This window comes from Drosophila takahashii, chromosome 4 (assembly GCF_030179915.1).
Source record: "Drosophila takahashii strain IR98-3 E-12201 chromosome 4, DtakHiC1v2, whole genome shotgun sequence".
In the NCBI taxonomy this organism is placed as follows: domain Eukaryota; kingdom Metazoa; phylum Arthropoda; class Insecta; order Diptera; family Drosophilidae; genus Drosophila; species Drosophila takahashii.
The window spans coordinates 668,984-797,127 of record NC_091682.1 but is presented as its reverse complement, the minus strand read 5'-3'; the positions used below and the strand labels follow the sequence as shown (position 1 = coordinate 797,127).

At 37.8% G+C, this 128,144-nt stretch overlaps 5 protein-coding genes, 2 long non-coding RNA genes and 1 pseudogene across 17 annotated transcripts; 4 read left to right on the top strand and 4 right to left on the bottom strand.

Annotated features, from left to right (window-relative positions):
- Positions 1-1,946: 1,946 nt before the first annotated feature.
- Positions 1,947-3,075, bottom strand: LOC138913739 (uncharacterized). The gene is made up of 4 exons (XR_011419559.1): positions 2,918-3,075; positions 2,788-2,862; positions 2,579-2,733; positions 1,947-2,103 (listed from the first exon to the last, which is right to left on the bottom strand). It is a non-coding gene; the product is annotated as an uncharacterized lncRNA (long non-coding RNA).
- A 23,592-nt stretch (positions 3,076-26,667) lies between these two features.
- Positions 26,668-31,500, bottom strand: LOC138913724 (uncharacterized; annotated as a pseudogene).
- A 3,937-nt stretch (positions 31,501-35,437) lies between these two features.
- On the bottom strand, positions 35,438-45,629 carry Crk (Crk proto-oncogene, adaptor protein). 5 transcript variants are annotated; one of them, XM_044395353.2, is made up of 6 exons: positions 45,391-45,624; positions 45,217-45,334; positions 40,885-41,040; positions 40,693-40,821; positions 35,853-35,942; positions 35,438-35,796 (listed from the first exon to the last, which is right to left on the bottom strand). In XM_044395353.2, the coding sequence occupies exons 1-6, from the start codon at positions 45,420-45,422 to the stop codon at positions 35,572-35,574; spliced, it is 750 nt and encodes a 249-aa protein (XP_044251288.1). In that variant the 5' UTR covers positions 45,423-45,624; the 3' UTR covers positions 35,438-35,571. The 5 variants fall into 5 exon arrangements, 3 of the variants coding, with proteins under 3 accessions (XP_044251288.1, XP_044251286.1, XP_044251289.1); XM_044395351.2 differs by having other exon boundaries at positions 40,885-41,089; positions 45,212-45,334; positions 45,391-45,622; XM_044395354.2 differs by lacking the exon at positions 35,438-35,796 and having other exon boundaries at positions 35,923-35,961; positions 40,885-41,089; positions 45,212-45,334; positions 45,391-45,623.
- A 2,628-nt stretch (positions 45,630-48,257) lies between these two features.
- Positions 48,258-66,502, top strand: LOC108054289 (uncharacterized). 2 transcript variants are annotated; one of them, XM_044395318.2, is made up of 5 exons: positions 48,258-48,628; positions 57,050-57,252; positions 57,310-57,910; positions 60,966-61,183; positions 61,241-66,502. In XM_044395318.2, exons 2-5 carry the CDS (start codon positions 57,192-57,194, stop codon positions 64,894-64,896), a joined length of 4,536 nt encoding a protein of 1,511 aa, XP_044251253.1. In that variant the 5' UTR covers positions 48,258-48,628; positions 57,050-57,191; the 3' UTR covers positions 64,897-66,502. The 2 variants fall into 2 exon arrangements, with proteins under 2 accessions (XP_044251253.1, XP_044251254.1); XM_044395319.2 differs by having other exon boundaries at positions 48,269-48,360.
- Abcd1 (ATP binding cassette subfamily D) lies at positions 61,805-91,652 on the top strand. 4 transcript variants are annotated; one of them, XM_070218013.1, is made up of 9 exons: positions 61,805-61,944; positions 84,824-85,500; positions 85,556-85,654; positions 85,728-85,867; positions 85,929-86,101; positions 87,582-88,444; positions 88,511-88,600; positions 91,220-91,345; positions 91,405-91,652. In XM_070218013.1, the coding sequence occupies exons 2-9, from the start codon at positions 84,893-84,895 to the stop codon at positions 91,502-91,504; spliced, it is 2,199 nt and encodes a 732-aa protein (XP_070074114.1). In that variant the 5' UTR covers positions 61,805-61,944; positions 84,824-84,892; the 3' UTR covers positions 91,505-91,652. The 4 variants fall into 4 exon arrangements, with proteins under 4 accessions (XP_070074114.1, XP_044251280.1, XP_070074115.1 ...); XM_044395345.2 differs by lacking the exon at positions 61,805-61,944 and adding an exon at positions 74,745-74,920; XM_070218014.1 differs by lacking the exon at positions 61,805-61,944 and adding an exon at positions 74,990-75,004.
- A 14,380-nt stretch (positions 91,653-106,032) lies between these two features.
- On the top strand, positions 106,033-113,082 carry Arl4 (ADP ribosylation factor-like 4). Of its 2 annotated transcripts, XM_017137822.3 has the most exons (6): positions 106,033-106,190; positions 106,247-106,366; positions 106,802-106,899; positions 106,960-107,062; positions 112,445-112,811; positions 112,873-113,082. In XM_017137822.3, the coding sequence occupies exons 1-6, from the start codon at positions 106,125-106,127 to the stop codon at positions 112,902-112,904; spliced, it is 786 nt and encodes a 261-aa protein (XP_016993311.2). In that variant the 5' UTR covers positions 106,033-106,124; the 3' UTR covers positions 112,905-113,082. The 2 variants fall into 2 exon arrangements, with proteins under 2 accessions (XP_016993311.2, XP_016993297.2); XM_017137808.3 differs by having other exon boundaries at positions 112,445-113,082.
- LOC138913722 (uncharacterized) lies at positions 111,072-112,547 on the bottom strand. Its single transcript, XR_011419538.1, has 2 exons — positions 112,421-112,547; positions 111,072-111,348 (listed from the first exon to the last, which is right to left on the bottom strand). It is a non-coding gene; the product is annotated as an uncharacterized lncRNA (long non-coding RNA).
- Positions 113,083-124,543: 11,461 nt separating the features above from the next.
- On the top strand, positions 124,544-127,399 carry LOC108062476 (uncharacterized). Of its 2 annotated transcripts, XM_017149186.3 has the most exons (4): positions 124,544-124,592; positions 124,802-124,906; positions 126,947-127,067; positions 127,137-127,399. In XM_017149186.3, exons 1-4 carry the CDS (start codon positions 124,568-124,570, stop codon positions 127,321-127,323), a joined length of 438 nt encoding a protein of 145 aa, XP_017004675.1. In that variant the 5' UTR covers positions 124,544-124,567; the 3' UTR covers positions 127,324-127,399. The 2 variants fall into 2 exon arrangements, with proteins under 2 accessions (XP_017004675.1, XP_017004674.1); XM_017149185.2 differs by lacking the exon at positions 124,544-124,592 and having other exon boundaries at positions 124,608-124,906.
- Positions 127,400-128,144: the final 745 nt, after the last annotated feature.

Sequence of the window (128,144 nt, the reverse complement as noted above, 5' to 3'; positions counted from 1 at the left end):
TGCGAAATACTTAAGCTACAGACTTGGGCTTCGGCACGCTGCAATAGAAAATGCCTGTGAAGAGTGAACAAGAAAAAGGCTGGAATAGTTTGCTAGGGCGGGCCGAATGAGAAAATTTGAGAAAGTGTATTGAATGACGAATATAATAATTTTTCGTCACAAATGTTGATATCAAAACTTTTGTATGTTAAAGGTACGATCGTCACTAGTTCCTTACCTCGTTAAGAGGTGTTTTTATTTGATAATATTGTAGCCAAGAGAAGATAAATTACAACGAAAAACTTGTAATAACACCGGGCTTCAACACTACTACTATTTTGACCGCAGCTATACAGGGGTAGTCAAAAGTATTTTCACAAATGTTAATGTTAACTGTACTTATATTTTGAACTTATAATATAAACTTTTGGCACATATAGAAAGGTCACTTCAATTCCGTTTAAATGACACAAAAATTTTCTTAATCCATTAAGACCCCTTAGAAAAGTGAGCAAATTGTGCGAATGTCAAATTTTCAACTTTTTTCCTTGGGCTTTAAAGAAAAATGTTTTGATGCAAAGTTGTTCCACAATCAAAATTAATAAAAACTGAAAATACAAATTTTTCAAAATATTTTTCCTTTTATTTTTTAATGATTTTTGAATGGAGACCTCTCAGTAAAATTTTGCATGAAAAGGAAGAAAAAGTGGCTAAAATAGCTATTTTCAAAAAATCATAAAAAATACAAGGAAAAATATTTTGAAATTTTTTTTGCAGTTATTATTAATTTGGATTGGGAAACAACTTTGCATCAAAACATTTTTGTTTTAAGCCCCAGGGAAAAAGTTGAAAATTTTACTTAAAAAAAAAAATTGTCTAATTTTATAACTTTTTAAAGGGATCTTAATGGGTTAAGAAAATTTGTGTGTAATTTAAACGGAATTGACGTATATACAAATTATATATTATATATATATATATTATAAATTCAAAATATAAATACAGTTAACATTCAAATTTGTGAAAATACTTTTGACTAGGGTTGTATGTTTTTTGACACCGTTTTCTACAATTTATTTCTTCCTTATAGGGTCGGAAAAACTTCCTACTCCCTGTTACATACTTTTGCACGAAAACAATATACCCTTTTACTCTACGAGTAACGGGTATAAAAAGGGAAGAATTTAAAGTTGTAAATTAAACACTCAATATTTTGAATTCAAACCAAATACATTTTAAAGAAGAAAGATCAAGGAACACTATGAAATTAACTGCATTAAAATATTCCTTCACAAAAAAGTAACTTCTATTGGTGTCGCGTGCGAAAGTCTTGGTTTTTTTATATATCTTAAAAACGAAAAATGTCCCAAAGTCAGCCCAGCACATATTTTAGTGCTAGTCAAGACCTTTAATTTGAGCCTAGTGCCAAAAGAAAACATGTACTGGAAGATAGTTGTTTTCACCTGCAAAGCGTACGAACGTCGCGTGCGACAGCAGAGAATTGCCCATCGAGTATTACCCCTGTAGTTCGCCGGGACTGGTCCCGAACTAGCGAAATCGCCATACACCGGGGGCTTGGGACTAACTCCCGTTCATACCACCCGCAATGTAAATTTCTATCCACTTTTACCACGGCATGTCCTAGGCGGTGGTCATATGGCGAAGTTCTGCATTACCTTTCGCCACAAAAGGGACCGATAGGTGGTCCCATATTATACCCCTTTTCGCCACAAAAGGGGCCACCTATCGGACCATCTATCGGACCACCTATCGGTCCCTTTTGTGGCGAAAAGGGGTATTAAATGGGACCACCTATCGGTCCCTTTTGTGGCGAAAAGGGGTATGAAATGGGGTTGGTGTTTTCAATACCAAAAAAGCTGAATGCTATGAAACTTCCCTAGAAAAAATACTTTTTGTTAAATTAATTTATTGTATTATAAGTAGACAATTTTTCTATTTTTTTAATTTATATTTATTGAACAAATTCCTCTGCTGACACGTTTTTGTTGAGTACCTCATTGTTGTTATTATTTGATTTGGATTTATTTTTAAAAAATCGTTTCTTTTGCAATTGAATTGCCTTGGGAATCAATATTTCTGCATTACCAGATTCTGAAACAATATCTAAAAAAAAATAAGATTTTAGTGTTTTAAAATAAAATGAGAACAGAAACTAACTTCGGCAAGCCAAAGTTTTAATACCCTTGCAGCTTTCAGGAATAAAATTGTGACTAGAAAAGCATAAATATAAAATAAGAATAACCAACAGTTAAATGTAGACTTATTTCACGCTTTTGAAACTTGAACCGACAGACAGACGGACATGGTTAAATGGATTTACTTTATAGGTTTGAAAAGGTCTCCTTTACTGCGTAAAAAACTTCTGGACTAAATTATAATTCCCTCTGCATGGGTTTATATTATATTTTAAGATTTTGTTATACAAGCCTGTTTACATCAAACCATGTTTTAAAAGTGAAAAGCAGAAAAAGACAGAAAGAAATAGGATTAAAGACAGATGGCATTCTAAGTAAATAGATTGAAATTGAATCAAGAAACTAAGTGTATTATAAAAAATACAGTTATAAAAATAACCTACCGTGAAGTGCACCATAGAAATGTGTAAAGGAGTTTACGGCTTTTTTTTCCAGAAAGGCCTTTAACATTAAATCCTACAACAAACTCATCCGTGAGAACCCTCCGCAAGTTTTTTAAACCCCCTTCTGGCAGCAACAACGATCTCATGGCTTTAATCTAAAAAGGAAGAAAATTTCACTAAAATATTTATATCAAAGAAAAAAGACTTACGTAGGAGTCCTTTGCACCACTATTTCTCCTTCTCCTCTTTAACAAATCGACGAATGTGCCTGTTGCTGTTCATGGCTAAATATCACACATTATTAGGTATTTCACTTGCACAACTCATGGTGTTACTCACCTGTTGACGACACTTCAGATCACAACAAAATATAACACTTTAAATGCACAATAAGACAAATTAAATACATGTTTACAAAATTTGGCGCAAACGTTGGGCTAGTGATGGTAGCGGGGTTGGGTAGTTATGGCAATCCGTTACGATTAATATTGCGACTACCGATATCGTATAATCGATGGCAATAAAAACATTCGCTAATATTATTTTTGTTTAGTTCTATGTATATAAAATTAGGTACTTATATATTTATTTTATATATCTAAGCACCAATAAAATCCGCTTGTTATGGAAGAAAAGAAAACGTTTTGCTACTGAACCACCGCTATTGTTAAAAATATTGCTGCAGCTAAATTGCTCATTATTAAATATAAATAATATAAAAAGAAATAAAATTCTATCATTTATTATTTTATTTTATCTCATTATCAAGTTTTTATTTTATTATTTTAACTTTTTTTAAATTTGTTTTTTATATAAACAAAATAACGTTGTATTCGTTATTAAAATCATTATATACTTGTCAAAAATTTCATTTTACAATTTTTTTAACTCATATAGAAGTGTTCACATAGAAGTGTTCACTCTCCGATAACTCTTTTGCTCTTGTAAAAAATACACACGCCACCTATTGACCCTTAAGGGACCACTGGGTGGTCGATCCCTTTTCTACCCCGAAAGTGCCACCGGCCCCCTTGAGAACTACAGGGACTATAAAAGAGTAGATGTCGATTTGCGTCATGTTCCCCCAACCCAAACCATAAAACCCAAAAATACTGGAAAAAATTGGGTCTGAATCGTGTGTTAGAGGAGGTGTGCACTAAGAAAGGATATTTTGAAATTCGGCTGCAAAATTGGTTGAATAAAACATCAACCATTCCCACAGTTTTTAACCAAACAAGTTTATATTTATATACCCGTTACTCGTAGAGTAAAAGGGTATATTGTATTCGTGCAAAAGTATGTAACAGCTAGAAGCAAGCGTTTCCGACCCCATAAAGTATATATATTCTTGATCAGGATCACTAGCCGAGTCGATCTAGCCATGTCCGTCTCTCCGTCTGTCTGTCCGTCTGTCTGTCCGTATGAACGCTGAGATCTCGGAAACTATAAAAGCTAGAGGATTGGCATTTTGCATGAATATTCTAGGAGCTCCTACGCAGCGCAAGTTTGTTTCAAAAAGGTGCCACGCCCCCTCTAACGCCCACAAGCCCCCTCTAACGCCCACAGTTTCGAAGCTATTATGAAACAAGAGAGAACGCTATAGTCGGGTGCCCAGACTATCAGATACCCGTTACTCAGCTAAAGGGAAGCGAAGGAGATGAGATACTTTGATCCGCCGTAACTTTTTAACGAATGGTCCGATTAAAAAAAATTCTTTTACATTTCGATAGGTATTGATAAACACAATAAAACTGCATTTTTACTTTTCCAAAATATTGAAATTTTTAAAAGCGTATATAAGCGATTGTGGGCGTTAAAGGGGGCGTGGCACCCTTTTGAAACAAACTTGCGCTGCGTAGGAACTCCTAGAATCTGCATGCAAAATGTCAGACTTCTAGCTTTTATAGTTTCCGAGATCTCAGCGTTCATACAGACAGACAGACGGACAGACAGACGGACAGACGGACATGGCTAGATCGACTCGGCTAGTGATCCTGATCAAGAATATATATACTTTATAGGGTCGGAAACGCTTCCTTCTACCTGTTACATACTTTTGCACGAATCTAATATACCCTTTTACTCTACGAGTAACGGGTATAAATAGTAACTGATATGTATTCGCTTCGTCAATACCTATCGATTGGCCAAGTAAAAAATTGCCACGCCCACTCTAACGCCCACAAACCCAATAAACGCTTAAATTAAACCTGGCCAGCGCCTACATTTCCTACAATATCTGGCGGTAGGTGGCGCAATACAATATACACTAGCGCCATCTAGGAAATGGCATTGTAAAAAATCTTCCTTTTTTTCTGTGGTCACTCTAATTCACATTAATGTGAACATAATTATGTTAATGCAAATTTTAAATTATTTGAAATGGGGCGCGCATTTTGTCTCTTTTTGCTCGTATACGTTTTTCACAAGTGCATTCACCTGCGCTAGAGAGAGACGGAAGATGTGCTAGGCAGAATTGAAAGTTCTAGAAAGCCTCTTCTAGAAAGAGATCCCTGGGTAAAAACCGAGCGGCGAAAAACATATTTATATTAAGTTGTTTAGCTGAGTAACGGGTATCTAATAATCGAGGCACTCGACTATAGCGTTCTCTCTTGTTTTTAAGCTTTGTTTGTGGAAATCTTCGAAATCCCAGAAGATGAGCCCCAATCGACTTCCGGTTGGGGCACTTAATTAATTTTTCCGCACCGATTATGCGATCGGATCCGTTTTTGTTTTAAAGTATGGAGCTATGCCATACAATAAGTAAGGATATTTATACCCGTTACTCGTAGAGTAAAAGGGTATACTAGATTCGTGCAAAAGTATGTAACAGCTAGAAGGAAGCGTTTCCGACCCCATAAAGTATATATATTCTTGATCAGGGTCACTAGCCGAGTCGATCTAGCCATGTCCGTCTGTCCGTCTGTCCGTCTGTCCGTCTGTCCGTCTGTCCGTCTGTCCGTCTGTCCGTCTGTATGAACGCTGAGATCTCAGAAACTACAAAAGCTAGAAGGTTGAGATTTCCCACACATATTCTTTGGCTTCCTACGCAGCGCAAGTTTATTTTAGCCGAGCGCCACGCCCCCTCTAACGCCCACAATCGCCCACTAACGATTTTAAAATGGGTCCTGCGCCCACATCTTTAAAGATTTCCGAGAAGTATAAATGCAATTTTGTTGTGTATATTTATACCTATCGAAATGTAGAAGACATTTTTCAAATCGGACCATTCATTAAAAAGTTATACGATTTATAAATTGTCAACATATATCTTTCTCCCTCGCACTCCCTTTAGCTGAGTTACGATTATTAGTCGGGACACCAACCCGTCACAGCGTTCGCACTCCTTTTAGCGGAGTGACGGGTATTAGATAGTCGGGACACCAACCCGACTATAGCGTTCTCTCTTGTTTTTTTTTGTTTTTTTGACCCACGTTTGATTTTATATGATTTTTTTTTTGCGGGGGTTGCGGGGGGCCTTTTTGGCAGCACGTTGTTTTTGTTTTTCGCAGCACTCACGAACGTCAGCAAAAGCAGAGCGAGAGAGTAGTGAGCAGAGAGAGAGAGTCATTTGAAGCGAAAGAGAGGCGGCCAATGTTTTTTTTCTGGCTTGAAAATACCTGATCAAAATTTTACTATTTGGATACCAGAACCGATTACACTATGCAGGATCAAAAATTTACCTCGATGGATGCTATATTTTTGGATTCGTTACGAATTCCAAAGTTAAACTGCGTTTTCCAAACTTTTAAAAACACAGGGCGGCAACACTACTACTATTTTGACCGCAGCTGTATGTTTTTAAGTTTTTTGACTATGTTTTCTGGAATTTATTTCTGCCTTTAAAAAATCCTTAAATTATTTTAAGTATGGGGCTTGAAAAATAACGAGTGTATCCTTTAAAAACTTTAACATCGAATCAAACCATGAATCCGTTTGCCTCTGAGAGCTCCGGAAAGATGGCCAATTTCTGCATTTTTCAAACTTTGAGGTCGTTTTGCTAAGAATCCTTGCGCCGGGAAACTTTTTGGAAAACGCAGTTTAACTTGGGAATTCGTAACGAATCCTAAAATATAGCATCCATCGAGGTAAATTTAAAAAGCACTAAAAATGCTGCACAGTGTTATCTAATAAATGGAATTCTAAGTCAAAGTGTAGCCAACCCATTAAGTGCGTAAGGAATATTTGTTTTGATTTTAAAAAAATTTTGGATTGGGTTTCAAGGGGAAGGCAGGGAAAAACTTTCAGTCGTCACATTTGCATGTGAGAAACGCAATGACACACACACACATCGATAAATTGGCATGTACATAAGTATGTAATGATTAAATTAGGATAAAATAACGGATCACCCAATGCTTGCCATTCTAAATCAAATATTTTGCAAAAATTTAAATTATGCTAAAGACGAAGAAGATTGTTGGGAAATTTCGTCTCCAAAATTACATCTACTGTTTTCACCCAAAAGAGTTAGAGCTTTAGGTGCTTTTTTTAATTTTCCTTATTTCCGGAAATATTTAACTCCAGCTGTTGATCCCCAGCCGACATTGGGGCACTTATTTTTTTGTTAAGCTACCAATCCTGCGAGCGGATCCGTTTTACGCTTAATGCATTTTGGCCGTAGCCTTTCATAGTTATTTGTGTGTTATTTTTTATATATTCTTTTTTATGTGTTTAGGGTTTTGGGGGTTAGATCTGTTCGAAATAAACGGTAAAAAAGAGTAAGAGTTTTTCTCTGCATTCGCTTAGCTAACCAAAATGATATAATTAGGCTACCAGAACGGTGGAGTTAAGGTGCGAAAGATAAGGCTCGTTTGGACTTTAGTGAGGATAAGGTCAAGGTAATAAACAAGTTTTACTAAGAAAAATGGAAGTTAAAGTAAGTAAATATAGTAAGGAACTTTTTTTTTCAGGTGAGACTAAAGTTAGGTTAGCTAAGAAGAAGAAAAACTGGTGCTAAGGTGGGTTAAGACTAGGAAATAGTGAAAACAGCATAAAGATGCTAAAAAAGTGTGCCGACGGTTAGAATAAAATAGGTGGGGTTAGGGTGAGGTAATATTAGGGTTAATGCGGTGTTAAGGTAAGGTATGTTATGGTTAGAAGGATTAGAATATAAGTGCGTTTTAGGTGGGTTTACTGTTTAGCTAAGGTTACGCGGGTTTTTCCTCTTTGCTAATAGTAGCGGACAACGGCGCTTCGGGTATTGCTAGTATTACAATAAAATAAAAAATAAAAAAATTATAAAATTATTGTTTATTTAATAAATAATTGTAGTTTTTAATAGATTAAAAAATGACTGTTTACTTTTTGTCATTTAGAAATTGTCTAAACTTGCTGCGACGTTTTTTCCTAGAAAAAAGCCGAGGCCTTGCTCCACCTTTTTGACAAAAACCGATTATAACTAACAATATGGCGCATATGCTAAATTTAAAAAAAAAATTTTTGGTGGGGAACCCGTTAAAATTTTTTTAAATCTTAATTTGTTTTTATTTTAAGAAATTAAAAACTTTTTTTTTTAACATTTTGTTTTTAAGAAGAGGTTTTAGAGGAATTAATGCAAAAGACACGAAGTCAATCGGATAAGTACAACCGGAGATTCAGATTTTCAATGAGAGGGTACTTTTTCAAAATTAACGTTTTTTGGCAAATTAAAAAAATTAAAAAAAAAATAATAATTTTTTTCGGCCAAATCCTGATACACGTGCTTACTGATTTTCCGAATAGTTCACGTAAAAAAAGTTTCAGGCAAATCAAAAATGTGACCCAAGAAAAGATGTTCGGTTTGTAAAAGAACCGCCCATATGTAATAAAGGTAACACACCCAACTTCATATTCCCAAGCACTAGGGAACTTCAGGGATGGGAAGAGGCGTATATACAACCCTAGTCAAAAGTATTTTCACAAATTTGAATGTTAACTGTACTCATATTTTGAACTTATAATATAAACATTTTGGCACCTTTGGAAAGAGCACTTCAATTCCGTTTAAATGACACAAAAATTTTCTTAACCCATTAGGCACCCTTTGAAAAGTGGGCAAATTAGACAATTTTTTTTGAAAGTCAAATTTTCAACTTTTTCTCTGGGGCTTAAAACAAAAATGTTTTGATGCAAATTTGTTCCCCAATCAAAATTAATAATAACTGCAAAAAAAAAAATTTCAAAATATTTTTCCTTGTATTTTTTATGATTTTTTGAAAATAGCTATTTTTGTCGCTTTTTCTTCCTTTTTATACAAAATTTTACTGAGAGGTCTCCATTCAAAAAATCATAAAAAATACAAGGAAAATTACTTTAAAATTTTTTTTTGCAGTTATTATTAATTTTGATTGGGGAACAACTTTGCATCAAAACATTTTTGTTTTATGCCCCAGGAAAAAAGTTGAAAATTTGACTTTCGCAAAATTTGCTCACTTTTCAAAGGGGTTTTAATGAATTAAGAAAATTTTTGTGTCATTTAAACGGAATTGAAGTGCTCTTTCTATAGGTGCCAAAATTTTATATTATAAGTTCAAAATATAAGTACAGTTAACATTAACATTTGTGAAAATACTTTTGACCACCCCTGTATATATATAGGAGGTGTAAATATAAGGTTGACAAGTGGATAGTGTCGAAAAAAGTTCCTTTTCAGATCACCGGTACATTTTCTTCGAAACTTCGATTCCGATTAGCAAACCGGAACAGAAACGAAACCCCCGTAGAATAAACTGGGACAAATTCGGTAAGATTGTCTACTCGAAAGTTAGTAATAGAAGAATACGGGTACAAACCTCTACGACGACCCTGGACAAGGAAGTAGAGGACCTAACAAACATTCTAAACGATGCATATAAGGAAACATGCAAGGTTTCATACTCTAAAAAACAACACCCTTTATGGTGGACCAAAAAACTATGCACTCTTAGAAAGAGAGAAAGAAAAGCCTATAACTCCAGCTATGCTACCAAGGAATGGGAGCCAGACAAAGTAGCACAAAAAGCATACAAAAGGCGATATACGCAGCCAAGAAAGACTCTTGGAGGACTTACTGCGAATCGCTCGAAGGTATTAAAGACTCGGCTAGACTAAACAAGGTCCTTGCCAAAGGGTATAACAGCCCAACTCTATTACACAAACAAGACGGATCAGCGACTGAGACACTGGTGGATACACACTTTCCAGGCAACCTCCAAGAAAAGCCAGCACCTACTGAAGGTCAGAGGGCTCATCAACCAACACACACAAAGGATATCATAACCATTGCAAGAATCAAATGGGCGATAAACTCTTTCGATAAATACAAGAGTCCGGGGCCAGACGGCATTTTCCCGGCAATGCGGTCAGCATCAGTAGGTGGCTGAAAGCCATTTACATGGCTTGCATCAGACAATCACACATAACGCTTCTATGGAAGGAAGCCAAAGTTGAATTTATACAAAAACCAGGAAGAAGAGGTCATATCCTAGCAAAGGATAATAGGACGATCAGCCTTACCTCCTTCCTAATGAAAACGCTGGAACGAATGATCGATATTCATATCCGGGAAAACAACGAGAAGCAGCATCTATCGGACGCTCAGCATGCGTAACGAAAGGGCAGATCGACAGAAACGGCACTACAGAAGTAGTCTGCCACAAAGAAAAATCGCTGCATTTTAACCAACATAGGATGGCCACCTTCTTAGATATAGAAAGTGGGTTCAATAATGTAAGCGCCGAATCCATACTGAGCTCCCTCAACTCGATTGGCATTGAAGGAGACATCAGAGCCTGGAGTTATGCTCACGAGCAGGACGATAACAGCCGAACTGAGTGGCACTTACCTCACACGCTTTGTGAAGAGAGGCTGTGAGGAGTCGTAAAACTCCCCACAAATCTCGAGGCAGGAGAGCCCCTAGCAACAGCGAAGGCAGCGAGAATGCGGCAGAATCCGAGGGCATCCAGGTCCACCGGTAAATTCTGGACCTTGGACCCGGCTAAAGCGGAGAGACCGTGAAATAACGGTGCCGCGTTGGACCTTGGACCCACGCCGCCAGAGGGCAATGAGGTCGAACGGTGAATCCGTGGACTTCGGACCAGCACAAGGAGGATGCACCGTGAACTAACGGGACATCTTGGACCTTGGACCCGATGCGTGCCGTGTGCAAAGGGAACTAACGGGACACACTTGCACATTGGACCCTAGCGAGCCGTGTGCAAAAAGGGAAATAACGGGACCCCGCCGCTGCCTATAAAAGGGACGGCGCAGGCGCAGCTCGGGACAGACAACCAAGATACGCGAGCGAAAGTACAAGTGCAACCAACGAACCAGAGATCAAGATCAAGAGACAAGTGCGAGAATTCAATCGAGTGCGTGGCCGTGAGAGTACCGAGTAACCGAGTGCTCAACGCCCAGATCAAGATACCAGAGTCAAGACGCTAGGCCAAGGCTGAGACTGCAACGGTGAGATCTGCAGGACGCAGAGATTGAAGTGGAGACGAGTGCTGGACAGGAGCAGAGTCGAGAGAAGGACGAGCTAGAGAAGGACGAGCTACCGGCAGGGTAAGCGCGGATCAAGAGTTTGTGCCAGGCGTCGGGGTTACGGTGGACTGACGAAAAGGCTGAATCCTAGGATTTGACCTGTCGGGACATTTGCTTCTCAGGCTAGAGCCAGACCGACCTCAGGGAATACGACGAAACAGGTGGTCCCAGGATTATTCTGGTCGGACCCGAAAGGAAGGTTGTGCAGACTTTTGAGTCCTACAAGCCGGGTGGAACTGGAGAGCCGCCGTTGGAGAACGACGCCGCAGGAGTCCACAAGTAGCACGAAGAGATACGACAGCAGCGACGCCGTCGAGGAGCACCGCAGAGAATCGTACGAAGAGAATCTTGAGCCGAGGAAGGCACGTCGCCGACCCGGCAAGCCACTACAGCCAGCTGACGAAGAAACCAATTCCAGCGAAAACAAAAACTAAATAAAGTTTTCCGATTTGTCCCAATCGGATATCTCTGCATTTTCTTGGGTCACGGGCAGTCACGCAATACAAATTTGGTGGGACGAACACACAATATCTCTGAGCTAGTCGCGGCGTTTACGTAGCGATCAAACAGTAGAAAACAGTTCGTTACATCTGGCGCCCAAGCGTGATTGTCCCGATCAAGAAAACAGATAGGAGATGGGCAAGTCGTGGCTGTATGCCCTCAAAAGGGATGACTTTCCCGCCATCGCAGCAGCCCTTGGAATCAGGCTAGAGGGTCTCGTGGATGACATGAGAAAAGCACTGTCGGAGTTCATAGACCGCACAACCAAAGAACCGGAGACAGTTGCCATCCTCGAAGCGTTGGAAAGGGAATACGGAAAGAAGACTCCCGAGATGAAAATCACAAACGCAGAGGGATTGGTGAGCAGTTTGGACATCCAAAGCCTCAGGGACGCCGGCAACCAGGAGCGACGAAACTCCACTCAAAGGGAGAACAATCGGGAAAGGCAGGAGGACTCCGATCAAAGGAAGGACAGGGCCAAGACAGAAGTGCCGGCCTACGCCAAGGTGGCGAAGCAGGTACGAGTGGACCTTCAGGTACGACGGCCACGATAAACCCCTGGAGTTCCTAGAACAAGTAGAGTGGTCAGCGGTGACGTACGGGCTCAACGCCGATCTAATCCCCAGAGCGATGCCGGAACTCCTGCAGGGAAGAGCCCTCAAATGGTTTATCGCCAACAACAGATTCTGGGAGACTTGGGCAGACTTCTCCCAGAGCTTCAAGGAATTCTTCCTGCCCAGGGGCTTCATGGTGAAGCTAGCCGATCAGGTCAGGCAGAGGAAACAAGTCTTCAATGAGTCTTTTAAAGACTACATGGTAGACATGCAGACCTTGATGCGGCCCCTGGATATGTCCCGAGAAGAGGTCCTGCAGAAGATAATAGAGAACAGCACACCGGCGCTGAGGATATTCATTCGCCCGTACGAGTGCAAGGACCTGGACGCTCTGATGGCACTGGCAGACGACTTCGAGGAGTTGGACCAGCAAAGGAGGGAGTTCGAGGAGGCCAACACCCCACAGACCAGGATACACCCCGTACCCGCAAGAAGAGAGTTTGAGCACCCCGTTGCCGCGCGAAGGGATTTCCAACACCTTGTAGCTGCACGACGGGAATTCGAACACCCGGGAACAGCACGAAGAGAGTTCGCGCACCCAACAGCCACTCGAAGGGAGCAAGGAGCAGTCTGCAGAAGGTGCCAAGACGGCACAGATGCTCCCTGGAGGCGAGGTCCACAGGACTAGAGGACAGAGGGAAGGAGAGGATACGTCACAAACCCGGCAACAGCATGCCGACGTTGCGGAAGCCAAGAGCACTGGGCAACAGAGTGCCGAAACCGCCCGGTGCTGTTCTGCTGGAACTGCGGAAAAATAGGCATAGTGACAAATAATTGCTGCCCGAGATCGGGAAATGCCCAGCGATCCCAGCCGCCGAGGGGCAACTAGGGTTCGCGAGGCACTGCCCCTCAGATTTAATGGGCGACCTGAAGGCGGAAGAAATGCAACTGTCCGCCACAGTGCTCATAGCCGGGAAGAGGCTGAAGGCCACGGTGGACACCGGCGCCACGGCTAGTTTTATAAGCGAGGAGCTGGCGGACAGGCTGCAGGCGGCAGGACAGGTCAGGCCCACGAGGAGGCAAGTACGGATGGCAGACGGACGGTGCGGGAGCATCACCTCACAGCTGGAAATAGGAATAGGACTCGGCACGAGAACTGTGGTAATACAGTTGCTGATCCTTCCTGGAATCATAGACGCCCTGGTGCTAGGATGGAATTTCCTAACTACAATAGGAGCGAAAATGGAATGTGCTGGACTTCGGGTGGCAATACCACCAAGAAACAGGGAACAAAAATGCACAGAGGAAAGAATGTCCGTCGCGGTCACGGAAACGCCAAAAGAATTCACGGAAGAGGACGCAGCTGAATTCCTAAAAACAGAATTGGCAGATTTGGAGAATATACAAGGAACGTCGACCGTAGCTGTGCACAAAATCACCATGAAAGATGATCAGCCGGTCAAACAAAGGTATTATCCCAAGAATCCCAAGATGCAAGGGGAAATTAACTCCAAGGTCGACGAGCTACTCGAAAAAGGCTGCATAGAACCGTCGAAAAGCCCCTACAGCTCACCAATCGTCATGGTCAGGAAGAAGACAGGGAAATGGAGGTTGTGCGTAGATTTCCGGCAAATAAACGCAAAGTCCGTTGAGGACGCGTATCCGATGCCAATGATAAACTACATCCTGGACCAACTGAGAGAAGCCAAGTACATCAGCAGCTTGGATCTAAAGGACGGGTACTGGCAGATACCCTTGGAGGCGGACAGCAGGCAGTACACAACCTTCACAGTCCCGGGAAAAGGTCAATTCCAATGGAGAGTCATGCCATTCGGACTACACTCGGCATCGGCGACATTCCAAAGAGCGTTGGACCAGGTCATAGGGCCCGAGATGATTCCGCACGCTTTTGCGTATCAAGACGACATTATCGTCATCGGACGGACCATAAAGGAACACATGCAGAACCTAAAAGAGGTGTTTAGAAGACTGCGGGCAGCAAACCTGAAAGTAAATGCTGATAAGTGTAAATTCTTCAGGAAGGAGTTGCAATACTTAGGGCATCGAATTACAGACCAAGGCATTGGGACGGACCCGGAGAAGGTCTCGGCTATAGCTCAGCTGAAGCCACCGGCAAACGTTAAGGAGCTGCGCCAGTACCTGGGGGTGGCATCATGGTATAGGCGATTCGTACCAGATTTTGCCACCATAGTACAGCCCTTGAACGCACTCCTCCGGAAGAAAGCAAAATGGGAATAGACGAACGATCACCAGCAAGCGTTCGAAGCCGTCAAGGCCAGGCTAGTGGCTGATCCAATCCTGGCATGCCCCGATTTCAGCAAAACGTTTGTACTCCAAACAGACGCCAGCGATTACGGCCTCGGTGCTATTCTCACACAACATTCGGACCAGGGTGAGCGGGTAATTTCCTACTCCAGCCGATCCTTGAACGGGGCGGAAAGGAATTACTCTGCAACAGAAAAAGAATGTTTAGCGATCGTGTGGGCCATCAGGAAATTAAAACCTTACCTGGAGGGCTACCACTTCAAAGTGATAACCGATCACATGGCCCTGAAGTGGTTGAATAGCATCGAGAGTCCGTCCGGCAGAATCGCGAGATGGGCCCTGGAGCTACAACAGTACGATTTTGAAATCGCATACAGGAAGGGCCAGCTTAACATAGTAGCGGACGCCCTGTCACGGCAGCCGCTACCAGAAACGTGCCGAAGACTGGAAAATAAGGAAACCGATCTACAAGAACGAGCACAATGCCCCTGGATAAAGGAAATGCAAGGAAAGGTTACGCAGAATCCACAAAAATACCCCGATTATCTGATGGAAGCCGACCGACTGTACCGACATATTCCACACAGGGCTGGCAACGAGGACGTAGTCGCCTGGAAGCTGTGCGTACCCACCGAGTCGAGAAAAAGGGTAATCTCTGAAAATCACGACATGCCAACGGCCGGACACCTGGGCAGTCGGAAAACGATTGCAAGAGTGGCAGCAAGATACCACTGGCCGGGCATGCATCGAGACGTACGGAAATATGTGCGGAACTGCGAAAGCTGCATGAAATACAAGCCTAACCAACTCCAGGCAGCCGGAAAAATGCTAACACAAATTCCGGAGGAGCCATGGGCTACAGTATGCGCCGATTTCGTCGGCCCCCTGCCACGGTCAAAACACGGGAATTCGATGCTTCTAGTCTTGGTGGATCGATTCTCAAAGTGGACCGAAATCGTGCCCATGCGAAGGGCAACCACGGAAACCCTTCAAAAGGCCATCAGAGAACGGATAATTTCACGATACGGAGTGCCTAAAATAATGATAACCGACAACGGCGTGCAGTTCACAAGCAGAGCGTTTAAAAAGTTCATGGAGGAACTGGGTGTCCGACACCAGTTTACAGCACCGTACACGCCACAAGAAAACCCGACGGAGAGAACCAACAGGACCGTGAAAACAATGATTGCGCAATTCACCGGAGCCGATCAGAGGACGTGGGATGAAAAATGGCCAGAATTACAGTTGGCCGTGAATACAAGTGTGGCGGAAACAACGGGCTATTCGCCAGCGTTTATCACGCAGGGTAGAGAGCCGAGACTCCCAAACGCGCTGTATGACGAGCAGACAACCGGAACAGGAAAGGAGACACAAACACCCACGGAAAACGCACAAAAATTAAAGGAGATCTTCGAGTTGGTCAGGAGAAACATGGAAAGGGCGGCGCAGGATCAGGCGCGTCACTACAATCTCCGAAGGCGACCATGGAAGCCGAAGGTTGGGGACAAGGTCTGGGTCAAGGAGCACCACCTGTCCAAGGCAGTAAAGGGCTTCGCGGCGAAATTGGCCCCAAAATTCGATGGGCCGTTTAAAATCACAAAGTTCACCTCGCCGGTGATCTGCACGTTACGGCACGAGGAAAGCGGCAAGGAAAAAACAGCACACATTAGCGACCTAAAGCCCGGGAGTGAACAAAGTGGGACGACCACGACATCGAGGGAGCACTGTGCTGTCCGTTAGCGGGAAAAGGAGAGAGGACGATACGGTGTATCGAAACGGGCACAACACATGGAACACACACGGATACACGATCACACACACACAGGAGCGCGAGAGCGGGTCAGAGGAGGGTCAAAACCGCAACTACCGTTACCGGCTGACGCACACCGATGCAAATTCCGTAGGAGGCGTACGCGGAGGTCAAGTCCCGTTACCGGTACAAGCCCGGCGAAATAACGGAACAGGAGCGCGGCGGAAGAACATAGGTTACGCGGAGAGTAGAGCAGAGCGGATCTGCCTATTCGAAAATCTTAAGCAGCAGCAGCAACATGTCCAACGTAACGCAGAGCAGCGAGTCCGAGGCACGTGAGGCCGGCGCCGGGGAACAGCCCGCAGCGATATGGAGGCAGGATCCCGAATCCTACCTCCAGCTGTGCGCGTCACCCCTGGCGTCGCGCTCTCCGTCGCCGTCGGAGGAGGAGGACCGCGGCGAAATTCCGGACGTGGAATTGGAGGACGACGCGGACGAGGAGGCACGGATGCCGGACGACGCTGGATCCGTGGTGTCGCTCTCGTCGGATGACGACGACGAGACCTGGGGAGGCCTGGACTCGGTCACCCCGGAGGTGTCCTCGGACGAGGAGGATCACCTGAGACGAGAGGAGCAGGTGAAGCTCAAGTCCCACCGCCTCCAGATGGCAAGGCAGGGGAAGAGCTATATCCCGCTCGGGATGGCGCCGCCGACGAATCGCGGAAGGGACTGGCGGCAAATGTTCCTGGCGCGCCGGATCACGCACGCCCGGATATGTGGGCAAATGAGGCGACAGGCGGTCGCCGAGATCGCGGTCCAGAGGCTGCTCAAGACGGCCGAGGAGGAGGAGGCCCGCCTGTGGGAGCCGCAACCGCCACCACCGCCGCCACCGCCAACAACACCGCCAACAACACCGCCACCACCGCCGGCGACATCAACACCGCCGCCGCCACCACCACCGACGACACCACCACCGCTGCCAACACCGCCGCCACCACCGCCAACAACACCGCCACCACCGCCGCCACCACCGGCGACACCGCCCTCACTACCGCTGCAGGAGCAGCAGGAGGCATTGCGGATCGCGGAGGAGCGACGGGTGGTCGAGGCAGACGGCGGGACGTGGCATGAGGCGGTCGTGACGTGGCGATGGCCGGCACAGGAGTGCAGGAAGAGGACAAGAGGAGAGACGCCGTTGGAGAAGACGGCGTGGGAGTGGCCCAGTCCACTGGCAGCGACGCCGAAGATCGTGCGGCAGGCCTCGTGCCCCGAGGCTCGTGCCCCGCCGGAGAGGCCGGAGCTGCAGCGGCAGCATAGCGCGAGAGGCGAGCCGTGGACGCCGGTCGCGGAGGAAGAGTGGCCACCGGAGGTCGCGGCTGAGGCGAGACGGCAGCGGGGGAGAGCGCGGCAGAAGCGATGGGCCAAGTTGGTCGTCGCGGAGGGTATGCGGTACCGGATAAAGGTATCCGTGGCCGGCGAGGCCGCAGTTTACCGCGCCCAATAAAGGTGCCCCAGTTCGGGGCTAGAACAACAGAGAAAATATGTTCTGGGACAGGGGAGGGTACGCGCGGCAACATACGCGCAGGCGCAGCCAGCGCCAACAACAACCACAGCAACAACAACACAAGCAGTAGCACCGACTGCAACACAACAACAAAAAGGGGTTAACGACCTCTACGGCAGCCATGCCGGGAGCGGACCGAGGGGCGCGAAAGCTAGGCGCGCGGGCCGGCAAAAACGTCGCGAGGCTGCCGCAGGCGCGGGACACCGGGGCACTTGCAGTCGCAAGGCGTCTTCCGGGGCGCGCGGGGGCCAGGATCCGCACCCCGGAGCATCCAGGGGCATTCATAAATGCATCAACATGGAGCTGCAAGAAGAGAAAATGGTCAGATGGCTGGAAAACGGAGGAAAACAACACAAAAACACTTACCTTTTCAAAACAGCCACGCGGTAATGAAAAATCGGGATGGGGGCGCTGCGATAGCGGCGGTCGATCGATAGTGCGATCGATAGGGAACACGATATGGAAAATACTAGATTTTTCACAATGGCCACACTATTGGTCACACTGCAACTGGAACGAGAAATGGCAACGCTAAACATAGAAAACTGGAATTGGAGACATGGAAGTGGCAACGCCGCTCGTCACGATCGATGAACGCGATTATGAGTAGGAGCGGAGTGGCCAGATTGCGGAAATAGAAGCGGCGTATTTCTACGAGGAGTGGCGCGGAAATTCAAAATTCCGAGCGGAGGCGAGGATCAGCAACTGAGGAGAGAGAATCGTCAAGGAACAAGGAGCAGGAGCAAGGACGGCGCGGGAGGATCTATACGCGGGGGTCAAGATGCCTATAGGACACGGCTGAGACTGGCATCGCTGCGATCCGACCGGTGGCCAACGGCAGGAGAAAGGCATCAGCGAGGGTTAGACGCGGTCGTCGAGATTCCTACAGGGAAAGGCTGAGATTGCACCGCTGCGTACGGACTGATGGCCAACACAAGGAGTAGGGAACCAGGAGCAACGGAGGACGAGGACAACAACGAGGAAGCTGAGATACGTCGACGGAATGCGCCGAGAGGAGAAAGCACCTTCTTCAACAAATTTCCGAAGAAATGGGGAGATGTGAGGAGTCGTAAAACTCCCCACAAATCTCGAGGCAGGAGAGCCCCTAGCATCAGCAAAGGCAGCGAGAATGCGGCAGAATCCGAGGGCATCCAGGTCCACCGGTAAATTCTGGACCTTGGACCCGGCTAAAGCGGAGAGACCGTGAAATAACGGTGCCGCGTTGGACCTTGGACCCACGCCGCCAGAGGGCAATGAAGTCGAACGGTGAATCCGTGGACTTCGGACCAGCACAAGGAGGATGCACCGTGAACTAACGGGACATCTTGGACCTTGGACCCGATGCGTGCCGTGTGCAAAGGGAACTAACGGGACACACTTGCACATTGGACCCTAGCGAGCCGTGTGCAAAAAGGGAAATAACGGGACCCCGCCGCTGCCTATAAAAGGGACGGCGCAGGCGCAGCTCGGGACAGACAGCCAAGATACGCGAGCGAAAGTACAAGTGCAACCAACGAACCAGAGATCAAGATCAAGAGACAAGTGCGAGAATTCAATCGAGTGCGTGGCCGTGAGAGTATCGAGTAACCGAGTGCTCAACGCCCAGATCAAGATACCAGAGTCAAGACGCTAGGCCAAGGCTGAGACTGCAACGGTGAGATCTGCAGGACGCAGAGATTGAAGTGGAGACGAGTGCTGGACAGGAGCAGAGTCGAGAGAAGGACGAGCTAGAGAAGGACGAGCTACCGGCAGGGTAAGCGCGGATCAAGAGTTTGTGCCAGGCGTCGGGGTTACGGTGGACTGACGATAAGGCTGAATCCTAGGATTTGACCTGTCGGGACATTTGCTTCTCAGGCTAGAGCCAGACCGACCTCAGGGAATACGACGAAACAGGTGGTCCCAGGATCATTCTGGTCGGACCCGAAAGGAAGGTTGTGCAGACTTTTGAGTCCTACAAGCCGGGTGGAACTGGAGAGCCGCCGTTGGAGAACGACGCCGCAGGAGTCCACAAGTAGCACGAAGAGATACGAGAGCAGCGACGCCGTCGAGGAGCGCCGCAGAGAATCGTACGAAGAGAGTCTTGAGCCGAGGAAGGCACGTCGCCGACCCGGCAAGCCACTACAGCCAGCTGACGAAGAAACCAATTCCAGCGAAAAGAAAAACTAAATAAAGTTTTCCGATTTGTCCCAATCGGATATCTCTGCATTTTCTTGGGTCACGGGCAGTCACGCAATACAAATTTGGTGGGACGAACACACAATATCTCTGAGCTAGTCGCGGCGTTTACGTAGCGATCAAACAGTAGAAAACAGTTCGTTACAAGGCACACCTCAGGGCGGGGCTCTATCGCCACTGCTCTGGCTTATCAACATGAACGACATATTGAGAGAACTCAATAGCGGAGGAGTAAAAGTAGTAGCCTACGCAGACGACGTAGTGTTGCTAGTATCAGGACCATTCCCAGATGTCATTAGTAACATAATGACAGGGGATCTTACCCGACTCAATGAATAAGCAAAAACCTGCGGACTAGGTATAAGCCCGAGTAAAACCGAACTGATGCTCTTCACGCGAAGAACAAAGATCCCAACATACAGCAAACCAAAAATATATGGATTCGAACTCGAGCTATCGGGTAAAGCTAAGTATCTAGGAGTGATACTAGACCCAGACTGAAGGCAAGTAAATGCTGGAAAGGCTAACACACAGGGCACTGCCGTATATTAAAGGGCAGCAACTATCTGGCAAAGAACAAAACTGATTAAAACGTATTCACGACTACCTTTCCAACGAGGGAAGACTGGGAGAATGACAGAGTAACGGACAAGATGAGGTATCACTCTACACTGACGCCTCCAAGATGGACTGTGGTGTAGGGGCTGGAATTTTCGCTGAAAGCTGCGGGATAGAATCAAAATTCCCCCTTCTAGAATCAGGGACATTTTTTCAGGTACTTGAGGTACTTGCTATTTTAGAAGCAGCCAAGCTTTCGATTCAGCAATGCCTCAGGAATACCAAGGTAAGGATATACTCTGATAGCCAAGCGGCTTTCAAATCTCTCGCAGCAGCATGAACCAACTCGACACTAGTAGCCGATTGTAAGTCGGCTCTTAACATACTAGCAACAAATAACCATGTACAGATAACATGGGTGCCAGGGCACAATGATATACCCGGAAACGAAAAGGCCGAAGAACTTGCATGAATGGGGTCGGCAGACGACTCCTATTAGACTATTTACCTGAATCCCTAAATACAGTCCACGCAAGGATTCACGAACACTACAAAACACAAGCTAGTAAAAGTTGGTCGGAAAAGCAGGGTCTCAGGAGATCAAAGCTCTGCTGGCCAACCATAAATAGCAAGAGAACTCGAGAGCTAATAACCAAAAGTAAAAGGGATATAAGAAGGATCACGGCACTCATCACAGGCCATTGGGCCATTGGCACACAAGCAACGAAGATAGGGCTTCCGTACAACGTTAGTTGCAACGAAGCTGCAAAGAAACAGACACACAGGACGCAGGCTGGTACTGAAGAGAGCGCGGACACAACAATTTTTGAGGATGTGGATCAAAACGGAGCTCAGCACTTGGAGGACCTCAGAGAGGACTTCACCACTTCTACCTACCTACCATAGGCGGTTCTTGTAACTGCGAATTTTCACGCATGATCTTTGATCTTTGGTGCACAAAAGAGGGCATAAATGATAAAACTCGAAGAGTGACTAGTTTGGTAGAAGACAGAAAGACTAATCAAAATTGTTTTTCTCAACATTTCATTTATTAAAAGTTATTTGTTAATCTTTTTTTAGAATTTAAATACATGGAATGAACGAGAGAACCTCATTTGTTTATATTTCGAAAAGCTTGTGGAGAGGGGGAGAGGAATTACATTTTCACAAATTTATACTGAAGATAATTTAAATATGGGCAATTTCTGCTGTCGCACGCGACGTTCGTACGCTTTGCAGATGAAAAACCCACCTTCCAGGACTTCTTTTCTTTTGAGGCTAGGTTCAAATTAGCACTAAGATACGTGCTAGGGCTGACTTTTTGGCTTGGTTGACATCCTCAGAGAATTGCCCATATACATATCATGGATGCTAGAGCATTATTATAATAATGCAATTTTAGCACTGTAGCTTCACTGGAAGTATCTTTCCGCACCATCGCCATACTAAGGTGTTAAGTGAGCTATAGGATAGAGTCTTCCGATGTAGCCAATTTTTTTACTATATATTCGAATTCAACAATTAAGGAATTAGTTGTTGTTATTCACGTCTGAAATTGGGGAACGGAATGTTTCCAAACAGACAACGAAAATAGCTTTCACACACTTTAGAAGTTTAAGCGACAACAAAAAGGGTGACACGCCCTAAAACAATCGCATAATGCAAAAGCATAAAAAAATGCGTACGTTTCGAATTCAACAATTAAGGAATTAGTTGTTGTTATTCACGTCTGAAATTGGGAAACAGAATGTTTCCAAACAGACAACGAATATAGCTTTTAAGTATGTCAACACCCTATAAGAATGTAATTCTAAATGCCTGTCACTTATGGGCACTTCCATATTGTCGCTCGGGACATTTGCACACCTTCAAAGTTGAAAAAAATTGGAAAAAATAGATTTTAATTTTAATAATCGGCTTTTCTTTTCACTGTTCCCAATCTCCATTTTGTGTACAAATCTTGATTTTTTAACACTTTTAGTTTTTAAGATATCTTAAAAAAACTGCCGTATTCGCCCGGGACGAAAATTGAAGTGAATTTTGGGGAAGTTCATTCAACACCAGAACTTAGCGAATCCTGATGGAATATTTGAATGCGATTGTTTTAAGAATGTTGTCCAAACATGTCAACGTGAAATGGTTTTGGTTTTACTCAAAAATTGTTTGGCGTTTTTTTATGCAGTTTCAAACACACTTGACCGGGACATTTTTTCTCACCGTTTTGTAAAGTGGATTTCTTTACATCATCTATCCCTCAATTGCTGGCTGTTTTGCTTTTAATTTAATAGTTTAAAATGTAAATGAAGCATTCAGTACAGAAAATTTTCACATTCATATAGGATAAATTAATAACAGAAGACAGGTCCAAAAAATAAAAAAAAAATACAAAAATTAACTTAAATTAATTAAATTTAACTTTTTGCGATATTGATGGGGTTTGTCATTAAAATAATCAAACTATACTCAAAATTTTTAGTTTAGCTCAGGATCCAACTAATTAGAAACTAATATGGCGGCAAAATCATGTGGAAATTTATTTTATTTAAGTTTAAAGGTTTTTAGCTTGGTGGACTTTTTGATGGAAGCTAGCTTCCTTTTTTTTGCGGTTTAGGCCTAGTACTTAGTACGAAGAAAACTGCAAGCTAAGCATAGGAGTAAGCGAGAGGCGAATAGGTAGCTATAGTAGCAAACGCCTTTAGCCGGGGACTTTTTTCACCGCGGTACTCAGATGAGCTAAGGAAATAGTAAGGAAATGCCAAAAAATAACAGATTTAGCGGATGAATCCGATGAACTCCTTTAGCCGCGGCCCAAAGAATAGAAAATTTGATCTTTGGCTGTGTATGTGCAAATAACAAATTATAAATGGAAGGAAAACCCTAAAAACCAATGGAAAACCGCCTGTAGGAGTTGCGGCAATACATATCGCCATGCCAACAGTAAACTTAAAGCTTGTGTAACGTAGTTTCCTGGCTGGGATATGGCTCAGTCCGGCCAGGGTCGCTTACAGAAAAATTTATAAGTTGGGGACTTTGGAAATTTTTGTAGAGGGTGAGCCGACTCAAAGGTGGAAGTTGTCGGGCGCACGTTAGGGTTATGTAATCGGGCTCGTAGGGGAAGATTTTGGGAAAACAACCGGGTGGGTCGTCGGTAATGGTACACCAGTGGGAGCAGAGGCTTGACGCCTGGCTGCGATCCCCGAAGGATGCACGTGGGGGTGGGTAGTGCTACACTAGTGGGAGCAGAGGCTTGGCGCCTGGCTGTTATCACCCAAAAATGCACACGGGAACCGGGAAATAGTACACCAGTGGGAGCAGAGGCTTGGCGCCTGGCTGCGATCACCGAAGGGTGTACGTGGGGGTGGGTAGTGCTACACTAGTGGGAGCAGAGGCTTGGCGCCTGGCTGCGATCACCCAAAAACGCACACGGGAACCGGGAAAATGGTACACCAGTGGGAGCAGAGGCTTGGCGCCTGGCTGCGATCACCGAAGGGTGCACGTGGGGGTGGGTAGTGCTACACTAGTGGGAGCAGAGACTTGGCGCCTGGCTGCGATCACCCAAAAATGCACACGGGAACCGGGAAAATGGTACACCAGTGGGAGCAGAGGCTTGGCGCCTGGCTGCGATCACCGAAGGGTGCACGTGGGGGTGGGTAGTGCTACACTAGTGGGAGCAGAGGCTTGGCGCCTGGCTGCGATCACCGAGAGATGCACGTGGGAATGGGTAGCTAGACGCTAGTGGGAGCAGAGGCTTGGCGCCTGGCTGCTAGCACCCAAAATATACACGCGAATGGGGTTTAATAGACACGCAGGTTTTCAAGTTTCGGATATAATATTTATTGAATGAGAACCTATGGGTCCCTGCCTATACCGCACTCCTTGATTTAACGCTACTCACTCAGACAGATTCGGTCAACACGAAACAAAATCCAACGTTTCTTGGCGGCAGATAAAGCTGCTATTCGCTGCTTCTGGTGGCGGGTTGTTGTATCCAGGGAAGGCGCGAGACAAGCACGATGGCACGTGGTTCAAGAATCGCGAGCACGTGGTTCCAAGACGAGTCGGTACTGGTTGTCGCGGCGGACTGGGGTCGCGAGCGATCGCGTGTGGTCTCCTTCAAGCTCTGGTCACAACTGACTTCTCCTTGTCCCAGTTTTAAAGCCGCGGCCCAAAGTTATCCTCCTTTCTTCATTCTCGCTGCTTCTGCCCTCTGCTCGGCATGCTACTGTGGTCTCGCTCTTACACTTACTGAGTGTTTCGTAGATAACTCTCTGGAAAGTTCTGTCTCGATCTGCCGCCTTCGTTGATCCAGTTCGGTCGCTCACGCTGCTCTATGCCTCCGCTGCTGCTGTTCCCTCTCTCCGCTGCTGCTCTCTCGTTTCTATGCACCCCCCTACACCCTGCTAGCTAGAGATGGCCGTGGTTATCTTAATAATTATTTATTTATATTATGGTTCGGGAACAACTGGAACTTCATGTTCTTAAATTATAAGGAACTTTGCGTGTTTTTGTACGGCCAATTCGGGCCGTTACACCCCCCCTTTACTTCGCCGGACGAACAGAGACGGTGACTTCGTTCTTGGTGTTTATCCTCACCCGGTAGTGTTGTCCGTTTCCCTTTTCCAGTACCCGGATATTGCGGCGGAGGTTTTTAGCCACCCGCGCCTGTAGTCTCTCCACGACGTGTTGCGGCAGTTGGTGCTGTTGCGCCGGGTGTACCCTCCAGTTCGCTGGGATGGGAATCCATCCGCTGTGCTTCATCCGGTCGGCTATGGGTCTTTGCTGGTGGGACTGGCCGGGTCCGTCTGGGGGTACGGAGTTCGGTTCCTCGGTAGCAGCGCTTGCGGTGTCCTCTGACTGTGCCTGCCCGATCCTTTGGCGTCGCTGGGCCTCGGCTGAGGTGCTGGGCATGTTGTCGTCCACTTCCAGGCGGAAGCGCCGTATTGGTTCGCCTTCCGGGTGAATAAAGTGGGCGACACATCCGGGGATTGTGTTGTCGCGGCGAACTACCTGTTGGGGCGGCGAGTTACCGCCTGCGGTGTCCTCCGGCTGTGCCTGCGCGATCCGTTGGCGGCGTTGGGCCTCGGCTGAGGTACTGGGCATGTCATCGTCGACTTCCAGGCGGAAGCACCGTACTGATTCGCCCTCAGGTTGAAGGACCCGGGGGGTGCTTCCGGCGATGAGGCTGTCGCAGCGAACTCCCTCTTGAGGCGGCGAGTTACCTGGTGCGGGCATAACAGTCCCGGGTTCTTGGAAACCCTCCCAGGATCCATAAGCCGGTGGTGGATCATCGTCTTCTTCGTCGCTGATGTCTACCACCTCAACTGAATACGGCTGGTGTGGGGGCGTGTCCTGGTCGTCGGTGTTGCTGAGGTCCACTACTTCGACCGTCTCGAGTTGGGCGGAGGCCGGAACATGGTCGGTCACTACTTGCATGGGACTGATCGGGCGCATGTTGAGGTTCGGGAACCTGTCCGTTCGCAACGGTACCTCTTCGTCGACGTCCATTTCTACGTCGTTCGGTTCGGTCTCCCTGACCAGCGGCTCACCATTGTCATCGAAACCTTCCAGGTAGCGTTCCAGGTACTCGATGGTGTCCGCGCTGAGTTCCTCGCTGATAGTAAGGGGCGATTCACGAAGTGCTACTCCGACAGGTACGGGAAGTGTATCCGTCACCCCTTCGAATAAGGCTCGTTGGAAGTCGAGCTCCTCGTCCCCAGTTTCCTCCGGCAGTTCGACGATCCTGGCTAGGGTGCGACGAGAGGTCCGGGTGCGCCGGCGGTGGCTGCGGTGTGACGGGTCGCGGTGGCGTCCAGGCATGTTGGCTTAAAATGCTGTTAAAAGTATTACTTTAACTTATGAACCTACCTAGCTAATCTTGGGAGTGCGGTGTAAAACAGTTTGCAGATCTTACAAGTTAAAGTTACAAGTTTACTAGATAACTACCCTCCCCAAAACCTGGTTTACTTGATGGTGTCTTGGGCGTCTTCGAGTTCGCTGTCGATGTCATCCTCGTGGAAAACCTTGAGGTCGGCCAGGCCGGCTGTTCGCCTGCGCTTGGTCTTCGGGTCTTGGAGACGGATGATGTTTTGCGCTATGAACTTTACGACTTTAAATGGTCCGTCGAAACGTGGGGCCAACTTGGCCGCAAATCCATCTGCAGCCTTGGAGAGGTGATGCTGCTTTAGGAGGACCAGATCGCCTATTGCTGGTCGCCAGGCGCGCCTTCGTAGGTTGTAATGTTTGCCCTGGTTCTCGCTGGCCTGTTTTGTGTGTTCCAGAGCTGCTTTAAGAATCTCCTGGAGATGTGTAGCCTTGTCGGCGGGTGTCACGGGTTCTCGACCCAAATGTGGAGTGACTTCGTGGTAAAGTGAGCCCGGCAACCTTGGCTCCCGACCTTGAAGTAGATAGGCGGGGCTGAATCCGGTGGTGTCCGAGGCGCTAGAGTTGATGGCGAGACTTATCTCGGGCAAGGCTGCGTCCCAGGTCTTCTGGTTCCCGTCGATATATTGCGCTATCATCGTCTTGATGGTCCTATTGGCGCGCTCTGTGGGGTTCTGCTGCGGTGAGTACGGGGCGGTGTGCTGGATAGTCATCCCCAGTTGTCTTCCAAATTCCTTGAATGCTCGGCTGGTGAACTGCGTACCGTTGTCGCATACAAACGTCTTGGGCACCCCGAATCTGGCCAGGATTCGTTCGCGGAATGACCGAGACAGAGATGCTGTAGTCGCCTTGCGAAGTGGAACGAGTTCAACCCACTTGCTAAAAGAGTCGAAAAAGACCAGCAACATCGTATTGCCGTGGGTAGATCGGGGCAAAGGTCCCACGAAGTCGGCGCACAGCGTGTCAAACGGCTCTGTTACGAGCCGGGTGAACATCTGCCCAGGGGGTTTCAGCTGGCTGGCTTTAAATTTCTGGCAAGTTTCACACCTGCGAACGTACTTGACTACGTCGCGAAAGAGGCCAGGCCAGTAGTACCTCTGCATGATTCGTCTGGCTGTTTTCCGGATCCCCATGTGGCCAGCGGCGGGTTGGTCGTGACACTCCTGCAGGATACGCGCTCGAAGGGGTTGTGGCACACACAGTTTCCAGGGAATATAGTCTTCTTCTTCTGGCCGGTTTCCGAAGCGTCGATACAGCTGGTCGTTCTCTTGGACGTACTCTGGGTAGTTGGCTGGTTCCTCGGCTATCCTCGTCAACATCTTCTTTATCCAGGTGCAATGGCGTTGTTCCGTGGTGGCTTGTTGAAGTCGTTCCAGAGGTTGCCTGGAGAGCGCGTCGGCGACAATGTTTTGGTTTCCTCGGCGATAGTGCACGTCAAAGCGGTATTGTTGGAGCTCTAAGGCCCAGCGAGCTATGCGTCCCGTAGGGTTTTCGATGGCGTTAAGCCACTTTAGCGCTAAATGATCAGTGACTACATCAAAGTGGTATCCTTCGAGGTAGCATCGGAATTTACGCACGGCCCACACGATTGCCAGGCATTCTTTTTCCGTCGTGGAATAGTTACCCTCTGCCGTTGACAGCCGTCGACTGGCGTAAGCAATGACACGCTCCCGGCCTTCGATCTGCTGCGTCAACACCGCTCCGAGTCCAAAGTCGCTTGCGTCGGTCTGCACTGTGAACTTTTCCTCGAAATTCGGGCAAGCTAGAACGGGTGCTTCTGATAGCCTGGACTTCAGTTCTTCGAATGCTTTCTGTTGGGCGGTGTCCCACGTCCATTTTTGGTTCTTTTTGATTAATTTGGTCATCGGTTGTACAATGTTTGTGAAGTTTGGTACAAACCGACGGTACCACGATGCAATGCCAAGACACCTTCTTAGCTCCTTGATTGACGACGGTGGCTTAAGTTCTTGGATAGCGGCTATCTTATCTGGGTCTGTGTGAATGCCCTCCTCACTGATCTGGTGTCCGAGGTACACGATGCTCCGCTGGAAGAATTTGCATTTGTCCCGGTTGAGCTTTAGATTAGCTGTGCGCAGTCGGCGAAGTACCTCACGTAGATGCTGCAAATGTTCTTCGAGGGTTTTGCTAACGATAATAATATCGTCAAGGTACGCAAAAGCATGGGGGTCCATATCTGGTCCGATGACTCCGTCCAATGCTCGCTGGAATGTTGCTGGCGCCGAATGCAGTCCGAAGGGCATGACCTTCCAGTGATACAGGCCTCGGCCGGGCACCGTAAAAGCTGTATACTCCCTACTGCCGGCCGCCATCGGAATTTGCCAATACCCGCTCTTTAAGTCCAGTGTGGATATGTATTTGGCATTCCGTAGCTTCTCTAGGATGTGGTTAATCCGAGGTAGCGGGTACGCATCGGGAATAGAGCGAGCGTTCAGCTGCCTGTAGTCTACGCACATGCGGACGTCCCCCGTCTTCTTGCCGACAAGCACGATTGGCGCACTGTGTGGACTCTTCGATGGCTCTATCCTACCGTCGCGCAGAAGCTCGTCGACCTGGTCATCAATGATCCGTTGCATCGCTGGATTTTTGGTGAAATACCGCTGCTTGATTGGGCGGTCGTCCCTCATAACGATCGTGTGCTCCGTGATATGGGACACGCCTGTAAGTCCGTTGAACAGGTCCAGCTCGTCTTCCAACTCTTTCCTGGCCGCATGCATACTCTCCTCGACAACGATGGTGGTTGCTCTTGCTGATGGTACCTCGACGGTGTTGGCCACTGCTGTTGTTCCCGGTGATAGCCTAAATGGATTCCTCTGTATAGCTCTTGCGCACGGTGGAGGAAGAATATCGCTACTCTGACTCGTGGTGGTTCTCTGGGAGGCGACGGTGTTTGTGGTTGCTGGTTCAGCTGGGTGTTCCACTGGCAGTGCTTTCGGTGGAGACACGACGAGACGTTGCTGATCTAGCCGTTCTTGTCGTCCTGGTTGTACTGGGCTTGCCGTGGTTGGCGGACTCGATGCGGTGGGCGGGGCTGGTCGCCGCTGCGCTGCTGGACCTGGACTCAATGCGGTGGGCGGGGCTGGTCGCCGCTGCGCTGCTGGACCTGGACTCAATGCGGTGGGCGGGGCTGGTCGCCGCTGCGCCGTTGGAGCTGGACTTGTTGCGGTTGGCGGGGCTGGTCGCCGCTGCGCTGCTGGACCTGGACTCGATGCGGTGGGCGGGGCTGGTCGCCGCTGCGCCGTTGGAGCTGGACTTGTTGCGGGTGGCGGGGCTGGTCGCCGCTGCGCTGCTGGACCTGGACTCGATGCGGTGGGCGGGGCTGGTCGCCGCTGCGCCGTTGGAGCTGGACTTGTTGCGGTTGGCGGGGCTGGTCGCCGCTGCGCTGCTGGACCTGGACTCGATGCGGTGGGCGGGGCTGGTCGCCGCTGCGCCGTTGGAGCTGGACTTGTTGCGGGTGGCGGGGCTGGTCGCCGCTGCGCCGTTGGAGCTGGTATAACGGGCAGTAGCGTAAGGCTCACCTGGTTTATTTCAAGGGTGGCTTTCGCTTGACTGAGAAAATCCATTCCCAGGAGTACGTCGTCAATTGTAGTGGGCAGTATCAGGACAAGCATGCCTACCTCCTGGCCTCCCAAGCCAATGGTAACACTGAGGGCCTGGGTGACCTCTCTCCTGCTGCCGTCGGCGAGGCTAAGCGGGGTGATGACCGCTCGCTGATTTTGTTCGGTCCTGACCAACCCAGCGACTCTCTCGCTGATGAAGGTGCGCGTGGCTCCGGTGTCGACGGTGGCACAGAAAACCTGACCTTCGATGGATACTGATGCCACTATCCGGCCCCTCTCACACCGGAGAGCGGGATTTATTGTTGCAGAGGGGAGGCGAGCGCTGTCTCCGCCTGTTCCCTGGGTGGGCGGAGGCGCTCTTCGTTTCCCGTCGGTTTGGCACGGCAGCAATCGATCGTTCGTGTCCCTCGGCGGCCGCAGTCCCAGCAGAACAGGACCCGTGCGTTCCTGCATTCCCTGCTAAAATGTCCAGTCTGCGCACAGTTTCCGCAGGCATTCCGGACGTCGATCCTGGGCTCATCTTCAATGCGGCGATGGGTGACTTCGGTTGATATGGGTACTAGGGCGTTGGCTGCCCATGATCCCTCAGTGCGGGGCTCTCCTGGTGCTTGGTTCGCTGGAGCTGGGTTCCTAGTAGTCGGCATTTGCGAAGTCCTCGATGTCGACATTAGCTGGGCGTACCTGCGTTGGTTTCGGTCCCGGGTTACCTCGAAGTTTGTCACTAGCTGGGTCAACTTTGTCAGAGTGTCAAACTCGTGCCGTCGCGTGAAAAGTTGATATTCTGGGAGGAGGTTTTCGTATATCCGGTTTAATTCCTGGGTCCCGTCGTAGCGGGCTCGGCGCATCATCAGGCGTAGGCTTAGAGTAAAGTCCTTGAAGCTCTCCCCTGGTCGTTGGGTCTTGGCCCGGATCTCGTCCTCCAGAGTTTGAAAATAGCGTGGCGGCAAAAAGAAATCCAGAAATTCTGACCTAAATTCCTTCCACTGGGCTTTCTGTAGTTGGCTGACTCGAAACCAGTCTCCGGCTCGGCCAACTAATATGCCAGATAGCACCCTTGGCAACTGGTCCTTCTCGATCTGGTAGGCGTCCGCTCGCTCCTCTAGTTGCTCCAGGAAATGTAGGGGGTCGCCAGTCTCGCCATTGAAGAAAACGCCCCATGTCCGTAGCTTATCCGCCAGGCCGAACTGCAGCGCTCGTTCGCTGTCTGTTCGCAGAGAGGATCCAGGCGTTCCGGTCGCGCTGCGTCCAAGTGATAAATGCCCGCTGGTCCCGGCTGAGGGAACTTGTAGCAGGAGTTTGCCAACCTGTTGCTCCATCTTCCGCTGCCTGTCATCCACGTCACAGTCCGAGTGGTTCGGGGAAGGGTCACGTGAGTGGTCACGGGATTTGGCTTTGTATGTTAGCTCCAGCTCGGCTAAGCGCTCCAACCGCTCCTTGGGCAACTCCGCCTGGTCCACGTATGCGGACATCCGTTTCCGTAGGTCCGCCAAGGTGCCTTCTGGGGTTAACCCAAACTCCTTGAAGATGTCCTCCAGTTGCTCTTTCTTGACGTCGTAGATCCACTGCTTTCCCATAGTGTGTGGGCTCAGCGTGAGGACTTTGGTGAAATCTGTGGTTTAACTTAGCGCTAAAGTTCTGGCGTGCGGCTAGTGCAAGGTGATTGAGCAAGATGTGGTGATGGGTGATGCCCTACTCAGCATGCAGTCGGACAGAAATTTTCCTAAGGTGGCTATCGAGTTTCTCTTTCCGTGACAAGGATTTCCCGGGCTCGGACAATGGTAATGTGACCCCTTCGAGCTCAAATTATCTTATTCCAACTGGAAAAATTCTTTTTTTTTCCAAAAAAAATAAAACTGGTGACGTTTTAAGTCACGAAGGATGTAATCCTCTAATTATCCTGATTCCCTGTTAGTCCCTGTTCGGGCGCCATCTGTAACGTAGTTTCCTGGCTGGGATATGGCTCAGTCCGGCCAGGGTCGCTTACAGAAAAATTTATAAGTTGGGGACTTTGGAAATTTTTGTAGAGGGTGAGCCGACTCAAAGGTGGAAGTTGTCGGGCGCACGTTAGGGTTATGTAATCGGGCTCGTAGGGGAAGATTTTGGGAAAACAACCGGGTGGGTCGTCGGTAATGGTACACCAGTGGGAGCAGAGGCTTGACGCCTGGCTGCGATCCCCGAAGGATGCACGTGGGGGTGGGTAGTGCTACACTAGTGGGAGCAGAGGCTTGGCGCCTGGCTGTTATCACCCAAAAATGCACACGGGAACCGGGAAATAGTACACCAGTGGGAGCAGAGGCTTGGCGCCTGGCTGCGATCACCGAAGGGTGTACGTGGGGGTGGGTAGTGCTACACTAGTGGGAGCAGAGGCTTGGCGCCTGGCTGCGATCACCCAAAAACGCACACGGGAACCGGGAAAATGGTACACCAGTGGGAGCAGAGGCTTGGCGCCTGGCTGCGATCACCGAAGGGTGCACGTGGGGGTGGGTAGTGCTACACTAGTGGGAGCAGAGACTTGGCGCCTGGCTGCGATCACCCAAAAATGCACACGGGAACCGGGAAAATGGTACACCAGTGGGAGCAGAGGCTTGGCGCCTGGCTGCGATCACCGAAGGGTGCACGTGGGGGTGGGTAGTGCTACACTAGTGGGAGCAGAGGCTTGGCGCCTGGCTGCGATCACCGAGAGATGCACGTGGGAATGGGTAGCTAGACGCTAGTGGGAGCAGAGGCTTGGCGCCTGGCTGCTAGCACCCAAAATATACACGCGAATGGGGTTTAATAGACACGCAGGTTTTCAAGTTTCGGATATAATATTTATTGAATGAGAACCTATGGGTCCCTGCCTATACCGCACTCCTTGATTTAACGCTACTCACTCAGACAGATTCGGTCAACACGAAACAAAATCCAACGTTTCTTGGCGGCAGATAAAGCTGCTATTCGCTGCTTCTGGTGGCGGGTTGTTGTATCCAGGGAAGGCGCGAGACAAGCACGATGGCACGTGGTTCAAGAATCGCGAGCACGTGGTTCCAAGACGAGTCGGTACTGGTTGTCGCGGCGGACTGGGGTCGCGAGCGATCGCGTGTGGTCTCCTTCAAGCTCTGGTCACAACTGACTTCTCCTTGTCCCAGTTTTAAAGCCGCGGCCCAAAGTTATCCTCCTTTCTTCATTCTCGCTGCTTCTGCCCTCTGCTCGGCATGCTACTGTGGTCTCGCTCTTACACTTACTGAGTGTTTCGTAGATAACTCTCTGGAAAGTTCTGTCTCGATCTGCCGCCTTCGTTGATCCAGTTCGGTCGCTCACGCTGCTCTATGCCTCCGCTGCTGCTGTTCCCTCTCTCCGCTGCTGCTCTCTCGTTTCTATGCACCCCCCTACACCCTGCTAGCTAGAGATGGCCGTGGTTATCTTAATAATTATTTATTTATATTATGGTTCGGGAACAACTGGAACTTCATGTTCTTAAATTATAAGGAACTTTGCGTGTTTTTGTACGGCCAATTCGGGCCGTTACACTTGTCGCAGGTCGGCTCAACATTTTGTAAAATTTTAAAATTGGCGCCAGTTGATTTGTTTACTGTTTTAACCTAGTACTCAGTACGACGAAACCTGCTAGCTAACCATAGGAGTAAGCGAGAGGCAAATAGGTAGCTAACGCCATTAGCTGGGAAATTTTTTTCACCGCGGTACTCAGTTGAGCTAAGGAAATGGAAAGGAAATACCGAAAAAATACCAGATTTAGGAGATGAATTCCGATGAACGCCTTTAGCCGCGGCCCAAAGAATAAAAAATTTGATCTTTGGCTGTGTATGGGCAGAAGCGGTGTGTCAATAAGAAATTATAAATGGAAGGAAACCCTAAAATCCAATGGAAAACTGACTGTAGGAGTTGCGGCAATACCTATCTCCATCGCAACAGCAAGTTTAAAGCTTCCAACCCAGGTCGGCTCAACATTTTGTAATATTTTAAAAATGGCGCCAGTTAATTTGTTTGCTGTTTGTGAACCCAGCTGGTTTAAAAAATGACCATGCTACATGCAAAGCCGGTGAACTCTGAAAACTTCGGTCACACTACAAAAGAATAATATTTTTCAACTAGTGAAACTCTTAGCCGACCTGAGTACTAGGCTTCACAAAATATTGAGCGACCAGGTCGCAAGTTTTAAATGTACTGTTGGCAAGGCGTTATGTGTTGCCGCAACTCCTACAGGAGAGACAAGAGAGAACGCTATAGTCGGGTTGGTGTCCCAACTATATAATATTCGTCACTCGGCTAAAGGAAGTGCGAGGAAGATGGATATTTAAAATTGTGATTGCGCATAACTTTTTAATGAATGGTCCGATTTAAAAAAATGTCTTTTACATTTCGATAGGTATAAATATACACAACGAAATTGCATTCAAACTTCTCGGAAATCTTAGAGGGGAGCTTGGCTGAAATAAACTTGCGCTGCGTAGGAGGCCCAAGAGTATGTGTGGAAAATCTAAACCTTCTAGCTTTTGTAGTTTCCGAGATCTCAGCGTTCACACGGACAGACAGACGGACATGGCTAGATCGACTCGGCTAGTGACCCTGATCAAGAATGTATATACTTTATTATGGGGTCGGAAACGCTTTCTTCTAGATGTTACATACTTTTGCACGAATACAATATACCCTTTTACTCTAAGAGTAACGGGTATAAAAATAATATTTGAGCACTTTACTTTGTACAGCCCAAAATGTCTGATTTCATGGCCATACACACTATTAAATTTTGAACCGTAATGATTTAACCAGTTACAGTGATTTGAATTATAAAGTTTAGATTTAATGTTTATCTTTATCAATGTCATCTTATCCAAACAAACCCCTATAAATGTATATATTTTTGTCCCTTTCTAAGCCTTTAAAGAATGCTCTAATAAATGAGCCGAACAATGTCGTGGAATAACCGCATAAATATTGGCATGGGTTTCTAAAATTCGATTCTTTTTAATTAGACAAAATTAACTTCTTGTATGTATTCTGTGAAACCCTATCCGATATTTCGAGTAACAGACACAAAAACTTGGGCTAAAATTCAATATTTATTGCGGTGGCAAAGTTTTCTACATTTAATTAATGTATAAAAGTTGATATCAATAGGTGCATCCACCGTCTTGATCTCCACAAACCACAAACATCTGCTGAATAGGTATTAACAAACTATGCATTTGTTGCACTAAGGGCCGTTTTCTCGTCCACTTGTTAAATTTAAAGTAGGGTTGGTTAAAGCAATGATTTCCCATACGATTTCAACGTTTAAGCCCTACTTTAAACACACTACTTTAACAAACGGAGGAGTAAACGGTCCGATTTACTTGAGTATAATTAATGGATAACCTATTGGTGGCAGGACATCTACCAATAACAATGCTATTCTACACCCTTGTTTCGCATTGCACCGTACCTTTGAATTATAAACTTACAGGAATGATTTACAAGGTATACAAATAACATCGTATCTCTGATACCCAATTATTTTCAAGATCCAAATAAATTATTGATTATTTAATTTTCCGATTATGTTAACAATTGGTTTACACAACTTAATTTTCATACATCTAACTTAAAAATAAAAATGATCCGAAGAAAGATTCACTGTTCTACCCGTTCGCTCCTACCATCATTTACCGTATTTCTGTGGAGTTATTACCTAAATCACAATCATCGACAAATTCAACGTGCGTGAATGGGAAGTGACCATGTCTCCCGTTTAGTTCCCCCTCCCATTGTCCATTTATATTTGTTTTAGTGACTTTAATAATATCACCAATTTCCAGTTTCAATGCAGTCTTATCGTAGGCGTTCGGAACCCTTGACTGTTTTACGCGGGCGTATGCGGGCAGTTTGCGCTAAAATATAAATATTAAAAATATGTTAATGAAAAAATGTACTGCTTAGTACTTACGTTTAAATCGGTCCTCTTTAATGTGCTGTTAAGCAAGTGGGTAGATGATGAATTATTCTTTAATGTATCTTCGTCTATAAAACCCTCATGCTAAAAAAAGAAAAAATATCTAATAACTGTTTAGCACTAAATGAAAACGTTAATATTAATTCATAATATATCAATAGTAGAGCCCTGCACAAGTAAACTGACTCGCTTGTCAAACCTTAAACCCAACCGACCTACTTGAAACCCAGTTGGCTTGGGTCGTTTGGGTTTGGGTATTTGGGTAAATGAGTCAATTTTTACCCAAACCCAAACACTCAAAATAAAGACAGGTTAAATAGATCAAGTCAAACAAATTTACAGGTCGGTCCGGGTTGGGCTTTAAGTAAACTGTTGTAGTACATTTTATATTAAATTTTTATACCCGTTACTCGTAGACCAAAAGGGTATATTAAGTTCGTGCAAAAGTATGTAACAGGTAGAAGGAAGCGTTTCCGACCCTATAAAGTATATATATTCTTGATCAGGGTCACTAGCCGAGTCGATCTAGCCATGTCCGTCTGTCCGTCTGTATGAACGCTGAGATCTCGGAAACTACAAAAGCTAGAAGGTTGAGATTTTCCCCACATATTCTTGGGCCTCCTACGCAGCGCAAGTTTATTTCAGCGCCACGCCCCCTCTAACGCCCACAATCGCCCACTAACGATTTGAAAATGTGTCCGGCGCCCACATCTTTAAAGATTTCCGAGAAGTATAAATGCAATTTTGTTGTGTATATTTATACCTATCGAAATGTAGAAGACATTTTTCAAATCGGACCATTCATTAAAAAGTTATACGCAATCAAAATATCTACATATATCTATCTCCCTCGCACTCCCTTTAGCTCAGCTACGATTATAGTCGGGACACGAACCCGAGTACAGCGTTCGCACTTCCTTTAGCTGAGTGACGGGTATTAAATAGTCGGGACACCAACCCGACTATAGCGTTCTCTCTTGTTTATATTAAATTTGTTATATTACATTTTTTATATTAAATTTCATGGACTGAAAATAACTTATTTAAATAAGTGTTATGAGTTAAAAACAAATTTAAAGCCATAACAGAGTCCAAAAATTTTGGTAAAAATACCACTTAATTAGTTTAGCTCGGCAAATGGGAAAACTTAACAAACCTTTTTTTCAATTTGTGTAATAAAAATTGAAAATAAGTCCTATCCTTGAATTTTATTATATCGCGGTTTTTTGAAAAGTCGATGTAGAATATATCTTTCTCATTTCTTTAGTTTTTAGTGTTATTTGGTTAGGGCTAGTACTCAACCCAACAAAAAGTCGTCCAAAACAAAAACTTCATATGAAACAAAATTTTTTGACGTTGTTTTTCATATGAAGTTTTTTGTTTTGGACGACTTTTTGTTGGGTTGAGTACTAGCCCTTAAGTCGAAATAAATAGTTTATAAAAGTTTGGAATACTTTCTTGTGTGAGTTTTATTGACTTTTAAAAGTGTCCCAACTTACAAACCACCTTTTCAAACAGTCAATTTTTGACACTTTAGTTTGAAGCCAAAGGACCAACTTTCATAAGCGAATGTCGAAATGGTAGTATAAAAACAAAAGGTGTACCAACCTACAGATATCTCCCCTATGATTTTGGCTGTTTAAGTACACTGTGTTACAAAATGTAACCTTTTTTTATTTATTTAAAAACAAGAGAAAACGCTATAGTCGAGTAAAATTTTTATTTTCTTAAGTTTTTTATGGAATCAGCAGCAAACGCTTCTTCTGGGCGACTCTGCTTTTATACCCATCCATTTTTTTGCGGGATGAAAGGATTGTGGTGAAACGGATCTCTAGTGGTAGGCGAAGGGTTTAGCAGTCCATTCTGCAAAAAACCCTGCAGGAAAAATGCTAACTAGTCCGAAAATCAATTAGTTGTACAACTACTAAAAAAGCTACCGGAATTTTTCTCGATGCATTTCGGCTTAGAAAATGTGTGCTAGTCGAAAAAATAAATAGTACAAAACTAGTAAAATAGAAACTTGCCTCGGACTGGAACCTTTTTAACAAAAAAAAACATTAAAAATATGTAATTGGTAGAACAAATACATGTTAACGTATAGTTAAAAGGCAACTGGAATTTACCTAGTTGCATTTATAATTATTTAATATATTTAAATACATAATAACAATCATAATTCCTTTAAGGGACCGCACCAATTAGGAGAGCGTCAAATTAAACATCTTCAAGTACAAGTAAAATCCAATGAATTAATGGTTGATAGACCAGATTTTTATATTTTTCGAGAAAATATTTTTTTTAGTGTAGTTTAACAGCTGTAACCGTAAATTAAACCAGTTCGTTACATGAAAATGGATAACTTGCACTAGTTAACTTTCCTGACGCAACTAGTATTTTACTGGTCCAATACCGATTCCGATAAAAATTTTGTAAAAAAAGTTGGTAAAACTGACCCAAAATATGAAAAAAAAAATTTTTTAAGTATGCCAAAATATTTAAAGGATATATACGTATAGTTAAAAGGCAACTGGAATTTAACTAGTTGCATTTATAATTATTTAATATATTTAAATACATAATAACAATCATAATTCCTTTAAGGGACCGCACCAATTAGGAGAGCGTCAAATTAAACATCTTCAAGTACGAGTAAAATCCAATGAATTAATGGTTGATAGACCAGATTTTTATATTTTTCGAGAAAATATTTTTTTAGTGTAGTTTAACAGCTGTAACCGTAAATTAAACCAGTTCGTTACATGAAAATGGATAACTTGCACTAGTTAACTTTCCTGACGCAACTAGTATTTTACTGGTCCAATACCGATTCCGATAAAAATTTTGTAAAAAAAGTTGGTAAAACTGACCCAAAATAAGAAAAAAAAAATTTTAAAGTATGCCAAAATATTTAAAGGACACGATAGACAATAATGGTTAGCATTTTAAACGTCAAATTAAGTTTATTTCCTTAATAAATTTTGTGATTTTTAGTACAAAAATGAAAACCCGAATATTAATGTTGCCGTAATTTTCGGCTTTTTTTTTTGTTTATGCATGTTTCTCCTTTAAATTAAAAAATAAAGTACTAACATATATATATTTATGAAAAGGTAATAAAATAATCTTTATTTCTGCATTATTAAATTTTTGGTTTCATTAGTTTTAAACCTTTCCTTCACGTTTGAAGATAAAAAAATAAACCGAATATTAATGTTACTGACTGTATTAGGGTGGGTCTATGATATTTTTCTCTTGCAGATGGGGAGGGTCAAACGTGGTTTTAGGCATACAGTTTCTTGAGCAATATGGCTTAGAAATGCTCAATGATTGTTTTCCGCCCAAACGATTTATTACTTTTTTCCAGGGATTGCAAATAAGAGTTAACCTATTCAAAACAAGAAAGGAAGCTATATAATATAGTCATCCAATTTTTGTAAAATTCCGAAATTCCGAAATATTAAAAAAAAACATATCCTAGAGTAGAAGAGAATACAATAAAAATTAAAGGAAAATTAAAGGAATTTGTTTCCAATTAATTTCCCATTAATTTTCCGATCCATTTGTCAACTTTTATAATAAAAATTGGAAAAAAAAGAGTTATATGTCAATTTTTATACCCTTGCAGAGGGTATTATGATTTCAGTCAGAAGTTTGCAACGCAGTGAAGGAGACGTTTCCGACCCTATAAAGTATATATATTCTTAATCAGCATGACTAGGCGAGTCGATCTAGCCATGTCCGTCTGTCCGTCCGTCTGTCTGTGTGTTTCTAGCGGATATCTTTTCTTGTTTTTTAAAGATTTTTTAAAGTTCAAAATGTTAAATTTCGGACTTTTTACGAATTTTTTATTATATCTCGCCAGATATCCACTCGATTGGGTCAGTTTTAGTTTTATTTTAAAGCCAATATATCAGAGCTTAACTTTGCCAGATAAATATGATTGGATAAGTAATGGCAGCGCAGAAGCTCGACAAAGATGAAAAATGTGTTTTTTGGTCGACTGTAAGTAGGCTGGTATATATCGTAACAACACGAAATAAATCCGTCGAAAAATCATAATGTGTACAAACTTAAAGTTTACATCCTACCGAATAAAACAAGCCGGATATGGCCCCAATCCATTGAAAACTGGATTTATGGTTTTGGATTTATGGATTTTTAAAGTTCGGATTTTTCCACTTTTTTCGGTTGACAGAGTCCAAATTTAAGATTTATCATAGGCGGCGACATGTAAACAAAAATGAGTGGTGACGGCGGCCGGGTCAAAAAATTACTTATCCAATCATATTGATCTGTATGGCAAAGTTAAGCTCTGATCTATTGAATTTAAAATAAAACTAAAACTGGCCCAATCGGGTGGATATCTGCCGAGTTATAAGAAGAAATTCGAAAAAAGTCCGAAATTTAACATTTCGAATTTTAAAAAACCTTAAAAAAAAACTGTGCCATCGAAAAAAAATTAGTGCTATTTTCGTGATCTAGGGGTCCAAAACTAAAGGAATTTGCCATCAATTGCTGGGGAGCATTTCGGCTGTAAACTAGTGTAATCTACGATTGAATACCTTTCTGTTGATATGCCATATGTCTCCAAAATAATTTTTACCCAGTTTAATATATATATATATACATTATAGGGTCGATAACGCTTCTTTCTACTTGTTACACACTTTGAACGAATACAATTTATCCTTTTAATCTACGAGTAACGGGTATAAAAACAAATTTGAAAGTTTAAGAAAGAAGAAATAAGATAAAATCCGCGCGTATTTTGAATTTAACAGAGTTCCACAGAAATACAAATATATCGAGTCTGTAAAATTATTTTTATACGCACCGTTTGTATATAAGGAACCGGTATTTGCCCAATTTTCCCCGATGAATTTCGTGCAGTCCACCATTGATCCTCGTCTTTTCGAACTACTGTAAGAACTTCACCTCTTTGAAATGGCAAATCATCTTGATCCTTAAAAAATAAAAATTATTTTAATCACTATTAAATAAAATATCACTGTTTTTAAATGCTCACGCTGCCAACAAAATCGAACTTTCCTATAACTTTTTCCACTTTTTTAAACGCAGGTCGTCTTAGAGGGGTTGTATCCAAGTAATGAAGTGTGTAAAAAGTCAATAGTTTTGGTAGATTATCGAAAGATTGATCCCCTATGCGGTAAACGATGTGATCCTGTTGTTGAACTTTGTTAATGATGTAGTTGCTAACTTTTGTATCTTCTCTAAATAAACACAATATAAATTATTATATGTAAATATTTTTTATTTACACTTGCCAGTTTATATCAGCGTCTCCAGAAAAAAACTAAACTCCTTATTTACCAACAATTAATTAAAGCAAATATAGGCCGAGATCACTATGGACGGCAGTCCATGTAGTGACGAAGCGCACCAGGAGAGTGTGCAAGGCGACTACTATTATATAGCCGCAAAATTGAAAATCTGCTGTGATAGTCCGATCGTAATGAGTAATACACCAATCGAAAGGTATTGCAAAAACTTAAAGGATTGCATACCAAGACCTCAAGAAAATCAATTGGTTTGGGGGAGAGAGAGGTGAAAGTGAAAAAGTGAAAATTTCGAATTTTGGAGCTGTTGGGGCCGGTGGGGATAAAAGCCCCCTCGCAATATTTTAGTTGTATTCCTATCAAAAATACCCCTCGAATGAGGGGCCATATGATAAAATCCGACGCTCCGTTCAAAAGTTATAGCCAAAATAAGATTTTCTTCTTCTTCCCAAAATGAAAATTTAATTCTGTTTGTCAGTTTGTCCAAAATATGTTTTTTAAGTTCTGAAAATTTGATATGACGTTCATCACATCGATATAAAAAACTTTTGTTCTACCACTTTTGGAAAAACCCGCTAGTTTAGCGGGAAAACAGCTATAAATAGCTAAAATTCGGAAAGCCGTAACTTCTATACTACTATAGCTACAGACTTGTGCTGCATCTCGTTTGAAAGGTATTTTTAAATGCTATATACGCCTTCTTCTAACTTTTTTTTTAGCTTTTTTTTAATTTTCTCAAAAACGGCTCTAACGATTTTCCTTACAACTTTAAACTGTATAGCCCTTGAGATTCCTTAAATTTTGGTATATATCATGTTTATGTAAAAAATCGCGTTTAAAAGTTATTCAGAAACGAAAATAGCCACTTTTGCCAGCTCAGAACAACTAACGCTTCCTGAGTGTTTAATTTTGTGCGTGGGTATCCAAACTGTATATTAGGCTCATAGAATCATTTCAATTGTTTTAAGGAGTTCCAAATAGGAAACTTTTGTTTTACGACTTTTGGAAAAACCCGCTGCTTTAGCGGAAAAAAAGCTAGAAATAGCTAAACTTCGTTAGTTTGTAAGTTCTACACTACTGAAGCTACAGACATGTGCTATACCTCGTTTAAAAGGTATTTTGAAATACTTAAACGCCTTTTTAACTTAATTTGTTTAAATACAATGGTTTACAAATTATGATTGACAAATTTAAATTTAAATGTATATACTAGCTCCTATGAGAGCAAATATAAACAAACAAAAACTTCTGATATCAAATAAAAACACCTCTTAACGAGGTAAAAAACTAGTGACGATCGCACCTTCAACATACAAAAGTTCTGATATCAACATTTGTGACGAAAAATTAGTACACTCGTCATTAAATACACTTTCTAAGATTTTCTCATTCGGCACGCTGCAATAGAAAATGCCTATGAAGGTAAAAAGGTTAAAATAGTATGCTAGGGCGGGCCGAATGAGAAAATATTAGAAAGTGTATTTAATGACGAGTGTAATAATTTTTCGTCACAAATGTTGATATCAGAACTTTTGTATGTTGAAGGTGCGATCGTCACTAGTTTTTTACCTCGTTAAGAGGTGTTTTTATTTGATACTTTTATAGTAGCCCCTAACGTTAAATAAATCTAACCATAAATCTTTTCGGAATTAAATAGTAACTTGTTTCTTTTATACGGTCGTTTTGGAAAATTCAATCTAACTTAACCACAAGAGAAGTTGGGGTGGGCGCATTCAAAATTTGAATGCGTGCACCTCCTCTTGAGTTAGATTGAATTTTCCAAAACGACCGCATAAAAAAGACATGTAACTATTTAATTCAGAAATTCACAAATTGGTTGACCACTCTTGAAGATACAGTGGCTCCATCGCATAATCGAATACCTACTTTCATGAAATTAACAGGCAAAAAAATGAATAAAATGGGTTAAATTCGTCGTTTATTTTGCATTTATTTAAAAAATTGACCAAACTATAACTAAACGAATAACTGCTTGGTCGAAAAGCACGATTTCCCTACAAATTTCAATAAAAAAGAAGCTTTCAGCTTAATAAGAATGTTCTCGAACTCATCTTTAAGGTAAGTTGTTAAACTTACTTTGGAATTATGCCATCATTAACATCTTGATTTGGCCTTCCCCGCCTCTATTGTCAAATTAAAATGTATCCCGGAACCTCATAATAATGTTCTGGGCAATAGACTTGACTTCTCCGACCAATCCAGGGAATTTCCGTACAGTTTTCAGTTCGAAATTGAGTTTTCTAATCAACTGACGAAGTTTTAAAATAGCTTTCCTTGGAGCCATTTTAACTTTTTTTTGCAGTTGTTTCTGCTCTTAATCTCTACTACAAAGTAATCTCAATGCAAAAATCCCAAGTTTGCAGCAGTTCGTTGAACCTTAAAATCAGATTATTTGTTGTTTTTTTTGGAAAACTACGTGTTTTCGTTGGAAATATGTGGTTTTTGTTTATGTTTTTGTAAGAAAATTTGTGATTTTCTTAAATTAAAGATACCGCAATTACCAGAGCTGATGAACTATAGGCGTAGTGGCAACTTATGCTTAGAAAAGCCTCATTTACAGTGGCTCACAGCTTATTTCGTGCAGAGGTAAACTTAAAATTCAAACTCGTATAGCTAACAAACTATACGATAATTTACCAAAATTTAAATGCAGTTATGTTAGGCAGTATTCTGGCCCTTATTAACCCACTTCTTTATTTTTAGATTCCATAGAATAACACTTAAAATTAAGAAAAACTAAAATCATTGACTTTTTTAATGTCACAGCTTATTTCGTGCAAAACTTTAAAATTATTATTATTTGTAAATTATGGCTCAAAATGTGTTTTTTTAATTTCTGCATTGAAGCGCCTATTATTAACAATTTTTTTTGTAATTTTAATTATGTCAAATACACTAAAAAAAAAAGTTACATGCAAAAAAAATAAAATAATCAATTAAAATGTTTAAATGTATATTTTCGTATTAAAAATGTCGAAAAATGTATCTTAAATTTGCAGAATTTATTGAGCAAGGACCCAGTTCTCAACTATCCATGATCAAACGCTTCTTACAAAGGAATTAAGATACTACCGTACTGTTAAATTTACTATATATTTTTAATAATTTTAAGTCTGTTCCGGTGCAGATACTATTGTACAGGATGCATTTTGGGCCTATTGGTATCACTTAATTCCTTTGTAAGAAGCGTTTGATCATGGATAGTTGAGAACTGGGTCCTTGCTCAATAAATTCTGCAAATTTAAGATACATTTTTCGACATTTTTAATACGAAAATATACATTTAAACATTTTAATTGATTATTTTATTTTTTTTGCATGTAACTTTTTTTTTAGTGTATTTGACATAAGTAAAATTACAAAAAAAAATTGTTAATAATAGGCGCTTCAATGCAGAAATTAAAAAAACACATTTTAAGCCATAATTTACAAATAATAATAATTTTAAAGTTTTGCTCGAAATAAGCTGTGACATTAAAAAAGTCAATGATTTTAGTTTTTCTTAATTTTAAGTGTTATTCTATGGAATCTAAAAATAAAGAAGTGGGTTAATAAGGGCCAGAATACTGCCTAACATAACTGCATTTAAATTTTGGTAAATTATCGTATAGTTTGTTAGCTATACGAGTTTGAATTTTAAGTTTACCTCTGCACGAAATAAGCTGTGAGCCACTGTAGATTCTCTGCGGAAATGCATGGTTCTCTTGCAATCGCATTTTTAAATTGCGTGTTTTTCTATAAAAACAAAGGAGCACAGAAACTTCATGATGATTGACGGATGATCCTTATGGACATCCTTCGACCATGTTATCGGACGGAAACATTTTCTGATATATGTACAGGTATATATTTACATAAGTATAACGCAAGCGTACATATCACCTGATGAAATATCGATACAAATTTACAATTATTTATGTATTAAAAAACAAAAAAAGGTTTTCCACTGAAGAGAGTATTGGGCCTAGTATCGGAAGTCACATATTTTTTTGGTAGAAGATATACTGACAAGTGTACGTAGTTTTTTTTTCTTACCTTACGCAAAGTACATAATCCCCCGCTATAGAGTTACTGTCTCGAACTAAAAATACTCCTCGTTCACGCTCATTCATTAAAACTTCTGTAGCATCTTGTCGCGACATGGGACCAAAGTACCAGCTATTAAGAACATAGGTTAATATTTAGCATATAATTTATTGATACGACCATTTTACCTGCTTCTGTCTGAAACATCAAAAGGATCCATAGCTCAGGTTTACAATAAATTGCGTCCAGAATAAAGAAACATAAATGATAAAATTCACGGTGTCGCATATAACCGATAATATAACAATAGTCTTCAGTCAGTGCATATTTAAATTGATTATTTAAAAAACATTACAATATGATCATTGTTTGCCCTTTTTATATGTGTATCTACGCTGGGCTTAGAGCTGTGCGAAACATCGAGTCATCGATGTATCGTTATGTTTTCGTTTATTTCCACTACTATTTTGCTGGAAATTTCTTTACTGTTATGTAGTAGTCCCACTGACAACGCACACTAGGAAGGTCGAAAATCCACACCATACATTTTTCTGTACATTCAGTTGTATGGGCTTTATAGGGTCTTCCCACAGAGCTCCATCCACCATCTACTATCCGTTGAACGGATGTTCCGTAAGGTTTTGCCGTTCCAAAAATTTCCCAGTTACTCCGCCATCCAATTTTGACGGACTTTGACGGGCTCTTATATGCGATAGTTATGCGATATTTTCTCGATGTTTTAATATTGGCAAGGCAGAGGGGTAGTAAGAACGGAGTGTGGGGTACGGGAGGTTAGGCTCCAGTCATCAATATGTATGCATACTCGTTGTAGGATATGTTATAAATGTTCAGATATGTTTTTAATCTATTTATTGTATTATTCTACAATAAAATTAGGAAAACGCAATTTTACTACAGTTTTGCCGAGATGAAATCAACCTTCGTTTTTGTTCAGTTGAGCAACTGCTCATAAAGTCAGCTGTTATTGGATGTGGATGGAAACTCTATGGGGACACGAATTTACAATATGTCAAAAATCCAAACCGTTTCACACGTATGGACTCTATGGGAAGACGCTATTAGCCTAGTACTCAGTACGACAAAAACTGCTGGCTAAGTATAGGAGCAAACGAGACGCAAATAGGTAGCTAAAGCCTTAATCCGGGGACTTTTTTCAGCGCGGTACTTAGATGAGCTAACGAAATGGTAAGGAATTCCAAAAAAAATACCTGATTTAGCGGATGAATTCCGATGAACGCCTTTAGACGCGGCCCAAAGAATAAAAATTTGATCTTTGGCCGTGTTTGTGCATAAGCGGTGTGGCAATAACAAGATATAAATGGAGGAAAAACTTCAACAACCAATAGAAAACTGCCTGTAGGAGTGCGGCAATACATATCGCCATGCGAACATCAAATTTAAAGCCTGCGACCCAGGTCGGCTAAACATTTTTTAATATTTCAAAATTGGCGATACTTGATTTGTTTGCTCTTTGTGAACCAACTGATTTACAATAAGACCATGTTACACGCAAGGCGGGTGAACTCTGAAAACTTAGATCACACTACAAAAGAATAATACTTTTCGACTAGTAAAACTCTTACCCGAACTGAGTACTAGGCTTTTGAACCTATTAATTTTTTTTCCTTTGTTTTTTCCGTACCGAAATGTTTCCAGTCAGTAAATAAGGGTTCCCAACCTGAAGCAGGACAAATTGGTAAAATAATAAATATAGTAATACAAAAATTTTATTGAATTTTCGTTAGCTTTGAATTATTTGCTTTCTGCCAACATAACTGCCATAACATAATTTTTCACAAAGTTGTGTAATTCGTAAATAACTTAGGAACACAATAATGAACTTTGTTAAATTCCCACGAACCAATTCTTGTTTTCCATAATATTTGTGTGCTCCTAAATAAAAGTCCCTTATAAACTTTAAATACCCACAGGTATATCTAAGAATACAAAAAACCGATGTTTGTCGACATCTTCTTCAGAGCACCTAAATATAATTGAACACTGGAAATGTTTCGTAGAAATTTTAGCTAATGGCTTGAGGAAATACCGAAAAATAACATATTCAGCGGGTGAATTCCTATGTAAAGCCTAGTACTCGACACCTACTTCAGAGCACCTAAATATAATTGAACACTGGAAATGTTTCGTAGAAACTTTAGCTAATGACTTGAGGAAATACCGAAAAATACCATATTCAACGGGTGAATTCCGATGTAAAGCCTAGTACTAGAATGTAGCATGGGTTTGTCCACTCAGCTGATTTATAATAAGACTATGCTACATCATTGCGGGAGAACTCTGAAAACAATAGTCACACTACAAAAGAATAATATTTTTCGACTATTTTCTTACATCACTTCACTTCACTTCCGGGAAGTGTTGGATTTCTGATCCAAAAAAACAACACATTTATAACAAATCTTCTACTGCTGAAAGCATTCCACATAATTTTAATCATTATTTTTGAGTTTTATTTTTTCCGATCAGAAATAATGATTATTTTGATGAAATAATTTGGTAATTTTTATTTGTAATATTGTTATTTATGTAATATTGTATACTTGTAAATAAATATGAAATAAACCAAATCCATGCTTCGTCCTTGAATTATTTAACATATAATCTTCAAACTAACCTAAGACAGAAAAACAGAGATAATGAAATGATAAACGAGAGAACACTACGAGTTTCACTTCTGTCGTGCGTAGGCTGACACACCCATTTTTTTTTTATTCACGAATTTTTATTGTTTTTGTTGATTTTGTGTAAAAAACTATAATATTACCTGATAACACTAATTACTGCAGCTTTATTGTAGTTATACCCGTTACTTGACAAACCCATTTTCTTGTTATGTTATTTTTATATGGAAATCCGTGTATGTATATCAATAACACCTTGTGGTTACCTGTAAGCATTTGAATAGAAAACGCGGACAAGTGTGCATGTGTTATTAATGATCGACATACGATAAGTACGCTTTCGACAGATGATAGTAACATTTATATCGGTGTCACCGATTATTGATCGATTTTATATCCGCCATTTTGTAGATTTGTGTTGCATATAGTGAAAATTCGAGACGTCATAATAAACTAAATTGTTTACGTGAATGATTTTTAAATATTATATTAAAAGTGAGAATTTAATATTATGGAAAATATTGGGTGGTTATTTAAACTGCTATTGATGCCAAAGAAGTAACCCAAGTATACATAAATTGATTGCTTATGTGTACACATCTGAATGCATATGTATACATATATGTATATGCAGTTCAATCTGAAGTGAAGAAGCCAATAACTTGTTTTGTGCATGTGTGCAAGCCCACTTACTCGTACATAATGGATCTATATATAACAACGTAAATTTGAGAATCTTTGAAAAATTACATGGAACAAAAGGGTAATATATTTTATATTTCACCAAATTGTGTGCACATCTGTATATCCGTGAACTGGAATTGTTATCAAGAAAAAAATGATCTCAATTTATAAATGAATTTAATAATTTCCTATTAAGCGTTATAAAGTACGGAAATAAAAAAGAAAATAATAGTACGCTTTTATTGCACGCTCGAAAATGCATTTTTGCTTAAGTTTTGTATGCAATCAAGCAGCAAAATGCTTGTTCTTAGCGAATCTGCTTTTCTACCCATACATTTCTGTTGGTGGGATGAATGGATTGCGCTGAAACAGATTCCTAGTGGTGACCGTCCATTTCAACAAAAAAATCGAGAATTTTTTGTACCTTTGCTAATTTTTTTTAACTATATCACGCACATCCTTTTTTTAAGTAGGTAAAACTGGTCCAGAATATGCAAAAAAAAAATCTTTTAAAGTGCCAAAACATTTAAACAACCTTATGGACTAGCATTTTAAATGTCAAATTAAGTTTATTTCCTAAATAAATTTTGAGATTTTTAGTACAAAAAGGAAAAACTGAATATTAATGTGGCCTCAATATTCGGGTTATTTTTTGTTTATGCATGTATCTCTTTAAAATTAAAAATAAAGTATTAATATTAATATATCAATAAAAAGGTAATAAAATAAGCTTTATTTCTGCATTATTATGTTATTAATTTTTTTATTTACAAAGCTTTTATTCACGTTTGAAGTTAAAAAAACAAAAACCGAATATTAATGTGATCCACAGTAGGGTTAAAACCTTGAAATCGTATGGGAAATCATTGCTTTAACCCTACTTTAAAAACAAACGGACGAGAAAACGGGCCTTAACTTATGTTTAACTAAAAAACGAGGACGGAAGCTAACTTCGGCAAGCCGAAGTTTTAATACCCTTGCAGATTTCACGAATGAAAACTTGACTAGAATAGCAACATGAATTAATAAACAACAAAATATTCTATAATTGAAAAAAATAAAAATTAAAAATTCTTCACCCTATTGTTCCTATGGGAGCTATATGATATAGACGTCCGATCGGCACGCGCTTTTACCCTGATCAAGGTATGCGTAAAAGAATAAGATTCATGTCAAAAGCTCTTACACTGAGCGAAATATCTTCATTTTGTGAAAGCTATATCCGATTGTTCCCATGGGAGCTATAGGATATAGACGTCCGATCGGGTCGGTTTTTTCAAACTGGATCTGCGTACGACTGTTTTAGCACGACTGTTTGTTTTAGCACGACTGTGAAAGTGTTAAGTCGCTAGCTTTTAAACTGAGCTTGCAAACGGTATTGAAACAGACGGACATGGCTATATCGACTCCCCTATTAATCCTGACCAAGAATATATATACTTTATGGCGTCGGAAACGTCTCCTTCGCTGCGTTACAAACTTCTGACCAAAATTATAATACCCTCTGCAAGGGTATAATAAGTAACTTAGTTTTATTTATTTTTATTCAAAACAAGAGAGAACGCTATAGTCGGGTTTTTGTCCCGACAATCTAATACCCGTCACTCAGCTAAAGGGAGTGCGAGGGAGATAGATATATAATATTTTGATTTAACTTTTAATGAATGGTCCGATTTGAAAAATGTCTTCTACATATCGATAGATATAAATATACGCAACAAAATTGCATTATGGGCGATTGTGGGCGTTAGAGGGGTCGTGGCGCTCGGCTGAAATAAACTTGTGCTGCGTAGGAAGCTTTGTAGTTTAGCTTTTGTAGCTTACGAGATCTCAGCGTTCATACAGACAGACAGACGGACAGAAAGACGGACAGACGATCCAAGAATATATATACTTTATGTGGTCGGAAACGCTTCCTTCGCCCTGTTACATACTTTTGCACGAATACAATATACCCTTTTACTCTACGAGTAACGGGTATAAAAAAGCAAAATAATGTGAAATAATAGGCGAAAAAAAATATTTTAATGGCAGGATCAGGGTCAATCATATGCTAATACTAGGAAATATTTGCCCAAAAGTTGTTTTACCATTCGGTTCATTTTACGACGTTTTAAAGGACTCTCACTCTGCCAAAATTCAAGGCACACAGCTGACCCATGGGTTTAAAAGGCCAGGGAAGCGAAAGGGTCAAGAAAAAGGATAATGTCAACCCTTAGGTCTTAAAAGATAGGGGAGAGGTCTGTAGGTTGAGACACCTTTTGTTTTTAGTCTCCCATTTGGACATTCGCTTTTGAAACTTCACGTGTTAAGTACCGATCGAAAGCTTAGTCTTTTAGCTGTAAAATAAAGCAAACAAAAAATTGTTTTTCCCTTGGGGAAAACTAAAAACTATAAGGAACTATTTATTTATGTTAATTTAATCAATTTTAGCTCGTCCTAAATCATTTCCCATTCATTTTTTAAGAACTTCGACCAAATAACAATTAAAATCAAAAGGCTCTTTGAACATTCACTTTTCCCCTAATATCAAAGAAATGTGCTAGGCAGAAAGCGACCTCTGTTGGCCTAAGGCCTTTTTGTATGAAAAACGGGTGTCTCAACTTACACAAAATGGGATGTTTCGGGAAAAAATTAATAACTTTTGTTCTGACTGTCACATTAAGCTGATTCTTTTTTTAATTAGTTAACAGTTAATATACTAATGTTTTAAATCTCTTACCAAGTTAATTTAAGGACGTTATTAATTTTAAATGGAATTTTGAAAAAAGTAGGCAATAACTTTTTTGGTGCAAAATGGTACACGACTCTCACAGCTTAAATCTGGCTAGAGCCTGGCTTATAATGTTTTCCCCAAAAGTTTTTTCACTAAAAAGGACTACAAAAAAAAAAAAAATTTTTTTAGTGGAAAAGTTTTGAGAAAATTGAGTGTCTCAACTTACAGACTGTCTCAACCTACAGACCTCTCCCCTATGTATTTAGACTTTAGGTACGTAAGTGCGTTTTTCTCGAAACCACGTTTTGAAAGTCCGTGGTCATCGGCATTTCTAAACAGCTCAATCGATCGTTTTGTCGCATATTTTTCTGCATAAAAAAAACCCGCCCCCTGGCGTTTTTATATTTTTATACCCTTGCAGAGGGTATTATGATTACAGTCAGAAGTTTGCAACGCAGTGAAGGAGACTTTTCCGACCCCATAAAGTATATAAAGTATATATATTCAGCATCACTAGACGAGTCGATCTAGCCATGTCCGTCTGTCCGTCCGTCTGTCCGTCCGTCTGTCTGTCCGTTTCTACGCAAACTATTCTCAGTTTTAAAGCTATCGGCTTGAAACTTTCCCAAAAGTCTTCTTTCTATTGCAGGTAGTATATATGTCGGAACCGACCGGATCGGACAACTATATCTTATAGCTCCCATAGGAAGGATCGGAAAAAAAAGCGTTGAAAAAATTATAGCTTTGGTGTTTTCTCAAATATTACCTTCTACTCTTGGGAATATTATTTTTTATATATTTCTGAATTTCGAATTAAATATTTAAAAAATCAGATATCATATAGCTGCCATAGGAACGGTCGAAAAATTAAATGGAAATTATAACGAAAAAAATTATATCTTTGTTGATTTTTATTACATTCTCTTCTACTCTGGGATATGACTATTTTTAAATATTTCCAAATTTTGATTTTAATTTTAAAAAGATCGAACTACTATATCATATAGCTGCCATAGCAACAATCGAAAAATTAATGTGAAATAATAGGAAATTTAACATTTTTGCGATTTGTAAATTAATAGAATGATCTGCAAGGGTATATAAGCTTCGGCTTGCCGAAGCTAGCTTCTTTTCTTGTTTAACTTTAAGTATTTTTTTTAAGCCCAAAGTCGAATTTTTTAGGTGAAAAACGCATTTTTGACTTTGGAAGGGCAAAAAAAATGATTTAAAAAAACAAATTAAAAATCGCGCTTCCCAGGGGGCGGGTTTTTTCTTTTCTTAAGCTAAATGTAAAAGCAGAATGGAAATCCGATAATTTTTGGAGGAGATACAGTGGTCACCGCAAAACGCTTTTTTTTAATAGTGTTCCAGCAATCGCTTTGCCACCGATATATTAGCCGATAGTATAGTACATAGACCTTACCTATCCCCCCCCCCCCCCCCTTAAAAGACCCTGCAATGTGCTAACTTAATTTTTTTGCAGCTAGATAAAATGAAGTGATTTCAAAGGTCACCAATATAACCATTTAGACTTTTATAATCTTTTTACCTAATCACGTGCTATGCCAATCCTTTCCATAGACTTAAGGACTCGGAAAGTTGACCTTAAAAATAAATGCATTTTTTCACGCTGCAAAAAAAATGTAGTTAGCACATTGCAGGGCCTTCTGATCCTGCCATTATAATATTATTTTCGCAGAGATATGGGTATTTGAATTTTAAATTTTTTTTAAATAACCGTTTTTAGTTCAAATTAAGTTATTTAAACGATTAAGGATACAAATTTAGCATTATGCCATCTAGACAACAGAAGCAAAGCTGATTTTGAACAAAAAATTATTCAAAAACGAGGACGGAAGCTAACTTCGGCAAGCCGAAGTTTTAATACCCTTGCAGATTTTACGAATTAAAACTTGAATAGACTAGCAACATGCATTAATAAACAACAAAATATTTTATAATTGAAAAAATAAAATTTTAAAATTTTTCACCCTATTGTTCCTATGGGAGCTATAGGATATAGACGCCCGATCGGCACGCGCGTTTACCCTAATGAAAGTACGCACAAAAAAATACGATTTGGAAAGTTTCATGGGAATAGCTAATATTTTGCGCGAAATATCCTGAAAAACGTCAAATTTTGACCGATTTCACCCTATTGTTCCTATGGGAGCTATAAGATATAGACGTCCGATCGGCACGCGCTTTTACCCTGATCAAGGTACGCACAAAAAAATACGATTTGGAAAGATTCATGCCAATAGCTCTTACACTGAGCGAAATATCTTCACTTTTGTGAAAGCTATATCCGATTGTTCCTATGGGAGCTATAGGATATAGACGTCCGATCGGGTCGGCTTTCAAACTTGATCTGCGTACACATGTTTTAGGACGACTGTGAAAGTTTCAAGGCGCTAGCTTTTAAACTGAGCTCGCAAACGGTATTGAAACAGACATACAGACGGACAGACGGACAGACGGACAGACGGACATGGCTATATCGACTCCCCTATTGATCCTGATCAAGAATATATATACTTTATGGGGTCGGAAACGTCTCCTTCACTGCGTTACAAACTTCTGACCAAAATTATAATACCCTCTGCAAGGGTATAATTAGTTTTAGCGAAATAGTTAAAAACAACTCAAGTGTGCCAAAAATGTTGTTCGGGCAGATTCAACTCATTTTTATACCCTTGCAGAGGGTATTATGATTTCAGTCAGAAGATTGCAACGCAGTGAAGGAGACGTTTCCAACCCCATAAAGTATATATATTCTTGATCAGCATCACTAGACGAGTCGATCTAGCCATGTCCGTCTGTCCGTCCGTTTCTACGCAAACTAGTCTCTCAGTTTTCAAGCTATCGGGATAAAACTTTCCCAAAAGTCTTCTTTCTATTGCAGGTAGTATATAAGTCGGAACGAGCCGGATCGGACAACTATATCATATAGCTCTCATAGGAACATCGGGAAAAAAAATGTAAAAAAATTATGTCTTGGGTGTTTTTGAACCTATAACATTCTACTTTTGGAAATGTCATTTTTTATCCCATTCTGAATTTCGAATAAAATTGTTTCAAAATCGGACAACTATAGGGGAGAGGTCTGTAGGTTGAGACGGTCTGTAAGTTGAGACACTCAATTTTCTCAAAACTTATCCACTAAAAAAATTGTTTTTTTTTTTTTTGTAGTCCTTTTTAGTGACAAAACTTTTGGGGAAAACATTATAAGCCAGGCTCTATCCAGATTTAAGCTGTGAGAGTCGTGTACCATTTTGCACCAAAAAAGTTTTTGTCTACTTTTTTCAAACTTCCATTTAAAATTAATAACGTCCTTAAATTAACTTGGTAAGAGATTTAAAACATTAGTTTTTCATACAAAAAGGCCTTAGGCCAACAGTGGTCGCTTTCTGCCTAGCACATTTCTTTGATATTAGGGGAAAAGTGAATGTTCAAAGAGCCTTTTGATTTTAATTGTTATTTGGTCGAAGTTCTTAAAAAATGGATGGGAAATGATTTAGGACGAGCTAAAATTGATTAAATTAACATAAATAAATAGTTCCTTATAGTTTGGAGTACTTTTTGTGTGAGTATTATTGACTTTAAAAAGTGTCTCAACCTACAGACCTCTTTTTCAAATTGTCATTTTTTGGCACTTTTCAAAAAAAATTATTTTTTAGTTTTCCCAAGGGAAAAAAAATTTTTTTTGCTTTATTTTACAGCTAAAAGACTAAGCTTCCGATCGGTACCTAACACGTGAAGTTTCAAAAGCGAATGTCCAAATGGGAGACTAAAAACAAAAGGTGTCTCAACCTACAGACCTCTCCCCTATCATATAGCTGCCATAAGAACGATCGGAAAACTAATGGGAATATAATAGGAAATAAATTATTGCTTCGTTGGTTTTTATTGTATTCTCTTCTACTCTAGGATATAACTCTTTTCAAATATTTTCGAATTTCGATTTTAATTTTATCAAAATCGAACTACTATATCATATAGCTGGCATTGAAACGAACGCAAAAATAATGAGAAATAATAGGAAAATTACCATTTTTGCGATTTGTAAATTAATAGGAATTATCTGCAAGGGTATATAAGCTTCGGCTGGCCGAAGCTAGCTTCCTTTCTTGTTAACGATGCCAAATTGCCAGCATTTTTGCATTTTTTCTCACTTTTACAATTTTGACGAAGTGTAATAGAAAGTTGGAGAGCATTATATTACCTGTAAAATGAGTTATTTATGGTTGAAATCGGTTTAGCAAAACTCAAGTTAGAAATTAAAAAAGTGTCAAAAACGTTTTTTACACTTAAAAGAAAATTTTATCCATAAAAAAAATTTAAGTGCCATTTTCCTAATCAGGAAGACTTACCTAACCGGAAAACAAAGTTTTCATTCATGGTATATTTCATCGATTTTTTTTTGTAAACTGGTGTTACCAGTCTTGGTCTTACTACCAGGAGTATTTTTAATGCAGTTTCCTCCCGTTTTGAACGTTAAAAGCAACAAAATTAAATGCGTGTCAGTTGGGATAAATGCCCCCTAGTTATTCTAACTGAAAATACGCGTCGACTAAAAAATACCGATGCTTCGTTAAAAGTTATTCCAAAGTCAAGATTTTTGAGGACTTTCCAAAATTAAACCAACGGGGGTGTCAGAGAAATCTCTTCCAACTAAATTTCCCCCTAAAAGCAAGTCTCGGTGTCACAGAATCCGTTTAATAACACTGGTCGACAAAAAAATTCCCCAAGACTAATACGATTTTAGCTGTAGATTACAACCCCATACTTGGAAACTTTCCATCACAATTTTTTTCCATGGGCAAAGTACAAAATTTTCTATTTTTAGGAACTTTTTGCGGCTTAATAGCAAGAAAACCCTTCTATCCTAGAGCCACAATTTAGCGAAAATGGTAATTTGAACCTTTAACTTCAACAGTGTCCAATCACCAATCTACTTTTTTAAGGGTATTCAATTCGTTGGAAACGTTGAAAAGTGTAAAAGTCTAAGAAGTTCCAACAACAATTTCTATTCAAAACAGATTTAATTTTCCTCAAAAATCATCAAGCTATACCAAACAAAATAATTAAGCCTTTTCTTGTACGTCAATATCTTGTAACTATTTATACCCGTTATTCGTAGAGTAAAAGGGTATATTGTATTCTTGGAAAAGTATGTAACAGGGAGAAGGAAGCGTTACCGACCCTATAAAGTATATATATTCTTGATCAGGGTCACTAGCCGAGTCGATATAGCCATGTCTGTCTGTCCGTCTGTATGGACACTGAGATCTTAGAAACTACAAAAACCAAGCAAGAAAGTTCGGATTACCCACACAAATTCTTGGGCTCATACGCAGCGCATATTTATTTCAGCCGAGCGCCACGCCCCCTCTACCGCCCACAAACGATTTTAAAATGTGTCTGGCGCCCACATTTTTAAAGATTTTGGATAAGTATAATTACTATTTTCTTGTGTTTATTTAAATTACACATATCGAAATGTAGAAGAATTTTTTTTTGAAATCGGACCATTCTGTAAAAAGTTATGTCCGATCAAAGTTTTATATCTCTACCTCCCTCGCAATCCCTTTAGCTGAGTAACGGGTATCTCTTGTTTTTTGTCGACCTGTGTAATAAACATAATACATTTCTAAGATACAAGTGAAATAAATCTAGAACAAAATACAGTTTTGTGGTTTATTTAAATTATAATTTAAAATTTATTTCTTTTATACATTATAAAGAAGGACTATAACTGATATAATTATTCTCTTTGACTAGGTTCTCAAAAACTACAATGTTTTCATTGTATGTAGCATCTATCTTCCGTTATCCAGCGAATACTATATGAAAGCAACTTAGATCAATCATAAGTAAATGGTTCCAGATATATGGTCGGAGTCACATTTAAGAGTACAATATCATGCCTAAAACTAACCACAGCTTTCGAATCAAGGTTAAAAAACGGTATTCTTCGGGAACAGGTGAGTGCTATAAATATTTTAAATTACTTTCAACTGACTTCAGATCTTTTATTATAGGCTACCACAATGAATATAAAAGGGAAATCGAAAGAAATGTAAGGGGGCATTGTATCCAAAACAAACCCCCCAAAAGAAGTGCTTCAACAGTATTATATAACCATTTTTACGCACCAGCTGATTTAAGGATTTCTTCTAAAAAAACGTATACTGGTAGTGTTGAATGTAAATCCAACGATAAGCTGGTTACGCCCAGATATATGGGTTCCACCTTCATCTCTCTCTTGCCTCGAAAAATGCTTTCACGTCAAAGCCCTCATGTCCATTTTTTATTTCTATTATTGATTGCAATTCAAATTTCTTTGTCGCAGTCTATATTATTAGAGGAATTAAGTTCTAAGGACAATATAACTAATTCACAAGAAAAGTCAAATGGAAACAATAACTTTAGTAACAGCACTGGAAGTAACATGATTTCTGGAATCTCACCTATAGTGCAAAAGGATTATTTGGAAAAGTTAAATAACTTTGAGCGAAGTGTAGCAGCTGTACTAATAAAAGTGGCGTATGGGACAACCTCTACAACCAAGCGAAGCATACCAGATACTAGTTATTCCTTAGGTCTAACTACTGTTGCAACACCATTTTTGACGACACAAAGGTAATACAAAAAAAATACAAAAGGTTTTTATTATATAAATCGGACTGCTTTCCGTTGTCAAACAAGTGCTTGCTTGCTTTGTTGTCCAAATACCAAAATAAAAGTGAGCAAGCTCTTTTTTAAGGAAGGAGACTTAAAAGCAGGGATCGCAAGTAAGAATTACTTTTTTAAAAAAATTGACAAATAAGTCTTATTTTTCAATTTTTATTATAAAGTAAAAGTAAGTAATAACTCTTATGCTTCAATTTTTATTATAAACTTTTATAATAAAAATTGAATTGAAATAACTCTTGAACTGTGGGGTACATTGGTTTAAAATTTATATATGTATAATCTACGCTTTAATACCTTTCTGTTGATATGCCATATGTCCCCAAAATATTTTTGATGATGTAAAAAATACTATTATTATAAAAAATATGTTGGGGACATATGGCATATCAACAGAAAGGTATTAAAGCGTAGATTATACATATATAAATTTTAAACCAATGTACCGCACAGTTCAAGAGTTATTTCAATTCAATCTTTATTTTATTATAAAAGTTGACAAATAACTCTTATGCTTCAGTTTTTATTATAAAAATCAACAAAATTGAAGCATAAGAGTTATTTGTCAACTTTTATAATAAAAATTGAAAAATAAGACTTATTTGTCAATTTTTTTAAAAAAGTAATTCTTACGTGCGATCCCTGCTTAAAAGTAAATTGCCGATTTGCTCCGATTCTTTTTTTAATACTAAAATATCTTAGCTTCCTAAAACTTTTTATATTATTAAAATTAATTTACAATTTTGTTGTATACCAAAATTTGATAATTTGGGTGACCTAGCCTTCAAGTCAAAATTTCCAATAGGCGAGCAGGATATTTAAAAAAATACATTTATTTTGACTAAGAGTGAGGTAGAGAAAAAGAGCTGGGTAATACTCTAGCCTAGCAGACTCACCCGAAATTCCCGAAAAAATTATCCTGGACCGGGATTTCTTAAGAATTTACGTGCAAAATTAACTTGTCGGTCGGCCATGGTTATCTTGTAATTGAATTTAAAAGCTCCCGGGCTTTCTATAAAAAACAATGGCTGTTCTCATATTTCAATCAAAGTAATAACATTTTAATGAGTTCCTGTAAAATTATTTAATTCTTTAAATGAGTTGCTATAAAGTTATTTAATTGTTTAAATGAGTTCCTATAAATAACAAGAGAGAACGCTATAGTCGGGTGCCCCGACTATCAGACAACCGTTCTTCAGCTAAAGGGAGTGCGACCGAGATGGAGATATAAAACTTTGATCGTGCATAACTTTTTAACGAATGGTAAGATTTGAAAATTTTCTTTTTCATTTCGATAGGTATTAATAAACACATATTTTACTTTTCCGAAATGCACGAATACCTGTTTGCACGAATACAATATACCCTTTAACTATAACTTTTTATAGAATACGAGTAACAGGTATTAAAATGTACGATTAAAAAAAAAATTTATAAAATATTTTTATTTTTGTCTATTGGAAAAACTGTTATACTCTAGATTAGCGGACTCACCCTCGAAATTCGAGAAAAAATATCCTCAATGGACTGCGATTTCTTAGGAATTGATGTGCAAAAAGAACTAGAGTATTACCAAGAGCTGTAGCTTGATTCAAAAGTCAAGGTCAAGGTCGCGTAAAGCGACCACTTTGTGAATTGAAGGGTTCCATGGTCAGTTCTAGTCAGTGCGCATTGTTTACGATAGACTCCTGTACCACTTTTGGTTTGCATATTTTGTTTCAGCCGAGTGCCATGCCCCCTCTTACGCCCACAATTGCCTTAAACGATTTTACCTATATCTATCGAAATGTAGAAGAAATTTTAACTCGGACCATTCGTTAAAAAGTTATTCCCGATCAAAGTTTTATATCTCCATCTCCCTCGCACTCCCTTTAGCTAAGTAATGGGTATCTTAAAGTCTGAGCCTCAACACACAAGTCAATAAGTTTTTCGAACTTAAAACTTCGACATGTTAATAACACAAGTTTTTTACAGTGTGTGTTATTTTCTGAACCCTGAAATCGGAGAATTTTTATACCCTTGCAGAGGGTATTATGATTTCAGTTAGAAGTTTGCAACGCAGAGAAGGAGACGTTTCCGACCACATAAAGTATATAATTCTTGATCAGCACCAATAGCCGAGTCTACCTAGCCATGTCAGTCTGTCCGTTTCTATGCGAACTAGTCTCTCAGTTTTAAAGCTATCGCGATGAAACTTTCCCGAAAGTCTTCTTTCTATTGCAGGTAGTACATATGTCGGAGCGAGTCGGATCGGACCACTATATCTTAAGGCTCCCATAGGAATATTCAAAAAAATATAAAAATTCATTGTAACTTTGTAGGAAGTAGGCGTTTTAATCTTTGACAACTTAAAAACAAAATTTAAGTAATAGGCACGCTGAATCTGGAATCCCTGGAACTGCACCGAGTGAGCATTAAACTATAGGTGTTTGCTTTATCTGCAAGGGTATATAAGCTTCGGCTGGCCGAAGCTAGCTTCCTTTCTTGTTTTTGTTGCATTTTTGCTTTATTTCCTATCATTAAAGGGCCATCCCTAGCAAAATAAACAATACGTACAACAAACACTAGATGTCATTACTCGATATTTGGAGTGGAAACACTTATTTTGAGTAATCGGGTTACTGGCTCACTCGATAGGTTACCCCACATAGAGTGACTAGACTATAATACACATACGAAATGTCTCCTTCTGAGAAAGCACTGTACGGAACACAGTGCTATCGTAATTTGCTTACGATTTTACCGCTTGTTCAAAAGCCTTTGTCGCGCTTCTTTACTTGCTGTGAATTTAGTCCAGGAATGTATCCATCTGCAAGATTCTTGAATTCAATTTCCAATTTGAGAATCGCTATTATAAACGTTTCACAGTTAGTTGACTTTATTTCGAATGCCTTAAAATACCGTGCCATTTTGTTAACGGAATAAATTTTTCTCTATTCTCTAGTTTTTGGATTACGGAATGGCAAAGCCATGACCAATATTGAATAATATGTTTTTCTTTCAGATATCCCTCGGTACATAAACAACATAGTGCCACTGGTCGTCAGAAAAACTATGAACTAGACTTAGAGAGGGATCATGCGTTGCCAACGTCTGCGCCCAACGCTGATATACTAAAAAGTAATAACAATCCTACATACCCAAATCCAAACCGTCATCATTCACATGATAGAGACCGTCACAGGAACACCGCACAGTATATTTCGACTCCGATGCCATCCAGTAAGTTAACATCCCATACAAACTTGTTTGTTTTTTTAATGCATCGCAATTTTACAGTTCCCAACCTTTTAAAAAAATCGAATGCCGGACAACCACCTACAATACCAATGTACCCAGGTGATATTCCATCTTATTCCCCGCCGTCGAGAGCCTTCTTCACACCGCCGCTTCCGCCGGAGTATCAAAATCCGTTTGCCGACAAGCCCACCTTGCGTGGTACCAATAACGAGGGTCTTATTGCAATTAATAGGCGTCCGATCCCACCGCCTAGTTTGATGCCTAGTCAGGATCGAATCCCCATCCGCCCGCCAGATCTTGGAGGCAATAGCAACGATGATATTGTAAATCCGTTGGCCGATTTAAGTTACGTTAATTCTGGCTTAGATGCAAAGCACCCTCTTGAGTCAACTGCATTCCATGGAAAGGTGTCTGATGTGTCCACTACCGATCGTAAAAAAGCTCTCAATACACCTGCGCGTAGCAGCGGCGAGGATTTCTTAAATGAAAAGATAAGCAGCATAAAGGGACAGGGGTCTCATGAACCAGATGCCAATGATCCAGTTAAAAGACAAGAAGTTTTACCTAATATAAGACGTATTCTGGGATCGAACGGAAAGAATGGTGACATACCAGCGGTTTTGTTAAAGCAAGTAACTCAGCGACCCATAACTGGCATCCGACACCCGCCTTCTTCCCCAATTGTACTGATTGAAAAGTCTTTAACAAACGATGAAAACACAGATGCAGATGGAGCCTCTGTGGTTAGTCCTAATATCAACCAGAACAAGTACCAGCCTGGTCAGTTGGATTATTATGACAATGCTAATCAAACTACAGGAACTACACCATCAGCAGCTGCTGCCATTGGTGACGTATCAGCCACCTCATTTTCGTACGCTACCACAAACGCGGGTCAGCCGGGACATACAGGAAAGACCATTGACACTGTTAAGGGATTAGGTCCGAGCCTAGGCGATCATGATGCGGTTGCCGCTTCAGCAGCAGCTGCATCAGCACACACTACTTGGACCTGGGCCTGGAATATTCACATCTATTTGTCAGTTGTTCTCTTTACCATTTTGTCGGTATACTCACTTTACAAACTGCTGACTTATAACAAGCTGACACATTTGTTTGCACAGTCGTATTTTGTGTGCATCCATCTCATTCTAATTGTAATCTGCATAATGAGAATATTTTTCCTTTGTTTTGATGCATACAACGTACATGGTACTTTTAATATATTTACATCAGAACTCTTGCTGAATCTACCTTCAACATTCTTAACAGTAGCTTTCTCTGTACTCATTCTGTTTCTTTTTCTCAAATCCTTGAACCACAAAAACAATAGATATTCAGCTCTGATAAGACCGCTGACCGTGATTGTGGGCTGCGGCGTTCACGTTGTGCTTTGCATTACATTGCACTACGTTGAATCCTATACCCTAAAAAATCATCATTTATATTTTCAACAACAGCAGCAGCAGCAGTACTTTCGTAGGCAGCATCTTCACAATCATCAGGGCCAAGTTGCTGCTACAATGTCTCCATCGGCTATTTTGCCACCACCTCCCCGAGTCTTGACGCTCATATGCCAGATAATTTATATATTTATATGTCTAAGCTTGGGACTTCTATATCTCTATTTGTATCGCATTTTAAAACGCATTCTTCGAAGCAAATCTCAAAACTACATACACGGCTATCAGAATTTGTCCTACGCCATACACATTACGATTGCCACAGCTCTTCTTTTTGTTCTATTGGCTGCCCTTCAAATATTTGGTGCCATATGTATTTCGTCATCTCGTCAAACCAATATAGTCGATGTCGACTGGCTTCAATGGGGATATCAGTTCTCTTTGCGCCTTATAGAGATAGCAATAATAACATTAATATCCTGGGTAACTGGACTTAAAACCAGTGTCGGGAACGATTCTTTAAATGCTGTGAATGGGGACGTTCGAATGGTTGGCCCCGGAGTGGGCCCTATGAGTCCGTATGGCCAAGATGGTGGTCCAACTAACAATGCCATCAGGGAAAAACACGTTGGCAACGGAACTGGTACGCATAACTCAAATGTAACTAATTTCTTTCTGCCGTGCACATCAAGCTCTAGTCAAGAGCAGTTTGAAACCGACTACCCCGCTATTTGCAACGCAAATACAAATCTTCATACGTACACTATGCGGACGGGTAAACTTATATATGACGACAGCTATGCCCTGAATTCCATAGGGCCCTCAGCCAATGGATCTTCGAAAAATCGCCCCTGTGAATATCAACTACAGGAGCCTATGTACCAAAGACCTTATGATACGGGTTCGATTGGAAGTGCTCTAAATGCTCAGAACGTGACAGATTATGGAAATCAAGCTACTCAAAGCTACAAGCAACAACATCTATCACATCAATTGCACTTTCACGAGCAGCCCACGTACATGAGTACGGACTACATGACAGATGCTGCACCAGACCATTACGAAAATCCGAATTTCAATTTGCGCTCCACTAACAGTGCAAACGCCGAACAAATGCAAAAAGAAATTTATGATAACAATGGAGTTTGTTCTACCTCAGGTTCTGGATCTTCGCAGCAGCAAGTGGTTCTGTTGCAAAACGACAATTGTTATTCTGAGCCACTTGAGCAGGAAAACAAGCGGTATGAATTCAACATATTTGAGCGCCCCGTTTTTAAGGACAAATCAGTTCACAATGTTCAGTCCAACAGTGAGTGCTTTCAAGATAGGCAGAAGATTGGAAACGGTCGAAAGTGTGAAAAGAAGTTTTCTGGTAATGGCACGCTTGAACGTAATTTCTACGAAAATAAGAATCCCGAGCGCCGCAGTTCAAACTCAACCAATTCCTGCTCCTCATCAAATGGGGGAGCTGGAGGCCGATATGCTAGCTATAATTCATATGAGCGCGGGTTTTTCAACGGCGTTTGCAAGAGTGGCACTCTGAGCAGTATTGCGAGTGGTGGAATGACACTGGGCGGAGCTGCTCCAGGTCGTACTCTAGAGGCTCCAATTTCCTCTACTGGAACTCAACGAATAATCGCAAATGGAGCACAGACGTTGGGAATATCGGATAGAGACAGAGCCCACTATTATCAAAGAACAAGTGGACGTACTTCGAACCTAAGATCATTGCAGGGTGGTACTGGAACTGACATGTTTAAAAGTATGCCCATAAGGCAGCATCAACTGCAACAGCTACCTTATGATCATAATACAGAAGATGAAGAAGAGGAGGAAGACGATATAATATCAGGAAATAATGTAGAGTGTACAAACTTGATAAGCAACGACAGTGGTTCTGTCATTATTGCCGAAGACAGCACTCCCACTCCTATATCTATTAATGGCAAAACCTCTTCACTTGCCGGCGCGGCAGCAACTAAAAATTTGTCGAATGACCCGCTTTTACATTTAAATGTACATCCACAGTTGCATATTCAAAATAATGGAAAACTTCGTTCTGAGTTGTGCACTGCTTCATCAGCTTCTGTTGCGTCGGCATCTTCAAACTCATGCACAACATCCAGTGCTTCTGATAGTATGCTTGTGACAGATCAAGGTTTTCTTCGATTTCGGTCCATAGAGGATCAAAATAGTGCCCAAAATGGAACCAATGTAGATGCCGAAAGGGCTGTTGTATCTTCCCTTCGTCTTAAAAGTTGCGGTGCGACTGTAAGCGGCATCGACTGCTAAGATTCTTTTACGTCCCAGATACATAGCTTTGCATGTCATAACATAACCATCTTATTTCTGTAACTTACTATCAATCAAACACTGTCTTGATTGTCCGTTTATGCCAATAAAAGTAGTTAAATCACCACTTTCTACTATCTTCAAACTTGTGATATATATATAACAAAAAACTAGCGGAAAGCAGAATTAAATCAATATATATACGATTTTTCAGTATACCAATTTATCATTCGGTAAATAATTATCTTATGCTCACACAAAAAAGAAATACATTATTTTAACATTTATTTTTAAACACAAGATTTTAATGCTTAGCTGGGAAGTTTAAGGTTTATGCTTTCCTCATTACATAAATGTATTTTTTATTCACGAATCCATATATATTATATAACACATAGATCAATTCAAGCATTCATAAATGTATATTTCGTCCGCAACAATCCATTATTTACCTAGTAAATATGTATATAACTAATTACATATACTGATTGAAGATTTCATAAAATATATATTGCCCACGGGAAAACTTTTTTATATATTGTAATGTTTATTATTTTTAACTTACAACTAACATCCGTTGTAACTGCTTTTGTCACACAGGCAACCAAGTACTTCATCACACCGTTCCTGTGTAATTAACCTAGCGCAAAAATAAAACTAAAAGGGCTCTAATTTAAATTCGGTTTCTAAAAGTTTTTATTAAACAATTCATTTAATTTTGTTTACATAAAAAGGTAAACCTAAAAAAAAATAAATACCATATTTTAAAAAATTTACCAAAATCCAATTTCAAACAATTTGAATAAATAAACACAAAAACGATTTATTCAAATTAAAATAAAATGATATTGAACAATATTTTATTATTTTTTTGGCTTGTGCTTAATTAAACACTAAAGACAAAAGTAATATTGCTAATAATAGCAAAACCAATTCTTTAATTTTGAGTTAACACCAAGGCACATAAATACATACGATGTAAACAACATAACATTAGTTTTCAAGCTTATTAATATTCAAAAAAAATTATATAAAAAGGGCAAACGAACATAACACTGCAAATGATATTCCCATTCCTTTATTTTGCGTAGGCCAGGGCAAAAGTGTATTTTAAAACTTATTGATTTATGGTAGGATTATATATTTACTAAGGAACATTTACATAAAAATGCTTTTAATATAAGTAAAACAGCTTGTTAAAAATAAACGTTAATTACATAGTACTGATTAGTTAAGGCTTTTGCATTTTCTATTGTTAAAATGATCAAAAATAAATGTATTCGTGAAAATACTTATACTTTAAGGAAACAATTTATAAGGTTATAGTTTTAATATTTCCATGCAGCACCTTTGAACCGTCAATGACATGTTAGGAAGCCATACATTACTATTATTATAAATACCCTGTAAATATATTTTTATATCTCTATGGAATAATATATTTCCATAAAAATGAAATGACAAACATTTACCAACAATATTTCCGAATTATAATTATCCTTTACTTTGTACACATTGACAAAGAAACAACATGTATGCGTATTCTTGAATGTAATTACCTTTAATAAGCTAGCCAGGCAAAAATAAATATGAAATACTAAATTTACGTTAACTTTTTTTTGTACTCGGATTTTTATACAATCGCAGAGGGCTTTATAATTTTAGTCAACTACAATTTGTGTCTACGTCGGAACAATCATTCCTATAGGAGCTATAAGATAAAGTTGACCGATGTCGCTTGTTCCGACTTATATGCCACCTGGAGCAGAAAAAAGACGTTTGAAAAAGTTTCAACCCGCCAGCTTATCACTGAGAGACAAGTTTGTGTAGAAACCAATGAGACGGCTAGAACTCAGCTTCAGCGAAAAATGGGACCTTATCGGAGGTGTCACGGAAATCTCTTCCAACCAACTCTTTGTGCATTGATGAACGTTAAGCCTAGTCATGGTATAACTATAATTTGCTGTTGGGCTTTGTATTACCGCAACTCCTGCGTACTTTTTTTATATTTTTTATTTGTTATTGCCACACCGCTTCGGCACACACATAGCCAAAGATCGAAATTGTTTGTTAACACCCGGACTGAAGCCGTTAGCTACCTATTTGCCTCTCGCTTACTCCTATGATTAGCTAGCCGTTTTTGTCGATGTGAGGACTAGGTAAGCTTAGGAGCCAAAGGGCTAGTCTAAAAATAAATACCATTATGTTTTCTCAAATGTCTTTCAATTCAACGAATACGAAGTCAATCCTTGGGAAACTATTTCGATTTTAATGTTAGTGGTCAGAAATAAGACGAGTTGAGTTGCGTGTGTGTGGACTGTATTAATTTTTATTCTTGCCAGTTGCGAAGCCTATTCGATACTGAAGTGAATTTCGCAAAGCGACGCCGTCTTAGCGGCGTTGCCAGAAACTAAAGATATTGTGTATGTATACATGTTTTCTTGTACATAGGTTAAGTATATAGAACAGAATAGAGATGGCATTATGCGCCTATATGTTAGAGATTATTAAAAGCTGCAAGCGTTTACGAACAGTTAGGTAGGCGTTATTTTTTGACAATTAAAAAAAAAATTACTAGCTATTTGGTTTTGATTGTTTATAATAAAAGGCAAAAATGTCTCTGTTGCGCATATCTTCTTTATTGCAAAGCCAATTTCAATAATGTCGTTGCTTTTTCTTCTTCCACGTTTTCAGCTGATTTTGCAACAAATGCAGCCTATATGAACAGCTTGCAAAATTTGCTCCTACAACTTTAGACGGTTATGTGCAGGGGGCTTGAGTTATTAGTAGACATCGGATTTTAGGAAGAAATATATTTTAAACGAGCAGTCCAAACATTTTTTGGATTGCACACAAATTTGTTTTATGAAACGTATATTATTTTGAACGCGGCATATTTTTTGCAAATTCGACCTTTTTACGTATCTTTCACCTTAAAGGCATATTTCGGAATATACATTTGAAATCAGAGCTGTTTCTTACATAGCTCAAATGCCTACTTAAACTAATGATTATTATTATTGTATACAAGATACAACAAAACCACAAATACTACTTTACTCTGACTCAACTCTCCTTACGTTGTTGCGGTAAACAATAACAAAGCAAAGACAAAAACAAAAATGTATGAGAAAATTGGAAGCTAAAATTATACTCTGACCCCAGCAACAACATAAATACCTTGAAGTTTGTTTGTTGATTTATCGAGTTAATAAAAAATGGTGATTTCTTTGTATAAACTTTTTAAAACGCGGCTTTTAGTTTTCAAGAGGTATGCATAAATACAAAAAGTTGTATCAACCTTAGGACTTTATGTCATTTATATATTAGTAAAACGACTTAACAAGATGTTATGAACAATTGCACTTAGATCCAACTCGACATGTGGGTTGGGTGTTAGTGTGTTGGTCCACCGAGCTTGTAAGCACGAGTTCGATTCCCACAGAAAGTGTTTTTTTTTTTTAAGCGGTTTATACACATGAAAATTTATTTTTTTCTTAGCTGGTTTAAATCTTTGTCAAATTCCGCGTAAGTCGGCTGCAACCTAACTTTAAGTGATATTTCTCACAAAATAATCTTTATTACAAAATAATCATTAAATGGAGATTTTTATTTTTTACTCAAAAAATAATTATTATTTTCGGTCCTTGTTAAAAACTTTAAAGCCGTTGCGCACCGCCTAAAACGAATTATTTTCAACTTTATCTTTCTTTTATGGATTAAGAATAAAAAAGGCAGTATATGAAGGGATGAGAGGATGGCCTAGCTAGCTTCCTTTCTTGTTTTGTATGATATTTTTAATCATAATCATAATATTAAGAAAGGAAGCTAGCTTCGGCCAGCCGAAGCTTGTATACCAGCGGTCGGCAGCGTCCTATTAAGTGAGCATAGGGTTTTGTTCTGCCGGCGCGCTGCTCGCACACATATAACGTAGAACAGCGGTCTGCACACACACATCGATGAGCTGCCCAGTGCAAATTACTCACACAAACAAAATGTCAACGTATGTTTGTGCCGACCGCTGTTTTATACCCTTGCAGATAAAATAAATTCCTATGGGTGCCTTAAGATATAGTGGTCCGATCCGGCACGCTCCGACATATGTACTACCTGCAATAGAAAGAAGACTTTCGGGAAAGTTTAATCGCGATAGCTTTAAAACTGAGGGACTAGTTCGCATAGAAACAGACAGACGGACCCACGGACATGGCTAGATGGACTCGGCTATTGGTGCTGATCAAGAATATATATACTGTGGTCGGGCTAAAATTATAATACCCTCTGCAAGGGTATAAAAAGTCCACCCTTATGTACATATGTATGTAAAGTTAGACATACAAATGCATACTATTGACATAAAATTTCTTCCAGAAATCTTTTCCAACCAATTTTTTCGAACATTAATGTACAAAACCAACAGACTTCGGTTGAGAAAGATTTCTCCGACACCCCCGATTAAATATAAAATCGTGGTTTTTGACTAAAGTCACTCTTCTTAAAAGTTACCCATATACATATGTAATTACATATGTACCCCTGCAGTTCCCGAATTCAGACCGAGCGCTAAAATAGCACTGAATCGACTCTCACCAACCCCCTCTCTCTCAATCTCTCTCTTTACGAACAGGTGATGAATTTTCGTAAAAATTCACTAGGCCGACAGTGTCGCCGACGGACCGAAACGGTGCCAGAGACGACGCTCTCCCAAATTTTCCTCTCTCAATCTTTCTCTACCTGAGCAGTGTTAGAGACAACTTAGGCAAGAGCGATCGTGACAAAGGGAAGAGAACAAGAGAGATTGAAACAACAGATGTTGTTTTTCTTGCTTAGTATTCTTTTTAGTGTTGCCAGATGAAAATATTGCTTTTCCCCTAAAAAATCTCAAACAGTCGATACCCTGCAGGAAAAATGCGAACTAGTCTGAAAAACAACTAGTTATACAACTAATATAAAGCAACCGGAATTTGTCTGAATAAATTTGGACTACACAGGGTCTAAAAAATTTGTGCTAGTCGAAAAAATGATTAATACAAAACTAGTAAAAAAGAAACTTGTCTCGGACTAGTACCTTTCTGACAAAAAAAACCTTAAAAATATTTAACTGGTAGAACAAATACATGTTAGGGTCTAGTTAAAAGGCAACTGGAATTTAACTAGTTGCAAATGAAACACATATGATCCAAAAATATAGCCTAGAGTGTAAATGTCTTGGGGAATTTAGCACTAAACAAATCAAACACTCGAGGTCCTCCGTTCAATCCCCAGTCTCTGTACATTTTTTTTTTTTGTTTGGTAGGTGATGTTTCAGTTTTATTGTAAACTTTGTTTAATCTGTCCGACGCAATATATGTGTGAAAAATCACTGTTTATGAATTATGTCACACTAAAATTCATAAACCTTGTTAGGGCATTACAAAAGTGTGTGTCTACAAATCCAAAGGTCCCGGTTCAAGTCCTAGAGAGGGCGACTTGCCTCAAAAAAAGTAAGTTTGTTTTAATTCCATTTAATTATCATTTACTGTATTTGATTACATAATAATTATCAGAAATTCTCTAAGGACCGCGCCTATTAATTGGATACTAAATTAGGAGAGCGTCAAGTTAGGCATCGTCAAGTACTAGTGAAATCCAATCACTTGATGGTTTAGAGATTAATTTTTAGTTTATTCGTGAAAATATTTTTTTTAGTGTAGTTTAACAGCTGTAATCATAAATTGGTTAACTAGTGCAAAACTATTAGCAAATGGACTAGTTGTTTCCGACGACAAGCATATGAAAAATGGACCACTTCGTTACAAGGAAATGGACATAACTTGAACTAGTTAACCTTCTCGACCCAACTAGTATTTTAATAGTCCAAAACTGATTTCGTTTCCTGCAGGGTATTTTCTACCTAAAAAGTCCAGTGAACACTTTGGAAAACTCTTTCCATTTTCTTACGCTATTACGCTCGCTCTGCCTCTCTCGCTCAGACCCTCAGACCCTAGCGTTTTGATTGCATTTACGTTTTGATTGCATTTTCGTTTTGATTGCATTTCACGTGTTGATTGCACTTCACGTTGTTTTCGTAACGTTTTGATTGCCAGCGGAAAAGTATTAAAAAACTCAGCCGATCTGAGTACCTTTAGATTGGAAAAATCTGTGTATTCTGTATATGTGTATATCTGTATTTTTCAATATTCTAGTGATTTTTACAAACATTTGGGTAATCAAGTTTCCGAAAAAAAACCTAAACTTTCCCTCTAAAAAGGTCTTCCCTAAAAATCCCCCTAGCTAGTAAAGGGGGATAGCCCTTAATCTCCTTTTAATTTAAAATTTTAAAAAAATTATTTTTTTCCTTCACTTTTAGGAAACAAATTTTTTTTCTTAAAAAAAAGGCGGGACCACGCCAATTTTTCCAACAAAAATTCCTTTCAATTTAATATAGTAAAATCAAAAAACCGATTTGTTAATTATTGGGTAGTTATTAGTTAATAACACTGTGCAGAATTTTTAGTGCTTTTCAAATTTACCTCGATGGATGCTATATTTTTGTATTCGTTACGAATTCCCAAGTTAAACTGCGTTTTCCAAAAAGTTCCCCGACGCAAGAATTCTTAGCAAAAGGACCTCAAAGTTCGAAAAATGCTGAAATTGACCAACTTTGCGGAGCTCTCAGAGGCAAATGGATGCATGGTTTTATTCGATGTTAAAGTTTTTTAAAAGATACGCCCTTTATCTTTTAAACCCCATACTTAAAAAATTTTTAAGATTTTTTTTAAGGCAGAAACAAATTCTAGAAAACATAGTCCGTGTTGGCAGAAGCTGTACCACAGCTATAATTAAAATAGTTGAAGACATCAGGGAAAAAATGGATACTGACAACATAACATTTTTGACTCTTTTAGATTATAGTAAAGCATTTGATACGGTAAATCACGAAATTCTTTGTATTAAGTTAAAGCGTCTATGTAATTTCTCGCGCTCATCAGTGCAACTTATTTGTTCCTATCTAAGCAATCGCGGTCAGTCTGTTTTCGTAAATAATGTGTACTCGTCTTTTCTTTGTCTGAAGCGTGGTGTGCCGCAAGGATCCGTCCTAGGTCCACTACTGTTCTCAGTGTATGTAAATGATTTACCTAGTAATATGTCAAACTGTGAAGTACACATGTATGCTGATGATGTTCAAATGTATGTAAGCCGTCCTATTCGTAGAATTAATGAATGTATAAGTGTCTGTCAAACTGAATTGGAAATTGTTAGCCAGTGGGCGAAAATCAATGGGCTAGGATTAAACCCGAAAAAATCGAAATGTGTTGTGGTAGGTAAAAGAGTGATGGCTACCGGTGCATTGGAAAAATTATCTATTAATAATGCTCCTCTTGAGTATGTGAAAACTGCAATTAATTTAGGATTTACGTTTAATCAAACATTGACTTGGGATGATCACATTAATAAATCTGTGGGAAAAATGTATGCAATACTTAGAAACCTATACTTGACCAAAGACTTCTTACCGACCAAAATAAAAGAGACAATTGCAAAAATGTACCTTATACCGGTACTTTTCTATGGTCTAGAGGTATTTAGTGACTGCAGCTCCGTAGGTCAGCGCAAGCTGCAGGTAGCGTTTAATAATGTGGCAAGATATATTTATAATAGACAGAGAGCTGACCATATAAGTGACGTTACAACTAAAATCTTTAACATGCCACTTAAATCCTGGACAAACCTTAGGGCCCTATTACTACTCCATAAAATTATAAGCAAGCAAGAGCCGTTGTACCTATATGAAAAACTTATTTTTAGTTCGTCAAGAAGAACCAGAAACATAATGAGCATTAAGTATAAGTATCTATGCACAAGAAGGCAGTTCCTTGTATATGCTGTTCGTAATTGGAACCAACTTCCACATACTATCAAGGCAATCAGTAATGAAGCTCAATTTAAAAACGCACTGCAAGAATATTTTAAGACAAATTAATAGCACCACCAGAACCTAGAGAGAAAGTGAGAGTAACAAAAAAAAATCAAAAATTACAGGTTAAAATTAAAATAAACTAACTAAAAATTAAGAATTCAAAAATTTAAAAAAAAAAAAAAAAAAAAAAAAAAAAAATTAAAAATTATAATCAACATTTAAAATAAAAGTCAATTAAAATAGTAATAGTAGTAAGTGCCGACACAAATGTTAGCACATAAGTTAAGCTTTAAGTTCAGCCTTCAATTGTACACCCGTGACTAGCGCCTTAATTTATAAGTATGCTACATGCTTGTAGCGCTGGGATAGAAACAATCAAATAAATAAATAAAAAAGTCAAAAAACATAAAAGTATACAGCTGCGGTCAAAATGGTAGTAGTGTTGCCGCCCTGTGTATTTAAAAGTTTGTTGTTGTAATTGATCTTTTCCTGGTAATATTGTATTGATTATAATTTTACTATTAGACTAATTGGATAAGAAAAAATTACAACATGAAACTTTTAAAAACACAAGGCGGCAACACTGCTACCATTTTGACCGCAGCTGTATGTATTTCAGTTGTTTTTTGGAATTTATTTCTGCCTTAAAAAAAATCCTAAAATTATTTTATGTATGGGGTTTGAAAGATAAAGGGTGTATCTTTTAAAAAACTTAAACTTCAAACCAAGCCGTGCATCCATTTGTCTCTGAGAGCTCCGCAAAGTTGGTCAATTTCAGCATTTTTCAAACTTTGAGGTCCTTTTGCTAAGAATCCTTGCGTCGGGGAACTCTTTGGAAAACGCAGTTTAACTTGGGAATTCGTAACGAATCCAAAAATATAGCATTCATCGAGGTTTATTTTTGATGCTGCATAGTGTAATTAATGCCAAAAAAAGTGGTCAAATTACCCATAGTGCAACGTACCGAAGACCCCTACAAGTCAGCGAAGTTTGTACAAATCTATTAATTTAATGTAAATGTAATCTACCAAAAAAGAAGTATTAAAATGAATGGAAAATAAATAAGCCTTTTGATAAAGGCGATGAAATTAAAAATATTTTTTATGAAGATGGGTGGTGAACAGGTGATGATTTTAGGTAATAATTAGGCGCAAAAATAGCGCCGAAAAGGCGCCGAATTTAGTGATGAATTAGGCGATGAACAGGTGCTAAAAAAATTTTTAACAGTAATTCACTGCCAAAAAGGCGCTAAATGGAACTGCAGGATATACATATACATATGCACATACATACATACTGTCTACACATGCATACACATCCTTAATTACCGTTCTTGGTGAATCTTGATCTGCAGGGTAACTAGTCTCTCGACATGCATTAGAAAATAAAATTTGTCCAACCAGCCAGAGCCATTTGTGCAAGTACGTATGTACATATGTATGTAGGTACATCCATACATGTATATTCACTTTTGTTCACACATCCATAGGTACATACATATGTATGTATGTATGTTAGGGTGGGTCGATTTGGGACCCCAAAAATCGTATAGGGGGAACGTAATCTTTAACGGATTCTAAGCCATATTGGCGAACATACTTATGGTCTAAAATGACGTTTGACCCCCCCCAAACGCGAATGAAAAATACTGCTTTTTTGAGAAAAATATCATAGTAGCCAGCACAGATATCTTACTGAATATCAAGTTCAAATTTTTTTTTTTAATTTTTTAATACATCTGAGCTGACTACTATGATATTTTCCTCAAAAAAAGCTGTATTTTTCATTCGCGTTTGGGGGGGTCAAACGTCATTTTAGACCATAAGTATTTTAGCCAGTATGGCTTAGAATCATTTAAAGATTACGTTCCCCCTATACGATTCATCACTTTTTTCGGCCCCATACAAATCGACCCGCCCTAATGTATGTACTTAGATTTCACACATTAAGCTTTAAGCTCTTGTGTAGTTCAGTCGCAATAATAAGTTGTTAAACGTGCATGCCATGCCTTCCAACGGGAAATGCTTTTGTTTTACATAGTACAAATAAAAAACAGCCGTAAATCGGATATATTTTTTTAGAAACAAACGAATGTTTGCAGAAAGGAGTTGCAAGTCAATGTGTGTATGTATATTTTTTACTGCTTACATTAAACGTAAATAAATTAAAGATTCACTGGAGCCCCAATTGTGCATACAGATTCTTTAAGTATGTATATTCAAAAGGATTTGAGTTTATGTAAATGAAATACACATATACATATGTATTAACATTTGAAGTTAATATGTACATAAATATGCATACACATGTATTGTATACAAATGAATGTCGCAATGAAAGTACATCGTTCAGTCCGCTGATTAAAGTTCTGTGTACATAGTTGACCACAAAGCGTACATGTGTATGTTTGTGGCTACATACATATGTATGTATGAATTAGACTGGCGATATTTTTATGGACCCAAAAAAATGTACAAATGTATATGTATCTTAAAAACGTTTGACCATCCGCATTTGCAAAAGAAAAATAACCAGTATTTCATGAAAAATATCACAGTACCCTTAAAAAATATACATATGTACATTGGTATGGACGCTAAAAAAGTCTATCTACAGTCTATTTTTTGACCCGGCTGCCGTCACCACTCATTTTTGTTTACATGTCGCCGCCTATGATAAATCTTAAATTTGGACTCTGTCAACCGAAAAAAGTGGAAAAATCCGAAAATTAAAAATTCACCATAAATCCAGTTTTCCATGGATTTAGGCCATATCCGGCTTGTTTTATTCGGTAGGATGTAAACTTAGGGTTTGTACCCATTATGATTTTTCAACGGATTTATTTCGAGTTTTTACGATATGTACAGCCGACTTACAGACGACCAAAAAACACATTTTTCCTCTTTGTCGAGCTTCTGCGCTGCCATTACTCATCCAATCGTATTGATCTGTATGGCAAAGTTAAGCTCTGATCTATTGACTTTAAAATAAAACTAAAACTGGCCCAACCGAGTGGATATCTGCCGAGATATAAGAAGAAATTCGAAAAAAGTCCAAAATTTAACATTTCAAACCTTAAAAAATCTTAAAAAAAAACTGTGCCATCGAAAAAAAATTTAGTGCTATTTTCGTGATCTAGGGGTCCAAATCTAACAGAATTTGCCATCAATTGCTGGGGAGCATTTCGGCTGTAAACTAGTGTTATTGACTTTTAAAAGTGTCTTAACTTACAGACCTCTTTTAAAAAATGTCGTTTTTTGGGACTTTTCAAAAAAAATAATTTTTTAGTTTTCCCTAAGGAAAAAATTTTTTTTTTTTTTAGATAGACTAACCTTTTGATTAGTACCAAACGCGTAAAGTTTCATAAATGAATGTCGAAATGGCAGATTAAAAACAAAAGGTGTACCAACCTACAGACCTCTCCCCTATATAAAATAAAAAAATTAAACGATTAAAACCAAAAAAAACGCCTCAGAAAACAAAAGTATTCGTTTGGCATGGCTTTATTCCGAAGTATTTTAAGATTTTTAAGTTTAAAAAATAATTTTAAAATTATTTTCTTTGGTCTAAAAGAACATTAAACAACCGTCAAAATGAGGTATCGTTTATTAAAATTGGTTAACAGCTTATCTAAAAAATGGTCTATACCATAACCAAATAAATAACTGCTGCGTCGAAAGGTTCTCAAAACGTCATTGCGGACACGCTTTCGAGACAGAATGAGTCAGTGGATGAATTCGTGAACCTAGGACCGATTATTGATTTGAAATCAGAACATTTTCGCTCGTTGGAATACCTTGACCTGATTGAACGCATTCGTCAGAATCAGGAAAAACCCCGATCCCAATACCGGCGAGCTGGGCACAGAGCGCAGTATAGTGCACTGAAACTCCGATTCCCTCTCCAACCGAGGCTGTTGCCCGCAAACAAATTGATGCCGTACCATTACAGATAAAATGGTTTCCATACAAATTTCCATACAAATTTCCATAGAAACAAAGCTTTCAGCTAAATAAGAAAGTTTTTATATCCTTTTTATACACTTGCAGAGGGTATTATGATTTCAGTCAGAAGTTTGCAACGCAGTGAAGGAGACGTTTTCGACCCCATAAAGTATATTTATTCTTGATCAGCATCACTAGACGAGTCTATCTACCCATGTCCGTCTGTCCGTCCGTTTCTACCCAAACTAGTCTCTCAGTTTTTAAGCTATCGGGATAAAACTTTCCCAAAAGTCTTCTTTCTATTGCAAGATCGGAAAAAAAAATTATAGCTTCAGTGCTTTTTGAAATATTAACTTCTACTCTTGGGAATGTTATTTTTTAAATATTTATGAATTTCGAATAAAATTTATAAAAAATCGGGACACTATGTCATATAACTGCCATAGGAACGGTCGGGAAATTAAATGCAAATTAATAGGAAAATAATTATTGCCTCGTTGGTTTTTATTGTATTTTCTTCTACTCTGGGATATGACTCAATTTAAATATTTCAGAATTTCGGTTTTAATTTGATCAACATTGAACTACTATATCATATAGCTGCCATAGGAGCGATCGAAAAATAATGAGAAATAATAGAAAATTTTTGCAATTTATTAATTAATAGGAATGATCTGCAAGGGTATATAAGATTCGGCTTGCCGAAGCTAGCTTCCTTTCTTGTTTAATTTTTTCTTATTTCTCGGTACATATCCACCCAATTGGGCCAGTTTTCGTTTCATTTTAAAGTCAATAGATCGGAGCTTAATTTTATCCATAGAGATGAATATGATTGGATAAGTAATGGTCGACTGTAAGTCGGCTGTGTAGATCATAAAAACTCGAAATAAATCCGTTGAAATCATAATGGGTACCAACTTACAGTTTACATCATACCGAAAAAAAAGAAGCCGGGCCGAAATCCATGGAAAATTGGATTTATGGTGGATATTTAAAGTTCGGATTTTTTAACTTTTTTCGGTCGACAGAGCTCAAATTTATGTTTTATCGTACGCGGCGACGTGTGTCTTATAGTGTCACAGCGTTCACAGGGACAGACGGACGGACGAACGGACAGACGGACTTGGCTAGATCGACCCGGATATTATTTAAATTTAACATGCGGCCGAGAAAACGGCCCTACATTTATTTTTAAATTTAGTCGTCCGCATAGACGATTCAATAGATTCTTTAATTTAATTAATTATAACAACAAGTTTAATTTTTCCCAAGAAAAACAGTTTAGCTATCAAGCCATTATGGAGATAACGATGTTCCAAAGTCCTTTAGTCTGTAAACTTCCGCCAACTAATCTAAACTCTTTGAACAATTCGTTTCTTTTATATTGTCTGGACGACCCTGCGTTAATCAGAAAAAAAGTTTGCGCTTTATTTTACAAAGAGTTTATAGACGTTTACAATTGTGACCACTCTTAGTGACAAATGACATATATAAGCGAGAATGTGCTGTAGGTCTTGATTTGGCTTCCCCGTTACTTGTAGAGTAAGAGAGTATATTATATTCGGGGAAAATATAATATATAGGTATATTATATATATATAATATATATATTAGACTGGATCGATTTGTATGGTAAAAAGAATGATAAATCGTAGGGGGGGGGGGGTGGCCGCAATCTAAGCAATATTGCAAAAGAAACTATATGCCTAAAACCACGTTTGACCCTCGGTTTTAGGCATATAGTTTCTTGACCAAAATAGCAATAGAAGAAATTTTTTAATCGCACTATTCATTAAAAAGTTATGAGGTAAAAAAAAAATCATGTCAATCGAATAATCCATCGTTGTTTTATTGCAACTTAAAGTCCTATACCTCTAAGAAAAGCACCGTCCTCTCTTGTTTTTTTTTACCCTTCCCTATGGCAGCTATATAATATAGTCGTCCGATTTTAGTTAAATTTAATTCGAAATTCTTACATATTAAAAACAAGAAAGGAAGCTAGCTTCGGCAAGCCGAAGCTTATATACCCTTGCGGAACATTCTATTAATTTACAAATCGCAAAAAGGTTAAATTTCCTATTATTTTACATTAATTTTTCGATCGTTTCTATGGCAGCTATATGATATAGTCGTCCGATTTTTTAAATATTTAATTCGAAATTCAGAAATATTTAAAAAACAACATCCCCAAGAGTAGAAGGTAACATTTCAAAAACACCGAAGCTAGAATTTGTTAAATTTTTCTTTCCGATCCTTCCTATGGGAGCTACAAGATAGGGGAGAGGTCTGTAGGTTGAGACGGTCTGTAAGTTGAGACACTCAATTTTCTCAAAACTTATCCACTAAAAAAATTGTTTTTATTTTTTTTTTTGTAGTCCTTTTTAGTGACAAAACTTTTGTTGAAAACATTATAAGCCAGGCTCTAGCCAGATTAAAGCTGTGAGAGTCGTGTACCATTTTTCACCAAAAAAGTTTTTGTCAACTTTTTTCAAAATTCCATTTAAAATTAATAACGTCCTTAAATTAACTTGGTAAGAGATGTAAAACATAAGTATATTAACTGTTCACTAATTAAAAAAAGAATCAGCTTAATGTGACAGTCAGAACAAAAGTTATTAATTTTTTCCCGAAACATCCCATTTTGTGTAAGTTGAGACACCCGTTTTTCATACAAAGAGGCCTTAGGCCAACAGAGGTCGCTTTCTGCCTAGTACATTTCTTTGATATTAGGGGAAAAGTGAATGTTCAAAGAGCCTTTTGATTTTAATTGTTATTTGGTCGAAGTTCTTAAAAAATGGATGGGAAATGATTTAGGACGAGCTAAAATTGATTAAATTAACATAAATAAATAGTTCCTTATAGTTTGGAGTACTTTTTTTAAAAAGTGTCTCAACTTACAGACCTCTTTTTCAAAATGTCGTTTTTTGGGACTTTTAAAAAAAAAAAATTTTCAGTTTTCCCTAAGGAAAAAATATTTTTTTTGTTTTTTATTAAGCTAATAGACTAACCTTTCGATCAGTACCAAATGCGAAAAGTTTCATAAGTGAAAGTCGAAATGGCAGATTAAAAACAAAAGGTGTACCAACCTACAGACCTCTCCCCTATAGTTGTCCGATCTGGTCGGTTCCGACTTATATACTACCTGCAATAGAAAGAAATTATAAATTATAGTACCCTCTGCAAGGGTGTAAAAAATATATCTTTGTTGATTTTTTTTACATTCTCTTCTTCTCTGATATATAGGTTTTCTTTGACATTTTAAAATTTCGAATTAAATTTAACAAAATTCAAACAGCTTTATTATATAGATGCCCTAGAAAGGATCAGCAAATTAATGCCAACATAATAAGAAAGCAGATACAATTTTGTTGGATGTTACATATATGGAAGTAAATCTAAATTTAATGTTTTTGTAAGTTAATAAGAATGATCTACAAGAGTATATAAGCTTCGGTTGGCCGAGGCTAGCTTCCTTTCATATTTTAAACTATTTTACTATATTCGCACGTCATTGTAGCTATACATTCAACGATCTTTTTTCATTATTTTACTTCCTTTATGGTTTTGTGTAGGTACAAGGTGCAATATTCGAGATTATATTGCTAATCTAATCCACCAAAACAGTTTTTAGATTAAGAATTCTGTTATCTCACTTTTTCTTGAGTTATTACTTAATATTTGGCCCTGCCATGTTTCAAAATATATATTCGGATATGTGCACATATTTGTATATAAGTGTTTCTCTAATTTGAAACTATCTTTTTTTTAATGAGAATACTTTGTAAACATATTCGAAAATCTTGTTGTGAATACTATTTTTAGATATCCGTAAGGGCTACAGAGTGTGGGTGTTATCAAATAATTTGGGGTCCTATCAACTTCAACGTAATTCTATTGCGAAAATACTTTTTAAAAGCCTTACTAACTAGTTCAGTTACAAAGCGCGGCGAATACGGACTTGATTTTTGTGGCGGAAAATCGTATTTCGAGAACTTATCATTGCAAATATAAAATTGACAAAAGAGCCGAATCGAGTAAAGGGAAATTTTAATTGTGTTTCATATTAAAGTTTCCTAGGTAATTTCCCCAATACATTCATTTAACTTTTTACTTATCCATCATAAGTATTCACTTCGGTTTACAATTATTTGTTCAAACCCTAATTTTCTTATCCTCTTTTCCGATTGCACAATTCCTTACGTTTGATTTCAATTTAGTGAAATATTCTTTATTCCTTTAAAATCAAATTCGGTTGGCTTCCGACTTTGGTTGGAAGAGATTGTCGATATTGTATTTGTTGAAAAGTATGTTACAAGTTAATCGTTTTTATATAAAGTAATTCTATTGTCATTGCCTAAACGTGTATGGAAAAATTGTAGTATATAAAAAGAATAGGAAATAAATACAAAATATACCGAGAAACACAAAAAAATACTCCGAAATACAAAAGACCCTAAAAGTACCTAACTTTTGCCCACATCTAGTTGCCTATACACAGCCTATGTAAAAAAAACAGGGTTATGTCAATAACCCCATAACTCCATAACTCCACCCCAGTGTAAATAGGCTATAAAAAAGCGTCAAAAACGTTTTTTACACTTAAAAAAAAAACTGTACCATACAAAAAATTAAAAGTGCTCTTTTCTTACACAGGGAGCGTATTTCATCAATTTTTTCTTGTAAACTGGTGTTATCATACAAACGACTAAATAAATACACTTTTCAAAATGTTCGCTAAGACCACCACAGCATATTTCCATTTCTTCGTTTAAATACGGTAGTCGCCTTTCCATACTCTCTTCACTTCGTCACTACGTGGACTGCTGTCCACAGTGATAAGTAAAATACATATTTACGAGCAGAAGCTCAACGAAGATGAAAAAGGTTTTTTGGTCTTCCGTAACTTTTATTCATGACTTTTATATTAAAAGTCTAAAAATAACTGTTATTGTGCGACTGAAACACAAAAAAGTCCAAAATATCTCTTGCCAATGACGTCAATAATTCTCATCTGTTGAAATTCGGTTGGAATTTGTACTTATGTATGTTCTTATACAGGGGTGTCACAGAAACCGTCGACGGTTTTGGGGACGGTTGGTTTAGAAACCAACCGACCAAAACCGTTGGTGTCACAGGAATTCAAGAGATTTATTTTTTTCGGAAAATTTACCAAAAAACGACCAGGGCTGGACGCATACACTAAATATCGAATATTCAATAACACAGGTCAACAAAATGGACTTTATTAAAAGGTGCAGGCCTATTGGCATTAAAACATGTTAATATAGACGTATATAAGCATATCTGCATACTTAGTTTTCGCGTTTAACGGGTGGTATTTGGGCAATCGCGGTTTGAAAAAAATAGCAACATTAAATTTTATGATTTAAGATATCTTCGAGGGTCTGTGCTCAGTTGTAATAATACCTACGCCAAAAAATTGCTTAGATGCCCTTCTACATTAAGAAGAACTTAAAAAGTAACAACTATTTTTAAATCTCATTTTACATAAATATCTGACACATTCGTAAAAATGTGCCTTTCAATTTGGTTAGCAGTAGGCGCCGAACATAGACAAATTATATTTTTAAGGGGATAATATGCCTTAAAAAAAATCCCCACCACAATTTTAAGGCGACGCCACTGTTATCTTTAAAAAGCCTACTGTGTAAAATCACGACAAACTCGTTACATAAGAGTGACTCTAAAATACTTGTTACTTTTCCCATTCTTACGGAAAAAATTCTATAAATTCCATTTTTCGAAGTACAATAGTGGGATTTATCTCAAAAATTCGGGAAAAGACGCCTCTAGATGCATGTAAAATATTTTAGGGCACATATTTTTCCTTGTATTTTTTTAAGCCTGTTCACCGCATCAAGTTGGTTGTAAATAGAGGTGAACAAATTACTTCAATGGCTCATAGGCTTTTATTAACTCAAATAATGATGGAACCTTAAATGCAATTATGTAGAAGGGCATCTAAGCAATTTTTTGGCATAGGTTTTATTAGAACTGAGCACAGACCCTCGAAGATATCTTAAATGAAAATATAAAATGTTGCTACTTTTTTCAAACCGCGACTGCACAAATACCACCCGTTAAACTCGAAAACTAAGTATGCAGATATGCTTATATCCGTCTATATTAACACAATTTAATGCCCATAGGGCTGCACCAAAAACACTGTTGGCCTGTGTAATTATTGAATTTTATTTGACTTATTTGGACTATTTTCCAATAAATTTTAAACTTAATTTATGTTTTTCTTGCAAAATTACAAAAAGAATATATGTTTAAAGCGCATATTGTACATAATAAAAGAAAAAAATTAAAAATTTGAATTACCCGCCAGGCTACATATTGCAGCCCTGAACAACGGTTTGCCGCGGCTGCGTTGGTTTATTTTCATTTCTATATTGGCAAGATTTTTAAAAGCAAACCAAAATGCCGTCTGCTTGCGAAGGTACTTGCGAAGGCATAAACTGCGAGAGGCTAGGACGCAGAGGAGATCCTTACAAACGGTTTTACATGGACTACCATGGAGATTTAACCCATTGGCCAGGTCCTTTCACAAGAATGCGGCCGCCCTAAGTAAATCCTTTGGCAATGTCGATATTATCGCGAATGAATCGGAAGAATTTGGTGTCTTGCGCTGGTAACCTATGTTTACCCCTGAAAATTAGCAAAGCTTATTAGTTTAAATTAATAATAAACAAAAATGTTGTACTTTTTTACATGTATGTCTTCTTCTTCTTCACAGCCAGCGTTTTACCTGGCAAAAATAGGACATTTTTTCACGACAGTGATGCCAACTTTTTGCAAAAGGCGGCCTGTTTGTATTAATTTCTCAATAGCTACAACTTCTTTTACCATGAAATTTTTACCAGAAATAAGTTTCATTTTTAACTACAATACTTAGTACCTTTGAATAAATAATTCGTTAACAAACCATTTCGATAACTAACTCCGAAATTTGGACAAATTTGGTATTTTAAAGTGCTAGCTAATTGGTAACACTGCCAGGTAGACGGTTTGCCGACGGATTTCTTTTAGCTAATTTTTTCGAGACGTTTTATAAAAAGCATATTTTTAAATATAAACCGAAAAATCGTAGTATGCAGGTAGTTCATAAAATTCATTAGAGTTGTCTTAAATAAAGTTATATTTTTCGGAAACATTTGTAAGTTGGGTAATTTTATCAAAACGTCCGGCAAAATACGGGGGATTTAGAAACCGTCAAAAATGACGTCTGTGACACCGAGATTTGCTATTCGGGAGAAATTCGGTTGGAATGGTTTTCTGTGACACCCCCGATAATGGCAATTTGTATTTACCTATGAATTCTTTAATACAACGACACCGCAAATTCTTTAGGGCAAGAGGAACGCATATTGCCATGAATTACATACATGAATTCATCAACGCAATGAGACCGCGAACTGTTACGGTCCCTGAAATAAATCCGTTGCAAAATCATAATAAGGACCAATATAAAGTTTACACCGTACCGAATAAAACTAGCCGGGTATAACCCAAATTCATGTAAAATTGGATTTTTGGTGGATTGTTAAAGTTTGTATTTTTCAACTTTTTTCGGTCGACAGAGTCCAAATTTAAGATTTATCATAGGCGGCGACGGGTCAGTAAATAGATTAACCAGATATTTAAAAGCTAGAAAATTAATTTTTGAAATTATGGTTACCCCTTTAATAAGAATGAATTATCCAAATGGATAGGACTTATTAAAAATACTCACTGTCATAACGCAAGCAATTTTATATTTTTGAAGGAATTTTTAGAAATTAAAATCAATTTGTAATTTTCGAGCTCTTAAATTGAACTTTTTTTGACCCGGCTGTCGTCACCACTTATTTTTGTTTACATGTCCTCGCCTGTGATAAAACTTAAGTTTGGACTCTGTCAAACGAAAAAAGTGGAAAAATCATATCTTTAAAATCCACCATAAAACCCACTTTCCATAAATTTGGTCCAAGAATATTATTTTTAAAAAGAATATTATTTTGTTTTTATTATTTATACTCTAAATTATTATATCTTTTATGATAATTCTAATTTTCAGCCCATTTTCACCTGATTTTGGTCATCGATCGAAACCAATCGACCCAGGTCAATTCCATTTTATACAATAATGAGTGTTCTATCCAAATATGTTGATCGTATTGCTGAAAAATGTGAACATAATGGGCTTACCAAACACGCATTTAGCTATGCTCTTGTGACAAGTGCAATACTTGCACTTACAATCAAGGTGACTATTCCTTATGTGAAAGATGCACGTACTACATCTAGCGGAAAGACTCTAAAAGGAAAATCTAAAGCCAACAATGGGGCACTTACGCCATCGGAAACAGATAGTTCGGAAGAGGATTTAAAACTGGCAGAGGCTGAAAAGTTGTTAGTTGCCCAGCAGCTAAAAAAAAAGTCTAACAATTTTATTGAGCCCGGACTAAACACTGAGTTTATTAAACAACTGAAAATGCTGGCAAAAATAATGATTCCGCAAACCTTATGTTATGAAACTGGGTTGCTAAGCATTCATACGTTTTGCCTGATTTCTCGCACATTTCTTAGTATTTATGTGGCTGCTTTGGAGGGGGCTCTTGTTAAATTTATAGTACGGAAGGACATTAAACAATTCGCTCTTGTATTGCTCAAATGGTTTGGAATTGCTATCCCTGCTACATTTGTTAACTCTATGATACGTTTTCTTGAAAGTAAACTTGCTCTGGCTTTCCGGTAAGTAACATATTTGAGTACATAAGAAAGTATACAATTTATCTTTTTTATTTAGAACCCGACTGGTGCGTCACTCATATCGGCTTTATTTTAAAAATCAAAATTACTATAGAGTTTCGAACTTGGACGGTCGCATTGAAAATGCAGATCATAGGTGAGTTCTAAGATTTCTAACAATATATGATTCAAAAGTAAAAGAATTTGTAATACAGTTAGCTTTCTTATAGACTTACCGAAGATATTTCCGTGTTCGCTAGCTCTGTAGCTCACTTGTATAGTAGCTTGACTAAACCATGCTTTGATTTGATGCTTATTGGCTTGGCATTGATGAGATCTTCTAGAAAAATGAAAGCGAACATTCTAACGGGTTAATTAATTTTTTATAAATATCTTTCATGCATAACTGAATATTTCATTCCAAAATGTAGGACCGGCTTTGTCAGTTGGTGTAATCGCACTAACAGCCCACATATTACGAGTCGTATCACCGAAGTTTGGACAGTTGGTATCGGAAGAAGCCAACAGATATGGGTACCTTAGACACATTCACTCCCGCATAATAACAAATGCAGAAGAAATCGCCTTTTACGGTGGTCATAAGGTGAGTGTGTGGTTTGATTTTTCAGTTATCAGTGGTTGAAAAATGCTGAATCAAATGTAATCAAGAAAATTGTAGTGATTCGAGTAGAATTCCCTTGAGAGCGGGTAAGAGTGGATATTACCACCAATCCATGACAAAATTTTAAAACAAGAAAGGAAGCTTGTATACCCTGCAGATCATTCCTATTAAATTAAAAATAATAGCATAATAAATTTTGTTTTATTATGCCCGTTACCCATAGAGGAAAAGGGTATGTTAGATTCGTGCAAAAGTATGTAACAGGTAAAGGGAAGCGTTTCCGACCCTATAAACTATATATATTCTTGATCAGGATCACTAGCCGAGTCGATCTAGCCATGTCCGTCTGTTCGTCTGTCTGTCTGTCTGTCTGTCTGTCTGTCTGTCTGTCTGTATGAACGCTGAGATCTACAAAAGCTAGAAGGTTTAGATTTCCCACACATATCCTTGGGCTTCCTACGCAGCGCAGCCACAATCGCCCACTAACGATTTTTAAATGTGTCTGGGTCCCACACCTTTAAAGATTTCCGAGAAGTATGAATGTAATTTTGTTGTGTATATTTATACCTATCGAAGACATTTTTCAAATCGTACCATTCATATGCGCAATCAAAAAAATGTTATATATCTACCCATCTTGTTTCAAATCGTACCATTCGAGTAACGGGTATCTGATAGTCGGGGCGCCCGACTATAGCCGATCATATCTCGGCCATTTAATAACATAAAATCAAATACAATATTTTTTAAAATACGTGACTAGTTGTAAAAAGCCAAAATTTTTTACTCACACAAAACAAATTATAGCAGTTTATTAATAGAAATGATCGGCAAGGGTATATAAAATTCGGTTTGTCGAAAATAGCTTCCTTTCTTTTCTTTTAAATGATGTGGAAATGTAGCTCGGGGTATCAACTGTGCAAAACAGTCATTCCTTTGTTTTGGGCACCCATTTTAAAAGAATTTTATTTAAGACTATGACTTTTTAATTAACATCGGTCACTTTGTGGTAATTACAAAATTACTTAAGAACTAAAGGGAAAAATTTGATTTAAAGAAACAATAATTATTTTGACATTTAGAAACAAATTAATTTTAATAATACATGTTTGATTTTTTCTTAAAATCAAAGCAAAGAAATGTCAAAACATAAAAGGTTATGCCGCGTTGAGTTCGAAAGTAAATTCCTAATCGATTGGCGTTAAGATACACTAAAATTATAATAAATACAGGGTGGACGGTGAGGCCTTCAGTTGATGTAGCAGCAATTCCATTTGCTAACAATTGTTTAAAAATAACATCCCCGCAAAAAAATCACGAAATAGAACTTATGTAAGATTGTAAGAATGTAAGATTGTAAATGTAAGATTTGTTAAATTAAACAAGTTAAAAAACCAATGACAGGAACAAGTATTTCAAACTACAGACCTCTAGATATTAAATTACATATTTTTAATTTTAGGTGGAGATGCAGCAGCTACGGCAGGCATACAATCGTCTTGTAAATCAAATGACTACCATATTTAACCAAAAACTTTGGTTTATTATGCTCGAACAATTTTTTATGAAATATGTATGGTCCGGTACTGGAATGATTATGGTGTCACTTCCAATTCTGACAGGCAGTGACGTAGGATCTGCAAGAACTCGGGACACGGCCATTACGGAGTCACGAGTTAGCGAACGTACTCAATATTTAACTACAGCTAGAAATTTACTAATTTCTGCAGCAGACGCGATTGAGCGATTAATGTCTTCTTACAAGGAAATCGTGTCGCTGGCTGGTTACACACATCGCGTGGCTGGCATGATGGATGTGTTTGAAGAAACTGCTCAGGGAGTCTATTGCAAGTCGAGTGTAATAGAAAACGACCAGTCAAGCGGTATTATTGAGTTCCGGAATGGAAAACCAATTGCAAAAGGCCGCATTATTTATTCGGATGATCCGGAAAATATGTCAATAAACCTACGTGCAGTGCCAGTAGTGACACCCAACTGTGATATAGTTGTACCAAAACTTACGTTATGCATAGAACCTGGTGTGCATTTGTTAATAACAGGACCGAATGGATGCGGAAAATCCAGCTTGTTCAGAATACTAAGTGGGCTTTGGCCCATATACGCCGGAGAATTGCAAATACCACGGCCTGTAAAAGATGTTCCATGTATGTTTTACATTCCACAGCGTCCATATATGTCAATTGGAAGCCTATGTGATCAAATAATATACCCCGACACGCGAGATGATATGAAACGCAAGCAAATAACTGAAAATGAATTAAGATCCATTTTAAAGTTGGTCAGCCTAGAACACATCGCCCAACGGTAAACAATTAATTGTTTTTGTTATTAAACGATAATTTGTGAATACAATTAATAATTTAATTTCAGTGACAGTTTTGACGTTGTTCGTGACTGGAAAGATATATTATCTGGAGGTGAAAAACAACGTATGGCGATTGCTCGCTTGTTTTACCATAAGTAAGAACAAATTAATTTGCAACATTTTTATTATTCAAGCTTGAAAATTAATTTAAACTAGAGCACTGCATGAATCAAGAGTTTCCGAGACATTTTATGTTTCGAAACATTTTCATTTTTCTTTCTAATATTTAAAAATCTCGCCATTGAATTGCTAGCCTTTTTAATTGGGCACAAATTTTTCTTGTTTTTAGTAAACTTTACTTTAGTAAACTTTAACTTAAAATATTAAACAATTTTTAGACTTAAAGGCAAAAAACATTTTTGTTTATTTCCGAGGGCTGGCGATTTAAAGGCGAGATTTCTAAAGTCTGCAGCGTGATAAATAACAGTAATAGATAATTATACCCGTTACTCGTAGAGTAAAAGGGTATTTTGTATTCGTGCAAAAGTATGTAATACCTAGAAGCATTTCCAATCTTATAAAGTATATATATTCTTGATTAGGATTACTAGCCGAGTCGATCTAGCCATGTCCGTCCGTCCGTCTGTTTGTCCGGATGAAAGCTGAGATCTCGGAAACTAGAAGAGCTAGAAAGTTAAGATTACCCGCACATATTCATGGGACGAAGCGCAAGTTTGGGTAAAGCTCTAGATTAGCGGACTCACCCCCCAAATTCGCGAAAAAAATTATTCTCGAAGGACCGCGATTTCATATAAATCTACGTTCAAAATGAACTTGGCGGTCGGCCATGGTTCTCTTGTAATTGAATTTCAAAGTTCCCGGCTTTGCTATAAAAAACAAAGGTACTTGGCTTATATTTTCAATCAAAGTAATTACATTTCAATGAGCTCCTATTAAATAAATTAATTATTTAAATGAGTAAATAAATAAGAGTAAATAAGCAGTCAGCACATTCTGCAGTGTCAGCCGACCCACCTACGTAAACTGCGACCATAATCAGAGCATACTGACCTACTCCATAATACAACTCATTCCACTATTCTTTACACTTAACTTCCTCATCTCCAAGTAGTATATAACCATGTACCAAGCTCACAATAAATCAGTTATCAATCCATCTTATAACTTCGCGGTCTTTCTTTCTGACCTCCGAGAAGAGGACTCGTACTTGGGTCATTCCACGTGAAACGTGACAGGGCAATTTGGGTCAAATCTCAGAATCAATCGAAACTTTTTTTTTTCGATAGAGAATTGAAATATAAGGTTCGGTTTTTATTTATTTTTTTTTTTAACTTTTACCGTTTACTTTTAAAAATCTTTTTGTAAATTAGCTCCGATTTTTCAGAGTATGCCGCACTTGAGACTCGTTTGAGTTATTTTAATATTTGGTATGCAACTTTGTGAGACAGAGCTTAATATCTTCAGAAAAATATTTAAAAAATTTTTTTAATTTTAAATAAAGTATTTTTTAAGGGAATATAAAATTTAAAAAAATTCTGTATGCCGGATAGAGCCCTGCATGAATCATTCAATTTTTGTTTTATCATATTATGCCATGAAATTTCTGATTTGTTTAATTCAATTCTATGTGAAATAAATTGAATGTTGTTCTAATTCATTTCGAATTGAATGAATCGAATGAATTATTTTATGAATTTTTTGAATTTTTCAGATTTCTTTTGTGTTTTCTTTTGAGAACAAAAAGTGGAAAATTTTTAACAAATCAATGTTACCTGCATAGTAAATAAAATTTAGGCAGATTTTATCACAAAATAATGGCCTTTTCTTCCTCAAAATAAATTGTCGTTTGAATTATTTCGGAATTCATGTCATTCATTCATTCAATTCTATTAAAGTCAAAATTCAAATTCATTCAATTCTATTAAACACAAAATTCTAATTAATTCATTCATATAACCGAAAAAAATTCAAAATAATTCATTGAATCCATTCATGCAGGGCTCTAATGCCGGAATACACGCGATTTCCGAAAAAAATAATCATCCTCATATAGCTTCATCAATTCTTCACGAAGTGGTAAAATTAAATTTTTGTATTTGCAAGACCTACTAGTAAAGACAACGATTTTAGTTTAGCGACTTTGCATCAAGCAACAACAGCGCAATGTGCAGGAAAGGGAAAGCACTATTCCTGCTCTCCCGTGTTCGTATTGCTGTTCTCTTCTTACACGTTGCGCTGTTGTTGCTTGATTATAAAACTAATTTCGGTTTATAGGCGTGTAATTTTAAAGGAGCCATTTATGCCAGCATTTTTGCGTTTTTTCCAACTGTTTCAACTTTGGCAACTTGTAGCTTCTAAACTAATGAATGGATCTCAATGCTGTGTATAAGAAAGTTAGAGGGCATTCTATTAATCACAGATCGAGTTAGAAATTAAAAAAGCGTTAAAAACGTTGTACATTAGTGTACCTTAACCGAAAATCATAGTTTCATGAAGTGCATATTTCATCAATTTTTTTTTGTAAACTGGTGTTATTATTAAGTTATTAAGTTAAAAGAATCAAAAACAACACATTTTCATTTTAAGACTATTAAGAAACTGTTTTGACCAAAGGCAAAAAAGGCATTGCACTGAAACAAATGCGGCATTATCCTTCAGACCGGTAGCAAAGGACATGATTGAAATTTGGCAGCCACCACATCAACCAAATCTTGTCTACGCCACAGGTTTAATGCATACTGTTTTCCTTTCAGGCCACGTTACGCCCTACTTGATGAATGTACAAGCGCGGTATCTATAGATGTTGAAAGCTCGATATATGAAATCGCTAAAGGCATGGGAATTACGCTATTAACAATAACACACAGACCTACTTTGTGGTATGATTTTATTATATTAAGCATTTCGCATAAATTAATTGATAATTTTACATATTTAGGAAATATCACACACATATATTGGAGTTCGATGGCCTGGGAAGTTGGCAGTTTAGAAAAATGAACGTAGATGAACAACAAAAAGAACTATTTCTTTCGTAGTACCATCTAAGCTAAGCTCGCGAACCTTAAAATGCCCTTTAAGAATGTATTTGTCAGGCTCCTTCGATTGACAGTTACAGAATAGGGTCCTCCGATTTTGATAAAATTATAAGTCCTCAGAATATTAAATAAAGCGTCTATAACTTGATGCAAGATCATAAACCATGTGAAGAGGAAAATAACTTTCAAAACCGAAGCATAGCTTCGCCGGGGCGGTCCCTCGCTCTCCTATGAAGCCTTAAATTACTTGTGCCACTCAAGCGGCCTGTTTTAGGTTTTTTGCCTTCATCGCGGTACTGAGATAAGCAGAAAATGGTAAGGAAATACCAAGTAACTTTGTGATTTTTTTTATAAAAACTGGTTGGATGGATTTAATTCAAACCGATTGTATATTTTAAAGAGTCATGTTACATCTACCAAGTGTGACAGCATCATCCGATGAAGACAACAATCAATTACGTAATTAGATCATTCAATTACGTAAGAATATCTAACCTCACCTGCTAAGTTACATAATTGTCGTCGAAGACGCTTAGAATGCAGAAAAGTTCCACGTGGCCGTCGGCACGCGCCGAATGCGGATACAAGAAAATGACACCTATGGTGAACAGGTGGATGTACTTGCGGGACACACGGAAATTGGACACTTTGCAGGTGGATGCGTTGCACTCTAACTTCACCATGGGGGAGTTCAAAATGGGTGCATTAATGAGAAGGGATTCTGGATGGAACGGGAATTTCAATAGGAACGATGGAATTCACCTCTTTCCGATCTTAGTCCCGGAAATCCTTTATAAAGAGCCGCATTTGCAAAGGGAAGATCAGAAAAAGAATCGGGCTAAATGTGAACCGTGAACTTAAAAGTGAAAAGTGCTAAGTTAAAAGGATAGGAAAGACATAAAGAGCATAATCCTGACCAAAAAGGACATTCTTAGTCCTCTTGGAAAAAGGACGAGGCCAGTCCTGACAATAGTCCTGCCAGAAAGGACTAAAGGATCCAGGAACAAGAAAGAAAAAAACAATATATAGTTGGTCCTGGCTAAACAAATGCAAATGGGAGGAAAGTCCTCTAAGGCCGATAACGACTCAGCTAACGTTGTCAACAATGTTCAAGTAGTTGATCACTCAGAACAGATTGATAAACTATACAACGTCCTGATCATTATCGCTGTACTTTTGCTCCTTAATGTGGCTATGAATGCATATGTAATGCTCAAGCGCAATTTGAGGAAGAAATACACAGTGAAAAATAGTGATATCGAACGCGCTCTGGGCTCAAATACCATTTCGCAGAAATAAAGTGAAATCTAAAAACAATTAAAAGTTTACAAAACCATCGGAGAAAAGAACTCCAAGGACATAGATCCTAATTTTCAAATACAAATAATAGACCACAATCAATAAATCGCGGAAGTGTTCTATATTCTCGTTTTTATTGCCGCTCCTCATTTAATCCAAATCGCGATGAACATTCGAGGATTGCGAAAAGTACAACACAATCATCCTTTTGCAGTATAAGCACGGTTGCTCTTTTGAGCCAAATCTGGCTCTTTTTTTCGCGTTGCCTCTTTGTCCCATTTTTATTGAATTTGGCTCTTTGTTTAATAATAGCGATATAAAATATTTTAAAGTTGGCAAAAACGAATACATTTTTTTAATTAATCATGCAATTTTAAAAGTGAATAATGTCTGAAACCCAAAAGTGCCAGATCGAAACTAAATTGTTCCCCGGGTATGGTAATTTGGTGTATGGTAAAAACTTGGCTCTTTTTTATTAAAATTGGCTCATTTTTAATCTTTTTTTGGCTCATAAAAAATTTTTGAGATAGTATAAGTGTGCCGAGAAGATAAGTTCATGAAGCAGTAAACCGCCAACGGCGCCAAAGTATAAACCCATTGACACAACGAAATCGGAGTGGAGTGAAGACCCGTCTACCAGCGACAGTCGTGTGCCACGGAAAACGCTAAATCAGCGAAATTATATATTATTATTTTTGTTGTGCGAACTTAATTTCAACCATATGTATAACTTAGTGTAATAAGTGAATTATAACCACATATTGTTACCCCAAAAGGGTGTAGACGTGCACAAATATATATTTAACAAGTCTTCAAGATTACAGCCCATACAACAGTAAGGAGAGCTCTCTTCGCTGGAGATACTAGAGGGTGAGTTTTACGTAACCCAAGTTCCCCTCTCTTATATATATATTGTTTCTTATTTATATATATTTATGCATATAAAGAATACATAATGTTAACTACGAAAGGTTTTGCTAAAACTTATGAGAAGGATTTAGATTTCAATAGTCGATCCAAACATGTTTTAATGAAATGTTCTCTTCCAATATCTGTTAATGAATTCGAACAAAAATATATGGATTTATACAATCTAGATTTTTCTCCGATTAGCCATTGCACTCAGAAAGCGATTGTTATAACTACCCCTCCGTTTACCAAGGTATATTCTGTCATTGAAGAAAATCAATTTCTCGGCAGAATTATGAAGTTAGTAATTGCTCGTAAATAATAAGTTTCGAGAATCAAATATTTACTTTTTATTATTATTTTTATTATTTTTATCTTATACTTAAATTTTATTATTAAGTACCTTTAAATACTTTTACTCTTAAATTATACTTAAAATATTAAGTACCTCTAATTTACCTATATTTGTAATAATACTAAGCATTTATATACCAAGTGCATGTTAATTAAATTTTGGTTCTAACTTAAGGCCACAGCACCTATAGCTACTATTAAACACCAAGGTTATAGGCAATTTATAATTTCCTTTTTAACCTGACAATAAATAAATAAATAAAATAAATAAATATATTATTAAGGACTATCTTGTTAATTTACTTTATTACCATCTAATTAATTTTAACTACTTTTGTTATCCATGTTAATCATATGTATAGGTAATATTTCAATAATATTGTAAACTCTGTATTCCGTGTATCTATTAAATAAAAATTTGTTTTTCAGCGGGAGGTATCCGCACTTATATTTGCATGTTCAAATATAAGCAGCCCACAGAGCGACTTTTTTGTCATGGATAGTCTGCAAATCTTCTTGCTGACGTGCGCGCCTTTACAACCGATCAATTCGATACCTTCCGTAACAAAATACCAAGTGTCTTTGGTGCCTACATTGTCATTAATTGGTAATGCCAGTGTCATAAACAAAGATTTTTTGCCTATACTTTATGATTGATTTCAATATATATTTATTAAAGGGGGACATACATATAGAAAAAATAAAAATGCAATTTTATTTTATTCCTTAAATTGGTAGAATAACTCTCCAAAAATGTGTCATGAAAGTTTCACAAAGAAATTCGAACTATTTTGGAAATTATACCAGAATGACGGCACCCACCTTCCTTTTGCAGTAGATATATTTTATTACTTTAAATGCCTTTTTCTCGAAACCACGTTTTCCTCAGCTGCGGATCGTGTATCTCAAAAAGTAATGCTTCGATAATCATGGAAATGTCATCATTACGGAAATGTTTGTAATAAAATTGCCCACTGTCTGAACCTACTTTATGTAGAAATTTTAACGTTGAAGTATTTTTTGTAAAGCAAAAACAAGAAAAATAAGAAAAAAATTAATTTTTTACTTTAAAAGAGCGCCCCAACCAGAGTTTTTGACATATTCTATGTAAGTTAGGTTCAGGCAGTTTCTACATTATTTCTCTACAAAATAAATTTGGTTTCACACAGCGACCTGTAGACGATCCGCAGACGGCCTTCTTTTTTTAATATAGCCTGAAAAAAAATTCCCTCGGCCGCCATTTTGAAGGACAAAAGAAAATAAAAAGTGGTTAAAATTATATAAGAACAATGTAATCAACATGCCAAGTTACGAAATCATAGAACAATTCCTTATTGATTAAAAAAAATCACGAAAAACTTGAAAAATTTGCAGGTCTATATGTATCTCCCCCTTAAGATTTAGCGTGTGAAGGAAAGTCTCAACACGAGTTGCTAGGTGCACGTTTAAAAGGAGTGCTGATTCAACAAGTGAAGTAGATCTAGAATAATGACGACGACTTTTTAACAGACGACATTAACATTAGGGGATCAGATTGCAAGGCTAGCACTGATCCAACGGCACCCGATTTGTGAAAGGGGAGGGTAACAGCCACAAGCTGCCGATCGTACTTCGATTAAGTGCTCGAGTTAGGTACGTGGGAAACTTACGGGCAGCTAAGACAGATGACAGACGAAAACAAGAAAGGAAGTTAACTTCGGCCAGCCGAAGTTTATATACCCTTGCAGGTATGCCTACCTTAAATGTTGTTTTTACATTGTCAAAAATCCAAAAAGCCTACTTTCTATAAAGTTTTTTCTATTATTTTGTTAATTATTCCTATGGCAGCCATAAGATATAGTGGTCCTATCCGGCTCGTTCCGACATTTGTACTACCTGCAATAGAAAGAAGACTTTTGGTAATGTTTCATCGCGATAGCTTTAAAACTGAGGGACTAGTTCGCATAGAAACGGACAGACGGCTAGATGGACTCGGCTATTGATGCTGATCAAGAATATACATACTTTATGTGGTCGGAAACGTCTCCTTCACTGCGTTGCAAACATCTGACTGAAATTATAATACCCTCTGCAAGGGTATAATGACGATCTATATTATTTTTCCCAGACATTTTTAATGTTTCTTTCTGGTTATGCGGAAAAGGTTACATGCTTACCAAGAACCCAACCCATCCGTCGAGCTCAGCCGGCAAAATGGTGCCTGAACATCGGACTTATCTCCCTCGGCCCATGTCCTAAGGACAAAGCACTAATACGCCTACGTAACAGTCATTTAAATAACATCCACTAATTTTTATAGCCGATACTATCGGCTAATATTTATAAAATAAATTATCTTCTAAAGTTAAAAATGCGTTTTTCACCTAAAAAATTTGACTTTGGCCTAAAAAAAAAATTATAAAAAAAAAAAAATGTGCGACTAATTTGAAAACGATCGGTTGAGCCGTTTAGAAATGGCGATGATCACGGACTTTAAAAACGTGGTTTCGAGAAAAATGCACTTAAAGATGCACTTAGGTACCTAAAGTTTAAGAGGTTAGGGTACCAATTTTGAGCATAACTTCTAAACTTTTTTTGTAGAATCTTAAAATGTTAATCTACAAGAAAAAAAAAACAAAACGATTTTTTTGCAAGACCATAAATGCCCCCTCGCAATGTTTTAGGTGTTTTCGCCTTCTAAACACTTTTTATGTATATGGGCACTTCCACCAAAAGGTCCACCAAGCCAAAAAACTTGAAACTTGAAAAAAACATATTTCCACATGATTTTGCCGCCATATTAGTTTCTAATTAGTTGGATCCTGAGCTAAACTAAAAATGTGGAGTATAGTTAGATTATTTTTATGACTTAAGCCTAGTACTCAGTACGACGAAAACTGCTAGCTAAGCATAGGAGTAAGCGAGAGGCAAATAGGTGGCTAACGCCTTTAGCCGGGGACTTTTTTCCACCTCGGTACTCAGTTGAGCTAAGGAAACAGTAAGGAAATACCAAAAAAATACTAGATTTAGCGGATGAATTCCGATGAACGCCTTTAGCCGCGGCCCAAAGAATAAAAAATTTAATCTTTGGCTGTGTTTGTGCAGAACTGGTGTGCCAATAACATATTATAAATGGAAGGAAAACCACAAAAACCAATGGAAAACTGCCTGTAGGAGTTGCTGCAATACATATTGCCATTCCAATAGCGAATTTAAAGCTTGCGACCCAGGTCGGCTCAACACTTTGTAATATTTCAAAATTGGCGCCAGTTGATTTGTTTGCTGAGAGTAAGACCATGCTACAAGCATTGCGGATGAACTCCGAAAACTTCAGTCACACTAAAAGATTAATATTTTTCGACTAGGCTAAACCCCAATAATATACACAAAAGTTAGTTTTTGGCTATTTTTTTGTTATTTTTTGGACCTGTCTTCTGTTGTTAATTTATCCTTTAGGAATGCTAATATGTGACATTATTCTGTACTGAATGCTTTATTCACATGCTAAACTATTAAGTTAAAAGCAAAACATCCAGCAATTGAGAGATAGAGGTAAAGAAATCCGCTTTACAAAACAGTCGGAAAAAATGTCCCGAGCGAATGTGGTTGAAACTGCATAAAAAAAAAACGGCAAAGAATTTTTGAGTAAAACCAAAAGCACACAGCTCACAGCGACATGTTTGAACAACATTCTAAAAAAAGCGCATTCAAATATTCCATCAGAATTCGCTAATTTCTGTTGTTGTATGAACTTCCCGGAAATCCACTTCTATTTTTGTCCCGAGCGAATACGGCAGTTTTTTTTACCGATATCTTAAAAACTAAAAGTGGTACATAATCAAGATTTTTACAAAAAAAAGAGCTTGGGAAGAGTGGGAAAAGAAAAGCCCATAATTAAAATTAAAATCCATTGTTTTACAATTTTTTTTAACTATATGCCTTAAAAGGTTATGCAGAAAACTATTTTTTTTATACCCTTGCAGAGGGTATTATAATTTCAGTCAGATGTTTGCAACGCAGTGAAGGAGACGTTTCCGACCACATAAAGTATATATAATCTTCTCAGCACCAATAGCCGAGTCTATCTAGCCGTGTACGTCTGTCCGTTTCTATGCGAACTAGTCTCTCAGATTTAAAGCTATCGCGATGAAACTTTCCCGAAAGTTTTGATTTTTGACAACTTAAAAACAAAATTTAAATAGGCACGCTGAATCTGGAATCCCTGGAACTGCACCGAGTGAGCATTAAACTATAGGTATCTTTATCTGCAAGGGTATATAAGCTTCGGCTGGCCGAAGCTAGCTTCCATTCTTGTTAACTTTATTTTTAGCTTTTTTTATTTTTCTCAATAACGGCTCTAACATTTTTTTTTTAACTTTAAACTATATAACCCTTGCAATTAATTAAATTTTGATATATATTACGGTCAGTGTTGGGAAAGGTACTGTGTTTTTTTACCTAGGTAAGGTAAAAGGTATTGGGCAAAAATAAATACCTAGGTAAGGTAAAGGTACTTAAATTTCCCAGTACCTAGGTAAAGGTAAAAGGTATTTATAAGGTATTTTTTATTTTTATAATTTTTTTGTTTTGTTCAATGTAATCATTTAAACTTAAAATAAGACTAGTTTTCAGTTATTAGTCGTCTTAATCAATTGCCTTGAGGCTGTTGAAAGAAAGCCTATTAGTAATTCTTCTTAGCTTGCTAATAATTTTAAACAGTAACAAACAATACAAAATCGAATATTACATGTTTTAAGTTCCGTAAAACTTTTCAAAAAATATTAGCTGTTGGGAAATTCAACAAAACATTTTGGGTCGTTCCCTCAATTTCTGAAATTTTGTGTTAAATTTTCAACAATTCAGCAATTTAACAGTTTAGGCAATACCCAGATTATTCTTTTGTAGTGTGACCGAAGTTTTCAGATTTCACCCGCTTTCCATGTAACAGGGTCTTATTGTAAATCAGCTGGGTTCACAAACAGGAAACAAATCAGCTGGCGCCAATTTAAAAATATTACAAAATGTTGAGCCTAATTATACCCGTTACTCGTAGAGTAAAAGGGTATACTAGATTCGTGCAAAAGTATGTAACAGCTAGAACGAAGCGTTTCCGACCCCATAAAGTATATATATTCTTGATCAGGGTCACTAGCCGAGTCGATCTAGCCATGTCCGTCTGTCCGTCTGTCCGTCTGTCCGTCTGTCCGTCTGTCCGTCTGTATGAACGCTGAGATCTCAGAAACTACAAAAGCTAGAAGGTTGAGATTTTCCACACATATTCTTTGGCTTCCTACGCAGCGCAAGTTTATTTTAGCCGAGCGCCACGCCCCCTCTAACGCCCACAATCGCACACTAACGATTTTAAAATGGGTCCTGCGCCCACATCTTTAAAGATTTCCGAGAAATATAAATGCAATTTTGTTGTGTATATTTATACCTATCGAAATGTAGAAGACATTTTTCAAATCGGACCATTCATTAAAAAGTTATACGCAATCAAAAATTATATATCTATCTCCCTCGCACTCCCTTTAGCTGAGTTACGATTATTAGTCGGGACACCAACCCGACACAGCGTTCGCACTCCCTTTAGCTGAGTGACGGGTATTAGATAGTCGGGACAACAACCCGACTATAGCGTTCTCTCTTGTTTTTTTTTAGAAAAAGTCGCAAAATTAGTTGATTTTTTGATGGCAAAGCGACCCTACCCCCTTAATTTTTCTATAAGTATCCAATAAGAGTAGACCTTGTGGCGCGTTTTCACAGAAGAAATTGGAGGGCTATATTTTAAAAGAAGAGGTTTCAGTGGCTTTATTAAGATTATTAAGAGTTAATAGATACATAATTTCAAACGAGGGTAGGGGAGAAGGGGGCACAAATCGGAGGAAAAGTTTGGTTAGCCATAGCAGCTATAAATCAGGAGCCATTGGAATGAGACTGATATCATCGGAAAGGCTGTTCTTTTGGCTATAATTTTTTCCTACATCATTTTGAAGTCAATTGCAAAGCATACGATGAACAGTGCAAAATGGGGTAATAACAGTATGAAACTTACTTGCGCTGTAAACGGTATAGGGTAAAAGAGATAATTTTCATAACATTTTATTGGACTCTTTAGACACTAATCCTTTTATCTAAAATGGAGTTCATTTGTTATGTTTTTTTTGCTATCCTTCTTTGCTATTAAAAATGCGGTTATAGCTGTTTAATCCTTTTGTAGAATAATAGAATTAATAGATTAAGATAATAGTTAAAAAACATATCTGAACATTTATAACATATCCTATAACGAGTATTCATACATATAGCTGACTGGGGGAGAGCCTAACCTTACGTAGGGGAGAGTGGGGGAATTTCGTCACAGGGGCAATTTCGTCACCTGCAATATCTCGGAATCCATAAGTCGTAAAAATATATAATTTTTTTGTTTTAGTCCTTCAAGACGGCCAGACACAACCAATGCATTTGTTTTGCACAGAAGGCCAAGATAATTAAGCTATAATATTAAATGTGTTTTAACAGTTCAAAAGCTACATTTAGTGCTCGACGAAATTTTTTCTGTATGCCACAATTCAAAAGGAATAAGATACACGATTTTTTATATAATACACAGTGCTATAATGTGCATTTCTGCGTCAGTGATTTTTAACTTCGCGCCTAATTTCGCAAGAAAAATAATTATTTCTTAAAAAGTACGGTCTGGGGAAATTTCGCCACCTTACGCTAAGGGTAAATTCGCACCTATTTTAAATACATATTTTTATATTTGACGAGCTGGCTAACGAACAGACTACCAGCAGCAGCAACAAATATAGGACGTCAACAAAAATGGTACGCTTGATCTGTGTAGCATATTTTCAGGCGTTAAACTCCCTACATTTTTCAGGTGACGAAATTGCCCCGGTGGTGTGGTGATTTTACCCCCCTGTGTGGTGAGATTGCCCCAGTATATTGTTTTTACATTTTATTTTTTTATAAATCACCAAGCTAATTAAAAAAATAGGGGAATGTCACATTTTAAAGCTTGGTGCTAACCGCATTCAACAATAAATATAGAAATATGATAACGTGTCTCAAGATGGACAAAAAATAGCTTTGAAAAAATGCTGACGAAATTCCCCCACTCTCCCCTACCCCACAGTCTACAATCACTGTGGACGGTAGTCCACGTAGTGACGAAGCGCACCAGGAGAGTGTGCGAAGGCAAACAAAATAAAATCTGCTGTGATGGTCTGATCATATATAATGATAAACCTATCGAAAGGTATCGCAAAAACTAACAGGATTGCGTACCAAGACTTTAAGAAAATCAATTGGCTTGGGAGGGAGAGCGGTGAAAGTGAAAATTTCGAAATTTGGAGCTGTTGGGGCCGGTGGGGATAAATACCTCCTCGCAATGTTTTAGTTGTGTTTCTATGGATAATACCCGTCGAATGAGCTGTCATATCCGATGCTCCGTTCAAAAGTTATAGCCAAAAGAAGATTTTCTTCTTCTTCCCAAAATGAACAAGAGAGAATATTCGGGTTGGTGTCCCGACTATCTAACTCGTAACTCAGCTAAAGGGAGTGCGAGGGAGATGGATATATAAAATTTTTTTGATTGCGTATAACTTTTTAATGAATGGTCAGATTTGAAAAATGTCTTCTACACTTCGATAGGTATAAATATATACAAAAAAATTGAATTTATACTTCTCGGAAATCGGAAGACTGGGAAAAGAAGAAGAATATTTGATATATTTTTCGCTTTTTGTTTTCTTTTAAAAGCATATAAACTCACTCTTTGTGTCACAGCACTGGACAAACAATTTCGGCTTTTGTACGACTGCACTCTGCAAGTTTCTAATCTAATAGTCAGGCACAAAATAAACGAATATAAAGGAACGATTCCGTGTGCCGAGAAACTGCGCATCAGTCAGTTACCATGGGAACAAGAACAGAAGTGATACAAAAACGGTAAAGACTCGTAAAACTATCGCAAACGAGCTCAAAAGTGAATGAAAACTTAAAATAAGGCTGAAAAATATGTCGCCCGGTTTTTGTTTACTAATCGTTTTTTTTTGAGTCCGTTTGCGAACATTCAACGAGACTTTAGTAAAAGCTGGCGGATTTCTATCATTTCTAAATCCGTTACGAACATTTTGCGATAGTTTCGCTTTAAGCCTAGTACTCAGTTCGGCTAAGAGTTTTACTAATCGAAAAATATTAATATTTTAGGGTGACCGAAGTTTTCGGAGTTCATCCGCAATGCATGTGGAATGGTCTTACTCTCAGCAAGCAAATTAACTGGCGCCAATTTTGAAATATTACAAAATGATTAGCCGACCTAGGTCGCAAGCTTTAAATTTGCTGTTGGAATGAGGATATGTATTGCTGCAACTCCTACAGGCAGTTTTCCATTGGTTTTTGGGGTTTTCATTCTATTTATAATATGTTATTGGCACACCGCTTCTGCACAAACACAGCCAAAGATCAAATTTTTTATTCTTTGGGCCGCGGCTAAAGGCGTTCATCAGAATTCATCCGCTAAATCTAGTATTTTAGTGGTATTTTCTTACTATTTCCTTAGCTCAACTGAGTACCGAGGTGGGAAAAAGTCCCCGGCTAAGGGCTTTAGCTACCTATTTGCCTCTCGCTTACTCCTACGCTTAGCTAGCAGTTTTCGTCGTACTGAGTACTAGGCTTTACTATCGCGCCTTGGTGCGCTGGGTGCTTAGACTCTTAAGGCATTTTTCCACTATGCGGTTTTTTCGGTATTTTTGTGTATTTTCGATTGGCAACGCGATAGGCGGACGTGAGGTGTTTCCATTGGCAAACGCGTCTGAAAACAGCTGTTGTGCTATTGTCATATGCGAGCTGAATTAAACAATGGATTTAAATAATTTGTTATTGATAATTGTAATCGCAGAACAGCATTTGAACAGCGTGGAAACATTGCTGCAATGATGAAAGCAACAACATCCCACGTTACGCTGCTTGAGCATTTATTACGGCAGAAAGCAAAAGGATCTGCTGCAGAAGGCGTTCATATATATAGATCTGAACAGTCATTTAATTAATTCTTTGACACGACCCGCGACAGCAGTAGCTTCTGCGGCGGCACGTCACTGAACAGAATCTGATACGGGGCAGAAATGCCTACAAGAACATTGTGCGCAAGAAAGAGGGAGATGTGCCCTTTTCCAGCAGTCGCCTGTCAACGTGTGTCATTTGAATATGGAATGGCCATCTACGGTCTAACCAGGAGGTCGCCTTAATGGACGAATGGCGCACGCGAAGCAAACGTCAAGATCATGAAGACAGGGAAGCCCATGTGGCTGCGCTGCAACGACCAATATTTCGCTTCCGATCCTTTCTAGCCGAGCCATTCCATTGGATAAACGAACTGCTACTGCTCTTTATGCGCTTGGATCATCCTCGGAATTCTGAACTATTGCCAGATCATTTGGCATATATCATATATCAAATACCAATCTATACGAAATAAAGTTCATGTAAATATCAACAATAAATGGTTTTAATATTTCCCGCTTCTTATCAGCCTCTTATCAGTTTCGGGTCCAGAAAATGTTCATGCCTGGTTAATACTGCTTAAATATACCACAAATTTCACTTTCCAGCCCTGTAACGCGACAAATTTCCACCCTCCCCTCCTCAGCCCTCGCCTACAAGTTTTGTATGGGATTTGGGCGCGTTAAACGGTAAATGGATGCAAACGCGACGCGTCCATAATGAGCAGAGGGCATTACACAACCAAAGAATCTAACACGGACAACGCACACTAGGAATGTGTAAGGTGGTCTCAACGCAAGAGCTGCTCTCTTTTAAAACGTCATTTGTGCCAGTCTCTATCTAGCTATCTTATTATATCGCTTAAGAGAGACAGACAGGTAAACATATTTAACGTTCTCTGCAGAGCTGAGCTGGCGCGCTCAGAGCGAAAAGAGGAAAGAAGTGGACAAAGAAAACGTTCGTCAGCGGTGAAGAAAATAACGGGAGGTGTACAATGGAATTGGAGCTGGTGTTATAGCGTTAGTTGCAGCAAATCGCAAATCCTCTCTGTATGCTTTACTTCTTTCTGCAGCCGTTTTAGCTTCCGATTTGGGAGGCTGTAATTCTTTTTTCCGCTGTCTGTACCGCCAGTAGGCCATTGTTTGGTCCATTTTTCGTCACGGTCATGAATCGGTTTCACTCCGTCCCCGAAAATCCCTAACGCGTCTAAAGAAGTTTCACTTCAAAAAACATACAAGTTTACACACGGTAAGGTAATTTTTGTTCTTGACGTTATGGTAAGGAAATGTATTTGCACTGAAATGGCCAGTCAGGAAATTGTTGCTAGGGGCACGACCAAAAAATCTTGCAACAGCTCGGAACTCAGAAAATGATCTCGTCTTGAAAAGAGGTATTACTATGCTTTTTTTAAGGAATGACCGTCGTCCAGCATATGTTATTTTCTGAATATATTCTGCAAACCCAAAATAATAACTAATATTAATAAAAACAAGAAAGGAAGTTAACTTCGACCAGCCGTAGTTTATATACCCTTGCAGATATGCCTACTAAAAATGTTGTTTTTACATTGTCAAAAATCAAAACGCCTACTTTCAACAAAATTACAATAGTTTTTCTATTATTTTTTTGATTATTCCTTTGGGAGCCATAAGATATAGTGGTCCGATCCGGCTCGTTCCGACATATGTTCTACCTGCAATAGAAAGAAGACTTTTGGGGAAGTTTCATCGCGATAGCTTTAAAACTGAGGGACTAGTTCGCATAGAAACGGACAGACGGCTAGATGGACTCGGCTATTGATGCTGATCAAGAATATATATACTTTATGTGGTCGGAAACATCTCCTTCACTGCGTTGCAAACATCTGTCTGAAATTATAATACCTTCTGCGAGGGTATAAAAATTCCTTGCGCCGCGGCAACAGACGTTCATCGGAACTCACCTGCTCACCTGTATTTTTTTGTTATTTTCTACTCTTTTCTTAGCTCATCTGAGTACCGTGCTTAAATATTGTGGAATTTTGTGAACGGCAAAACCATGGGAAGAGGTTATTACGACAGATTCTCTTGCGTTTCTTCTCCTTCCTATAGCCTCTTCCCATAGAGTCAATCCGTGTGAAACGGTTGGGATTTTTAACAAATGTGAAACTCGTATTTCCTCAGAGCTCCATCCACTATCCAATACCAGCTGACAGAAGAGCAGTTGCTTAACTTAACATTACCGAAGGGGGATTTAAACTCTGCAAAACTATCGTAATATTGCGTTCTCCTAATCCTTTTGTAGAATAATACAATTAATAGATTAAGATAATAGTTAAAAAACATATCTGAACATTTATAACATATCCTATAACGAGTATTCATACATATAGCTGACTGGGGGAGAGCCTAACCTACCGTACCCCACAGTTCACCCCTACTATATAGGGCAAATTTGTAAACAAAACTAACTTTCTGCTGTTTTGGTAATTTATAGCAACTTTGGAACATTATGGGTGTACATAGTACACTCTTAATTAATATAAGTTTTTATTTACGAAGCGCAGAACATATTCTGAGTCTTTGCTGCAAACATTGATGTTTTCGTACGCAGAACAGCTTTTGCTTTTGCGCTCATAACAAATAATTCAACACTAGCCAAAAAACTACGAGCCTAAGCATTATTTAAATTTTTCCTGCTATCGATTTGATTTGTTCTCGCAGTTATCTTTCCGTTTTTCATAGGCAGGAGGAAGAATTCAGAATTACACCGAAAAAACATCGCCCAACTATCGCATAAAGGAGCCCGTCAAAGTCAGTCAAAATCGGATGGCGGACTAACTGGGAAATTTTCGGAACGGCAAAACCTTACGGACCATCCGTTCAACGGATGGTGGATGGTGGATGGAGCTCTGTGGGAAGACCCTATCAAACATCTACTTAACGGTTCGGTACAAGTGCAAACCGAACGTAATATAGGCAAATGAGAATGTAATTATCGGTAACATCGTCGCCGTCCCTTACGTTATCGAATTACAAGAAAATCCATTTGAGCATAAGTAATGTAAAATCTAGTATTTATTAAGAGAATGGGGGCTACAATGGTAAAACCTTTGGTAAAAAATGGAAATCTGTTAGATGCATTGCCTTCACAGGTATATAAACAACTATTTTGGAAATAAAAGATAACAAAGATTTTCTTGAATTTAAGGCAACCCTTCATGTAGTTATGTTAGGCTTGGATTCTGCAGGGAAAACAACCGCATTATACAGACTTAAGTTTGATCAGTATTTAAATACAGTGCCAACTATTGGATTTAATTGCGAAAAGGTTTGTGCTTATTAAATAACACATGTAAACAAATTCCGAACTTATTTTGGATCAAGACTTACCGCTAAAAAATCTGAAAAGATTGCAGCTTTAGATTCCAACCCCATATTTTTTTACATCACGGCGCACTTCTGAAAAAATCGTCAGTCCTGGCTTAACAACTAAAGCCTTCGAAAGTCAGTGCCATAGCGGGAATGGTTCTTTTAATAGTGTCCAATTACCAGTACGTGGTAAAGTACCACACTTTATAAATTGTGTGTCTGGTCTACGAAGGCTTTAGTTGCTATTAAGCTGCAAAAAGTGTCTAAAAATCGAAAATTTGGGACTTTTATTACGGAATCTACAGCTTAAATCTTTTTCAGATTTTGTAGCTTTTAGTCTCGGTTTTTTTTGGACCTGTGTAATTGGGGTATTAATCGACGTTATATGTCTAAGGTACAAGGCACTGTTGGTAAGGCAAAAGGAGTTCATTTTCTAGTTTGGGATGTAGGAGGACAAGAAAAACTAAGACCACTTTGGAGAAGTTATACACGGTATAATATATCAAATTATTTTAAATTATGTTACAATTTATTCATTTAAATTGCTTTTAGCTGCACCGATGGCATTTTGTTTGTTATTGATTCGGTCGACACAGAACGAATGGAGGAAGCAAAAATGGAGTTAATGCGTACTGCTAAATGTCCTGATAATCAGGTAATCTTAATCATTTGAAGATATTTATAAGATAAAGCCGCTGATCCTCGTTGTATACATATATGGGCAATTCTCTGCTGTCACACGCGACGTTCGTACGTTTTGCAGGTGAAAAAACCATCTTCCAGTACTTCTTTTCTTTTAGCACTAGGCTCAAATTAAAGGTCTTGATTAGCTCAAAAAAACCTTTTAAGAGCCACTTTAAAAAATACCACAAAATTACTTTTGCAGGGTTCGTAAACATCACTCATTTTAAATATCCCTCAAAAACAAGCCGACTGTGATGAAAATAAATAAATATCAATAACGTACAAATTTTCATCTTTGCTCATTCAAATACATATCGCTCACTGATCGAAAAATATTCATCATGAGTGAAGAAAATAAAATGATGAAAAAGTGAGGGAAAAAAATATCCCTCACGAGTGATGAAATGATCATTGACAATATAGTCAAAGACAAATAGCACCGACAACTCGAAAGCGTGTTTAATTTACAATGGGCAGAAATAAAATATTTGTTCCACAGTCGGTGGTAGACTTAGCAGAAGGTACAAAAGATGTAACCTGCGTTTAAAAACATAGAAATTGCTTATTAAAGTCTAGATAAGACAAGGAAAAACTTTTATAAAACTTGGTGTTTTGTTTTTATTTTCCTCATTTTCTCCTCACAAAATGTCAAAAATTAGGAAAATGTTTTGAGGAGAATACTGCTTTCTCAGCAGTTGACATTTTTATCATAAAAATATTCATCAGCCCTGCTTGGTTACTCCTCATTATACCCTTGCAGAGGGTATTATGATTTCAGTCAGAAGTTTGCAACGCAGTGAAGGAGACGTTTCCGACCCCATAAAGTATATATATTCTTGATCAGCATCACTAGACGAGTCGATCTAGCCATGTCCGTCTGTCCGTCCGTTTCTACGCAAACTAGTCTCTCAGTTTTAAAGCTATCGGGATGAAACTTTCGTAAAAGTCGTATTTCTATTGCAGGTAGTATATATGTCGGAACCGATCGGATCGGACAACTATATCTTATAGCTCCCATAGGAAGGATCGAAAAAAAAAACGGAAAAAAATTATAGCTCTGATGTTTTTTGAAATATTACCTTCTACTTTTGGGGATGTTATTTTTTAAATATTTCTGAATTACGAATTAATTATTTAAAAAATCGAACTACTATATCATATAGCTGCCATAGGAACGATCGGAAAATTAATGGAAAAGTAATAGGAAATAAATTCTAGCTTCTTTGGTTTTTATTGTATTATCTTCTACTCTAGGATATGACTCTTTTTAAATATTTCCGAATTTCAATTTTAATTTGATCAAAATCGGACGACTATATCATATAGCTGCCATAGGAACGATCGGAAAATTAATGAGAAATATTAGAAAATTGAACATTTTTGCGATTTGTTAATTAATAGGAATGATCTGCAAGGGTATATAAGCTTCGGCTGGCCGAAGCTAGCTTCCTTTCTTGTTTTATTGTGACAAATATCACCGCCCTATGTTGATATTATTATATTTAAACAAAATGACATATTGTGAGGGATATTTACGAACCCTACTTTTTTGTCCATATAACGTATTGTCCTTGAAAATTATCGAAGGATACTCAAATTACTTAGCTTAGTTGAGGGTCCATCTAACCAGAATCAAATATCAGTGCAAAATCATATAGAAATATGTTTTTTATCAAGTTTCAAGCTTTTTGGCTTGGTTGACATCCCCAGAGAATTGCCCATATCTATATCGTCATATTAAATGAGCATAGGGAATGGCATAAATAACGATAGGGTAGACTTTTTAAGTTCAAATAAGCTTAGCTCCTGAAATTGTAGGTTTCTGAGTGCAGTAAAAGTATTCGTAGAATAGAGTAAAAGGGTATATTGAATTCTGGGAAAAGTATGTAACAGGTAGAAGGAAGCGTTTCCGACCCTGTAAAGTATATATACAACCCTAGTCAAAAGTATTTTCACAAATTTGAATGTTAACTGTACTTATATTTTGAACTTATAATATAATTCCTTGAGTTTTATATAAAAATCAAAACATACAACTTATTCTCTGAGTTTTATTATTTCTACCAAAATAAAACTCAAAGTCGTTTAGTGGGTAAGAATTTCTCAACTGCGCATATGAAATAATGGATTTTCTTCAAACTCGGGTACCTCGCCTTGGTTTCGCCTTAAATTAGTATATCTCGGGAACGGCTTAGAGGAACAACGAGCAACCTTACACGTTTTTAAATGTGTACTAGGGAACTAGGAAAATATTTTCCTAAATTTGTTGTTGCCCAAAAAGTATGAATTTTGATTATTTTAAATTTTCTATCGAGGTTTTGGAAGTTTTCTTCATCCTATATAATCAGCTCAACTATCCAAGATTGTCCATCTCATATCCAACTTAATTTACACGAAGAAACATTTTTGTTTCTTTTTATCATTTCCGAGATATTTAATTTTTTCCCTAATTTAAGAAAAACCTATTTGTATTTCCAACGAGTACAGTTCTTACATGTTTAAGATGCAAGTTTGCATAAAAATTAAAAAAATTAATTAATTAGAAAAATTAAAATTACAATCTGAAACCAAAAATTTTTTCAGAGCCTACCTTCTCAAAAATAAGAAAATCCATCGATTTGTATGGCAGCTGTATGAAGGGACGGTTGTAAAATTATGATATTAATATATGTGCATAATATCAGTGAGTAATTGAGTTGTACAAACTTTCAGCTTAAACATGTAAGATTTGTACTCATTGGAAATATAAATAGGGCTTTTCTAAATTTGCATAGAAAATGATATATCTTGGAAATGATGAAAAGGAACAAAAATATTTTTTCAGGTAAATTAAGTTGGTTATGAGATGAACAATCTTGGATAGTTGAGTTTAATTTATAGGATGAAGAAGACTTTCAAAACCGCAATACAAAATTTAAAATAATTAAAATTCATACTTTTTGGCCAAAAAAGAATTTAAGAAAATATTTTCCTAATTAAAAACGTGTAAGATTGCACGTTGTTCCTCTAAGCCGTTCCCAAGATATACTAATTCAAAGTTTGAGAACATTTTTTAAGTTCTTAACTTCAAAAATTCATAGCGCCCCTAAATGGACACCAAAAAATTTCAAAAAAATCACAAGCGATAACCAAGGCAAACTCTACGAGCTACCCGAGTTTGAAGAAAATCCTTTATTTCATATGCGCAGTTGAGAAATTCTTACCCTATTGCAAGTTGAGTATAGTTGCCTTTTTTTTTTTAATTTTTACCAAGTAAGATCGACCACGACTTTAAATACGGATATTATGGATTATTGGGAAAAGAAAAAAATCTTATACTCATACTTGTACGAAATGACAAAAGTGATTCACACCGTTTCTGCAACCCAAGGGAGGTTCTTTTATGCTCTGAAGTTAATTCTAACAATCTTATACTCGCATTTGTAAAGCCTAACAACAAATTTAAATAAAAACAAAAGTTAATATAATAAGTTAATATCAGCTAACTTTTTTTGTTTCAATTTGTTGTATGAAAAAGTTGTAATATCCGTAAAAAAAATAATAATACCCCATTTTAAAAAGTGTTCACCCTGATCTGGTTTTGAAACCTTGTTGTTATCCCACATTTTGTGGAACTGATACTTATCCACTAGGCATGTATAGACATTGCCTACTTTGCCAAATGTATTTACTTTTGTACGGTTGGCAGGAAATTTATGAATGTGTGGATCGCCTACTATTAAATTATGTGTTTTTCCTCTCTGAGACGTAAATTAATAAATTAATCATACTTACAGTGGGCGATCATACTTAAAAAGAAGCCAACAGCTCATATACTAAACGAAATTTAAAATAATATTTTTATCACCTACACAGCCGGACTTTAAGTTTTATTTTTGATCAAAATAATACAACTCAGAGAACAAGTTTTATTTTTTGATTTTTATATAAAACTCAAGGAATAACTGATATTTTCCAAGCGCAAAATAAAACGCAGATAATAAGTTTTATTTGTAAGGTTTTATATAAAACTCACAAAATAGGTATTTTTTTTGAGGTTTAAATAAAAATTGGAAAAATAAAAATCATTGCAAATATGTAAAATACAATGCCTAATAACGCCAGTGGTGAAATTGGTTTTTTTTCTAGCATTCTTGCTTGGAACTGATTGCTTTGTTTAAAAAAAACAAGAGTAACAGTTATTTTCGTTCCGTTTATTGAACACACATATTCTTGGGCTTCCTACGTAGAGCAAGTTTATTTTGCCGAGCGCCACGCCTGGAATGAGCCTATATTTAATTAAAGGTATAAAATGGTTAGATCCGCACCGTATATGCGGGTAAGAGTAGGATAAAAAAATCTTTTTTTAAATTAGCGTAAAATATTAAATTTTTCAACTCTTTCTTAAGTGAATTTAATGCCAGCTCTGAACGTATACTTCGTGTGGTCTTTGTAGAACTTTAATCTTCTTGTATTTCTATCTGAGTTTCGAATGCAGGTAATGCAAAATAGTGAATAGTTTTGGGCTTGCATAGAACCACTAGTCCATATTTATACGATATTGCCATTGTATTACTCATATACAACCATTTCCATATATTATCGGTGGTTGCACAGAAATGTCGTCCAACCAAAGAAGGTTGGTTTTGCGCATTGATGTTCGTAAGAACCATAACCCTTTTATATGCAGTATACATTATGAATATATAGCACAATGTACATATTCCATATAACCAAACGGTACAAACATACATCTAGATTATGTCAGCGGTTTTGTGTTTTTATACCCTTGTAGAGGGTATTATAATTTCAGTCAGATGTTTGCAACGCAGTGAAGGAGACGTTTCCGACCACATAAAGTATATATATTCTTGATCAGCACCAATAGCCGAGTCTATCTAGCCATGTCCGTCTGTCCGTCTGTCCGTCTGTCCGTCTGTCCGTCTGTCCGTCTGTCCGTCTGTCCGTTTCTATGCGAACTAGTCTCTCAGTTTTAAAGCTATCGCGATGAAACTTTCCCGAAGGTCTTCTTTCTATTGCAGGTAGTACATATGTCGTAGCGAGCCGGATCGGACCACTATATCTTAAGGCTCCCAAACAAATATAAGAAAATTCATTGTAACTTTGTAGGAAGTAGGCGTTTTGATTCTTGACTACTTAAAAACAAAATTGAAATAAATCGAAACGCTGAATCTGGAATCCCTGGAACTGCACCGAGTGAGTATTCTTTTATCTCCAAGGGTATATAAGCTTCGGCTGGCCGAAGGTAGCTTCCTTTCTTGTTTTAATATACAATGATTACATAAGGCCCCTAAAACTAAATATTTTAAAAATATTACAAAACGTAAACCTTTAATTTTTTCGAATTTAAAAGGGCGTTCCCGTGCTGATATTAGCAAATAAGCAAGATCTTCCAAACGCGTGCGGAGCAATGGAGCTGGAAAAACTTTTAGGACTGAACGAGCTTTATAACCCAGTGCAGAAAATATCAATGCTAAATAGTTCCGACTCTTCTTCCACAATTAACTTAATCGGCTGTAGCGTGTCAAACCAAAGTATTACAGAAACCTCGTTACCAGAACAAAAAGCGAGTCACTTGCATTCATCAATGATTCACATTAAACCTGTTCTTGAAAGTAACGACGAAAAACCCATGTTGTGCGGAGGAGCGTTGCCAACATTAATGTATCCTCATTCTTACAACGATCCTGATGCATTGGACCAAAAAAACCAGCGAGACGGTAAAAACTGTTTTCATAACAAAAAACATAACAGGGCCTCTTCCAACTCTGTGCAATTTAGGGGGTGGTATATACAACCAACGTGTGCTATAACTGGCGAGGGACTTCAAGAAGGTTTAGACGCTCTATATGATATGATTTTAAAACGCCGAAAAATTAATAAATCCCATAAGAAAAAACTGTAGCATAAATAATCGACTGTGCCTGTCTCTCAGTGTTTTTAAATTTCTTTCATTTTAGCACAATTACATAAATAAATAAAAAAGCACAATTTAGTGATGTTTTACTGGACTGAAATTACAACCTGAAAGTTCTTATTCTAATCTATATATTTAATTACCATTCTTTAATATATCAACTTATAAAATATCCGTGCTGAAAGAAAATTTCGGCAATGTTTTTTATTTTTTCTTTTTATCAATGAAAACGGTAAGTATAATTTTTTTTAATATCAATATTTTTCTAACTTCAATTGACTTTTCGAAACCGCTTTACGCAATATAAAAGCATAGCATATCGAATTATTCACTATGGGCCGGTTTTTCGAGTGCCGGCTAACATTTCTCGAACAGGTAAAGTCCCTGCTAAATCATTTTGGATTTCTCGAGCATCAATGAAAGCTAACTCCATGCTAAGCATTTTTGGCTCGATACAACGACAGCTGATGTTCCCAAAGCCATTTAAGAGAAGAAACGAAATCACAGCTGATTTTGCCCTTAACTTATATCCAAACATCCGAACCGTCCATTCATATAGCTGTCATACAAAACGATGGATTTTCTTACTGTTAAGGGCTAGTACTCAACCCAACAAAAAGTCGTCCAAAACAAAAACTTCATATGAAACAAAATTTTTTGACGTTGTTTTTCATATGAAGTTTTTTGTTTTGGACGACTTTTTGTTGGGTTGAGTACTAAGCCTTAACAATAAGAAAATCCATCGTTTTGTATGGCAGCTATTTGAAGGGAAGGTGGTAAAGTTATGATATTAATATATGTGCATAATATCAGTGAGTAATTGAGTTGTGCAAACTTTCAGCTTAAACGTAAAAATTGTACTCATTGGAATTATGAAAGGGTTTTTTTAAATTCGCATAAAAAAATATATATCTTGGAAATGATGAAAAGGAACAAAAATGTTTCTTTGGGTAAATTAAGTTGGTTATGAGATGGACAATCTTGGATAGTTAAGTTTCTTTTATAGGATGAAGAAGACATTCGAACCCGCGATAAAAAATTTAAAATAATTTAAACTCATACTTATTGGACAACAACAAATTTAAGAAAATTATTTTCTAACTCCCCCAGTACACATATAAAAACATGTAAAGTTGCACGTTGTTCTTCTAAGCCGTTCTCGAGATAAACTAATTTGAAGTTTGAGAACATTTTTTAAGACACCAAAAAATTAAAAAAAAAACCACAGATAACCAAGCCAAACTTTACGGGGTACCCGAGTTTGAAGAAAATCTAAAATTTCATATGCGCATTTGAGAAATTCTTACCCAGCACAATTCTGTGCCCCAACAGCACTATGTAATTGTTTCTCGTTCAGATAAATTAAAGGAGTCGAGAAAGCCGATTTGCTTTTACGACCAAATTATCTGGTCTTTTAGTTTTCTGACAGATAGCTATCAGGAACTTTGCCAGGGACTCGAGAAACCGGCCCTAAATCGTGAAAATGAGTTGTTCATACAATTACATTACCGCATGTTAATATTAAAGTACTCTGAATGCCCAAAAATAAGAAAGTTAGTCAAATGTGGACCTCAGGGTCAAATAGCTATAGCCGCATTTTCAATAATAAAGAAGAAAAAAATATACTTCAAAATATTTTAGACTAGGTATACCCAAAGCGATTTCGTTCGCTTAAAATTAGTTTAGAGTTAGAAAATTAGGTTGTAAGGACTTTCTTATTTCTTATTTGCGCGTTTTTTGAAAACCTTTGTGTAAACTATCTTTGTGGAAGATCCTTCCAATAGAGAGAATCATTTTTATACTTTCTATCAGTTACAATGTTATCAATGCAATTTAATTTGCGCACAAATATGTATACTTATTTGTAAATTGTAATTTTTGTTTTAAAATTTGTTGTTTTGAATGAAACAAAAACATTTGTAACTACAAAAGTAGCAAAGTAACTTATTATTTTCCGATTCCACATTTGATCGATAACACTATGCAGCATCAAAAATTTACCTCGATGGATACTATATTTTTGGATTTGTTACGAATTCCAAAGTTAAACTGCGTTTTCCAAAAAGTTCCCCGACGCAAGGATTCTTAGCAAAAGGACCTCAAAGTTCGTAAAATTCAGAAATTGGCCAACTTTCCAAAGCTCTCAGAGGCAAACGGATTCATGGTTTGGTTAGATGCTAAAGTTTTTTAAAAGATACACTCTTTATCTTTCAAACCCCATACTTAGAATAATTTTAGGATTTTTATTAAGGGAGAAACAAGTTTTAGAAAACATAGTCAAAAAACATAAAAGCATACAGCTGCGGTCAAAATAGTAGTAGTGTTGCCGTCATGTGTTTTTAAAAGTTTTTTGTTGTCACTTTTCTTATCCAATTAGTCTAATAGTACAATTATAATCAATACAATATTACCAGAAGAAGATGAATTACAACAACAAACTTTTAAAAACACAGGGCGGCAACACTACTACTATTTTGACCGCAGCTGTATGTTTTTAAGTTTTTTGACTATGTTTTCTGGAATCTATTTCTGCCTTAAAAAAAATCTTAAAATTATTTTAAGTATGGGGCTTAAAAGATAAAGAGTGTATCTTTTAAAAAACTTTAGCATCGAATCAAACCATGAACCCGTTTGCCTCTGAGAGCTCCGGAAAGTTGGCCAATTTCTGCGTTTTTCGAACTTTGAGGTCCTTTTGCTAAGAATCTTTGCGTCGGGGAACGTTTTTGAAAACGCAGTTTATCTTGGGAATTCGTAACGAATCCAAAAATATAGCATCCATCGAGGTAATTTTAAAAAGCACTAAAAATGCTGCACAGTGTAATTATTAATTTTAAAATCGTCAAATTTTGCATTGGCTGAAAGGAAATGAATAATTTTATTTGTATTTAAGCACAAAAACATTTGTAACTACAAAAGTAGCAAAGTAACTTATTATTTTCCGATTCCACATTTGATCGATAATTATTAATTTTAAAATCGTCAAATTTTGCATTGGCTGAAAGGAAATGAATAATTTTATTTGTATTTAAGCACAATTTCAACTTTCAAGTAGAAACATAAACAAACATTGTGTATATGTATTGTATTGTACATATCAAAACACATCCAAATATTCATATGTACATATGTACGTATTTGGTCAAAAGTTCGAATCTTAAGATTAATATTTAACTTGGAAACATTTTGGCTTTGTTTACAGAATTTGTAGTAATTTTTTATCTTCTTCCATGGTGAAAATTAAATAAGGCTCTTCTGCTACAAAATGAAAAATATTTTTTGAAAAATAAAACCTAAGCATTTGATCCACAGGACTGACTATTGTTCGAAAATTATATTATCGGAACAGCAGTTTAAGTTTTTAAAATCCAGAACAAATTTTCACTTACAGTGGATCACATTAATATTCGATTTTTTGTTTTTTTAACTTCAAACGTGAATAAAAGCTTTGTAACTAAAAAAATAAATAACATAATAATGCAGAAATAAAGCTTATTTTATTACCTTTTCATTGATATACATATATTAATACTTTATTTTTAATTTTAAAGAGATACATGCATAAACAAAAAACAACCCGAATATTGAGGCCACATTAATATTCGGTTAGGTACAAAAAATTCTCGATTTTTTTGTTGAAATGGACGGTCAAGATACCACTAGGAATCTGTTTCAGCGCAATCCATTCATCCCACCAAAAGAAATGGATGGGTAGAAAAGCAGATTCGCTCAAAAATGCATTTTTTCTTAAGTTTTGTATGCAATCAAGCAGCAAAATGCTTGTTCTTAGCGAATCTGCTTTTCTACCCATACATTTCTTTTGGTGGGATAAATGGATTGCGCTGAAACAGATTCCTAGTGCGTGATATACATCCTTTTTTTACATAGGTAAAACTGGTCCAGAATATGCAAAAAAAAAAATTTTAAAAAGTGCCTTAACATTTAAACAACCTCATAGGCAATAATGACTAGCATTTTAAATGTCAAATTAAGTTTATTTCCTAATGCGGTTATTCCACTACATTGTTCGGGTCATTCATTAGTGCAATTTTTTCTCAGCATACACAATTTTACGTAGGTGCGAGCAAGACAGATATATGTCGGCTGCAATAAGCAATCAATGAGCAAATTGTAAAAACCGATGGGCACTTTTGGTATTTTTTTTTTGGTATTGTAAAATGCCTCAATACGGTACTACCTGAACCGATGAGCAATGAGCAAAATTGAATCTAAAAAGTACAATTTTGCTCGTTTATTAGGGCTACTGTGAAATGGGATCAATAATAAAAATTGATTTGATTTTTTTTGGTTGAATTGCCAAACCTTTTGCGTCTAATAAGGTGCTATAAACAAATATGAACAATACAAAAATTATTTTAGTGGCCGAATTACTCCGTTGCCAACTAAAAATAACTCGCATATTTCTATATAAAGACATAACTGCGTCTATAAGATTATATAAAATTGCCTTCCTAAAAATTAATGCCGGGTATGATAAAATTAAAAACAATTACAGATGTACTTTAAACAGCCCAAAACAATTTAAAAACTTGGTAAAAGTGTCTGATTTTTTGGCAACACACACTATTAATTTTACAGCCTTCAACCTTAATGATTTAACCAGTCAAAGTTATTTGAATTATAAAGTTTAAATTTAACGTCTACATTTTAAGTGACCATGCCATCTTGTCCAAACAAATCCCAAAAATAGCATATATATTTGTCCCTTTCTAAGCCTCCAATGAATGCTCTAATGAATGAGCCAAACAATGTAGTGGAATAACCGCATAAATAAATTTTGAGATTTTTAGTACAATAAGGAAAAATTTATTAATGTGGCCTCAATATTCGGGTAGTTTTTTGTTTATGCATGTATCTCTTTAAAATTAAAAATAAAGTATTAATATATATGGGCACTTCCAAAATGTCGCTCGGGACATTTGCACACCTTTAAAGTTGAAAAAAAATTTTAAAACAATAGATTTTAATTTTAATTATGGACTTTTCTTTTCACTCTTCCCAAGCTCTATTTTTGGTAAAAATCTTGATTTTGTACCACTTTTAGTTTTTAAGATATCAGTAAAAAACTGCCGTATTCGCTCGGGACAAAAATAGAAGTGGATTTCGGGGAAGTTCATACAACACCAGAAATTAGCGAATTCTGATGGAATATTTGAATGCGATTTTTTTTAGAATGTTGTTCAAACATGTCGCTGTGAAATGCTTTTGGTTTTAGTCAAAAATTCTTTGCCGTTTTTTTTTTATGCAGTTTCAACCACATTCGCTCGGGACATGTCGCTCGGGACATTTTTTCCGACTGTTTTGTAAAGCGGATTTCTTTACCTCTATCTCTCAATTGCTGGATGTTTTGCTTTTAACTTAATAGTTTAGCATGTGAATGAAGCATTCAGTACAGAAAAATGCCAGATATTAGCATTCCTATAGGATAAATGAACAACAGAAGACAGGTCCAAAAAATAACAAAAAAATAGCCAAAAACTGATTTTTGCGTATATTGGTGGGGTTTGTCATAAAAATAATCAAACTATACTCCAAATTTGTAGTTAAGCTCAGTATCCAACTAATTAGAAACTAATATCGGGGCAAAATCATGTGGAAATATGTTTTATTCAAGTTTCAAGGTTTTTGGCTTGGTGGACTTTTTTTTGGAAGTGCCCATATATATCAATAAAAAGGTAATAAAATAAGCTTTATTTCTGCATTTTTATGTTATTAATTCTTTTTATTTACAAAGCTTTTATTCACGTTTGAAGTTAAAAAAACAAAAAACCGAATATTAATGTGATCCACTGTAAATTGCCCCTTTCCCCTCCCCCTTCCACACAGCCCTACCCCTTCCCCTCGTCTGTTTTTTTGGCTGTTGCTCTCTCGGCATCGGCGTCGCTCTCTCGGCAGGCTCCCACAAAATGCAACGCAATAGCTTAGGAAATATAAATAAATTCGTTAAAAATACTTTAAAAAAATGTTAAAAACTTGAAAAATTAAACTTAGGCATTTGGGCCATAGAATAACTATTGAGCCAAAAATCATCTTGATCGGAGCAGCGGTTTAGATTTTTTAAACCAAAAAGTTAATTATAAATGTAGCCCCCAAATTATGGGGGATATCGAAATTTCTTTTAGATTTCTAATTAGGACCTTTCAAGACCTAAAATTTTGCAAAATCAAAATTTCGAAATTCCAACTACTTTAGAAGTTAAGCTTAAGTACATCTTGGAGCTGTTTGGGGCCACTGGTGGGAAATGTCGGACCTTAGTGGGTGCCTACGCCCCCAATGGAATACTGTGCAAAAATGTGGCTGCTCTAGCTCTTACGGTTTGGGCTGTGGTCGTATCCCCTTAAAAATCTGTCTTTCATTTTATAATCTTTAGAGATTAACAAATAGTTTACTAAAGAGTCACATAAAATTAAACGAACATTTTCTCTTTTACCGTAAACAGCGAAAGTAAGTTTTAAACTGTTTTTCCCCAAATTTTACAAATAATTATCTAAACTACTATATATACCCTAAAAACGGTCAGTAGCAAATTCCACCCAGTACGGATTGACCTAAAAATCTAGAAAAATCACAGTAATTACTAAAATAATTAGGAGCCGCGTAAGGGGTACTTTTTAGAAAAAAAACGACCCCAAAGTGCCCCAAAATTCGATTTGTTTTTTTTTTAATTCTTTCTTTTGCCATTTCTTTGTTATAAATGTTGTTAAAATGGTTTAAAAATGTGATGTTCATAATCTTATGGCATACCCGCAAATAACTGCATTTAAATTTCTTGGAGATTCAGCATCCTTAACCAAGTCCCCAATATTTTCAAATTTGGCTAACCTAATGTGACATCACGCGTCCCCATATGTTTGTATGTATGTTCTGCTGGCGCATGTATGTATTGCTGTCGCAATTTAAGTGTGACCGCGCAAGGGGAAAATGAAAATACCACAGCCAAAAAAAATCGATTATATTGAAAATCTTAAGTAAACGTTAAATTTTAAAATATCGGTAGACCTTACAGAAACTGAATTTTACAGTCGAAATTTTCCTTAAAATTGCTTCTGTTTTTTTAAATGCAAAAGACCGATCACCAAACTATTTATTAGTTTTCAAATGTTGAGTTATCGACAAACTTTGGATTTGTAAAAAACAAAACCAAACAATGATTTGCTCTGCTATGTACACACACACGCACAAAATAAATATATCAAAAAAATGCGTATTTTACACACACAGCCATTAGATACATATGTATATGCGTGTGTTCGTTTGTGTGTGTGCATTGCAGCTGACTAAGGAATTGAGATTCGCTCAAATTCCAATTCAAGATAATACTGATATCCTTTTGCTAAAAGAATATTTCATTTACATTTCCACAACATACTTACATAAGACATTTTGTAACCGATTTTTGTGAACTAAAATTCGAATCGCATTGATAATATTAAAAGAACATTAAATATTCAAACCAATTGATTCTCTTGCTCTTTATTACACGTGCTCATATTGTTTAAACAAATTCAAATGTTTAAACAATTTGATTCACGGCTTCCCCGCCCACCTGCCTTCCCTATTATTAATATAATTCTAATCAAGGTGAAAAATTAATGTGAAAACAAAAATACTGAAACAAAATATCAATGATAAAATGCAGTAATTTGGAATTGCCTTGTTTCCCTTATAATAGTTGTCTACTGTGGATACCTTCCAAAAACCCCACGGTAGCAAATTCGCCAAGAGTATTTGGTTTGTAATAGTTTAAATAAATAGTTTAAAAATTGCATCTTTAAAAAACAAAAAATAGGAATAGAAAATAGAAATAGAAAATGTAGAACGAGGTAGCAAGGCCAATATCAACAGGATTTGTTTTAAGGGACCGATGAAATAAAAATAGGCCTAAAATTATCCTATCTCTGGCATTCATTTTTTTAAAATAAGAATTGGAGACATTAATTTTTTTTTTAACTGTGTTAAACATCCCATCACATTTTGAAGCGGTTGTAACATTTCAAGGCGAACTTAAATTAAAAATATTCCCTCAAATTTTTTAAATCTTAATCAAAATTATTATATTGGTTGTTGGAGAGCTATGTAAAACTTTTAGCATTTTTTTTTAAGAATACAAGTTTTTTTCCAGAGTTAAACGCTAATCGATTTGGAATTGAAATACATACTTAACGCGGCGTGATAATCCATATTTTGGCAGTTTTTTGCTTTGTTTTCGATAAAGTACTGCTTTGAAATTCATATTTTTGCACTCTTAATTCATACAAAACAAGAAAGGAAGCTACCTTCGGCCAGCCGAAGCTTATATACCCTTGTAGATAAAAGAATACTCACTCGGTGCAGTTCCAGGGATTCCAGATTCAGCGTTTCGATTTATTTCAATTTTGTTTTTAAGTAGTCAAGAATCAAAACGCCTACTTCCTACAAAGTTACAATGAATTTTCTTATATTTGTTTGGGAGCCTTAAGATATAGTGGTCCGATCCGGCTGGCTCCGACATATGTACTACCTGCAATAGAAAGGATACCTTCGGGAAAGTTTCATCGCGATAGCTTTAAAACTGAGAGACTAGTTCGCATAGAAACGGACAGACGGACAGACGGACAGACGGACATGGCTAGATAGACTCGGCTATTGGTGCTGATCAAGAATATATATACTTTATGCGGTCGGAAACGTCTGCTTCACTGCGTTGCAAACATCTGACTGAAATTATAATACCCTCTACAAGTTGCTGTTTTATAGATTTTTGCTATAACTCCAAGGGTGTATGAACTTACACATGTATCGTAATAGAGTCCTGCATAAATCAACAGTTTACAAGATATTGTATGTTTCGAAATATTTTCACAGTGAGATTCAAATGATTCGAAAATTTAACACAACGTGATCCAATGTCTCAGTCTCCAACGTGACTTATAAAGAAAAGCTTTTATTGAAAATGTTGTTTTAACCGGAAACAAAAAATGGGCCAACTTTCAAATTTTGTAAAAGCAACGCCTCGCCAATGTTTCGAATCACCTTAGAATGTTTCGAAATATATATACAGTTGACATAAGGGATTCGTATGTTTCGAACTATTTAAGCAGGGACCGTAAATAATCGTTATTAAGGATTTTTAGTTTAAAAAGGCTACTGTAATATTTTGTTTTAAACGTCAAAAATATCGTTCTTCTTACTCTTATCCATAAAGTATATGCATGTCAACAAATCTGGAAAGCAAATTAACTGCTATGTGTTCATGTCTATAAAATGCATACAAACCAGCGACCGAAAATAACGATTATTTGTTTTGAGTAAAAAATAAAAATCTTTATGTAATAATTATTTTGTAAGCGAAAAAAAATATCGCTCAAAAATAATGATTATTTTGTGAGCGATATTATTTTCCTTAGAAATATCACTCAAAGTTAGATTGCAGCCGTCCTACGCGGAATTTTACAAAGATTTAAATGTGCTCTTGTAGGTAGAACTACGGAGCACATATCCAGTTAATAAATAAACATGTTCTGTGGGAATCGAACTCGTTCTTACAGCTCGGTGGTCCAACACACTAACACCCAGCCCACATGTCGGGTTGGATCTAAATGGGATAGTTCATAACATCTTGTTAAGTCGTTTTACTAATATATAAATGACATAAAGTGCTAAGGTTAATAAAACTTTTTGTATTTATGCATACCTCTTGCAAACTAAAACCCGCGTTTTAATAAGTTTATACAAAGAAATCACCTTCTTTTATTAACTCGATGTGTGCTGCGTGGTTCTACCTACAAGCACAAATTTAAAACTTTGTAAAATCCCGTACAGAACGGCTAAAATCGCACTTTGAGTGATATTTTTAAGCGAAGTAATATCGCTCACATAATAATCTTTATTTCTAAGCTATATTTTTTTTCGCTTACAAAATAATTATTAAATGGAGATTTTTATTTTTTCACTTATAACACAGGTACACAGCCAAAAATTTCCACGAACCATTTCAAGTTTTCCATGATATTTGGGTGCTCCTGAGTAAAAGTCCCATACAAAATTATTTTCCATCACCTACAGGTTCCGCGGTATAGCTAAGAATACAAAAAACCGATGTTTGCCGACATTTTGAATTACGTGGCCTATATAATTGGACCAACCTTTATTATTTTCGGTAGGACCTACTCTCAATACATTAAGGCATTCCTAAAAAATATTCCCCATTGTGAACCATTGCCCATGTCTTTGGAATTCGACGCCAAAGTTGAAAATCCCAAAATTGTAGAGCTTTTTCTGATGGAAAAACAATTCTGAGGATTAAATCTTGAATGGAAGTAATTTTAACTATTCATTGTATCTATTGTTCATTGTATGCTTTAATTTCGGTTTAAAGCGATTTCATGAGAATATTTTTTATTGGATTTATTATACTAATAAAACCGTTTTTTTTATTTCATTATCTACTCCTAAATGTTGTCAAATTTTAAAAAAGTCAAGGCATCCTACAGAATGGGAGTAAACATTTACATTTCTCTGTGTATGTTCAGTGAACGTATTTTAGTTTCTTAGTTCTAGAGGTTGCCATGACTTATTCAAAATTTGACAACATTTAGGAGTAGATAATGAAATAAAAAAATCGGTTTTATTAGTATAAGAAATCCAATAAAATGTTCTCATGGAAACGCTTTAAACCGAAATTAAAGCATACAATGAACAATAGATACAATGAATAGTTAAAATTACTTCCATTCAAGATTTAATCCTCAGAATTGTTTTTCCATCAGAAAAAGCTCTACAATTTTGGGATTTTCAACTTTGGCGTCGAATTCCAAAGACATGGGCAATGGTTCACAATGGGGAATATTTTTTAGGAATGCCTTAATGTATTGAGAGTAGGTCCTACCGAAAATAATAAAGGTTGGTCCAATTATATAGGCCACGTAATTCAAAATGTCGGCAAACATCGGTTTTTTGTATTCTTAGCTATACCGCGGAACCTGTAGGTGATGGAAAATAATTTTGTATGGGACTTTTACTCAGGAGCACCCAAATATCATGGAAAACTTGAAATGGTTCGTGGAAATTTCACAAAGTTTAATTTTGTGTTCCTGTGTAATCTAAACCTGATAAAAACCAGTTAAATTGTTGATTAAAACTTGTACAAATCTCAGTAGGCTGTATTTAAGCATACTGTTGATAAATGCAGGGCTCTAATACGTAATATACATATACACACTCATAGTTTCTTATCTTCTCCATTTTCTTTAGATCAGTGGGAAAGTGCTACGGACCATTAAGCCATAATATTATATATGATGTAAATGTATTAAGAGTTGAAAAGTAAGTATTTATTGGAAGTTAATAAGCAAACATATATGTATACAATTCTTCAATATAGTATGTATGTACATATGTATGTATGTATGTATGGTAGTTGATATGTCACTATAAGTCTAAGCTGATGAAAACCGGGCCAAAGCACAAAGCTTGTCTCTGTTTTTTTATTTGTAGTGTAACAACTTTCAAAGCCGTAGTCAATCCAGCACAAAAGCTTCGATTCAGGTAGCGGCTGCATATATGTATAAACTCTCCATAAGTATAGGTTTGTCTGGTCAGTGGTTTTCATTAATTGTGAACTTTCGCTACATGCAGACTGGTTGATTCCAACTGTGTTCATTACCTTTATTAAAACCTCGAGACGAAGGTTTTTAAAAAATTTGTATGATAATTTAAAAAGGTTGCAACACTGCTTTAAAATGGGATTTCATTTTCATTTTGCTATTTTGCCCCTCATTTTAACAACTATAATAGCTCCTTTTTATATTGAGGCTGAACAAATAATTACGAAGGATGAAGCTACCAATGTTGGTGAAATACGAATTTTCAAACGTCTTATTCCTGCTGATGTTTTGAGAGGTACGTATATATATAAATTTTTAATTTAGTACCTATAAGTAATTATAAATTGAATTTTAGATGTGTACAACATACGATAAGATACATATATGGAATAATTTTTAAAGTGTTTCTACAGGTTACGATTTTATTTAATTAAAGCAAAAAAGAATGTAGCTTAAATTGGACACGTTGATTTTATTTAAAAAGCTTTAAACTATTCGTGATCTATTCCAGATTTTAAACCCAAGGTCGAGTTTCTCCTAAGTGCTTGCTTACGCTCACAGTAATGGAAGAAATAATAGAAACGATTTTATTTTTTTTTTGCGAATGCTTGTACTCGTGGAAAAATATTATGAGCAAGGCTCTAGCCAGATTTAAGCTAAGAGAGTCGTGTACCATTCACCAAAAAAGTTTTTTTTCCTATTTTTTTCAAACACAGGAAGTATTTTATTTTTGGGAACCTTCAGCGCTACAAAAGTAGCTTTCTGCCCAGTACAAATTTTTTTTATTAAGAAAAATCCGATCTTTTAAAGTGCCTATTGGTTTTAATTGTAATATAGTCTAAGTTCTTTAAAAATGGACGGAACACAACTTAATTGGTTAAATTTAAATAAATAATAGTCTTCAAAAGTTTGGAATACGTTTGGTATTCATTTTACTTTTACTTTTATGTGTTTTAACTTACAAATCCCTTTTTTTATGTCGTTTTTAGAAACTTAAAAAAAAAAATTTGCTAGATTTCCTTTTAAGCTATCGGTAACTATAAATGATTCATCATATGTGAAAGCTGAGATCTCGAAAACTACAAAAGCTAGAAAGTTGTGATTTACCATATATGTTTTAGCGGAAGTTTGTTTCAGCCGAGAGCCACGCCCACTCTATCGACCACAATCGCCTTAAAATACCTAAAACAAAAAAAAAAAGCCCGGCGTCCACATCTCTACAGATTTGGTAATAGAGTAAATGCCATTTGGTTGTATAAATTTTTTAATCGGGCCATTCATTAAGGGGTTATATACCTTTTCTTTTTTCAAAAAAGTATATCCCTTAGAGAACATTCTCCCAAATTTTTATAAAGATCCGAATAGTCGTTCGATAGGAAAACGGCGTTTTGTCTGCTCGACTTCTATAGTTGCATATACTCAACGTAAAACTTTGAATGCGATTATCTCAAAGTCGGGTTTTTCCAAAAGTGCCTTCGCTGTGACCACGTTTGCGCAAGAACTATTTGATCGATCTTATTCTATTTTTTTTTTAAATTTATTTGTAATGATTGTGCCGAGTTCGTGAATGATTCAGTTTTTATGCGCCAATTTTGATTTCGCAGATCAGAATTTTTTAATAAAATTTTTAGAACTCGAAAAATCAAAATTGTTACTGTATGCAGAAAAAACCAAATATTCTTGAAAATAATCGTTCACGAACTGGAAACAATACTATACTAATAAAATTTTTTTGGTTTTTTGATTTCAATTGACCTGCTGGACTTCCATCGTGGTCACCGCAAGCTGCTATACAAAAAAAGGGTTCCGAGAGAATTGCCATAACTTCGTAAATTATTCATATTTTTTCAAGAACAAACGCTTGTTGTTTCGATAAAAACATGTACTATCAATAAAAAATAACTTCAGTGTCATAAAATAATTGCTACACACCTGAAAAAAAATCCAAAGTTCTCTCAATTTTTTCGCTAAAAAGGTATATAACCCCTTAAAAAGTTATGAGCAAATAATGAAATGGAATTCACTGCTTGCATAATTTCATTTCCCTTCCACTCCCTTTGTTTAGTAACGGGCATCTGATAGTCGAGGTCCTCGACTAAAGCGTTCTTTGTTGTTTTTTTTGGACTCAGTGATTTACCAGTAAAGGTGGGCTGTTTGAAAAGGAAAAGACAATTATTAGCTTTTGTCGACCGAGTTACATTATTAATTTATTTATTTTGCCAACGGTCAACACCGTAAATGGCTACTTGCAATTATACATAAATATAAATTAATATATATATTATAATAAATACGTATTTAAAAAAAATTAATTGAATGAGTTTTCAATTTTTAGATTTTCCGGCGATGTGCTTTGCTTCCACTCGTTGCGCTACTGTTGAGCCAGGAAAGTCCTGGGACTTGACTCCTTTCTGCGGGCGATCTACATGCGTACAAAATGAGGAAAATGAAGCCAAGTAATATTTTATTTATCTCTAGACGATGCATTAAACAAAATATATGTAATATCGTTAACCTATTTTTAGGCTTTTGGAACTCGTTGAAGACTGCGGCCCATTGCCACTCGCGAACGACAAATGTAAATTGGACACTGAAAAGACAAATAAAACCGCTTCGTTTCCTTATTGCTGCCCTATCTTCACATGTGATCCTGGTGTTAAATTGGAATACCCTGAAATTGTAAAGGACAATGACAAAAAAAACGTTGAGTGATTTATTTGGTTGGCTTAACCCTAAAGAACTGTATGACAATACAATAAATATATTTGTTGCTTTAGTAAAAAAAACATACCTATAATGTTCTTATTGACAGTTGACTATGATTTCAGAGTCATGAAGGGTTGGCTGCAACAAAAAGGACGACGCGGCTTTGACGTCCCTAGTCTCAATAGACTTTTATTGGGGAAATTTTTGTGTGATCCTTTCGAAATAGCTCAGTATCTGTTGTTATACCCTTGCAGAGTATATTATAATTTTGGTCAAAAGTTTGTAACGAAGTGAAGTACACATATCCGACATCATAAAGTATATATATTCTTGATCAGGATCAATAAGGGAATCGATATAGCCATTTCTGTCCTTCCCTTCTGTCCGTCTGTCTGCCTGTTTCAATGCCTTTTGCGAGCTCAGTTTAAAAGCTATCGTTCTGAAACTTTCACAGTCGGCCTAAATCAAGTGTACGCAGATCGAACGTCTATATCCTAAGCTCCATAGGAACAATTATTTCCAAATCATTTTTTTTATGCGTATGCATAAATCAGGGTAAAAGCGCGGTCCGATCAGACGTCTATTTTATGTAGCTAATATAAAAAAAATGCGGTGAAATAGGACAAAATGTGGTGTTTTTCAAAGATATTTCGTGCAGTATTAAAAATATTGACATTGATCTTTCCATTTCTTCTTTTTTGAATACCATTATTACGTTAAAAGCGAATGCCGATCATATAGATTTCATTGGACGAAAGGTTAAAAAAATTTGAAAATTTAATATATTTGCAGAGGGTATTATGATTGCTTGCAACGCCGTGAAGGAG

Excerpts from the sequence above, each read along its gene's own strand:
- LOC108062476 (XM_017149185.2), top strand. The coding sequence starts at position 124,747 with ATGGGATTTCATTTTCATTTTGCTATTTTGCCCCTCATTTTAACAACT. Across the intron at positions 124,907-126,946 it reads TCCTGCTGATGTTTTGAGAG|ATTTTCCGGCGATGTGCTTT; the intron begins GTACGTATATAT and ends TTCAATTTTTAG. Across the intron at positions 127,068-127,136 it reads AATGAGGAAAATGAAGCCAA|GCTTTTGGAACTCGTTGAAG; the intron begins GTAATATTTTAT and ends ACCTATTTTTAG.
- Crk (XM_044395351.2), bottom strand. The coding sequence starts at position 45,422 with ATGGATCCTTTTGATGTTTCAGACAGAAGCAG. Across the intron at positions 41,090-45,211 it reads GATTATGTACTTTGCGTAAG|AGAAGATACAAAAGTTAGCA; the intron begins GTAAGAAAAAAA and ends GTGTTTATTTAG. Across the intron at positions 40,822-40,884 it reads AGTTCGATTTTGTTGGCAGC|GATCAAGATGATTTGCCATT; the intron begins GTGAGCATTTAA and ends TTATTTTTTAAG.
- Arl4 (XM_017137808.3), top strand. The coding sequence starts at position 106,125 with ATGGGGGCTACAATGGTAAAACCTTTGGTAAAAAATGGAAATCTGTTA. Across the intron at positions 106,367-106,801 it reads TTGGATTTAATTGCGAAAAG|GTACAAGGCACTGTTGGTAA; the intron begins GTTTGTGCTTAT and ends TATATGTCTAAG. Across the intron at positions 107,063-112,444 it reads CTAAATGTCCTGATAATCAG|GGCGTTCCCGTGCTGATATT; the intron begins GTAATCTTAATC and ends CGAATTTAAAAG.
- Abcd1 (XM_070218013.1), top strand. The coding sequence starts at position 84,893 with ATGAGTGTTCTATCCAAATATGTTGATCGTATTGCTGAAAAATGTGAA. Across the intron at positions 86,102-87,581 it reads CCTTTTACGGTGGTCATAAG|GTGGAGATGCAGCAGCTACG; the intron begins GTGAGTGTGTGG and ends TTTTAATTTTAG. Across the intron at positions 88,445-88,510 it reads CTAGAACACATCGCCCAACG|TGACAGTTTTGACGTTGTTC; the intron begins GTAAACAATTAA and ends ATTTAATTTCAG.
- LOC108054289 (XM_044395318.2), top strand. The coding sequence starts at position 57,192 with ATGCCTAAAACTAACCACAGCTTTCGAATCAAGGTTAAAAAACGGTAT. Across the intron at positions 57,253-57,309 it reads ACGGTATTCTTCGGGAACAG|GCTACCACAATGAATATAAA; the intron begins GTGAGTGCTATA and ends CTTTTATTATAG. Across the intron at positions 57,911-60,965 it reads CCATTTTTGACGACACAAAG|ATATCCCTCGGTACATAAAC; the intron begins GTAATACAAAAA and ends TTTTTCTTTCAG.